This window comes from Barbatula barbatula, assembly GCF_947034865.1.
Source record: "Barbatula barbatula genome assembly, chromosome: 1".
Taxonomy (NCBI): domain Eukaryota; kingdom Metazoa; phylum Chordata; class Actinopteri; order Cypriniformes; family Nemacheilidae; genus Barbatula; species Barbatula barbatula.
Window position 1 is genome coordinate 16,454,817 of NC_136766.1, and position 144,179 is coordinate 16,598,995.

At 40.0% G+C, this 144,179-nt stretch overlaps 3 protein-coding genes across 6 annotated transcripts; all 3 read left to right on the forward strand.

Annotated features, from left to right (window-relative positions):
• The first annotated feature begins 11,267 nt into the window (after positions 1–11,267).
• Positions 11,268–32,500, forward strand: nkd1 (NKD inhibitor of WNT signaling pathway 1). The gene is made up of 10 exons (XM_079462709.1): positions 11,268–11,432; positions 11,528–11,560; positions 11,738–11,877; positions 23,652–23,709; positions 25,289–25,392; positions 25,534–25,629; positions 26,116–26,263; positions 28,075–28,156; positions 28,401–28,528; positions 28,724–32,500. The coding sequence occupies exons 1-10, from the start codon at positions 11,408–11,410 to the stop codon at positions 29,221–29,223; spliced, it is 1,314 nt and encodes a 437-aa protein (XP_079318835.1). The 5' UTR covers positions 11,268–11,407; the 3' UTR covers positions 29,224–32,500.
• A 28,531-nt stretch (positions 32,501–61,031) lies between these two features.
• Positions 61,032–67,540, forward strand: nod2 (nucleotide-binding oligomerization domain containing 2). Its single transcript, XM_079455885.1, has 10 exons — positions 61,032–62,125; positions 62,376–62,505; positions 62,786–64,559; positions 64,653–64,736; positions 64,833–64,916; positions 64,998–65,081; positions 65,220–65,303; positions 65,622–65,705; positions 65,786–65,869; positions 67,077–67,540. Exons 1-10 carry the CDS (start codon positions 61,646–61,648, stop codon positions 67,147–67,149), a joined length of 2,961 nt encoding a protein of 986 aa, XP_079312011.1. The 5' UTR covers positions 61,032–61,645; the 3' UTR covers positions 67,150–67,540.
• A 1,767-nt stretch (positions 67,541–69,307) lies between these two features.
• On the forward strand, positions 69,308–96,738 carry cyld (cylindromatosis (turban tumor syndrome)). 4 transcript variants are annotated; one of them, XM_079455898.1, is made up of 17 exons: positions 69,318–69,661; positions 75,212–75,836; positions 75,922–76,227; positions 77,939–78,044; positions 78,843–78,935; positions 79,810–79,926; positions 89,475–89,866; positions 89,950–90,115; positions 90,802–90,943; positions 91,050–91,172; positions 91,277–91,368; positions 92,155–92,221; positions 93,322–93,454; positions 94,095–94,203; positions 94,368–94,486; positions 94,740–94,956; positions 95,126–96,738. In XM_079455898.1, the coding sequence occupies exons 2-17, from the start codon at positions 75,345–75,347 to the stop codon at positions 95,308–95,310; spliced, it is 2,859 nt and encodes a 952-aa protein (XP_079312024.1). In that variant the 5' UTR covers positions 69,318–69,661; positions 75,212–75,344; the 3' UTR covers positions 95,311–96,738. The 4 variants fall into 4 exon arrangements, with proteins under 4 accessions (XP_079312025.1, XP_079312027.1, XP_079312024.1 ...); XM_079455899.1 differs by lacking the exon at positions 79,810–79,926 and having other exon boundaries at positions 69,308–69,661; XM_079455900.1 differs by lacking the exons at positions 78,843–78,935; positions 79,810–79,926 and having other exon boundaries at positions 69,324–69,661.
• The last annotated feature ends 47,441 nt before the right edge of the window (positions 96,739–144,179 follow it).

Below are 144,179 nucleotides of genomic sequence, written 5' to 3' on the forward strand. Positions count from 1 at the left end.
GCACTGACCCGATCAGGCAACTCCGCAGGTTCTCCGCCCGGGGAGAACATCAGGAAAAGATGGCACCACTAGCCTGTAAGACAGTCTCCCGGACCGCTAACCGCTATCACGGCGCTGCCTTTGTCTGCTTTGTCACCACCGGAAAAAGATGGCACCGGGGGAGCGCACACGCTCCGCCCCCGAAACCACAAGTGCAGTCACAAGCGTTCTAACACCCTGCAACCCAAGGCCCGCAGCTGCCCGGGTAAGCATGGCCAACATCTCAGTGTCAGTCTCATCTTGAGTTCGACCGCCTGGAGGCAGGAGCTCAGAGAGATCTTCCGCATCTGATGCCAGAAGGTAGCTGTCCGATGCAATGACAGAAAATTCATCATCACCCCCCCTTTAAAGTCTTACCGCTATGGGACGGTCTACCGCCGCCCATCGGGGACGAGGCAGGTAAGCGTGCTGGGGTATGGGTGGACCGCGAGCCGAAGCTGACGGAGCAACATCCATAGATACCCCCAAATCACCCCCGCTGCTCGCCAACGCGGTCGACTTCGTCGAAGCGGCTGTCAAATACATGTGGGAAGCAACGGGGTGGCGGCAACATTAACGTAAAAATTGCCAGCCGTGACCGCACCACCTAGATCGTCATGTTCTCAGGACATGCCGAATCAACGAAACCTGCCTCAACATGCTTGCCAAGCATGTGATGCAAGTCTCATGACCGTCTGACCCAGGGATGAGTCTGTCACAACCAAGGAAACAGCGGAGGCTGTGAAAACAGCCGTGAGAAATTCGCTCTTTTAGGTCTGCAGCTCCAGGGGAAATTCGCACCCGAAGGAGAAATCCGCTGCACTGCGTCGTAGATCCAGCAGGAAAATGTCTCTCGAAGACGATAGAAGTCGAACACCATGTGTTAGACAGGTTCCGAAGAAAAAAGGATAAGTGAATGACTGCCGCCATCTTCCTTTTATACCCGTATGTACCGGGCAGAGACTGGCGTGCGGTGCCATTTGCTAAGCCCATTGGTGTGTTTTTTAATTATCTCGGAGTTGATAGGTTCTCAAGATCAAACCCCAGTCAGTCTCTCACAACGTCGAGAGACTGACTGAAGGGGAATGAAGAGTTTCCACACCACGCGGCACCCGACGGAAGGACTTTTGTTCCCCCCAAGCTACGTCCAGCACTAATGGGATCTGCATACTCCATTCCGGGATCAGGACACCAAGGCACTCAGCAGACCCTCTCACTCATTACCACTCGTTACTGGTGGCCAGGTATGACCCAGGATATCTCCGGTTTGTCAAATGATGCTCCATCTGTGCCATTTCAAAACCTCTAGGCGACTTCCTAGCTTATGCCCCTGCTGATTCCCAATCGCCCCTGGTTCCGCCTAGTCATAGACTTTATAACGGATCTTCCTCTATCTGACATGTTTACCTGCATTCTCGTGGCCATAGATCGCTCCTCCAAGGCCTGCAGACTAATCCCCTTGCTTCAAGAACTTTGGGATCCCTGAGGATCTGGTTTCGGACAGGGGTCCACAGTTTATCTCCCGGGTCTGGAAGGCTTTCTTTTTTACTTCTGCAATCACTGTGAATCTAACCTCCGGATATCACCCTCAGTCGAATGGCCAGGCAGAGCATTAGATCCAAGATGTTGAAAGGTATCTGAGGTCATACTGCCACTCTCACCAACACCTGCATTGAGTATGCACAGAATTCCCTTCGACAAGCCTCCACATGGCTCCCGCCCTTTCAGTGCGTGCTCGGGTACCAACCTCCTCTGTTTCCTTGGTCAGGAGAACCCTTGTCTGTGCCAGCTGTGGACCACTGGTTTCGAGAGAGCGAGAGGGTCTGGAGCCCATCAACATCTCCAGCAGGCTGTCCACAGACAAAAGACTCACGCCGACACTCATCGTGCACCCACACCACAGTATGTCCCAGAAAAAAAATTTGTGGCTCTCCACCCGGGACATACGTCTGTGGCAGCCCTGGCGTAAGCTGAGCCCCAAATATATTGGAAAATATGAGTACAGGGATGCAGAGAGAGTTAATATATACCTTAAAGGGACTGTTCACCCAAAAATGTAATTCTGTCATCATTTACTCATCCTGAAATCTGAATACATGTCTTTGTCCTTTGTCCTACTATGGTAATCAGAACAATTGTTCAAATGTGCCCCAAACTATTTGCTTTCCTACATTCTTCAAAATATATTTTTATCTTTTGTGTTCGACCGAACAAAGAAATTTATAAGACATTTTTGCAACTATACTCATAAAAAGGTGCATCAAACGGTTCTTCAATGCCATAGAAGAACCTTTAACATCTGAAAAACCTTTTCGTTTCACAAAAGGTTCTGTGTGGTGAAAACGATTCTTCATATTATAAAAAAGTAAGAAAGAGATGGTTCTTAAAAGAACTTTTGTGGAACCAAAAATGGTTCTTCTATGACATCGCTGTAAATAACCTTTTGGTTAAAGAGTTTTGGTTGCAACCATTCTTTCAAATATCTTTCTTGGTGTTCATTAGAACAAAGAAATGTATACATATTTGGAATAACTTGATGGGGAGTAAACAAAGAAGAATTTTTATTTTTGCCAGAACTGTTCCAAAATTTTGAAAAATGGGTGCCGAATTATTAACAATATTGTGTGTATTACAGTAACACAATGTCATGGTTTTTAATATCACAATAATTGTCTATTCTGGAATGTCGTGACACCCCTAAATAGCAGATAATAGAAGATACAGTATGGTAACAATACAACAATAAAGAAAGAGAGCACGGCCTCTCAGACATTCTGCTCTGCCGCACATTTCCCCATCGCCAGAGCTGACATCACTGTGGAAACACGCAGAGGCCACAGGCCCCTCCGCGTCTGCTCCCAATTACACACACACATATACATACGATGAAAAAAATCCTCGCTCTGAGTTTGGAAAGGACCTGAAAGGTAATTAAACCTGTTAGGAAAAACCTCCACTAAATAAACCTGCTGTGGGTCCGAAACAGCAGCCAGAAGCTAAGCGCAGACCAAACAGGCTTTGTAGGACGTCACCTCTGGATAAACAGACGTTTAGTAGAAATTTGTATGTTGTATACAGGTATTTGGCCATTTGTTTTACAATAAGTGTAATTCGCGTTTAATGTTTGGCATTGTATTGTCTTTAAATACAAACACATGCAAGAAGTACACAGAAGAAGTACAACTGTGTGAAATTGATCTTTGAACGTATACAATTCTTTGTTTTGTGTGTTTTAGTATTAATTGTTTGATCTCAGTAGTGTAATAATTGAATTTGGAAAACCGAGGTTTCAATACCACTTAAAAAATACTAAATGCTCAAACAGTTGGGGGATGTTTGGAGTTCTGGGTGTTAACAAATTAAATGAAGGAAAAAACACCTCTAAAACTGTTTCTATACTTTTCTTCCATTCTGCATCCCTTTGTCACATTCTCCCTCTCTTTCCTGCATTCTTTATTTGTCATGGCTGCCTGGCTTCTATTTTTGTTTGGCAGGGAGGGATGTTTTGAAAAGCATTCCTCTGATTGAACATAAAGTGAGAGGTTTTAACTCTTATCACTTATTAGAATATTCATCTGGGATTAGGCAGAGTTAATAGGGTAAGATCAAAGTTTAGTTGCCTTTGAAATGAGAAAACATAGACACTGCGGATAACTTGATGGATTGTTATAAACACTGAAAAGGTCAACTTCAACTGCAGAGTCAGACATTGCTGTTTTTATTAGTTCATATTATATGTTGTTTCAGTAAAAGGCCAAAAGGCACTGAGTAAGATTAAATGACTGTAATTTGGCTAATGGAAATGCATTTAAAGCATTTATAGGAACCAGAAAAACTGGCTAAATCATAATGGTTACTATTGAATAAGTTGGTCCAATACATTGAAATACAGCTGAACAGCAGCGGTTGACTCCATTGACTTGTGTACCACCATTGTTCAGTAAACAACACATATTCTTCAAAATATCTTCTTTTGTGTTCTGCAGCCGAAAGTCAAACAGGTTAAAAATGACAAGGGGGTGATTAAATGATGACAGCATTTTAATTTTTTGGTAAACCATCACTTAAGTTGGATGTGGCTTCATCACAAGAAGTAATAATAGACGTTAGTAAAAGTGATCTATGGAAGAAGCTTTCCCAAAGATCATCACTATGAGCATAAAGCGATTTTGGCATACGTTCTCCAGATGTTCCTCAACATGCTGCTAAAACATGCAGGAGAAAAGCGACAGAAAGGCTCTGACACACACATGCACACTCTTTTTATGGTGAAGTTGGGCTGGTTAGCATCACATCTAGAAAGTTCAGATCTCACCCCTGTGAACAATTAAAGGATGTTTTCTCATTCATTTTATTTAATCAGCCATGATATAGTTCGGTTTAGCAACATTTAATAATAAACCAACATCTTGTCTTTTCCCTCCCATTCTTTCCATCCTTTCCACATTCCTTTCTCTTTCTACCTCATTCATCTTCAAAGGGTACATTGAATGCCATTGTTTCTTCCTTCAGCCTTTGTTTTCCCTTAGTACAAGCACACATACTCTCACAAACACATGACCCAGCGGCGCACACACAGATGCTGCCTCACACTGAGGAACATTTTTCCAGGCCTTCAAGGGGCAACACAGCACCAGCCTGATGTTCGGGTTCAGATGACATCATCGGCCTCTTGAAAAGTCTTCCCACACCTCCTCCTCTTGATTCACACACACACTCTCTCTCTCTCTCTCTCTCTCTCTCTCTCATCTATTCCTTCTCTCTTTGTCTTTAAACACGTCACACATTTCTGTTAGTTAGGCGTTGATGGGTCATCCCGAACTGCAAATATGTACTAAGAACTGGGTAACTCTGTTAGACCTGGAGAAGAAATGTTTAATGTCTTCTCTCTTGTCTTTCAGAAGTATATTGAATGTATTGTAAGAGTGCCGCAGGGTATGTCCTGGAGATTCACTCAGTTGGGTGGGCCCACACTGGACATCAGGGCATCGCAGGGTGACCTTTCCTTCAGGGGTCAGTAAGCGTTGTGTGAGCTCATGGAGACTCAATGGAGAATGTAAACCATTCTGCCTAAGAGAGAATGAGGGAGTTGCTTTCCAGTTCTGTCTGAAACCAAACAAGTGTTTAACTAAAAGTAAATTTGACTAGATAGCTACACAACTAATATGAAAACACCCTGTGAACAAAATATTTCTTAATAAATCTCGACATGGGCTCTTTTATAAAAGGGAAAGGTGGTAACATAAGCAATTAGACACGAGTGCGTTTATTATTCAGTTAGTGCCCAGTCAAGTTTAAATAGGATAATATTATTTCTAATGACCAGTACATATGTAAATGTTAACAAAAACCAAGATAATGCTTAAAGTTACGTACTGTCCACTTGTGTCATCTACTCCCTTAAAGGAACAGTTCACCCATTTCTTCACCTTAGAATTATAAGGTTCTATCTGCATTCCGAGAAGTTTTGAGATATTGAGCTTAAAAGTTTTTGCATTTCATTTAGCAAAGATGATTTGGGGAAGACATCTCTTTTATAAAGACAGAGACCCTAAATCTATTCTAAATGTACATTATCAACATTCTCGGATATTTGTAAAATATGTTCAAATTTTTTTGAACAGGTCAAACACAGATTTTCTAATTCTGCAAAAATCCCTCTCTGTTTAGAATTATAAGGTTCTATCTGCAAAATATTCATTAAAGCAATACAATTGTCAAATAAAACAAAACAAACTATTTATTTAATTTTGTTAAAACATGAAATTAGTGTTGTAATAACGTATTGACATGTATAAAAAACTTTTACATGCTTAAATTTACATGCTTTTATGACATTTATTTTACATTTTAGGACGCACAATCTTTTTTCAAGTTTTTTTCAAGCATTAAAAGCAGTACTAAATGTTTTATCTATAGTGCAGATGTTCATTTTAGTTAGTTATGATGGGTATTTCAACACATAATTGCATAACTCAGATTTGACTAAAATGTCAGATAGAACGTTATAATTCTAAGGCGATGATTTACTCACCCTCAAGTTGTTCCAAATCTGTATAAATGTATTTGTTCTGATGAACACAATAGACGATATTTAGAAGAATGTAGGAAAGCAAGCAGTTCTGGGGCACTTTTGACTACCGTTGTCATTTTTCTTACTAGTCAATGGTGGCCAAGCTATAAGTTTTATATAATAAAATAAGCATTTCTCCTGTGCATAAAACGGTAAATATGTACATTTAATGTCCAACTAAGATACCATTTGAAGAGAAATAAACTGTTGGTGTACTAGATAATCTTGTTTACATTGTGATGATATTCAATGGTGCAGTTAAAGGCATTTGTGGCTCCCATGTGCTGTGCTGTTGTCCTTTTCATTGAGGAACGATTGTAGACTACGAGGAACAGATATGAAGAGATACTCAGTGAGAAGTGAATTTCTCCTCTACAGAGGCATTCAAGGAATTTTATCCTGAGTGCAAATATAAGTTTTCATGTTCATTTGTACAAGATGAACATGCTTCTTTGGTTCTTTTCATATTTGAGAATACATTTAATAACAGATAATTTATTTATGTTTATAAGTGTCAGAATTTTTTTTTATTCTTTGCCCCTAAACAGAACTTTGAGGAGAGCTGCCTATAGAGCCTGATGGTAGATATAGTAGAATGTGTGCAGCTGACCCAGGCCACATGGTGCGTGAGACTGAAGCATGTTTTTCTTCCTCAAGGTCTTGTGAACACATAATGGAAGGCCGTGATGTTCAATAACACATGCGCATACACACACACACTGACTGTCACACCAATAATGAAGTATCTAAAGGGAAAAGGAGTCCGCACGCGAGCAAAGGAACACACACATCTGTTGAATGTGTCAGAGAGTGCAGGGATTCTGGGTAGAGGTGAGAGTTCCTGCCATGCTTTTCGATTAAATTTGAAAGGAACTTGTAACTTCCTTCAACACACAAAACTATGCCTACGCATCTGCACCCTGTCCTTCAGAAACCTACATTGGAGACACAGATTGCCAAAATAGAGGTAGGAAACATGACCTTTGCACTGCTAAATCAATGCTCTTCCAACTGAGCTACAGGAATTCAATGAGGAGGAAAATGTCAGTCAGTCATATTCATGTATTATTTTATCATAATTGGTTTATTTTGCTATAATGATCAACTGACTGGACATTATCCTTTACAGTTCAGAGTAACCACATATGTTATATTTAAATATTGTGTTTTTTTAAACAGTGAGCACTACAAACCCAACTTAAATATCTTGAATTGCTCCTAACCAAATATTTTTGCATACTTTCTTTTTAAATGGTATAGGCTTAAAAAGGAGACCATAAAGACTTACAGTAGTTAAGCTTTAAATGTTTTGACTTGAAGTTTCTTAGCCACAACTCTGTCCTTGTGTGGGTGGCACTGCACCAAGATGTGAACAACCTCTTTAAAGGTGTTTTTTTAATGCTATATTGGACTTAAAACGGTGCAAGACAACATTACAAAACATAAAAAATAAGTTTCAGTCTCTTTTACTTTAGTTTAACTCCATTGATTCCATGCATTGATTTTAAAACCATGTATTCAAAGAGCATTCAAGAACATTTGTATATAGGAGGAAAACCACTAATGCTATGATTAAATAATAAAATCGTTTTCTCATTTAGAAGTTTCATGAAAAGTGTCTCTCAAAATATTTTTCTAAGATTTTTTTCTTTCTCTGAGTTTTCCTTACTTTTTAAATGACTTATTAGAACACTGCACACAGAGGCTCATTGCACACCACCGAACAGAACACATGGACATATCAGTCTTCCTGTCTTTCTACATCTGCCCAGTGTTTATTGCCATCTGTGCATTTGTTTGACCCTTCCTCTGAAAACAACAGCATCTTCCACACTGCAGTTTCAATGTAAGTGGAAAAAAATGCATTCCTGTAACAATAGTTTACAACTCCTTGTCTTGTCACTTCATAGGGCAATTAACATATTAAAATTAAGAGAATACAGAAGATGCCTTAGGGTGGCCGCCAGTGTTAGGATCAGGAACTGAATTTGTCTCTATGTCCCCAGGCAGCACCTCACATTTGATTTGTCTCTTGTGGATCTCATCGTGTTTCTCTTTCTGCTATTCACTACCAGTCCTACCATCATGAAAGGAAAAACTGGGAGTGGTGTCCCTGGCCCTGTTATGAGGGGCCCCCAGTATCCTCCTCATTGGGCTTAACGGAGAGGGGGCTCACTAATGCAAACATTGCCCTGAACCCTGTGCTTTTTATCAATTATTCTCCTTAGAACAATTTCCCTGCAGTCATCTTACTGTTCCCTACATGTAGTTTACCACTCACCTATACACACCCACTGTGCCATTACAGTAGATTTCTTACATACGCTGTCCTTCTCTTCCTTCCTTTCTCCCCTGCTCTCTATGGCCTGTGACAGAAAGGATAATTAACGAGTATCATAAAGCGCTCTCTCTATTAGCCGTGCTGTGGTGAGTTTGCCAGCTCTGCCATCCTGAACAAAACCATGCGGCTCTTCTATTTGATCCACACTTCAAAGAGGGATCCCCACTGTTCTCCGCTCAGTGCTCTAATTGTGTCCTCCTTTTGGATGGGGCAAACACCCCCAACTGCTTCAAAATCAGCCCGTGCAGGGCACAGATAGCACAAAGCGGGAACACACACTCAGATAACTGCTTTGAGAGAAGTTTTCCTTTGACGCTGCCCTGTGAACAGTTTTGTGGGCTGCCAGCAATGGTTAGGGTCTATTTTATAGAGTAACCTGGTCTTAGATCAGTGTGACAGCAAAATTTTGTGTGCCCAAAATCAGATGTATTGTTGAGAGGAGCTAATCTGTGTCTCTGTGACCTATGAACCTATCCGGAGACAGTATATCCTAAATGCTCAGATTCCTTTAAACTACATCTAAACAGCCATGTATTTGATTATGTGTGTGCGTGTGTGTGTCTCACCAGATTAAACAGCATTCTTAAGTGGGACGCCACAGTTTGCCCTTTTTATACCAGGAGTTCATAAGATAAAACACAACATCAGCATCCTTTTAATTACAGAAGGATGAACCTTTAAAAAAAGAAGCTTATCCTGTAAGACGCTTTGCTCCTAGAGCACAACTCACGCCATCATGTTAGATATATGTACTGTATATTTTTAGATATCCAGCATTTGGTTTTCTATTTAGCGTTAGTAACCTACTTCATCACACAAAAAGCCCGTCGCCTATTCTGACTGCGGCTGCACTCGAAGCACAACAGGGTCATGGTGCTAATCTAGTGGGCATACACACTATGCACATGCCAGCCTGCTGTCTCTCATCACCCTCCCCCAACACACACACAACCGTCTGAGACCCCCCTCTGCTGATACACGGCATGCTGGGTCTTTACAAAGCCCCATTCTGCAGCCGTCCCTGCTCTGCACTGTACGGCAGGACTATTGCCCTCTGCCCTCTCACACACCCAGCGCTCTTTTGTCCCGCAAGAAAAAAGCAACAGTCACATGTCCACCGTGCACCCTGCAGCTGCTGGCCCTTTCCTCCTCTTTCTCTCTCTCTCTCTCTCTCTCTCTCTCTCTCATATTCTTCGCCGATTATAAGTTAAGTGTTAATGTGATCATGGAGTCTCCATCATGCGTGGACATTTTGGAAAGAAACAACAAAATGAAACTTTCAATGTAGGGCCCACCAACACATGAATGGCAAGAAGTGTGATTAGATTATTTTGTGCACGTTTGTACAAATGGCAAAAGAGAAAAAATATTTAAGAAACAATTAATAGACTGTATTGCTACGTAAAAGCAATTACAATGAGTTAATGCCAGTATCCCCCTTCCCCCATATCATGTACACACACAACCTCCTCCTCATGCAAGCTTCAAAGGCGATGATGGGAAAAGCCATGTCTCCACTGGCCGCTTCAAAGCACAGGAAGTGTGTCAAAGCGACTAGCCGGCTGCTTCCCAGCCCTTGCGTGTGTGTTAGTGTGTGAGCAAGTGAGAAAGAAGAAAATATGTGTGAGCAGGGTATAATAACATGCTCATCTCTGTGAGTGTATATATATATATATGTGTGTGTCTGGGAGGTTCAAAGCCAGACAGAATCCTCCTCTATGAGAGACAGGATGTGAAATGTGCTGTGGCGTTGATGCCCTACTCATGTTTGTGAGTTTTGTTTGAGGTTTTCATTGACCATGGATCCGTACAACTTGTCCTGGAAAAAAAAACCTTAATGTAGTAGATGGTGACGCATTAGAACCTCACTTTCCTTATTCAACTTTAATACACAAGTCTTTAAGGATTTCAATCGACTAGCCTATTTACTAATTTTGCCTGGAACTTTATGGATATTGTAGACATACACTTTGCTTATGGCTAAATAGTTTTGTGCACGGTTACTGACTGAATACTTTACATACTTAATAGGTACAGATTTGCAAGAAATATACAGAGATCTTTATTATTACTTAAGTGCAATGTTTTTATTATAAACGACGTGGAATACAAGTAATAGTTTTCCCAAAATGCACCACAGGCATCTGCTGTGAGTGTTTTTCAGAGATCAATGTAAACTGGACTGACTGACCTATGCTCCTGGTTTATATGTGATATGACTTCTGTTCTTTTTCTCTCATGGTGGTGTTACCTGCAGCTGTGTGACCTGTGTCAAGCTGTTATTTTAGAGATGGTTAGTCACCCTTTGGTGTGTAATCCCATAGATAGTTAATCGATCTTGTTTTTTCCCCACTTTTATAACCTCTTCTTTCCTGACCCGTACCTCCCCAAATTGCTACGTCGGGCAAACAGAGCCACGCTTTGAAAGTGCCCCGGTGTTACGTTTCTCGAGAAAAACTTATGTATGACTTTTTGTATCCATATGAATCTGGAAAGAAACAGGTTGTTTTAAAATCGAAATAAAATCATCTTTCTTTCAGCTTTACAAACTGAGCGCACAATGAAGTTTACAGCTCATCCATACAATCGTAATTTACTCTTTAATGCCATTCATCCGTTGTACAAACCAGCCATTTCCGTGCGCTCCTCTGGACGTGTTTAGCTGACGTCCCGCTCATTGCGCCCGCGGGGGATCGCGCTGCTCTTTTTATATTTGGAGACTGAAAGAATCCCGCGTCCCTTTCATGTGCCGCCTCGGTCCAATCAAACAGAGTGAGAGGCGGCCTGTGCGAGGCGTCAATCACGCTCGCTGAACGCCTATAGTCTGCTAAAGCCGCAGATCACTCGATCACTGCACCGCTGCTGGATGCGGACGCGACCAGCGCGCTTTTCTTTCCGGACGCTCTGAAATATCGCATTCTTTCGGGATTGTTATTGGTTTCTGATGTTTCTCTATTGCTCACCGATGCAGAGAAATGGGTAAACTTCACTCCAAACATGGTAAGATGGAAACTCTGTGTTTTAAAGCCAGTCTTTGCCTATTTTTAAGCCGTTCTTCGACTAATCCTTCTAAACGACGCCTTTCTTTTCCAAAGCTGCTATTTGTAAAACGAGGGAGAGCCCTGAAGGTGAGTAGCACAGATATTATTACTACGAACGATTGCTAGATAATTAGGCTAATGATTTGCGAATAAAACAATGCGAAGTGCATTTTCTGATGCACCTTTAAACGCTTGTCGTAAAGTTAGAAATTTTAGCCGGTTGCTTTTAAGAAGGTGTCAAATGCATTTTCTTTGCTGTTTTAGGCGATAGTTTTGTAGTTAACGCATGTTTGGCGAAGAAAGGATTGGATGACTGGATGGTTAAGCAGAAGTATTACTGCTCGACATCTCATGTAGATCAACAGGACTGCCAGCAGAAAAATACATGCGGACTTTCTCCACGGGTACGTAATCCATTTAATAAATTTATCACACTTGCATGTTCGAGGTGTGAGGATTTTGGATCTTGTGAAAGTTGGACAAAGTGAACTTCAAGCCTTAAATTGAGTTAATATTGTGCAGGACTAAACCGTTTGGGTGATAAATAAGTTATTGATTGGATTCAATGTCTCAGAAGTTATTATGTTTTCATGTAAGGTTTGTCAGGTTAAAGCTTTTTTTGTCGGATTAATGAGCGTACACTTTTAGATTCTAGATAAAACCCTCTTTGTCTAAGTTTAACTTTATTCATTTCTAAAGGCGATTTAAACATTTGATTTAAATGGGCTATAGCCTACTCGTGTTGCAAATATCGTCGTTTCCCGCTTTTGCGGGCCACACGCGCTTCTAGACCACCCAATTGACTTAAAACCAGCACTTTTGTCGTGCCATTGTTTTCTGGACAATAGTTAAGTCTTTGGAAACAGTCTGTAGTTAGAGCGCAACTATAAAAGGCAGAGATTTTTCAAGCAGTGATTAAAGGAGAAACATTCTGTGAATGCATGTTTCCCCGACACCCTTTAATGATGTCTGTTAAAACGCTCTGCGCACTTTGAGCTGCTTCCTTTGAAGACAGAGGAGGAGATTTTGTGTTGTTATTTCTTTGAACAGGGGAAATGTCAAGTTTACGAAGTGTTTCAGACTGTTTACTTTTGATAGGCACGTCATTTTGAGGTCAAACATCAACCCGCAAATAAATACATTTGGGATATAAAAGGCAGCACATATTATTTGAGCATATATATAATTTTGTGTTGCTTTTTCCTTTTATCAATGAACCCGTGTGTTTCTAACAGGCATTTCCCCAGCAAGTAAAACAGCAGTCATGTTTAGACAAAAGGCACATCAACTTTTTCTCTGGCGGCTCACATGGGTAAATGGTTTATTTGAATGTGGTGGGAAGAACTGTGTGAGGGCTAGGAACAGATGCAAGTTCTCTCTGTAGGTAATAGATCACGGCGGCTTGAAAGCATTGCGAGCTGACAGGCTGGTGACAGCGCTGTATTGTGAAGTCAAGAGAGGGGTGGAGGGAGGGCCAGTCTGTCTCAGATTTGGCATCCTGGTAAACGCATAAGAGCAGTGTCGTTTAGAGAAAGAGAAATGTTCCGGAAATAGCTTGGAGTAAGCATCTTTTGGTCAAGAGCTGCTGCAAAAGACTTTTGAGGGTTGGAGAGATACGGAGAGATGTGAAGAGTGACAGAAAGAGAGGAAATCCAAAAGGCTGATATTAGCCGTCTCACACACCAGAATCTTGCTACCGCAACTTCTTAAAACCCAGACTTTAAAGGTGGACATACAAACACAAACCTTTATCTGACTCAGACACCCTGAGAGATTGCAGAAATATTGCATTTCATTTATTTTCTCACTATAGGTGAGCAGTTGCTTGGCACGCATAATGCTGCATTACAAACAAAGACATTCTACCTAAAAGAGGAGTGGATTTTTAGAGACTAGGGGAAAACAAGATTGGAAGCATGAACGCATGGTGCTTTCTTGGGTCAAAGTTCACACAGTTTAAAGTTTATGACTTTTTCACTCTCTGCTGTGAAATGTGGGTTTTATTGTTGCTGGAAAGATCATATAGTACTAAGCAACAGTCACAATGTCTGAAATGACTTCATAAATACAACCTGCCATTTTTTGATGACTTTTCGACCTTTCAATTCTTTTTTACTTCATTTCGTCACCACAGTAGCCTTCGACATTGAGGGAGGGATTGTTTTCCCTGTGATGCTCTAATGAAGAGCAGGACTGAGGAGTGTATGTGTTATTTCCAAGCTGGTGTGAAAATATTTGTGCAGGATTCTTGCTGTGAGAGCATTAGTCCTATTATGCAATTATGACTTTACAGGACTGTTTTTTATTAAATAAATATTTGAAAAGTGTGTGTGTTTCATGGTTTTAGGAGTGTTGTGGGAACAAAATAATGAAGAAGAGGAAAGGTGTTCCCAACCATAAATATTTATTTGGAGGTATTCGCTTTGTTTTGACGAAACAAAGAGTCTCCAGGACAATTTAATATTTTACAGAGTGATGAAATTTGAGGCAGATTTTGCTGGAGGTAGTTCTGCATCTGTGTGTTAGTTCTCTCTCTTTCATTTTATGCAAGCGAACCATTTGAGAATGATTTCAAACGTTCTGTTTATTATTCCAATGAGAAATATCGAATGGATCAGAGCGTGTAGTCTTGATTGAAGACATGTGTTGTTTTTTCTGTGTTATTCATTTTCTCATGTTATGGTTTGAATTTCGCACTCCAGCTACCACCTCTGTGGCTTCTCTTCAACGTTTTAAGTATATGATGCGTTTACATAAAACTAAAAACTGATGGGACGAAAACAGATATAGTTAAACTTTAGTTTACATTTAAAAGTTCACTTCTTTGAAAGACAAGTTAGAAAGAGGATGAATGACTTAGAAAGATGAATGACTTAATTCGCTGACCATGAGTAAATTCATAAACCTTACTCTTAAACCTACAGGCTGTTAAAAACTAATAGAGAATACATGGGGAGTTAGTTATTTATAGCATGTGTTTAATTCAAACTGTTGTGTGTGTGTCTGTGTTGTAAATGGGGTTCAGATGGTGTGGACTGCAGGGAGTCTGAGTCAGGAATCTGTTTGATGAGTGTGTTTGTTGTATTAGGTTAACTGGCTGTACCACACAAGACTTCCTTATGTCGCACTGCTTTTTACATTTTTCAGCCTGACTTGTATTGGTCCCGTAGCTGATATTACGCTGCCAGTTCTACTTGAGAAAGAGTGTGTGGGTTGGAGTGATGGCCGAGCGGTTAGCCTATGTTTTCTGCTATGTCTGTGGTGCTTGTGCGGGTGATGGGGGTTTGATTCCAACTCTGTGTTTCTACAAAAGCGCCAAAAAATAGCCTTACTGGTCATACTGGATCACATTACTAAGCTGACCACTTCAGTATCATTTAAGCTTAATGAGACCAGACCTTTTTATCCAGTGGCCACACTGCTGTGATATAAGGCTGCTCTTAACCATTGAGCTCTAAAACCAGACAGAATTTCACTATCAAAGAAGACACTTAACATCATAGCTCTAAAATCAGTCGGTATTAAAATGACAAGAACAGATGATATTTCTGCTTTGAAATATGGCTTTATCAGAGCTCTAAACAGTTAGCACTTCAGTTCTAAACTAGGGCAATAACACCACGCTAAAACCAGACTATATTTGTTTTGGTAACTTCACTACATCTGAAAAGAAGCCAGTAGGTCAGCTATAAAACCAGGCTCTATATCGCCACTTTGAAACCAGTCTGTGTGTAATATCAAAGACTGAACCACTTAAACACTTTGAAGCCTAGATCAAATAGAGCCGTCTAATACTAAAAATAATTTTTGAAGGAATTGGAGAACTTTTGGGGGAATATTTGTGGATATAATGCTTATACACGACTACTTAGATATAAACCCTTCCCGACAGCACACACGCACAGACACCCATTCGACTTGCCTCAGATGTTTTCTCATTGTAGCACAAAGACTGTATGAGAGTATGCACTTTTTTCCTTCAGTTTGTTTCTCGTATTCCCTTCCCTGTATTAAAGCTTCAAGTGCAGTTGTCACACACTTACCCTTAGACTTTTTCTGTTCAGGATGTCAGGTTCACGATCTCTCTCCAGGGTGGTTGAGAAAGGATGACAGAAAGAGATTGAAGGACAGAGGGTGGGGGAGGAAAGAGAAGACTATGTTTTTCTTTCTGTTAAAGAGAAAGAAAGAGAAGAGGGTGCCTCTGGGGAGGGGGATAGCAATTGGCTCCACTGTAGGGCTGCTGAGGGGTTCCCATGAGATGGGAGAGAAGAAAGGGAAAGGGAGGAGGGGAGAAAGAGGAGATGTATCTTATAGGACAGAAAGAGTGAGAACTGCAGGTGGCTGCTCTTTATCTCCTTTAAGTGTCTTATTTAAAAAAAATTGTAACTGGTATAGTTGTCATTGGTAGAGTTGTGACTGTTAAAACTGTGTTTGAGCTGTACGTAATGAATTTAGGTTCATGAATAGTCTGTCTAGAAAATGCAGCACATGCACTACCTCGGTGTTGTTAACCTTAAAGGGATAGTTCACCCATAAATAGAAATTCTGTCATCATTTACTTACCCTCTTGTCATTTAAAACCTGACCACAGAACACACAAGAAGATACAGTATTTTTGAACATTTGGTAACTGAACAGCGCAGACACCACTTCACTTGCATTGTTTTTGTGCCCATACAACAGAAGTGAATGGCTGCCGGTTTACATCATTCTTCAAAATATCTTCTTTTGTGTTCTGCGGAAGACATAATGTCATACAAAGTAAATGACAGAATATTCATTTAAAAGAAATAAGTAAAATAAATCGGATGTTATGTTGGCTTAGACATGCAGTGCTGGTTTGTAACTTCAAACATTTCAGGCTACACGGAACGTCTGAATGTTTGGGATTCATCTCAGTTGTAGGTGTTTAAACGGTTCACCCTGTGTTTTATGTGTTTTTCCTTTAGACTATGAGTAATGCAACAGCGGTGTGCATTTGAGGGTGCGTATGTAAAAATAGTGTTCAGGTATGCGTGGCATGGGGGTGTGCTGGGGCCCAAACGGTGCCTGGCAAGGTGCGTCTGAGTACGAGAAAGCGTGTGTTTGTGGTGCATTTAAAGCACGTCTGTCGGGATGTGCTCTAGAGATCAAAGTGTGTGGTGGGAATATGCGGACCGAGTTGCTGGGATTAACAGCTGAAAATTGGGCTCTGTTTTGCCAAATTTCCTTAAATACAGACACCCATCCGCAAGCCGCAGAGCTCAGGAAAGTGTTGTAGCCTCTTCAAAACCCCTATTTATTCAGCTGCTCTGACATATTTATGTTTTTCCCCTCTTTTAAAGGGTGAGATGTAGTTACTCATTTGAGTGAACATGTGAATCCTTTAAGGGATAGTTTTGCCTTGCACACATGATTGAAATCAAGCTCTTCTAGAGTATCAAACTCTGATCTGTCACCGTTACAGTTAAAAATAAACCAAAGATCAAGTTGTAATTTGTTGTTCATTTTTTCTTTTCATCAGCTGTTAGCTCATCATCAATCTGTAAATAAAACTACAGCAACAAGAGAGCAGAATGTCTACTTTCTTTTTGTAAACATGTTTAATTCATGTCACTGTCTTTCTGTGTTTAGACATCTTATGAAATAGTCATAATGAAGGATTTGGTAACTCCTGTCTTGCCTGTACCACAAATCTCCAGGTCTCTGTTGCTCTGGTGTTTAAAATCCTGTGGAGAGGAATAGACTGGAGTTTCAAACACAATGTTTGAAAAGTCTTTTCTCTGTATTTGGGGCAGTTTAGATATTCTTTTTCTCAGCTTTTAAAGAGAATGAAAAAGGGGAAATGGAGAGAGGGTAAAGAAGAGATCACCTAAGGCGAACAGAGAGAACAAACGGGAAACATTGCTTCATTTTCAGTGCTTCAAAGCTCTCTCTCTCTCTCTCTCTCTCTCTCTCTCTCTCTCTCTCTCTCTCTCTCTTGGTTTGAAGATTTGTCTAGTAAAACGCGTGAAGCCTCAATACCACTATATGTTTGCTTCATTTTATCTCTCATTCACTATTCCTGTTATTGAATGCTGTTTTGTATATTGTTTTAAACTATAACACTTATGTTGACTGTAGTTGCCTGTATGTTTCCAGCCATGATTGGTTGAGGAATAGCTCTGTATGCCGTTCTGCATCCTTTATAATGTAACATTAGCTAAATATACTGTATGGTTGTATGCACTCTTGCTTGTGTGATATAGACTACCGCAAAGATTACATTTTTGTTTGCAAGAGTTGGCATTTTAGCATTTTCTGTTCAATCGCCGCACAGTCACCCCAATTGTTTTTTATTTAATGGGTTTTTGGTAAATTTCCTGAAATAAGGTCTAAGGTGGCTAACAAAACCTCTTAATATTTTCACGTTTTAATCTATGACATAAAAGCACACCTTTAAAAGGTAAGGCTTTAAAAGTTACAAATGTAGTAATAATTTGTAAACATAATCTTTATTTTTGTGATCTTCCAAAAGTCTATGGGAAAATGCATTGGCTTTTGGTTGAGGGAACCTGTCAGGCGCTAACTGGCCTTCAAAAATACATAAATTCTGCACCACTCTGTTGCTTTAATGTAGACAGAGACCATTTGTGTGTGTGTGTTTGGGAATGGGTTTTACTATGGAGAGTGTATAAGGTAACGTGTAAGGAAATGTTTGCAATGTTAATCTCATCTAAGAATTGCTATACAGACACTGACATACAGAAACCCCCCACACCACGTACCTTCCACCTAACAAAGAACGATATAAAAATGCTTATCAGTACAGATACCAAGGTGCACTTGTTTCCCTAACTCTTTGACAGTCAATAATAACTGGTATTAAAGAGAGTTTTGCTCGCTGCTGAGCTCAATTTAGCCCCAGACCACCAATCTGTATACCAGACAGGGGTGATTTCTCAGGATACCTATTTCAGTGATGCCTGAGAGCAGTTTGCAGAGCACAAGCTGAGTGGTGTCACAACGGAATGTGTTTTTTGTTAGATTTCTATAGGTTGAGCTCAGTTTTTATCAAACACTGCTGAGGTAATGGCCTAACAGCTCTTTTTGTGTCATCTAAACACCAGGCGGATGTTGGGTGTGGTCCTCACAGTCTTGACAGTGACCAATGAGTTCCTTCTCACCTCTCCAACTAAATGCTGATATACTGTTGTAAGGGAAATTGTCCTATATTGTTACAACCTAACAAAGGTGGTTAGTTACAAAATGTGTTATTTTGCAAACTTAAAGGTGCATAATGAAGTATTTTTCTGTGGTTAAACTATAAGAAAAACAACACAAGAAAACTCTTGTATAGCTATATACAATATATATATTTTCTCAGTATAGCTGACAGGCCCCCCTTTCTACGGCAAGCCCCGAAGGGACGAATACACATCACACAATCACAGCGTAAACGCACCCTATGAATTGCATCCTTTTTTGTTTTCAGTTTGTGTAGTTATGTATTTCTAATTGTTTTGTGTTTTTTATTTACCAGTGATTGTGACCAACTCACAAGGTTTTCGCAGCAAAATTTATATCTCTTAACTTTTACAGAGTAGTTTAAATTGTTTACTTAGTCACTAAAATAAAAAATAGACTTCTTGACCAATCAGAAAGTTGCTTAGTGACCCAGGGCGAGTGACAGAAGGGCCAACTCAGAGGATTCATAAGTGGCTAAACCAATGTCGCAATATAACAGTGTTTAATGCTGATGTTCTAGTAGTACCTGTTAGCGTGCAGTGCTGACATTCCAGTAGTTCAGGTTATCTGGGATGTCTGTTTTGCACATTATTTAGTATGGGGTGCTTATGTAGGTCATTGAACTCCAGACTCTTTCATCCTCACACGAAGGAAAGTAGGCCTATGTACTGGGGGGAGTGCTAGGAGTCATATTTTGATTGGTCGTCTTGCAAGCGCGGACTCGTCCGCTGTGCCCTCAGCACAGGGGGCCACGCTAGCATATACAGTAGATCCCTCTCGTGAGACCAGAGAGCACGTAACTGTATACACTTAAGCAAGATAACAGACGCAGCAGATTAAAAAGGAATTTAGTGGCAGGTCTTTTTCTGTCGGAGTTCATGCAGATAGTTTATTGTCTCTCCGGTGAAATATAGTACCTGTAGGTGCATGTGTCTTTGCAAAGGCTTAAACTGTCTTAAAAACAGAACACTTCTGGTTGGATGCAGTTTGCAGCGTTGCGTTAATATGATTAAGTCTGTGGTCTGAGTGAGAACCGAAGGTGACAGACAAGAGGGAGAGGGAGCGAGACACTCTTAATTAGGTTTTCATGGGTTTGATGAAGTTCCAAGGCTGTGTGGCCTAGCAAGGGGTTGGCGACTGATCATGCATAACTGAGAGTGCGTGTTTTATGCGTATGTTTGAGCGCGCTTGGCGCATGATCATGCAGAACTGTCATCAGCTGTGTAAATTGTTCGCCGGGGCTTGTGGCGTGGCGAGCAGACAGAAAACACAGACACGGAATAGTGTGGGACTTTCCACAACACAGTTTATTTTCTCCCACACATGCATACTTCTGAATGTACATGCAGACATGCAAATGCACATTCTTATCATAATGACACTTTAACAAGCTACAGTATATCCATAATTGAATTCAGACATAATTTACCTTGTCTGGGGATGAGAATTCTCCCTGGATATGACTTTCCCGTGGCTCAATGTTTAGTGCATAGCGCTAGCAACGTCAAGGTCATGGGTTCGATCCCAGACATTGCACATATGTGGAAACAAATCTATAGTTTAATGCAATGTAAGTCGCTTTGGATAAAGCATCTGCCAAATGCATAAATGTCAATGTGGATATCTCTCTGTAGTCTTCCCTGTGTGGCTTTTGGTCAGCTTACATTGAAATGTGTGTTATATGAAGAATTCTTTAATAGAACTGAGGGAACTGCTGACTTTGGCTTGACCCAGCGTGTCACCAATGTGCTCTTGGAGTACGATCCCGTAAAAGTAGCGTGACATTTTGCAATTGCCAGACTTGCGCACATGTACACAGACTAATAAAAACACTGCAGATGGACCACAAGAAGGCTTCAATTGTAAACAGCTCTTCGCTTTGCTTCTCCCTCCCGTTGTTACCGCTCCTTTAATTAACGTTTACGCTTTCATATTGAAAGATTCATGTACTTCCACTGATCACAGCTTTAACAAATACACAGTGGATGTCTGATGCGTGTGCATGTGTTTTGGCAGGCAAGTAATTTTGCCCTGTGTTCTATGGGCATGTATTTGTAGAAAAGCACTAAAAGTTATTTTCTCCCCTGTTTTGGCTGGTGTTGAAACAGACAGATCTGCTTGGTGTGAAACATGGTGTCTGGAAAAGAGTTTCTGGTTGCTGGCACAGTTTAAGTGAAGCCCTTGTTTACGTTTCATGATGCTCGTGAGGCAAAAGACCCACGGCAGAAACGCCATTGTTCCATCTGTTTCAGCATTTATAAACACTGCGAAGCACAGGCTGGAGAAACAAATCTAGTTCGTTTGACAAGACGGTCTCACAGATGTTGTTTATTCTTTGCTTAAAATGTCACTCACAAGACTTCATCTGTGAAATGAGAAAATAAGGCTTTTAATCAAAGGCCCTTTTCGCACGCAAACTCGGCAACAGTTTTTCTGTCTGAGTAGTATTCAATCACGCCACAAATGGTACTCACTTACTATACATTTGACAGTGGCCTGAAGCACATAGTCCCCCTCACGCACACACTCCACCCGACTGTGGGTTTATAGATCCCTCTTCAGCCCCTCATTACACTGCTGAAGAGAGATCAGCCACTATTGATCACACCATGGACAATTAGCCTGTGTTGTTTTCTGAAAACCGGACAAAAATATGTCCTATTGTACCAGCTCACTGTAATGGAGTGTGTTTGTGTATCATGGAGTTATTGCTATATGACATTTTCTTTTGCTTTATGCGTGTAGTCTGTGTTTTACCAAAGATAAAATATAGGATGCGCCACTGCCATTACAATGCATAAGAAGGAATGCAATGAGGCCGGTCTCTTGTGAGGCACTTGCCAGCTTGTGTGCATGCGCAGTTGCTGAAGCGCCTTTGAAAAAGCTGGAAATATGCTATTTAATTGTGATTTTTGCCAGCGATTTTAGAAATATCTGCTTTCCAGCATTCAAAGGGATAGGAGTTTTGTCTTGCTATGATGTAAATAACTGCCCAGAGGGGTTGCAAACATGGCTGCTGAGTGGCACAACTTCTGTTAAAGGACTTTTACTTTCCGTCCGTTAAAAACTTATTTTTGGTTGTGTAGGTTGATAATTGCATTGTTTTCTTTGAAGAAGGACCTAAAATTAGTAGATTCATTTCACCTGTTATTCCACTTAAATGGTCATATGTAAATATTGACTTTGATCCTAGATTTTTTAATCATTTGTAATCCTCATTTGTAATTACTTTTTGTGTTCTTATTGTCTTTTTGTTATATGCTCCTGTTTTTCTTCATGCATTGTGTAACATTTTTAGGTTCTATATTTTGTTGTTTATGTTGTTGTTTGGACTGTGTGAGACTAGCAGACTTGTGGGACCGAGAGGGGATATCGACTGAATAGTTGGGGGTGGTATAAGTTAGAAGGGTGATGATTTGTGTGTGCATGTGACTGAGGCAGGGGTCTATAGAGCTTTTTAAGGGTGTCTGAGAGGGGCTGACAGACGCCATAGTGATTGTGCTAAACGCCTCTTAAAGGTGAAATACAGGGATTAGTGAGTTTCTCACAGCCCTGAATGTCTTGTGGAAGAAAGCACAGCAAAATATAAATACTCACTCAGGCAAATGCAGCACACTCATTTGAAAGGACCGAGTAGCGCTATTTAAGCCAACTTCCAGCTTTTTAGCTGAACTTGACCTTGAATGATAGAAAATAAAAGAAAAATACTCATACAACCGCTTGTCGTCCGGTTCACCATTTCATCCAAATGAGAAGCACTCATATTTATAATGCAGCACATCCATCATTCAGACAACACATTATTAGCACATTCCCCTAGCGTGCTGTCGGCTAACCTCTTGAGCATGATGGTAAATGTGTGTTTGTGTGCACGGCAGTGTATGGCTCGAGGCACTACAGTAAGACATTAGTGTGGCTGTCTAGTGTAGATGAAGACAAAGCAGTCCCTTACAGGCACAAACAAGATGTACGTACACACACACACGCACAGCTGCAGACTGCCAATGAGATCACAGGGTCAGTCTTTGGGCACGAGAAATGAATTCTCAGTAATACACTGACAGAGGCAGTAGGATAGTCGTGATGAGAGAAAGTAGCAGTCTTTTGGACAGATGTTTGTGTGTGGTGAATATAGAATGACGAATCATTGTAGATGAGACACTTCTCATTGATTTAATTATGGCAACAACAATAAATGATAGAAGAATTCATTTCAGGGTGACATTTCACAAAATCACCTTTCAAAGAGCAAGAGGTCCCTGGGTCAAATATGTTTCTGGGTTCTTGATGAATGATGCCTTCTTTCTGGATGTTGTTGTGCTGCAAAGGGTCAGTATGTAGGGTATGCACACCTGCTGTAGTCTAAATTATGGTATGTGCTAGACAGGCTCTCATTTCTCATACGGTCTCTATTGCTCTTCACTTTTCTCATTCCTTTTCTGTGATGTCATCTGTTCATTATGGTTACCTTGTCTTGGGCTTGTTCTCTAATGGTTACTGCACATGCTTAGGGCATTGGAGCTCTGGTGCTCATGTAAAAAATGTAGTTTAAAACCCAGACTGTTAAATACTTTTATTTGTAGTTTTTAATTCTGCTGTTGTCTAGTTTCAGTATGAAAATTTTTATTTTTTGATAAATATTAATTTAATATTTTGAATTGGCTTTTATAATTGTAATTTTTCTTAAATATTTGTTATTCATTAATAATTTAATTTAGTTGTGTTTGCCTTTGTCACTTTATATGTCATTGTATTGTATGTCATTTTTTATATTTCTGTACGAGTTTTTTTTTCATTTGATCATTTTAGTGCCTCAAACATATTAAACAACATTTCAAATGTTTATATAGCTTTTCAGATAATAATTATATTAATACTTTTTTTATTTTAATTGACAGAAATGTTTTAATGCTTGTATTAACATATTACACTTTCCTTTTAAATAACCCAAAATCTCTCTCCGTCTCTTCAGGAGCCCTTGGATGAAGGTTACGCTGAAGGTATCAGTGATGAACACTATCGTTTAGAAGGTAAAACATATTTTTTCATATCCCTCGCATCACCGTAATCTCCTAATTTTAACTTTAATCACAGGCCGGTCTACTTATGCACTGTTGATGGTACCCATGATAATTGGTTTGCAACCTTTTTCAAGGTATAAATTACTTATCAAGTATTCATAAGGTTTTAAAGTTGATATTCCATGTTCCATCCTTCCAGTGGGAAAATCTGAACGGGGATCAAATTTCTTATCTAGTACAAAGAAAGTTTTACTTTTTAGGAGACCGGGATGTGCCTATTTCGCTGCAATTTAATCTGAACTAAACTATACACTCCTCTCGAGTTATTAAACACTCACCTGAACTGCAGGTGAACCTTCAGATTGAAAGCAACCTTTGGGCCAACGGCATGCAATTTTTTTGTGGTGCATAGCGTGGTTTTAAAGCTCTGTCACTGGTTCAGTTTTGCTGGTTTGGCTGTCTCACCACTCAGCGGTGAAGGCCTTTGACTATTGCTATGTGGCGTAGCGTAGCACTTCCTTTGCGTGTGTGTGCGTTTGGTGTCTCTAGTTTCTTTGTGACCAGTTTTTAGTCCTCTAGATAAACACCTTCTGTATATTGTGAGCTAGCTGGCAAAGCAGGCATTGGCCCCCGGAGCTCAACGTTGCCTTTGAGTTTCTGGCCCTGATCAAAAGCTCCGATCTGACGCTGTTTTCCTCCAAAAAACCTGTAAATGCTCCCTGGGATGACTGCTCTCATCCTCTGGTGCTTTTCTTCTCTTTTTTCATCTTCCCTTGCCTCTTTCTACAGAGGGACAGGACAGGTCCTCTTTGATCTTAGTGGATCAGCAGCAGAGAAGTGAACGAAGAGAGAGAGCTAGATTGAAGACACACAGAGAGAGAGATACTGTTGTGTCTGCCTATCCTTTTGGCTCGTACAACAAACACTGTTTCAGATTTGACTTTGCTTAATTAATTAGAGATTCTGTTTTACAGACGGACTGATCCTGGGCCAAAAGGTTTGAGAATGGAACTTCAAAGCGCAGGGATTTGGGGCGGGGGGGGGAGGATTTAGCCTGCAGGACCCAGTCTGATGCTGAGCCGTGTCCTCGCTGAGCTGTGTTAGATCTGCTCTCATTTAAAACATCTCCATTTTATTACCCACAATACACAGAGAGACAAACTACCTTTGAAATTTGGGTATTGAGTTCAGGACTAAGCCTGCTGGTACAACTGCCTGTGTTCGACTCTGTTAGGCTTTTCTCTGAATTTAGTTAAGGTTATTAGGCAGAAATAAGATATCAGGGATATGTTTTTAAGGTTTCGCCTTAAATTGTGATTGTTAGTAAGGATTTAGCATGTTGACTATGTGTTGCCGTGCTATAATACTGTCTGTCAGTACAATAAACTTTCTCCCAGACATGCAAACTATTTTGAAAAATATATCCCTAAGGTGTCATCATGGGGTTTTCAATGACAGATTTTTATATTATGGCTGTTGTGTTGCTTCTCACACCATAAACATTAAACCAAAACAAGAATTCTATCTATGTAAAATATAATGTATAAATAATATAAGTTCTGACTGTTTTTTTTTCTGTGTCCAATAGTGGCTCTGCCCCCTGAGAAGACTGAGAGCTGCAGTGTGGAAGAGAGAATGCAGGACACTGATGGGTCTGCCACTGTCGGCCAACACAAACAATTACAGTTTGAGGTCATTATAAACCACATACACATTCTCAGAACTTTGGTGAACGTTCTCTCAAAGTTATCACATAAAGAGCATTTTTATCATTGGAGTATGTGTGTATTATTCTTCTTAAACACTTGTTATCTTTTGTTGTTCATTAATCAGGAGTTGGAGTGTGCTGTATCAGTAGAAGAAGATAACAGGCAGGAGTGGACCTTTACCCTATACGACTTCGACAACAATGGCAAGGTCACGAGAGAGGTAAGACAACCGAGACCTTTGCTCAGTACGAACATTGACTGGGAAAAGCCCGCTAACAGATCACGGTGAATGGGATGATGGAACAAACAACTACAATAAATATTGACTGGTTTGCTTGTCCAAGTTGGACAGGCCAGAGGACCATCCTTGTTACTCACGATCTCTCACTGTTTCACTATTGTTTTCCTAAACCTTATAGTCGCTTTGCATTTCATCGCATACATCCTAAATGATGTTTGATGTACAGTGTGTTTCATGCTCTCTGCTGTCTTCCTGCCCTGAGGCTGTGGAGACTTTAATTAACACATTATGGACATGTCTGTGCATGAATGATGAATATTGCATGATCTCTTATGGTGCATACAGGCTCGTGCATGCAAAACACTATAATCAAGCATCTGATAATAATAAAGATCTTTGAGCCAAATAGAATAGAGTTATAATTGTATGCTTCCTTCTCATTGTTTTCCTGTCTCTCTTCTCCAGGACATCACCAGTCTGCTGCACACTATATATGAGGTTGTGGACGCTTCAGTAAACCACTCCCCCAGCAGCAGTAAGACCCTGAGAGTGAAGCTCTCCGTCGCCCCAGACTCCAGCAAGAGATGGAGGAACTGTACCCAGACCAATGCAGGTACAGAGAGAATCACAGCGGCTTTATTTCCATTAGTTGCATGACACGTTTCAAATCTCAGAACGAGTCTGAGCTCTTGCAGTTATCATTCTATACCAGGGGTCTTCAAAGTTTTTCGGGGCATTGACCCCTTAGATGAGAGATGTATGGAGCAGGGATTATACTAAATGTGTAAAGAGAGCTATTTAAATAGAAACAACCCTTATTGTCACAGCAATATTATGTTAATACATTACATTAGCACTTTTATGCATGTTATTGATGCACATACACACTTTTCTGTGTATTATTTTTATTATTAATATAGATTGTTTGATTATTTTAAGGGATTTGCAGCATCATACATTTTCATTTTACTGTGAGATGGAAAATGTACTTGTCCTGAACCTTAGTTTTTATTAAAGTTTCAATGAGATGACTGACTGATCAGAAATATATGAGAATGCACTTTATTTACACTTTAACTTCTTTCATGCATACTCTGAACTTATCGCAATGGAGAAGATAAAGCAGATGTAACATTTCTTCTATAGCTTTTGCTGCCTCAATGGATGTCTGCATGCAGGTTAAAATTACATTAAGCGGGAGCTTAAATGAGTCCACATGGCTGCTCACGTGCGCAGCTCAAAGAGAATATTGGTTGTAATATTTACATTTTAAAAAAAAGTTGCCTGTGAGTAAACAGTAATAAGCTGACCCCTTGCAGTTCCACCAAGGACCCCCTAGGGGCCGCGGACCCCTGGTTGAAAACCCCTGTTCTATACTATAACTGTACAGCATCTCAACACCTCTGCAGTCCGGTCTGAACAAGAATATAGTCTATAAGAATATAATCTATAGTTTGGGTTTCCATGCTGTCATCTGCAGTGGTCAGTCTAGATTTACTGGAGTCGGTGGCAGTCAGTTGGTGTTGGAAAAACTTCCTTACAACCAAATCAGACCGTCCTCCGCATAGCACGCTTTCTCTGCAGTACTGTGTCTTGTTGTTGTTGTAGATTCTCAAGCCTTTTCCTCTCAGGGGTCTGTATATCAGGCTATTAGAGGCATATTTTAGCTTTGGGTTTACACTTTTTCATACTAAAGGAACATGAAGTTAAAAATTACAAATTACACATGGAAATATCAGATGTTAGTAGCAAAATGTTCCATCTGACCACTGTTGATTGGGTTACCCAAGATAAGTGTTAAAACCAGGTGTCTTCCATCTCTGTCTCTCCTCTTCTATTTTCTTGACGTCCATGTAAGTGCATCTCCTGTAATGCTATTTCATTGTTAAAATCAGGATATGGGATAACTACGAGAGAGACACAGAGAGAGAGAGACCCTGATAGTCTTCTCTCTTTTGCTGTTTGAAAAATAAAAAGATCCACATTTAGCCGAAGCTTCTTCACTGTGTGTTACTTGGTAAAAATAATGTGATGGAAAGAAGAGAGAACTTTGAAGAAGAACTGTTTCTGTTTGTTTAGTGCTGTCATTTGGGCTATTTATACCCATCATATTTTAAAAAGAGAAGAGTCTTTGAAAACAGCAGCTGCCTTCATGCAAATTCACGAGTGTGTGTATGTGTATCTTTGTGTGTTTTTTAGATTTATATGAGGCCCGAGGTTCAAAATAGAATAAATGAAGCATTGTTGTTTTTTCTTCTTTTATAAACCTTCAAAGTAAATAGAAAACAGGGAACAAAGGTTTCTTTCTTATTTTGGTTGGTCTTTAATGCTGCTGCAGTGTGTGTGTGTGTGTGTGTGTGATGCTGTGCAACTCAACGCAGCTCTCTTTGATAAAGTCTCTTTCTCTCTCTGTCTCTTTCTCAGATACTCCCCATTCCAAACATAAGGGGGAAAAGTGCATTGAAGACTCCAAAACTTCAGAGAAAAAGTCGAGAGCTTTTCTCAGGTACTTGAGACGCTATATCAACAGACCACATTATCTGTTCAGTCAGTTTTGTGCATTAATAACTTTCATTGCATAAAAATACAAATTTTGAAATATTTTATCAATGGCATTCATGTAAAACGTCATTCAATCAAAAAAGCTTTAAAAAATCTACATAAAAATAATGATGTGCTTACTTACAGATTTATAGAAATATCTCCGCACAAATTTATTTGAGATTGACAATTTGATCCTGTTGTATTAGGCGTTACCATAGTGACCACCACAACCAGCAAGGTTGCCACCGGCACTGTGTAGATGAGAACTTGGAGAGAAGAAACCATTACCTTGACCTGGCCGGCATTGAAAACTACACATCCCGCTTTGGAACAGGTGAGAGAACAATCACAGAAATGTATTTTGCTGCTTTAAAGTTTTTGCATTTGGCAGACACTTTTATCCAAAGCATACATTTTTTTTGTCAGTGCTTCTGTTTCATGGGATATGAATCCACAAAACATTACAGGAACACATTTGTCCTCAAAATATAATACACAACCCTTAAATAGATTTTTGTGCTTCCTACAGCCGCTCCTGCCATTGAGCCAACGAAACCCAATCACGCCACCCGTTCATCCAATCAGATGCGCTCTCGCTCACACGAACCTGAAAACGGCCACGTGTACCATCGGCGCTCACAGACCATCTCCATGGATCCTCCCCCTGTCCTGACCCGACACACACACGCACTCCGATCCCCCAAAACACATCGCACCCAAACCGCTCAGGCCTCCGCCGGTCGGGTGATGAGAAGAGGAGCTCCCCCTCCCCCTGTGGTGCCAAATCAGACCCCTCCACACCAAAGCTCAGGACCTTACCGACGACACAAACAGAGGCCCAAAGAAGGGCTACACTATCGGGCTCTGGGGCCGACCGTGACATCTGGTCCTGTGGTGGAGAAAGAGCATGTGAAAGATCTGCCCAGCCTGGTGCTGTATGAAGGAGGACTTGCTCAAGTTGTCCAGCGGCACGAGCATCATCATCACCACGAACACCATCATCACTACCATCATTTTTATCAGACCTGAGGAGCTGATTTGCTCAAAGTAACACAGATATACAGGATGTGGATAAAAAGAAACAGATGGGAAATGGAACACATTAGTCGAATGATCATAATGTTTTTGGCATGGCCAAGTTGAGGCTTAGGAGCAAAGATGGCATCACGTTTATGCTATAGTGGCAGACAGTGAGTGTCTGAGTATGTGTGAATCTGTGGATATTAACATGTGTGACTGTGTTGTATCTTCGAGTCTTTGAAATTAATTACGTTATAACTAAGGGCTCTGTCTCTCACTCTTTCTTTGCTTTGTCTTTCTCTCTCACTCTGTTTGACGCCCTTTTTCTCTGTCTGTCTTTCTCTCTCTCACTCGCTGGGTGAATCTCATGAAACCTGTCAACATTTTTTCAGTCATTTCAGTAGAAATTTAAAAACAAAGTAAATGAAGCCAAGTTTTTTAAAGCTACTTTCATAAGATTTTTGGGTCATCATGAAACAGACGTTTTGTTGAGATTCTGGCACTCTCTTTAATCTGTATGAATGGCTCAGTGTACACTGAGATTGAAATGGTGGAGTAAATGAAGAACTTGGTATATCAAACCACTTTTGAAGGAATACAATTCCTTTTTTGTAATTGTTGTGTGCGTGCGTATCTGCGCATCTATGTGTGCCTATGGTGTCTTTTTTACACTTATCCTGCGTTTCCACTGAAAGACCACTTGAAAAGCACTTCTTGTGCCATTGCATTCAAGACACTTTATTTATGAAGAGCTTCTCGCCGAGATCAACACCTTTAAAATGCAATACAGGACACAATGTACAGAGCCAGTAAATACGCTCCAATGGTCAGAGAGCACGAGAACTTAACCGATCGACATGAAGAAATCAGAACATCATAATCAGCTGCTACCTCTAGTATTATTATGATTATCTGTATTATTAACATAATTTTTATCCTTCAGATTGTATTTTTAATTTTTCTCTATTTGAATATGCCACCAACCTGCAGTGTCGTCAAGATGAATTGAAATCCATTGTCTTTATTACTGATATATTTTTATTTCATATGTTTTCTATTTTTGTTTTGTTTTTACCTGTCTAACTGTAAGCTAACTGCATTGTAAGACCAGGTATCAGAGTTTATGGCGTAATTATGTGTATCATACAATATGAGATCTTAAGATAATCTTATGGTCATTGTAGGATGTTCAGAAGTTTGTTAAAAATAATTTATTGGAAAAATATTTCTGTTGGGTTTATGTCAAGTCGAAATAGGTCTAATCAAAAGTTTATATGACACGAAATTATACCTTATATTGTGTTTCATATTTGTTCAGTTGTGGTTTCAGCTTTCCCATTTTCGGTTTAGTTAAGTTCTCATCTTTCCAGCTTATTTTGTTTCTCAGGTTAATTTTAGAGTCCGTGTAACATTATATTCTGATTTTACGAGAGCACACGATCTGTAAGGATGTTTTGATGGAGACTCACCATTGAATTTAATTTCTTTAAAGGTCCAGTGTATGAAATTTAGCTGTACAGAACGATGCAGGACACAAATTGCAACCAACGGCTCACTCCGGCCCTTCCCTCTCCCTTCCGAAGCACTACGGTGGACGACACAGAACTAAGATGTCGTAACGTTTTCTTTTCTTTGCTGAAAGAGATAACGTACTTCTGAAACAGGCTCTAAATAGCAGTTTGGCCGTTTTAGGGCTACTGTAGCTACAACATGGTTCACAGGGGCCCGCAGTGTATATAGATAGAAATAGCTCATTCTAGGGTAATAAAAACATAATTGTTCATCATTTAATGTCTTTAAGCACCTCTGACCACATCGTTAGGTATAATATATTGCATTTCTGTCAGTAGATCCTCCAAAAAATTACACATTGGACCTTTAAAGAAATCTTCATAATCCAAGAATTTGTAATAAATTAGGATGCTGTAGATAGTAGGGTATGTGCCTTTAGCTCAGTATTGGCAAAAGTGAAATGTGTAGCAAGTCTGGTTTATTAGGAGTTCAAGTGTTCCTCACAGCAGTTTTTAAACATCTAAATAGTACATTATGAATCTATTTCAGTCACCTAAAGGGATAGAGTGAATGTGTGTGTGTGGCAGCTGTCTCATTCCTTAGGGGCAAGATGACAGTATCGCCGCCTAGGAGTCTCCAGTCGTCCCATAACTCACCAATACCCCACTGTGTGTGCGTGCGTATTTGAAACAGGCACTTCCGAAGATTATAATACACATCAGCCGTTTTTTTTATAGTCAGATGGTGAGCAGGTGTGTGTGTTAAAAACTCACACTAGGTGTTTTAACAGTACAGATGTAAGTAATCCTAACACCAGTTATAAGATGTGAAGTATGACAGATGTTTTCAATCTCAGCTACATTTGTATTTTGCCATTTTTAATATAGACACACATGCATACATTTGGCGGCAATGCCCCAACATTCATTCGAAATTTGGACTAAATTGCCATTGGTTAGAATTGGTTGGAGTTTGACTGGCTGTTGTTTTGGAATGGTGGCAGTGTGAGAGTATAACACTACACTTTGGAAAACCCACTAACTTCATGGTGGTCTCATCACAACTAGTAAGTTAGTGACAGTCGACCTTCTCCCGGTCTCTCCATTGCTTAACAAATGAATGTGTGGTATGGACGTTAACACTCCCACCCCAGCCACCCCTCTCATATTCTCACTCTCATTACAGCATGAAACATTACTGCTGCTGTCTTTTTATATGCACACGTATGTGGACGTCACCTATACTTACCATTTCCTGACAAGATACTGAAACACTGTATTGCTGCTAAAAACAGGCACTATTAAATGTACTCATAATACTTAAATATTAATTTATACTTTTCACCAGATTCTTCATTACACCTACAAACCAATAGACTTATATGGTTTAGATTGTTTAGTTGAAAAGAATCAGTCAAGGCTTGATGTAAATACAATGTGAACAGACTCCTTTCGTGATAGATGAGTTCTGCGCTATTTATGATCAGCTCTTTCGCATAGTGCCATTCGTAACATTTCATTATTTCTAATGTGCTTAGGTTAGTGACAGCACATTTCAAAGTCACAGAGTTTCATGGAGGTGCTTGTATATAAATAACCCTATTTGCTAGGATTTCATGCCACACCCACTACATTACAAAAGATAATTTGTGACTTCTCTTAATGCTTATTGATTTTGTTCAGTTCACAGTACATAGATGAATGGAAATGTTTTATTTATTTGATAGCGGACCTGTGCTAAAACATCTATCATTAAAAGCTAAACTGTTTTAATTACTGACTGTTGTCCTGATTATTGATGTATAATGCATTTGATGATGCATGTTTGGTGCATTTTACCATATACTTTTGCATGTGTACGTGTGCGTCTTTGTTAATATATAAATTGCATGTTGTGCTATTTGCCACAGATATTTCCCACAGTTGCAGTCCAACCCTACGACCGCACTGCATGACTCCAATGTGACACAAATGCCTCACAGAGAGCGTGACTATGGTGAGCCGGGCGGGATGAGAGCAGTGAGGGAACGGTTTCTGTTTTTTTTGGTTTGTTTGTTTATTAAATTAAAAGTAGTTTTATGTTCGTCGGTTCGAAGGAGGGACATGCTGTCGGAGGGCCTTCACTGTGGAGGGTGATTGTGGTGCTGAAGAGTACAAAGGAAGACCGCGAATGGCTGCCCGAGGCAGAGGTGCTGGAGCAAGTATTCGGATCAGACGGAGAGCTTGCTGCCGTTCTCCTGGGTGGAGGTGGGGCGGCTGCCGTCTGTGAGGGAGCGGAGGATTCGTCGCCATGGGACGGAGCCTGCTGCCGGCCGTCGTAAAGAGGAGCAGGAAACCGGGGACTCGCTGCCGGCTGCCCACTCAGCTGAAGGAGCCATCGCCGCCGCCAGGGAGCGGAGGAGGGTCGAGCCGTCCACCGAGCATTCAGTACCACACCATGTCACTACAAGGAAGAGTTTCTCGGCTGGCTGAGGCACGGACCAGGATAAAAAAGTTTCCTCTCTTCGCTCTCTCGCCTGTGTCGCTCCTTATGCTTCCGTCTCCTTTTCTCTCGTCTCGGCTGTCCATACCCCCAGGCGCTGCGGCCGCCGAAACTGGCCCCCGGGGGGGGGAGTAGATCGTACTCTTGGGGTTTTCCCTCGGCCTGCAAGGGGCGATGGGGGTATGTGGCGAGCAGGGTGGGACGAGGGCTGTAAGGGAGCGTGTCAACTTTTCTAAATAGAATGAAATATGTGATGTCAAATATGCTATACATATTAACTTTTTTATTACTATTATAATTTTTTTTAGCTTTTGACCACCCCCACATACAATATCTGCCTATCCTTGTTATATCGCACACTTATGTCTTCAGCAGAAGTATACACAAACATTGAACGTCTGCTTTGCTCCCTCCAAGACTTCCACTTTTCCAAACACTCTTTTATCTCTAAGTTCACAAAAACGTACACAAATTTGTACAAACACTCATGAAAGGTGACGCAAGGCTGGTGGCTGGATTTGTGTGATGAGGGTATGGGGTGGGGGGATAGCCGTATCTCAGTGTCACAAAGACAGACAGAGAGCAAATGAATGATGCTACTGACTCAAGCGTGAGTGAGGAGGCTGCTTCCATATGTGTGAAGTGTGCTTTGTCTCCCATAGATAGACACAGTGCTTTGAAGTACGAATTGGCCCAGTGGGGTACTAGCTTCTGTCGAGAAGAGACGCTAAACACAGAGGAGGCGAGGGACACACGACTACGCACTACACTATTACCAATACAGGAGGAAAGAGCCGAAAACACAAATCCAATGATAATGTACATTTGTTCCAGAGTATTTAGAGTCTTTGAACGTTTTTTCTGGAGGATAAGGAGATTTTTTCTTGCAGTATCTCACCACTTCAAAGCTGATTCTCAGGATAATGCAAATGATTGAAATATAATACTTTCTGCGGGCCTGATAGCATGAAAAGGAAAAAGAGACCGAAAAAAGGGAATTAAAGCTAATTGGTGTGGCAGGCTTTTATGTAAGAGAAGATGGGTGAAAATAAAGCACTTTAATAGCTGTCAAGTTCATTGAATCAGTAAAGAAGCTGACGGAGTGTTTAAGTTCATATTTCCTCTTTCCGTCTTTTAGGTTTTTGTGAAGCGCAAAATGTCGCAGTACCCTGTTGACATTTGCACCATATCACTCTGTTAAGGGCATGACGAGATAGCAGTCATTGAGAGTCCTGTTGTTATCGTGCGGGCAAGTGTGGCGGGTGAGAGATGGGGAATGTGGGTGTGTATGTGACTGGCTGCACATGTGTATTAGTCAACACTGCAGCGTATGTCTGTCTTTGTGAAAGAGAGAAAGAAAGAAAGAAAGAAAGAAAATGTAAGAATATCTGCTAACAGTTCTGGAAAAAGAGGTCTGAAAGATTATGTTTTCACCCTGTTCGCTCCATCATAAAATAACTATTCTTCTGCACATTATGCAAAGTGTGATTTCTATGTGTGAACTACCCTTTGCTAACTACCCTTCCGGGATGTATGGAAACATGAAGAAATTTTTAAAGTCAGGAACCCAAGGGCTAATTAACTGTAGTGAATTATTCACAAGAAGAAAAAAGAGAGCGGAAAGAAAATCTAAATGCTTGAGGGCATTTTTCAATCAAGATCCCTGTGATTATAACATTTAAGATAGTAAATTAACCCTGATAAGAGAAACAAAATGATATGTGTTTGAAAGAACATCAGAAGCTAAAAGTCAAAGATATTGAGGTCACTAGTTCCATGCTAAATATACATGATGCACATGGTATGGATGAGAGTTAATTTATTTACATAGGGTTAAGTCACCCTAGCAGTAAGCTTTGTGAGATGTGTAGCGGACACAAGATGCTCCAACAAATCCGGACTCTAAGCATTCAATATACCCTGCCTCTGACTTTGGTCTTTCACCTGGTTTATTGTTTCTTATTTCCTTCTCAAGCAACTTGCTTTCTCAAAGTCTGCAGAGATCTTGCCTGAGTCACCTGTACTGTATATCTCAGCTCTTTAGTGTTTCCTAACAAGTCTTTAGCAAGCATAGTTTAAATCATAATGTTTACGAATGATGTGCGAATACTGAGAGTAGCCAGTCTCTTGTTACTGTTCATCAAACTCCGCAAAACAAGAACCAAAACAAAAGTTTACTGAAAAAATTTCTAACATCTAATTGTGTACTACCTTTCATGCATCATCTGTGTTATAGGAATTTAAAGGTTACATATATTTTGCGGCTCCAGACAAATGTTATTTTGGTGGGAGAGGGCCCAAAATGGCTCTTTTGGTCGCAAAGGTTGCCGACCCCTGTTGTAGAGCAAATCATTAGGAAATATGGATTGGGGTATCACTTTTATGCTGATGATGTCCAAATTTACATCAGCTCTAGATCTGACCTTGCTACCACCTCCACAATTCACAAAGACAGAGGTTGTTCTTATCGCCACACCAGCGGCCATTCAGAAAAGTAGCAATTTTAATTTGATTATGTATGATAGTCTCTGTTTAAGCACGTCACCTTGGTGTGATTTTTAACATTCATTTGACATTTGTCTCCTATCAAGACTATTACAAAATCTGCATTTCATCATCTTGAAAACATTGCAAGAATTAGGCCTTACCTCACTCTAACTGATACCGAAAGGCTCAGTCATGAGTTTGTTACTTTCAGGATTGAATACTGTAATGCACTGTTTGTTTATTTTCCAGCTAAACCAATCAAACAGTTGCAGATACATTCAGAATTCAGCAGCATGTGTACTTGCATACACTGCACCTCGTCAGCACATCACTGGCGTGCTTTATAGTTTGCACTGGCTTCCTATTCAGTCGAGTATTGTTTTTAAAACACTCACACTAACATACAAAGCTAGGCATGGAATAGACCCTTCTTACATCTCTGACATAGTCTCCTTACACATGCCTTCTCATTCCCTTCGGTCTGCTGATTCCTTTATTCTTCTGCTCCTCCCTGTAGATTAAAATCTATGGGAGAGAAAGCCTTCTCTCTCGCTGCACCCGCACTTTATGGAATGCCCTTCCAGTCACTATTAGAAATGCACCCACAGTGGTCAGTTTCATGAAGATGTCAAAAACTCGTCTTTTTAAAATGGCTTATGTTGATTATGTTATGTTTTGTTATGATTATTTTATGACTTAAATTCTGTGCATTATTCTTTCTTTTAATCTGTTATTGTTTGCAACTGTTTGGGTCTTAGAAATGTGCATAAATAAAATGTATAATTACAATTATTAAGCTTCTTATGTGACTCAATGTTCCTTCCCAGACCGTCTGACTTTCTATCATGGCAGATTATACATTAGAAAAACTGCTAGATGAAACCAGCCAACATTGTTATTAAACAAGCACACATTATCCTTATCGATAAGGGGTAAGTTATCCTATTGAGACTGAAGATCATGACGTTTTTGGCCTACACATAGCCTATACATTGACAGTGGAGAGAGAGACAGGAAACCATGAGACAAGAGAGAGGGGAACAGGAGCCGTGACGTGAACCCAGGTCCCCAGTTGCGCCGATTCACATGAGTAATTCAATGGGAATTTATGGGTTGGCCGCTTCTCTCTCAGAAAAACCATAAAAAATATATAATTTTGTTCCATTGATTTAATCACGACTCATTGATGTGCTGCTTTTAACGCATTTAACTCTTTGACTGTTAAAAAGATCACTGCCTCTGCTTTTTAAGTTATATTTTTTAGTTTTTATGCGTTTATTTTGACAGGCCTGTACATTTTGACCGTGAAGTATAGGGTGGAGATAGGGGTGCAGGATTGACACACAACCTTGGGTCGTCAGAGGCACAGTTGCGCCATATGACGAAAAGCTGCCAATGAGGTTATATTTTTGTGCATAAAGAAAACGGAAAAACTAAATATGGTTTTTTACTTTTTCTGTTAGTTATGTTGAATGGAATAGTCAAATGATCAGATGATACACGTGCTTCTGCCTTTCTTGATCAAACAGTGTTAAGCCATGTCACGTCGCGACTCAACAAAGACAATAAACCCCATTATAAACACGACATTTGTTACCTCTAGTTGGAACATAATTACAGATTATTAGGAAGTATGTTGTCTTTTTTCCACGTTGCGCACATGTCTGCATTTGCAGATCACACAAAGAAACAACAACATCAAACTTTACTCGCATTATTTCGTAACAAAGTCTTTTACAATGAAAATATACTTACCGGCTGCGAATCTGAAGCGCCAGACAGTCCTTGCAGAGTTTTAACTCTTGGAATTGCTTCACTTTAAAAAAAGCTTCCGTACATTGCCGGTCTTGATCTCTCCCAGATTTGTGAAGCAATCGTTGGTGAAATGCTCTGCACAAACCTGAACATTTGGATTGTACTTCGACAGTGTTGAAAATAAAATGTAACCATTAGTTTTTTGTTGTACGGTCTTTTGGCAGGGCAAACAAAGAGGATTTCTTTTCACAACGAAACACATCGTCTCTGCGACATGGCTGCGTCGGCGATGGTACAATGAGTTTTACAAGACCGGCCACCTTAGATTTGGGCGGTCTTGGTCAAATCGTGTTAAGAAATATCGTAAATTCGCTGGGGTGTGGTTACACAAGGCGTTTCAGACAGGTCTGAGTGAGCATTCGCTTCTAGATGAAATACATCTTTTGTTCCGACAATTACATTTTTGCAATTTTACGTGTCTAATACCCCCACCATGTCCGGCCCCCAGTACTGTTTGTTTTCAAACATTCTTCCAAAAATCTTTCTCTGTGATCAGCAGAACAACAAAAATGTACACAGGTTTGAATGTGAATTTCTTGCAGAAATATGTCATTGTGAGTCATTACTTTTACAGTAAACCATTGACTATGTTTTCAATAAATGTTCAGCTAGTTTTTTATTTGAGCCTGACATATTTACTTAGTTGGGTACAGTTATTGGGTACGGCTTTTTTGTTATAAGTAACATATAAAGTAACATATGTGCACGTGGTTTTGAAGTGTGTTGTGTGTTGATATATTAAAAGTGCAAGTTTAAATAAATTCCATTACTTTAATTCAGCTTATCTGTTTCTTATCTTTGTATATTTATTCTATTTGTACTTCACATGCTGTTCACATTTAGCTAACAGGAGCACTTACCATGGTAAGCCCTGGTTACCCAACTTCCCCTTCCCCAAACTCTGATGAAGCTAATCAGAAACCTATAAAATGAGAAAAATAGAGAGAGTGCGTGTGTGGGAGAGAGAGGCACCAAAAAGTTCCATTGGTTTTGAGTAGATCATTGGGGCTCTTTATTTTTGCAACATCAAAGGGCTTATGTCTGCTTTGATGTGGCAGCATGCTGTTTAAGGTACAGAGTGAATGGAAAGATGTCAAGCTGCAAGGTGCCTCTGTAGTTTGCGAGGAGGGCTCTGCAGAGCAGCAGATGAAAGGACCAAACAGGGTTTGATAATGAATGTCCAACAAGTAGCCCATCTCAGGCAGTGCTCACGCAGCGGGAACCAGAGCTAACCTTCAACGACGCGCACAACGCCCCACACTCCTCCTCTAACGACTAACGCTCACTCACTCCCTCTCTCTCTCTTTAAAACTCCTGAGAAGTAAGCTTTAATCTTCTTGTCAATTAAAACTCAATCAAAAAGCAACCACACAAGCGGGTGCGACCAACGCACTCGGGCACTTCTGCGGCTCCATTCTCTCGCTGAATGACATTTGATGTCTTTCTTTTTGATGGCGACTCTCTCTAAGCTTTGCGCTAATTGGCTTCCAATTTCACCAGACTCGTCTCAATTAGAACATCGCTTAGCAGCTTGCCTCCCCATTCTGTTTGAAGCCATTGTCCACCACTGGTCTTGGCAGAGTTTTAAATCAGCCTCTCAGACAGTGTCAACTCACCTGTTTCTTTGATGTGCTATTTTAGAAAAACAGTGTGATGGGCCGCTAACAGTGTCCTGCAATGTAGTGATGTTAAAATGAAATGGAATTGAAAGCTGATCAAACGTAGGAAAAGGAATTTGAATTGATGGTTTTATCAAACCAGTAGCTGTGTGAATTGTGTTGTCATGAAGGTGTGTGGACTGTACTTATCATACGGTTTTTCATGTGATGAAATAGATGTGAGGCAGATGTCTTTGTAAATAATGTAGCTATTTCAAGCAAGCTAACATAGCCGGGCACTTTGAGTTGAGGCAAAGCTTTAGCTTTAAAGATCAGATGTTTGCCCATATAAAAAAATATGTGGGCTATTTTAGAGCGATGAAAAGGGAGAAATGGAGATACTCAAGACTTTTATTCACCCACCTGTCCCTGGTGTGCTACCATTCAGTTACAAGTATAGATCACACCCATGTCACCCTATGGTGAATTCAGAACCACAGTGAAAATTAAGCAAGAACCTTCAAAAATCTCCCTGAAAGCTATGAGCACAGTTCTCCACAATTTAAGTGCCAAACCTGTTCTCAACAGAAACACGCATCAGATGTGCACTGCAAAAAATTACTTCTTACTTTTTTCTTGTTTTCCAGTAAAAATGTCAAAAAAATCCCTCACAACCTTCAAAAAACTACTTAAAACACACCTCTTCTGCGAATACTTGACAGACAAATGAGAAAAAAAAACTAAAAACATTTAACAGGTAGTGGTCTAGCTTTTGTTGAAATTAGTAATTTTGTTTTAGCAACTATTGTACTATTGCTCTTTGTATGAAATATCGCTTATTGCTCCCCCGAACTCTTTGTAAGTTGCTTTGGATAAAAGCGTCTGCTAAATGACTAAATGTAAATGTAGGTCACGAAACGTATGGTGAGAGAACCCAAGTGCAGACAGCGGATGCAAGGGGTAACAAGATTTTAATAAAATTTAACACAAACACCCTCGATGGGGAAAAACACTAACCAAACTAAATCTCAAAACAGAAAACAAATACGTCCCACAAGGAGGGCAAAAATAAACAATCAGGAAAACAAACAAGGACCTTCGCAATATACGTACAGGGTACAGGGTACAGGGTACAGGGTACAGGGTACAGGGTACAGGGTACAGGGTACAGGGTACAGGGTACAGGGTACAGGGTACAGGGTACAGGGTACAGGGTACAGGGTACAGGGTACAGGGTACAGGGTACAGGGTACAGGGTACAGGGTACAGGGTACAGGAACTCGGAACACTAAGTACAGGGCAGGAAACATTTACAACGAACGAGCACAAGACAATAGACAAGAGGGCATTATATAGGGAGACTAACAAAGGAGATAACGATGGGCAGGTGTGGGTAATGAGACACAGGAGGAAAGGTATACTAGGAAGGAAAGGTGCTGGGCCAAATTACGAGACTGGAGAGAATGCATATTATGTCCTGATTGACAATAATATGTTTCTCTCCACATAAAACACGTGGGTCTGTCATGACAATGTAAATGTGAATTTGTGAATTAAAGCTGCCAATGGGGTCACAAAAATAATCTTGAATTAAGGTTTACCTTTTCTTATTCACTCAATTCAAGATTATTTTTCTTACCCCATTTTTTAAGCACAAATTCACTGAAATTTCATATTTTTGGACTAAATACCAGACTTCTTTTCTTAATTATGGTTATGGTTAATGGTTAAAATAGCCTATACTGTTCATGTGATATTAACAATAGTTTCCATACCAAAGCCGCTAAAGGCTATATATATATATGCTTAAAAATGTCAAAACAAAAAATATACAATATTAATACGAGATGTATAATTCAAAAAGCTAAATCGTTATTTTCTAAATAGTTCATTTATAATAAATAGTTTGGGGCAAAAAATATATTTAGTTACCCCACCCCTCTGCCCACCTGGAAAACCACTAAACTAAAAAGTAGTATTTTAAACGTTGTATCTTCTGAAACAAGTTGGAGTGCTGGGGGAGTGTAGCAAGCACAAAAATACTACGCCATAAGTCCAACTAATTTTTTAACAAGTTCTCCATGCTTAGAATGAGAAACCAGCACGTTCAACAGTGTAAAGAAGTCAGAATGCATGACAGAGCATGTTACCTCTACTTTAAGATTTTTTAATTGTTTTTTACTTTCACAGGAAATTCTTGTATATGGACAGTGCAATGTTGTGATTTTACAAGAATCAATACCCCACATAAAAATGCAGTTGTGGAGTGTGATAAATAAGGAGACAGGAGACGGAGATGCGTCAAGTCAACTTTACTCTCCACTTAAAACAATAAATACGAACAGCGAGTCAACCGGTAAACCCGAAACTTCTAACAAACACAAAACACACCCCCTTAAAGAAACAGTCCCTTGGTGAATGTCTCTTTCCTTTACTTGTGGATCACACCACAGGCCCCCCCAGAATTCACCCATACAAACATAGACATAACAGGCCCGAAGCCAAGTACAACACAGTGCCTAGAAAAGTCAACGTATCACAGTGCCAAGCGGCCATAACGGCTACGCTTAACCGGGGAGGGTAAGGCAAGGGGCAGAGCAGGTTTTGAGGCTGCCGCAGGGGTACTTGGCAGACGGCAAATCCTTGGGGACGTAGAAGTTCACCATACCCAGGAACTCCTGCAGGGACTTCACTGTGCGCGGGCATGGAAAACTGGCGTCGGCTTCCACCTTGGCAGGGAGGGGAACGGCCCCCTGCGGGGTGACGTGGTGGCCGAGGAAGGTGATAGAGGACCGGCCAAACTCGCACTTGGCTGGGTTGATAATGAGACCATGCTACTCGAGCCGGCCGAACAGCTGTCGAAGATGCGCCCGGTGGTCGTCCACGGACGCGCATGCCACCAGAATGACTGGCACCTGATAGTAACCACGCACCAGGTCAACCTTCGAAAAGATAGTGTCACCAGCTAGGTGGGCGGAGAAATCCTGTATGTGTGGCACAGGGTACCGGTCGGGGGTGGTGGCATTGTTCAGGCGACGGAAATCGTCACAGGGACGCCAACCACCAGCAGCCTTGCTCACCATGTGTAGGGGGGAGGCCCACGGGCTGTTGGAGCGGCGCACGATGCCGAGGTGCTCCATGGTAGTGAACTCCTCCCTGGCGATCGCGAGCTTAGCATAGTGTCCACAGGCGTTGCCGGCAATATGCTGTGCTTTGGATAAAAGCGTCTGCCAAATGAATAAATGTGCTGAGCCCCAGAGTCGACCAGCAGCCGCAGGCCGGACAAGGTGTCGGTGATGAATAACAGCTTGCACTCACGGCCAGCGCCCATAGCTGCTAATGAGCGCCGGCCCTGGCTTTTCCCTGGGCTGCAAAACTGCAAGGTTGGCGACACTGCTTGGCCTTGGCCCCAAACCTAGAATGGTAATAACACAACCCATTCTCACGCTGTCGGTGAGCTGTCACAGCGGCTACGGTGTCCGGGTCGTCCTCTGGGGGGGGGGGGAGGATAGACGTGTGATGGTGGGGTAGCAGCGAATGGACAAACTACTGCCGGTTGGCGAGGAAAATCCTCCACAGCCAGCGCCCGGTAGTTTCTGGAGGAAGGGAGGGAGGAACTGGCCAGCACAGTGCGCACAGGTGCTGGAAGCTGCCGCAGGAATATGTGGGCGAAAAGGAATGAGGGATCATTAAAAAGCAGCCAGCATTCTCTCCATCAACTCGGACCGCTTGCCATCGCCAAGGCCCTTCAGGGACAGCAGGCGATCTGCTTTTTCCAGCTCCGACAGTTCAAATAGTTGCAACAGGAAGGCTTTGAGTGCGGCGTACTTGCCGTCAACCGGAGGTGCCTCTAACAGCGCCATAGCCCTGGCTGTCATCGAGGCATCTAAAGCCGCTACTACGTGGAATCAAAATAGACGACACCGCAATTAGCCGCGCAGCTAGCCGCTATTTTTACTGCCGTCGTTGTGGCCATACTTCCACAGTATCCAACTCGCGTTGGGGTCACCAATTGTGGAGAGTGATAAATAAGGAGATAGGAAACGGAGATGCATTGAGGCAACTTTACTCTCCACTTAAAACAATAAATACTAAACATAGATTTTATCCAAAGCGACTTACATTGCATTATCCTATACATTTTTACATAGGTATCTTCAATCCCCTGGGATCGAACCTTTCTGAAATATAACTTACCTCATTGTAATATACCAGTGGCCAAACCTGAATTGTTTTAAACCTAAAGTATTTAAGCATGGTGGACACACCTTCTGATTGGGAGAAACCATGTTGGGTATGACGTCACTTGGGCGGTGTTTCAATGGACCTGTAAAACAAGGGTTGTATTTTTATATTGTAATTTTTTAAGTTTATATTTGAATAGATGATGTTTTATATGCATAATGGAACCAGAAGTGCATATGTAAGTAAGTAAACTTACCTGTAGATTGGTACATCCTGGGTTGTGGTCCTAGACTATAAAATGGCTGCCAGAGTTGGACATGTGCTCATCACTTGCCATGGATTAAGGTTTGTTTTGATTTGCTGTGGGAAGTACACCACAAAATAAATTCACCGCCACTGGAATTGCCATGGTCTCATTATGCCTCCGATCGCGAGTGCCATCCCTAACATATACTATTAATTTCAAAATTTGGTACTGGTGTCAGATCGATACACGATCGATATTTTAGTATAAAGTTCATAAGCATACATTTTTGAATGGACACAAATAATACAATCAAAATTATACTTATAAAGATATGTGAACACAGAGGAAAGCCTTGCTACTATCATTGCGGTTATATTTGAAAATACATGAAAATGCAGATTTTTGTTCAAAACGATTTATTGCAAGTTGTTTACAATCAAGCCATCAACCTTTAATGAAATTTAAACGCGATGACAGATGCCTGAATTCTGTTTTGTACTTGTTGATGAGTCGCCTGAGTTTCAGTCAACTGATATTTAGCTTATCCGCCGCATGTGTTAGTTGCAGTTTGTGATGCACTATGCAACTAGCTTTTGTAAATAAGCTAACGTTAACTAATTAAGTAATGTTTTGATATCTAACATATTACATTAATGAAACAAATAAACCTGTAATCAGCATGTTTTGCCCAAAAAATACTTATTAATGAATCAGCATCAACTACATTAAAGAAAATTATTAAAGTGAATAAAATAGACTACTTACTGAAGTTCAACAACCACTGATGAACTGAGCCGCATACCTGACTTTAGTGTGTAGCTTAGGTGAGATGAACAGGGAATGTAGGCTGTGGGCCAAACCACTGTGAGGCAGCGGATGGGCACTAAACAGTTACATTTTCTTCTATTTACACAGTTATTTTTGGTATTAAAATGTATATTTCACTATATACAGTGCGATTTTTAACGATTGTGGCGGGGGCCCTCGGATGGGAGGTGGGGGGTTGGGTACGTGTGTCCTCCGTTCCCCCCAGGGATTTATGCCCATGTCTCTGTATCAATATACAGCACCCCAACAGTATAGTGCAGAGGATGAGCAACCTGTGAATTCATGATGTAAAAGAATCAGCGTATTCTTACCTGCGTCTGCTCTTTGATTAAACATGAGCAATAATTTAGCACAGATTAGAGAGATTCAAACTAAAATATCGATCTTGTCAGTCTAGTATCAGTCCGACACCAATACCAACGTTGGTATCAAATCTTCTTTCTTTTTACGTCTCCATTGAGAGCGCCATTACAGTGAGTGACTTGTTTGATGCTCCAAACATCCGTGTTGTGTTTGTTACATGTTAGAGGACATTTCTGTTAATGGTTCAAAATAAAACTTCTTGAAAAAAATTGCGGTAAATTGCTGTCACAACAGCCAAGGAAAGTGCAGAAAACCTTAGGAACGAGTGTTACCACATGACACAACAACAGCGTAAATTCAATGGCATTTAAAGACAGCTTTGTCTTACGATTACTGCATTCTGCACCTCTCAAAAACATCTCAACATATTGTTTACTTCGTTATTTAATTTATTGTTATTGCATAGAACATTACGATTAACAAATTAAGCATACATCCAGGGCTTAGTGACATTACAATAATTTATTATAATATAAAATGTATTAAATTTTAATATCACTGTTGCGCTGTATTCAAACATTACATTGGTATTCACATTGGATGACGCAGGAAATGCACACTGTTTAAAATTATTGTGTATGTAATGTATCTATTTAAGTGTATGTTTGGCCAAGTCAGCATTGTTTATCTATAAAGCACGTTTAACAACACAGCAGCTGTTTCGCCACATGACATAACAGAACCAGTCACACTGAAGCATCCAGATGTCTCCAATACTGCGTTATTTTATAAAAGATCCAACGCGATGTGATCAGGTTTATTAATATCTGGTGAAGGTATCAAAACCTTCCCGATACATTATGACTCCAATGTTAAGAACACTGGAATCAGCAACCTCCACTTTAGAAATGTGAACGGTTGATGGTTATGGCAAAGAATTTGTCAAATTTTAAGTGTTTTTTATAAATGTAAAGCTCTTGGCCGTCAACATACATAAGATGATATATCAAATGTGCCTAATGGCTGGAGTTAAATGTCATCATCGCAGGAGATGTAGCTGTCCAACTTCATACGGTGTAGCACCTGTGAAATAATTTAGACACTGCTCTTTGACATTATGCTGTTTTGAATGACATAAAAGTATTATAACATTAGTTTAAAAGCTTTCTGTCATGATCACGGGGGTGAGACACAGACATAGGACCCAGGAGCAGAGAGCGGGTAAGGGGTTAACAGAAACAGAAAGACCCACGAGGGGGTAACATAGCAAAACATGGATACAATAACATGAAAGGACTAATACTAACTACACTTAAACAAGACTAAAATTAACTATTAACTTGAACTACACTAGACTAAAGTTACTAAACTAACAAGACACAGGAACTCACCCAACCATCACAAAAACCAGCACAAGACACAAGGGCATTAAATAAGGGAGCAAAACAAGAGGGGAACAGGTGAAGGGCAGAAATCAATAATGAGGAAACGAGAGGATGGTAACAGAGACGAGACCGGAGTGAGTGTATGGAAGGCCATAACTGCCTCTCTCCACACAAGATATGAGACTGTCATGATCCTGCCACTAAACCAAGAGAAACATGACAATATGCGGCAGAATCATGACACTTCAGGCCAACTTGGCAATGCCTAACTAATGGGATCAAGCGGTGAACCGGAAGTCTGAAGCATCAGCCATACGCGCATACGCAAGGCATAATGGGTCATTTCGCGCATCAATATCAGGATCGATCCGCCCTAGTGTCAAACTAAATTCCTGGAGGGCCACAGCTCTGCACACTTTAGCTAAACGTCAGCATTATTAAAAACTTCCAAGTAGGTGTAGGTTGGATCTATAATGTGCAAAGCTGCGCCAATCCAGGAATTTAGTTAGTGTCACGGGGTGTGGACAGAACCCAAACGCAGGCAGCAGAGTTAAATAACAAAAACTTTATTTAAACAAAAGACCCTCGATGGGGAGAACATGATCTAAAACAAGACAAAAGTGTAAACTAAAACTTCCCACATGGGGAACAAAACAAAAGTCCTATGAATAATAAATCAACAAAATCCACAAACTTAGAACAGGAACAAACACGATAATCCATAGACAGGAATAATCCAACAAGGTGACGTGAGGAGGTACGATAATGACAAAATGACAATGAACCGACAAGGGACAGAGGGAAAACTGGGGCTTGATAAAGGGAAAACACTAACAAGGACTGATGACACAGGGAGAGTGGCCACAGGTGACAAGGATGAAACACTAAGGGAAAGCTAACAGGAGGATTGCACGAGGCAGGTGAGGGGACTGAAACACTAAGGGAAGGATGGATCAGGGCTGGAGACAAGACTAACACTAATGGGCTGCTAACAGGGAAACAAGGGGGCGGGGCTAAAGGACGTGACACCGGAGAGAGAGCATGGCTTCTCAAACCAAAACAATGCTCTTTCTCCACACAAAACACATGGGACTGACATGATCCTGCCACAAGACTCGAAAACCAAGACAAGGAGAGGCAGGATCATGACAGTTAGATACCCCAAATGTTAAGTCTCATTCGAGAAATGAGCCAAAGCGACTAAAAACAACTGTAATATTTGTCTCTTATTTTTGTATTTTAGTTGCTAAGAACGTACAATGAATAATCAAAATTTTATAATGAGTAAACAAAAATTTTATGGTAGAATCGACAAAACTCTATTGTTAAAAACAACTTATTCGTTTGGTTTGACTCAATAATTAAAGCAGAATCTCTTGCTTCTAAACTCAAAAAGTTAAGCATTGCCAACTAATGAATTTTAAGTAATAGTGCTTCTCTCAAAACTTGCTTAAAGAGAGTGTTGCAAAAATGATGCACTATATTTAAGTAAATTCAGCACAATATGTCGTCACATATCAATAAATCAATAAAGTCACTCCCCATGTATCTCGCTCCAAATTAAGAAGTTTAGAGTGATACAATTTAAAGAGGGAAATATTTAGCTGCTAAGTGTTTTTTGTATTGTATTGTATATTTATATTTAATTATATTACATTTAAATTGAAAACATATTTAAATAATAATTATTTATTAATATTAAACATAGCATTTAAATTTAATATAACTGTATGTATAAATACATGGTTCAGTATATAAAGGTTTTAAACTAATAAAGCCTACTATCTTTTGATCTTTTGTAAACCTATAAATACATGCAGTTGATTCACTTGCATCGTTTTTATTATTATTAATAATAATAATAATAACAATGTATGTAAAGATGCTTGCTACAAAGAATATAGTGAAAATTAAATCAATAAATTGACCTAGCTTGATACAAATTAACGAATGTTTCAAGAACATTATGCTAACCTTAAACATATGTTCTATTAACATTGAATATTGCATTGGACATCTGCATTTGCAGATCAATAAATGCTGGCTAATAATTACCCTCTATGCTGTAAACCAGCGATTCTAGGATTTTCATTTTAGGGGGGCTCAGCCCCCAATAAGGGTATGATTAAAAAAATATTATTTGACTATTTGGGTAGGTTTGTATACTACTAACCTTATTGCTATCCACTATTTCATTGTATTCGATAAGTGTATGTATAAAAATACAGACAAAACATGTATTAATGTAATTGTCTATTGGAAATATGTTTAATCTGTTCTATATTTATTTCTATTTATTAAAAATAACAACATGAATTATCAATTTGCCACTTCTATAAATCTTACTTAAAATAAAACACAAATCCCTTTACTCTACTCTTACTCTAATGTATCATGATACACTAATGATTCATTATTACTTAATACAATAGGTGTTAATCGCTTCATTTTTGTTGGAAGAAAAAACAACTACCACACCGAACCGTGTATTGGTCCAGTAACATTATGTAAACTGCAATTACAAGAACTGCACCGATGCAGATGTCATATCATAGCTCTGCTCGGCGCCCCTGCGGATTGAAAAACCCACTGAATCCATGCAGACTCAGATCAGGAGAGGAGCCTAAACTTTGACGCAGCGTGCCGCCGTTACAAATTTGTTTTTAAAGGGGACTGAAGCGATCACAAATTAATTAATCAAATAATTTTTAGGGGGGCTGGGCAGAAGTTTAGCCCCCCTAAAAAGGGTCTAGTGACGCCCCTGCTGTAAACCATAAAATAAAGATCCAATAAATAGATCCCAACATTGACATATGTTGTACATGTCACGAAATGGTGTGGACAGAACCCAGATGCAGGCAGACGAAGGTTTAACAAAAAACTTTATTAAATAAAACACCCGCAATGGGGAAAAACAAGAACAAAAACACACTAGAAAACAAACACTAGAAACAAAACACTTCACAAAACCGAAACAGGGTAGTCCAACAAGACGAGAAACAGGGGATACTACCGTGAGCATTGATACAAACACCGACAAAAGATAAAGACAATAGATAATGCACCAACACTGAACAGAGAGAAACTGAGACCATATAAAGGGAGACACTAACGAGGAGTGAGTACATGGGGAGAGTGGTGACAGCTGATGGGAATGAAACCCTAACGAGGTGAATTACAAAACAGACGATGGGAATGAAACCCTAATGAAATTACAGGAGATAGGAGGGTGGGGCTGAGAGACATAACAGGAAGACACGTGGCATTAAGTAACAACATAAAGCCACATGTCTCCACACATAACACAACAGAAACCCGAAAGACGTGGCAATGTCATGACTCTGCCCAGGGAGCTAGAAAGCTCGAGACAGGAAGGACAGAGTCCTAACATTACCCCCGCCCCCAGAAACGCCCCATGGCGTCTCAAGGGAGAAACTTCAGCGGGCCAAAACACCAAAGCACAAAGACAAACACCACAAGCACAACACAGAACAAACTAAGGGGAACATAAGGGAGACTATGAAGGGGTTTGGGTGGGTCAACAAAAACAACAAACATGGGAGGGGGGGTGGGGAAATGGGAGGCCAAACCTTGGGGACACCAGGAAAGGGTGGGACAGGTTGAGGAGACTTGAAACAACCGGACGAGACCGGCGGGGACTTGAAACAACCGGACGAGACCGGCGGGGACTTGAAACAACCGGACGAGACCGGCGGGGACTTGAAACAACCGGACGAGACCGGCGGGGACTTGAAACAACCGGACGAGACCGGCGGGGACTTGAAACAACCGGACGAGACCGGCGGGGACTTGAAACAACCGGACGAGACCAGCGGGGAGTTGAAAAGGCTAGGGAGAGGTGTGTGTCCAAGGGGGAAAAAAGTTTGAGGTGATGCTGGCCGGAGAACTGGCTGAGGCACCGGCTGGAAGTCCGCCTGCGGAAGGACCGGTCTGGACGCCTGCTGATGGGCAGGTCCTGAAGCCTGCGGAAGGGCAGGTCCTGATGCCTGCGGAAGGACAGGTCCTGACGCCTGCGGAAGGGCAGGTCCTGACGCCTGCGGAAGGGCAGGTCCTGACGCCTGCGGAAGGGCAGGTCCTGACGCCTGCGGAAGGGCAGGTCCTGACGCCTGCGGAAGGGCAGGTCCGGCCGCCTGCTGAAGGGCAGGTCCGGCCGCCTGCTGAAGGGCAGGTCCGGCCGCCTGCTGAAGGGTAGGTCCGGCCGCCTGCTGAAGGGCAGGTCCGGCCGCCTGCGGAAGGGCAGGTCTGGCCGCCTGCGGAAGGGCAGGTCCTGACGCCTGGGGAGAGGCAGGTCCTGACGCCTGGGGAGAGGCAGGTCCTGACGCCTGGGGAGAGGCAGGTCATGACGCCTGGGGAGAGGCAGGTCCTGACGCCTGGGGAGAGGCAGGTCCTGACGCCTGGGGAGAGGCAGGTCCTGACGCCTGGGGAGAGGCAGGTCCTGACCTGCGGAAAGGCAGGTCCTGACGCCTGCGGAAAGGCAGGTCCTGACGCCTGCGGAAAGGCAGGTCCTGACGCCTGTGGAAAGGCAGGTCCTGACGCCTGCGGAAAGGCAGGTCCTGACGCCTGCGGAAAGGCAGGTCCTGACGCCTGCGAAAAAAGGCAGGTCCTGACGCCTGCGGAAAGGCAGGTCCTGACGCCTGCGGAAAGGCAGGTCCTGACGCCTGCGGAGAGGCAGGTCCTGACGCCTGCGGAGAGGCAGGTCCTGACGCCTGCGGAGAGGCAGGTCCTGACGCCTGCGGAGAGGCAGGTCTGGAAACCTGCGGAAAGGCAGGTCTGGACGCCTGCTGGATCGCTGGCTGTGAACCCGGCTGGAGAACCGGCAGGAGCGCCGGCTGGGCTGGGTTACGTGCCCCCCTCCGTTGCCTCTTCCTCTTCTGCCGAGCCAATCTCCTGGTAGTCGGCTGGAGGAAGGAGGTGAAGGATGGGGCTGGCTCCGCGTTGGAGGCCTCCGAAGAGGACCCCCAGGACTCTCTCCTTCCACGCTTGCCCTGAAGACTGGTAGGTGGTGAAGAGGTTGCAGGGTCCGAGGCTGATGGTGCGGTGGTGGTCACCACCCCAAGCTCCAGGGTATGATCCTCGGGGATGGGGCCCAACGGAGAAGACAACCTCGGACAGACGGAGACACTGGGCTCCGGTCGGCTCATGGCGAACTCGAGCACACCCTCGAAGCCAAGCGGTCTCAGCCTCCTCATCTCCGCAGGCGATAGGGGGACCCTCAGTCCGCTGTTGAATGCCGCCGTCACCTCTTCCTCCCCGAAGAGCTCCTCCACTGCGGCTTCCAGGAACCTGTCCAGGTACTCGTCCCGGTCCAAGTTCCCCTGGCGAATGCTGGAGAGGGGACCAGGCTGGCGAGGCCTTGCAGGGAAAATCGCCGCCTGCTGGGTTCTTATGGGTTGGTGCATTCTGTCACGAAAGGGTGTGGACAGAACCCAGATGCAGGCAGACGAAGGTTTAACAAAAAACTTTATTAAATAAAACACCCGCAATGGGGAAAAACAAGAACAAAAACACACTAGAAAACAAACACTAGAAACAAAACACTTCACAAAACCGAAACAGGAAACAGGGTAGTCCAACAAGACGAGAAACAGGGGATACTACCGTGAGCGTTGATACAAACACCAACATCAGACAAAAGATAAAGACAATAGATAATGCACCAACACTGAACAGAGAGAAACTGAGACCATATAAAGGGAGACACTAACGAGGAGTGATTACATGGGGAGAGTGGACAGCTGATGGGAATGAAACCCTAACGAGGTGACTTACAAAACAGACGATGGGAATGAAACCCTAATGAAAATACAGGAGATAGGAGGGTGGGGCTGAGAGACATAACAGGAAGACACGTGGCATTAAGTAACAACATAAAGCCACATGTCTCCACATATAACACAACAGAAACCCGAAAGACGTGGCAATGTCATGACTCTGCCCAGGGAGCTAGAAAGCTCGAGACAGGAAGGACAGAGTCCTAACAGTACACAACACTAAAAGTTAATATTTAATATTTATTATTATTAAGTGAACAAATGTTACTATTTGAAAATGTGTATAAAATGTCCGACGTCTCTTTATTTATGAAAGTTACATGAAAGTTTCAACTTACACAGTAAAGGAAATTTATGTTGTTTTTGAACGCCCACTGCAATGCCTTGGAACGCGCAGCAGTCTCTCAACCGGAGGACACTCATATGCTCTTGTGACAGTAACGCTTCAATGTAAATGTTTACACTGTATGGATCAACCCCTATCTACCATCTAGAGCATTATGTGTCATTCACAATGTAGAACATAATAAATGTGCGAACAAGTGGCTGATATGAGGCGCCACTTCCTCAGCTCTACAAGTGAAGTATGTATCACTGCTAGCTACTGCCCCTTCTACTTTCCCAATAGGATTGTGGAACTGCCAATCTGCTGTGAACAAAGCTGATTTCATTACAGCTTTTGTTAAACATTCTGGTCTTTCCATCGTAGCACTTACAGAAACATGGATCAAACCAGAGGACTCTGCCACTCCCGCTGCCCTCTCCCATAACCACACTTTCTCCCACAGCCCTCGCATCACAGGAAGGGGTGGAGGCACCGGTCTACTTATCCCCAAAGACAGTTTCATGCTGTTACTATCACCCACCCTGTTAAAAGTCATTTTGTAGTTATATATCGTCCCCCAGGTCAGCTTGTACATTTCTTGGAGGAGCTGGATGTATTTCTTTCATCCTTCCCTGAGGATGGTACTCCTCTGGTGGTACAAGGTGACTTCAACATCCACATTGGAAAGCCACAGGCTGCTGACTTCGTCAACCTGACCGCCTCATTTCTCCTCGAGCAGGTTTCCACATCAGCAACCCACAAGTTTATTGGATGTACTGCGTGAGCATCGTGCCAGCCTCCGGTCAGCTGAGAGAAAATGGCGCAAGTCAAAAGACCCTGCAGACCTCTCTCTCTACCAATCTCTTCTCTCTACTTTCTCTGTTGATGTCACCTCTGCAAAAACAGATCACTACCACTCGAGGATCTGCAACTCTCCGGATTCTCGAACGCTCTTCAAAACCTTCTCTGCTCTCCTCTGTCCGCCTGCTCCCGCACCTTCATGGGAGTTAACAGCTGTTGATTTTGCATCGTTCTTCGTAAAGAAAACTACTGCCATCAGCAGCCAGTTTTCTACGCCACCACCTGTCGAACCCGCCCACATCCCTGACACGTGTGTGCTCCCCGCCTTTTTTCCTCTGTCTGAAGCTGATGTTTCCAAGGTCATTGGTTTCAACCACCCTACCACCTGCCCACTGGATCCCATCCCCACCCATCTCCTCCAGGCCATCTCTCCAACAGTTGTGCCTGCTCTGACCCACATCATGGGTCTGTATGACAGCTGGAAAGCTTTAAATTTTTGACTGTGAATTATTTAATTTATTTGTTTATAAAACTATAAATGCTATAAATGAAATTTAAAAACAGTTGAGACATATGTATTTTTATAAAAAAAAATATATATATATACTCATCTAAACACATCTTTGTTACATAAAGTTTATACTCGTTAAGATGTTTGTTAAGACTTTTTTGCATATATGAATTCTATTACATTGCAAATGGTGTAGGCTGTATTTAACCTCTTTTTTGTTCCTTCTTTCTATGTTCCTTAAAAAATCTACTGGTACTTTTAATGGAGACTCTTTTATTTTTGGAAACTGCTACATTTGGAATAATTAAAAAATTCAGTACACTACACAAAGCATGATCATTTATTTGGAACAGAGGATGAAGGTCTGCTGTGACAGAGATTTAAAATGTTTGGCCATAAACAAACTCCCGATCGCTCTGGAAAGAGTGAGGAGGTGAAGCAGCCAGCATTTTACATGCGGTTTTAGACCCGACATTTGAACGGCTCTTCGCTCTGTCACAGTTAAAACTAAACTCGGTTCATGCTCGGCTTCTATCAATAACAACTCTTTTCGTAACATCCCCTCTCGTCTCTCAGCTATGTCCCCCAGAGCCTCAGCGCTTTCTCCCAGTTTCACCCGATCCCTTTCACCGGACCTGTAACATTACGGACTGCACTCCCCATAATTCCTTGCACCTGATTACCCCAAGATTTATATTTACATTTACATTTAGTCATTTAGCAGACGCTTTTATCCAAAGCTACTTACAATGAGTTCGGGGAGCAATAAGCGATATGTCATAAAAGAGCAACAGTACATTAGGTGCTAATACAAAGTTACTAGTTTCAACAAAAGCTAGACCCCTACCTGTTGAGAGAAGAGGGTTAGTGTACTTTTTTTTTCTTTTTCATTTGTGTGTTTTAAGTAGTTTTTTGAAGGTTGTGAGAGATGTGGTTGACCGGACCGCGTTAGGAAGAATGTTCCACCAGGAAGGAGTTGTGAAGGAGAATAGCGAATGCTATATAGTCCACTATATGGTGAAGAAGTAAGTGAGTGACGATTTCAGACACTGACGTAATATAACCTGTATCTGACAGCATTCTGACTTACGTTTAAACTTACCCGTAAACGTACTCTTACTCTTAAACTTTCCTGTAGTTCATTGGTTAGAGCATGGCACTAGCAACGCCAAGGTCATGGGTTTGATCCCAGGTATCACACTAACTCAGAAACAAAGAAATAGTATAATATAAAGTGTCTGCTAAATGCTTAATTGTAAATGTACACTTTTAAAGTTCTACATGTAGTTATTACTCCATATATCATTGTAGGGGACACCTTCCGCAGGGGGTTCAGTCCCACACCAGCAGTCACCGTTGCTCGTGCCGTTGGATCTCTCTTAGTTCCCATTGAATGAGATCATGTCGCTCTGTGTGAACGGGGCATCAGGTGTCAATGAGCTTCTGGTATGTATTTCTGGTACGAGTTGAAATCTTAACTTGTGTAAGGCACTTTTGACATGCGTTCATGGCAATCACACATCCCAATGCACATCATTCGCGTTTCTCAGTATGAGTTCACATCTATTTATGCTTTGTTTTAAATACAGTTCATAACAAATCACTGACAGTCCAGTAATTGCAGTGAACCTATTGGTGTCCATGACCTGGGGCATCCGTGGCCTAATGGTTAGAGAGTTGGGCTTGTGACCAGAAGGTTAGATTCACAGGGCTGGCGGCTAATGACTGAGGTGCCCTTGAGCAAGTCACCTTACCCCTACTTGCTCCCCAGGCGGTGCAGTGATAGGTGCAGCTGCTCCGGGTGATGTGTGTTCATTACTTGCTGTGCGTTTGTTCACTACTCTCTGGGTGGGTTAAATGCAGAGGTCACATTTTGGGTATGGGTCACCATATCTGACAAATAGGTCACTTTCACTTTTTATTAGTGCTTTGGATGAATATTTCACATAGCTGACGAGTTTGAAGCCAAAATTAGGATATCAGTCATATTCCCTTCTCTGTTGGGATGTCCCTACATTGTACTCCTCTTTTTCTGAATTAGAGCTCACAGCAAGGATCAGGGAAAATTTGTGCAGCATTGCAACTGCAGACCAAGTTGCCCTGCCCCTGTGTAAATTTGTAATTAAGAGAAAATGTGAAGCTGAATCCTGAAAAATTGCATCTAGAGAGTCTGTCACTGAAGGTAGGATTTTAAGATGTATGCTCAATAAATAATATCATTTTTCTATATAGTAGCCTACTTCAGCTCACCATACTAAAGGACAAACATTAAGTAAGAAATAAAATGAATAGATAGTTTACCTGCTACTGTTGCTTTCGTTTTTATTTCCAAACGCCTTTTCTCCAAAATATGACAGCAAAGACTGGATGCTCTCTCTGCAAGCTGAAGGTGCACTCGTGTCTGGGATGTAAAGCATATGCAGCTTGCTCAGAATGATATACCTTTATGTGCTACATATATTACCTGGTCCTAAACACACTGCTCTCCATCCAGTACAGTCTGTAATTCAGACATTAAACCAGCATTGCGATCATTAATAGTAAAACATTATCTGCCAGAGACTGTTTGAGAGTACTATGTTTTAGCGTTCATCAGCTGGAAAAATCGCTCTGAAAGTGATCCAACGAAAAAAACAAAAACATTTTATCTTATAGTTGTAATGTGAACCCCAGTTTTTTTTTTTTTTAGTTATAATCACCGTGTGAACGGCCCTTAACTCCTTGTCGAGAACAGAGATGCTCTGCGTGGGGGAGAGCTTGATCTTGTCCCATGTGAAAGGCCCTAGCCGAAGAGGAGGACCTTGTACTGGTATACTCGTCCCACTTTGTCTAGAAGTTGTTTAGAAGGCCCAGTTGGACTCAGGCCGAGCCAGGATGTGTTTAATGGCATTATTCAGCTTTTTTACCACTGAGAACTGGTATACAATCCTTGATGATGTAGCTTTAGGAAATGGATATTAAACCTCAAAACCATACTTTATGTTTATGTTTATATCCTTGACAATGGTTCCATGAATTGTATCATTAATCATAAACTATATTTATTTAGGTGGAAAAACCCTGCAGCTTTATGGTCTATAAACAAGACAAGCAAATCCATCATTTTCCTGAAGGATTCTGTTAAAACTATTACTATAAACTTCTTCTAAACACAATCAGAATTTTTGTGTATTTGCCAAAAACATTGCACATCAGATACAGACGAGTAACATTTGATGAATTTGTCCAAAGGCATTTAGTGGACAATCCTGAAGATCCATCTGATAACAACCACTGGCAGTAAAAGTGGTGAACAATGGAAAAAAATACGAACACAATCCTTCATGAATGAAAAAAAATGTTCACATGTAATTATAATATTGAACTTGAAATTTATGATGTCAGTAATATAAACTGTAAATTAAATGATTACGTTGTTGTTGCTCTTGACAACAATGGCCAGCCAATTAATTTTGAACAAGTTAAAGATGTTGCCAAAGACGTTAAAAGTATACGAAGCAAATAAATGGATGATGAAATTGGATGCCTTTAGTGCCATGAGTGAGATCATTCAAGCTGCAGCCAATCCTGCAACCACAGCCTTTAGTGGGTTTGTTGAAGGTGCGACGGAGATATAAGTGGGTTTTAAAAGGTACAGCCAAAAGTGCAATCAAAAGAGGTGAGGATTAGAGGTCTGCGCAGGACAGTTGTTTTTGTCTCGCACACACGCTAAATTTTATTTCACCTCCCCGCTCCCGCTGAAAATTCACTCTGTGTTCACCCACTATATATAAAATACACTTTAATATAAAAAACGCTAAACAAAAACATATCCGTTTTTTTCCATCTTTTCAATATAACAATTTTTCATACAATTTAATGTTAAAACAGTAGACAAAATGTCAGAGAAAAATACATAAAATACATTTTATATGAGAAACTCAAGCTATAAGTAAAATATGAACATACGAAACCTGTTTGCTTAAAGCTAGCTTGTGAAAAATAACATCCATGCAAAATAACATCCACGCAAGAAATGTCCTAATGTCCTTACCATCTGGTAAGGTGCACTCGGTGACCTGGCCACTCTGTCTGGGACCTGACGCGTGCAAATTTAACATATAACGGAGTAAGAACTGGTTCGCACGTGCAGCAACAACAACATCGTGAACAGAGAAGATGTGAACAACAACACCGTGAACAGAGAAGATTTGAACAACTCTGTGAACAAAGAAGATGTGAACAACAACACCGATGTGAACAACACCGTGATCACAGAAGATGTGAACAACAACACCGTGAACAGAGAAGATGTGAACAACAACACCGTGAACAGAGAAGATTTGAACAACAACACCGTGATCAAAGAAGATGTGAACAACAACACCGTGAACAGAGAAGATGTGAACAACAACACCGTGAACAGAGAAGATGTGAACAACAACACCGATGTGAACAACACCGTGATCACAGAAGATGTGAACAACAACACCGTGATCACAGAAGATGTGAACAACAGCACCGTGAACAGAGAAGATGTGAACAACAACACCGTGAACAGAGAAGATTTGAACAACAACACCGTGAACAGAGAAGATGTGAACAACAACACCGTGAACAGAGAAGATTTGAACAACAACACCGTGATCAGAGAAGATGTGAACAACAACATTGTGAACAGAGAAGATTTGAACAACTCTGTGAACAAAGAAGATGTGAACAACAACACCGATGTGAACAACACCGATGTGAACAACACCGTGATCACAGAAGATGTGAACAGCAACACTGTGATCATGGAAGGTGCAAGACTGTGATCGGAGAAGATAAAGACATGACTACAATCAGAGAACAATCAACATACATCTTCATAGAAGCTTAACATTTCTTAACCCAAAAGTATATTTTTTATATTAAACCTGTATTATAAACCTCAGTATATCCCATATAAAGTCAATTTAAAGAATTCATGTTATTTTAAATGTTGAAAACAAACAAATCAGCTTCTTTATCAACATACCAGTAAGCCTGGCTTGAAGAGGGGTTCCAATTTGATTTTATCATTAATTTAGTTTTCCTGATATGTATTTGCTGTTCTGTCTTTACCCTCACAGTGAGAGTGAGAAAGCTATAGCACATTCAGCTAAGTCAATCACTTGCTAATTGTGTTGTCACTGTCAACAAATGTCAGCTGGCTGCTGCGGTGACTGTTCCTCTGTGTCTAATGTAATGGCAGAAATGCAACATATTCAGCATGACAAACAAATACATTGAAGGACATCTTTACAGACAGTAAAGCCGTTAGTCTTGCTTTTCACTCTAAAAATAAATACAATGCATTTAGAGGTCCAAGCAAGTGTCACATACAGTATGCCTGAGAATGATAAACACTTTGAAATGGGCAAGCTAATAGATTCTACAACGTTTTATCTCCTCCATTGCTATGGACTGCCTGACCTGTGTTATCTAGAAGCGAGAAGCAACATCTCACCCCAACACGTTACCAGTAAACCCTGTTACACCTTGACCATTCTGCCCATCTCCAAGTAACAGTCTTTTGGATTTAAGTAAGAATGGGTCTTTTTGCCTTTGTGGCGAGCGGGCCAATGGCAAATCAGCATCGCCAAAGGGAACGGCTCAATCAGGACACCACACCTGCCGATCATGGGCACCTGCTCCGCATCAAGCTCACCCCATATAAGTGGCAGAGGAAGAGGAGAGGGTGAGCTTGTTCTCCGCTAGTTTTACATGACTAACGTGTTGCTGTTCCCCTTTCAGAGACCAGCGGCTGACAATCAGCAGGAACATCTCACAAATCACGGATCCACAATCCCCAATACTTTGACGCCCCTGAAGCCCTCACAACAAGATTCACGACTGAAACGGACAGAGCTAATTCCCCCACCGCTCTCACCACTAATTTCACATACACATCTTCTAATAAATCACCCTCTGGAGCTAAAATTATGAAGTACTGTGTCTGTCTTGTTTTCTGCCCGCCACAGTTGGTGGAGAATGCGGGAATAGAGGAGACACGTTTAGCCATAACATCTGTCATCTCGCCCACAGGAAACTGCTCTCTCTCTTACTCTCTCTCCTTTTGTCCCCGACACCCGGTGAAGATGGAGGAAACCATCCGCCGCCTCACGGACATATCAACCAAGCAGCAGGGGAGGCTGGAAAACTCGTTTGAAATGCTGCAAGCATCTGCAGCCCAAGTACCCCTGCCAAATGCCCACACCACAGCTCATCACCACCTATCAAAGTTGACCGCGCTCGACGATATAGATGCTTATCTCCATACGTTCGAGGTCATGGCCACTGAAGAGGCCTGGAACAAGAGCGAGTGGGCGTGGCTCCTGGCCCCCTCCCTGCCCAGCGAGGCACAGCGTGCCTACTTCTCCCTCCAACTGCCAAACAATGATGAGATCCTCGCTTGGTGGGGCTGTAACCATTGGCGGCGGCCCAACAGTTCCATCAAGGGTTGTATAAAGAGCAGCTCCCAGTTCAGGTCCAAGCAGCCCATCTGACACGGATCACACACCTCTGGCTGCTGGCTGAAGAATCTACTGCCATCCAGGTTGAGATTTGGACGTCCCCTGGCGTAATTGTCCTGCTGCGAACCCAAGGAAGTGCCGCCTGGGCCTAGCGGAAGCTCAGTACCTGGGTTTTCGAGTCGGACGCGGAGTCATCCAACCCCAACCAAAGAAGGTAGAGGCCGCCCAGACGGCCCCCGACCTGTCACTAAGACCCAGGTACATGCCTTCCTTGGGTTAACCCGGTACTACTGGGCCAATGGCAAATCGGTGTTTACATTTATGCATTTGACAGATGCATTTATCCAAATCAACTTACATTGCATTATACTATACAGTTTTTTTTTCTAAGTTTGTGGATTGAACCCATGACCTTGGCGTTGCTACAGCCATGCTCTAACAGGAAAGCTCAGGGGTGGGTCGGTTTTTGTGGAGAAAAGACCAATTGTAACGGACTCGATAGACTCATAACACTTAAATAAATGAAATTAATGTTATTTAACTTCACTATTTCTTAAAAAAAACTTGAATAAGAAAACGCAAAAAACATTGGAGATAACAGGTTGATTGTAAATTAAAATATCTAATTTCTTACATATGCATGTGAAAATTCAATAGGCTATAAATTTCCAGTTATGGAATGTGTGCTGTGACAAAGCAATGTATTTTATATGATGTTAGAGTTCCCTCCTGTGTTTAAGATGTGCCCCTGCAGATGAGCTACTTTACCGCAGTGAAAAGCCTAAGCGAGGTTCAATATTTATTTTCACATTATACGACGTTGATCAATTAAAAAAGACATTAAGGCTAAATCAACCATTGCTTTATACAGTATACCTTATTTGGAACAAATCATTATACGCCGAGATTTAAACTTGAGTGGTGTTTATGAATGGCTATTTCGAGGCTGTCGTTCATTTATATATTGGCACACATTGGACATAAACGTCACTCGTTACAGTTTTCAAACATTTAGAACTGATATGACAGAGTGTGTTGTAACTTGAGCCAATCGAGTTCTGCCTCCCGCTCATTACTTCCTAGTGCAATTTCAATGAGCAACTGCGCCTCTTTCACTTTCTGTTCCGATGGTCAGAATAGGTACAGTAGGCTCTCTATAAATTGACAGAGATAAGCATTTTCTGGCGAAGTTTATAGATTTGGAGGTAACATACTCGGAATGAGGTGTCGGCGTTATGGGTTAGCACAAATACACATAGGCTATTCGATGGTTTCGGTAGCGCACAGACTTTTGAGTTTTAGGTAGGACTAAGCTCGTTTTCATAAATACACGCGAAATGTAGTAATGATGATAGATATAATTTTTGTTAGGTTTATGATAAGGGAGATGGGCTATTTGAGCATGTCTAAGTTAAACTTTTCCTGACATCGGGGAAGCGCATCTATTCAAAGTTATTTTTTATAACAAAACCTTGTTTACTTTACATCGTGGTGACGATGAATTTACCGACTAGATATTTGACGAACGTGTTTTTTTTAATGGGCCTAAATAGCCTACATAAAGTGGGTATAATTTAAGGAAAAGTGTGGGGGCGTTACAAAAACTGCAAAGAGGAAAAGAGCGTTACATTTATAAAGGAATATATTCATTCTAAGTGTTGGCTCCGAGCTAAATCACTTTCAGTATGAGCTCCCAACAACTGGTCTTAAAGCAAAGAGCCCTGCTTCTGGATGCCTTGTGTGGTGGAGGCAGTGCTGAACCTCTGGACTGTGTTCTTGACCTGCTCCTGGCCTCGGAGGTACTTATCTGGGAGGATTACCTGAGCATACGAGTTGCTGAGAAACCTGTGAATTCAAATGCCAGACACCTTCTGGATGTTGTTTATGAAAAAGGAGAAGATGCCTCAGGCCTTCTGTTGGCTGCATTTAAGCAGGTCTTACCTGAGGAGCAGAAGTCTGAGCTGTGTTTTGGGAAAGAATATGCTTTATTGGAAAAGAACAGACCCGCCACTGCAACGTCAGCATTATTGACTGACAGACCTGTGTTAGTTAAAAAGCTCAGAGATAATATTGATGGGGCTTTGGATGTTTTAATGACAACAGGCTGCTTCACCACCAAAGACTGTGATGGGGTGCAATTACCTGTGTATACACGCTCACAACAGGTAATGCTAACATTTTAATAGGCTTGTACTTTCAAAATGCTTTGGCTTTTGATTTGTGTAGTTTCTCTTGTTTTTAATTATTGAGTTTTTTGTCTTATTTTAAAGAAATAACAATATTAAGTAATATGTCATTTGAATATCTAATTTTATTGCGGATGACTGTCGAATTACTTTATATAAATAAGGTAAATTGCTACTACAATTTGACTAATCAATTGAAAAAAAAGTGAATTTATTGTTTTTGTGATAGGTTCGGAGACTCTTGGACCAAGTGAGGTTTAAAGGGGAAACTGCTGCAAGAACATTACTAAAGTATCTGGATCAAACAAAACCTGAAAATAAAGAACATAAAATTCTTGAGGAAACAATACGTTTCACAGGTGTGTTTTAGTTTTTTTATTCCATGTATTAAACATCTACCTATTCTGACACTTTTTGTAACTACTGTCTAAAAATGTGGGGACAATCATATTGTAGTTTGTTTGAAATCAGTGGGTTTCTGTTTAGAAAATATATATATTTTTTAAATAATAATATATTTTTGTGACAAGATATACATTTATTTTAATAATATCTATTAAATGTTATATAAAAATTTGATTGAAAGTATTTTGACATTTTTAAAGCTATAAACACATCTCTTTTTCTTTAACTTGATAGCTTCTCCAGACACCTTGCTCTATCAGAAAAAGCTGCAGAGTTCTGTTGCTGCCCAGTCCCACTTTCTTAGCACTTATGGTGGGACGGGACGTTTCTCTCTGGATGACATTTACACTGACGGACTTCTTGAAGTGATGAACGGATCTGGAGAAACTACAACATTAGAGCTGGAGGATGTGGCGGGTCCTGTGGGACTTCTTAATAAAGATGCTGACACTGTGCTTGTGTCTGGGGAGGCAGGTAGCGGCAAAAGCACTCTGCTTCAGCGACTCCACTTGCTTTGGGCGAGAGAAGCCTTGCTCACAGATATTTACCTGCTTTTCCCCTTCAGCTGTCGCAAGCTAAACGTAGAACACCGAGCGCTGTCTCTAAAAGAGCTCCTCTTCCTGCATTGTTGCTGGCCTGATCGAAATCAGGACGAAGTTTTTCAGTTTATCCTAGACCACCCTCATCTTGTCCTATTTACCTTCGACGGGCTGGATGAGTTTAAACATGGTTTCACAGATGAAGAGCGTCACTGCTGCCCCACGCAGCCAGTGCCCATACCTACACTGCTTTTTAACCTACTGCAGGGAACTCTAATGAAAGGAGTCATGAAGGTGGTCGCCAGTAGGCCACAGGCTGTGGGCCCGTCCCTGAAACGTTACCTCCGCAAAGAGGTCCACCTAAAGGGCTTTTCTCCCGGGGGTATTGACTCCTTTGTTAAGAAACAGTACAGTGATCCCGCTATGGCTGGACGTGTCATTGAGTCCCTCCAGGGTAACACGTCATTGCTAAGCCTTTGTCACATCCCGGTCTTCTGCTGGATTGTTACCAAATGCCACCAGGAGCTTCTGGGTGGTGAGGATGGTATTCCCCAGACTGTTACAGATGTGTACCTCCTGGTTTTGCAGCATTTTTTTCAACGGAAGTCGTCTCAGCCCCAAGGAGCTTTGAGAAAGGGCTGGTTGGAGCAACACTTGGACACGGTGTTAAAACTTGGACAGCTTGCCATGGAAGGCCTAGAAGCTTCCTGTTACGTGTTCTCAGGACACGAACTCCAAAGACACGTTCTCACAGAACACGACATCAACACAGGTTTTCTCATTTATTGTAATGACATGTCTGTGACAGACTCTAAACGCTATGAATTTTTACACATTACATTACAGTGTTTTTTTGCTGCTCTATATGTCATTCTGAATCATAGCAATAATCGCTCCGCCATCCCCAAACTCTTTCAGCCTCAACACAGGCTGCCGTCAGGCTTGTCTCAAAAGTGTCTGGGACACTGTGTTAATCGTTCAGTAGAGGAGGATGAGACAAAAATGGTAGAGAAACCAGACCTCCAAATTACAGCTCAGTTTGTGTCAGGACTTTTATCCCTGCAACATCGTAATCTCCTGTTAGACTGCTGTCCTGCAGCTCTGCGTGAACATAAGGTCAAGCAGGTAGTGAAGACATTATCTAAGGCGATGCGGAGACATTTTAAATCCATTCCTCGTCCTGTAGAGGGTGAAAAGAAGAGCATGCATGCCATGCCAGGCTTTGTTTGGCTGATCAAGTGTATTTATGAAATGCAAGACAACAGCATTGCTCAAGATACAATGGCTAAATTGGACGTTGAACACCTGAAGCTCACCTACTGTAACATTGGACCCGTGGAGTGTACAGCATTGGCGTACGTGCTGAAGCATCTGCGGAATCCCGTTGGGCTTCAATTAGACAACAATTGTGTGGGAGACGTGGGCGTGGAGCAGCTTCTTCCATGTCTACATAATTGTCACTCACTTTAGTAAGAACAGAGGTTGTCTTTGTTTTTGAATGACGGTGTAGGCTATCAGTTTCACAGTGTAACCATGGTCCTACATTTTTCTGAATCCCACAGTTTAAGGAACAATAACATAACGGATGAAGGAATCCGGAAACTTGTGGAAAAGGGAGTGCACTGCGAACGCTTTCAAAAATTAGCGTGAGAAAGTCAAATGCATTAACTCCACGTTTAATGATCATGCATTATATTTGATCACATCATTGAAATCTCATTGCTACTTCAATATTCCAACAGTCTTTTCAACAACAAGCTTACAGATGCCTGCACACAACACTTTGCTTGGCTGATGAAATCAAAGCAAAACTTCCTCTCATTGAGGTCAGTGCTTCATATAAGGTTGTTATAGTTATGGCGCCGGGATGCTGAAATGCACATTCAAAATATATAATTGCTTTGTAGGCTTGGAAACAACAACATCACATCACAAGGAGCAGAGCAGCTGGCAGAAGGGCTAAGCTACAACCGGTCTTTGCAGTTCTTGGGGTGAGGTCAATATGAGAGGAATGCATTTCTGTATGTGTCTATAGGCACTGTAATTGCGTCAGAGCAGTTATCATTGTAATATCCTTCTTACTATGCCAACAAATAAATTGTGTTTTCATTATGGCTGTTTATTTCCAGGCTGTGGGGTAATCACATAGGGGACAGGGGGGCTGCAGCATTGGCAAATGCACTGAAAAATAACACAGCAATAATATGGTTAAGGTAATTATGTATAGTACAATATAAGATGTAATCCTGCATTGTAAACATCATTGCCCAAATCAATGAAGGAAAGACATACTAATCAAAAGTATTGCTTGAATACACTGTGAATCCCTCTGGATAAAAGCATACAAATGTGTAAATGTAAATATACATTTATGTAAATTCCCAACTTGTAGCTTAAAGGCTAAAGGAAGTCTTCATACTTCAAAAGACAGGCTGAAATAACATCACATTAAAATAAGACCTAAGCTACTTTAGAAAGCAGCAGATGTTTTTTGTGTGTTTACTGATCAAGTTTTGGTTGTTTTGTGTCAGTCTGGTGGATAATGGAGTGGGCAGTGCAGGTGCAAGAGCTCTTGCTGAACTTGTCAGTCAGAGCAAAACCCTGGAGCAGTTGTGGTGAGTGACATACTTAACATACCTATTTGCATATTTAAATGTTTTCTCAGATTAACATGCACTTCCTCACTCTCTCTCAGGCTAAATAAAAACTTTATCAGCAGGGATGGGGTGGAATGTTTGATCAATGCACTGAAAATGAACTCTAGAGTTAAGGAAGTCTGGTAAGAATATTTTCTCACTGTTTTAGCTGCGCTGGTATCTTCTGTTTCAGTATTTAGCATTAGTGTAAAAAAAGGGTCATTATGATGTGAAAGTATAACATGCTAATAATTATTATTAATCATGGAACTGACCTCTTGAAAAATTATAATGACAATAACAAAAGTCTGAGTTTGTTTTAGCCCTGTGGCCTGTATCACGAGGTGAGGTGAACAAACACATAGTTGAAGTTTTAAGTTGACAAAACCAGACAGACCCAACCTGGTTTAGATCAGGTTCAGCTGTAGCAGAACACTTGGTATAAACGTTCTCTGTCAACTTTGGTTTGATCCAGAGTTTGTGAGGCTTGTGCACCTGAAAGTGTGACGCGTGAGGCAGACAGCCAATCACACGGAACATGGAAAGCATTATCAGTTTGAATGACTTCTCACGAATATCAGCACAATACACTTTTCTTTTGAAGATGAAGAGACCATTATGAAAAAATTTAATAAATTGAAAACATTTACAATGCAGGAATAAACTGCTGCCATGGAAGTTTGAGTAGGCAGCTACTGACCACAGAATACATACATACAGAATCAACTGAATTTAAATTATTTATATAGGTTTACAATGAGATCATAATCTAATAGGTACAGTATGTTTTAATTTAAAATACTTCATATATTAAAGTTTGTTTTTATACAAAGATAGTTTATATATTCATTTAAATCCTATGTTTAATATTAATTAATAAATGTTAACAATTTATATAATACTAAATTATCAACACATATAATAATTATATGAATGTGTTTTGAAAAATAATCCATACATGTAAATATACAATACAAATAAACACTTATTTTCACGATTTTCAATCTAACATATTTTAACTTTTTTTTATTTACATTTACATTTATTCATTTGGCAGACGCTTTTATGCAAAGCGACTTACAAGTAGTTTTTTTATACATTTGGAGTGAGAGATACATGGGGAGTGGCTTCACTGCGTCTGATATATGTCACTTTCCTTTTTTGGTTTGGTTCGCTAACCCAGAATAAAACCTGCACCTTCTTGAGCCCGAAAACTCGGGAGTATGCTCAAACTAAACGCAAACTTACCTGGGTAAAAGCTGAAACCAGCTTTGTGATACAGGCTGCTGGTGAATATTTCTGTGTTGTAAAAAATATTTATGTAAATATGTTTGCTTTGTGCTTCTAAAGGCTGAAAGGAAATAATCTGAGCCCAGAGGAAGAAGAAGCGCTGAAAAAAGAAGAAAGCAGATTGACCTTCTGAGGGCATGCAAGAAGACTTGATTTAGTACACAAGACTGAAATTTGTACACACAAACACGCACGTACGCAATGTGCCACGGTTTAGGTGGTGAATGAACAGTAAGACTGATAATCTAGAGGAGTACGTCTGTATAGGTATCTTAATACCTCAATATCCAGGGCACCTGCCTATTATTCAAAGCACAGAGAACGAAATGGCTGGAATGACCTTTTCCATTGAGCATTGACACATCCACACTTCCATAATATAGTTTCATTTCTGTATTATATATGTTTCAGGGTCTTTTACCTGGAGTGCAGAATTTACAGTTGTCAAAGTTACGGTATATATGTTTTTCTTAAATGAAAGTAATTATAAACATACATAAGTATTCGAAAATGTTGTTTGTCAGAAGAGGTCTTTGGGTCTGTTTAACATTGTGTGTAATATCCGAGTCGATCGGAGAACACCGGCACGATAAGTGTCAGTCAGTACTGTGCGTGTTTTTAGTAACATGCATCTCGTAAAATTAGGACGAGAAAAGAGTAAGTCTGGAAATAAGGGAAAAAACATGCCATCAGCGGCAGAATTACTGCACGCAGTCTGTGATATTGGATGCCTTCATGAGTGATGTGAGGAAAAGCGAGTAGGCCTATTCCACTTTTTTCTCATGTTTAAATTTAGAGGCCATTTTCACGAGACGCAAAAATTATGCTTTTTGGAGGATTCAATACGCAAACTTTTGAAAATGGGTCTCAGAGTGCAACTTTTTGAAAACGCCACAGATTTCGTTTCCATGTAAACTGCAAGAAGGAACTTGCTGTCCTGTGTGGCAAAACACCCAGCATATTTGCTGAGGAGAATAGGAGAAACAAAGAATCCGGGACTAAAACACACAATTATTCGCTGAAATTACAAGCTGCTGGACTCAACGGAGATCTTTGCGACTTCCCTATGACTCACAAAGGAATCAGGTGTCCCTGGACACTGCAATGTACCACAGTAATGCATTTCCTGATATTGTAAGCAGTCATTTTGCTGAGTGTTTTTGCCACCCACAGGGAAGCGTTCTGGCGTGCTCACGTGGTAAAGTGACGACATGTCCATACCCTCTATAGCCAAAACAATATGGGGGCTTCCTTGACTTCGAGCTCTTACTGCTCGACTATGTATTTACGTTTCCTCAGCAAAATGTGGATTTGCTGCACCAATAAGACCAGACTTTAAACACACATATATGTCGACCAACGGTATTAAAAAGCACATTTATAAGCCCCGATTCACATTTCACGTCTAAAACTCAGAAAAGATTATTTCAATCTCAATGAAAATGTGCATGCGCATCTCAACAGCGCCGTCCCCCTATTAGCTAAAAGATGTGTCTCTCTACACAAAACATCGCTCTCCACTGGCCTGGCGTGCATACTACAGCGTTTTCTATCCGTTTTCCTGGATCCGTGTAAATGCAGACCGTTTTGATAATGCTGTCATGCCTACGTTAAACTTTTTAAAAATCGCAAAGAAAAACTTGGCCTAATATGAATGAACCGTCATGTTATATCTAAATTGGGGTCAGACTCGGCTCAGAGCACAGCGATGATAGCAAACAAGTGCACTAATGTCAGCGGTCATGGATGGCACTAAATGAGCATTCATTATAGTAACTCAACAGGGCAAACGGCCGAAGTTTTAGTTTACTTGACTCGAGAGAGAAAAACAACGCAAACGTGCAAAGTTTCTGTCATTCGTCACTGTGAAAGCAAGCAGACGTTTAAAGCTGGAATAATGAATGGAATTAAACATGTTCAATTAGCAAGACAGGGATAACATGAATGAAACAAAGGAGGATTGCATCACAGCCTGGGAAGTCCTCTATTTCTAAGTTTATACATTTACACACAAATAAATGTGAACATACATACTGTTGTTAATTACATGCTGCAAAAATAAAACACATAATAAAAATTGTAACCTGTAACATAAAATACACTCAGATTTGCTGTAAACTTAACGTTACATGTGTAATATTGTACAACCAACCAGTAATCCACACGGTTCTTCAAACTCCTCAGCCAAACAACTGGAAAACCCCAGGAGGCGGGGTTAAATTAAAAGACAATCGACATGTCCAATCAGAGCTGCGTATGTCATACTTTCTCCAATAGGAGACTCCGTCAGCATAGCAAGTTTGGTTTACTGTCACATATACAATCACACACTGTAAATAGCACTCGCTTAATGGTTTAAATGTAACAAACAGCATCGTCTATGTCGGTTTTACCGGATATGTTCGCCTTCCTCTCATTTCTTTTACTCTAATCATCAGTATTATTTCGAGCGGTTTAAAGTGCACGGAGTATAGGAGGCAGTCTCATCATTAACCGGTAGTAGTAAGTACTTAATGCACAGTGAAGTCAGATCTGATCGCATCCGACAATGTCAAATAAAGACCATCATCGCTAACATCGCCACAGGAGCTTTACAACAATAATCGCTTTTAAGACGGGTTAAAACCGGAATACCTAAACGTCAGGTAAGGAAAGAGTCCAGGCTGATGTCATATGTTTACCTCCTTTACGCAGAGTCTGATACACGATCGGCTTTAGATTTGTAACTGTAACAAGATCCACGGATTACACATGACATCACAACATTATTCGGCGACGATTTTCTGTAAACCGGGCTGTTAGAGAAGCAGAAGATCGCCCTGTGTCTGATCGCCAGGGTCATTTGTAAGGCCTGAACATCTCTACTGTAAAATCCATTCAGTGATAGTCTGTCATCTGTAGAAGAGGAGTAGCAGCAATATCATATTAACATGATTAGTATTGTCATAACAGTACAATGATCGCATTTGTAAAAGCCTATCGATGTTTCTCTAATATTCGCATTACAGGTGGGTGTTCCCAGAAGCATTGCCTACAGTATGCTAGCCATACATGATAAATTGTGCACAATGTGTCTTTACAGATCACTGCCTGTGGCTTATATGGGCTGTGAAGTTAAAGACGGTCAAAATTCCTTTGCAGAGCTGGATAGTCCCTGGGTGGTTTAGTGAGGCAAGAACCCTGATGTTTGTAGGTCAGGACCAAAATATTTACCAATCCATACTCCAACAGGGAGAACGATAGTGTATGGAGTGCTGTGTCAGAAAAGCCTGATAAAAAGCATGTTCATTCTCTACCCCATTATACATTTGGTGACATATTAAATATCATGAAAAGGTCATGCATTTTACATTCCTGATATTAGTTATTGTTCTGTAGTTGTGTTTGAATCATTATTGTTGGTACAGGAAGCAGAGCGTGATTTAATTTACTGTGTGAATTCCCCTGCTGCTGGGGAAAAACCAAGTTGTTAGACATTCACTTGGTGTCTGTGTTAGTAAAAGTATGTTGGTCTGGTTATTGTACTGAAGTGTCCTGCTTGCCTAAAGATTTGTTTTAAATTAACATATTGTGGAATTCTTCTGCTGCCTTAACAAAACTTTAAGACGTGAAGTTAAACAGCCACAGGCTGATCTGACACGGATGACATAGACATGAGTTCTCTAATGCCAATGATGATAGCTATATGTTTCTAAAACACAGAATCTTTGTCGTTTTATGTAGTTGATTGGTTATAGCCTCTAGTCTGTTGTGTGAGAAACAGACAGCTCTCAGTATCCGGCACCAGATATTTGGCCTGCCTAATTGGCTGGCGCCATGATGTTTCCATTCAGGTCACTTGCACTCGCATGCATTTCTCTATGGGTGATGGTTAGGAGAGCTGTGTATCAATAAGAACAGTACCTGTATGGATATATGTATAAATTGTGTACTTATCTAGAGTCCTTTACGGTTTTGTATAAATTCTTTGCATAAAGGACACTGAAAATAGTTATCTCATTAAGGCATCTGTGTATATTTTTATTGTAAAGCACAAGATAATGTATAGACAAAACTGGTTTACATCATTAAATAGTGTTCCTATAACTTAACTTGAGCATTGGGCCTGTATCACAAAGGTCATAAATGAAAACCCAGGGAACACATATACGGATAAAAGTATGCCTTGTATTCACTGATAAAGCTTTTTCCAGTTGCATAAATGTAAAGGTAATTTAATATTTACAAACCTCATGTGTAGTGACTGGGCTGTAACCTTGTTTAGTCAAATCTGCATCTGGCCTTTTCATGTTTAGTGAACTCTTGAACCAGTGTTGTAGTTGAGACCAGCTCATTCAAGTCCGAGTCCAGAAAGGGGCGAGTTCGAGTCAAGTCCGAGTCCTAGGACAAGAGATCTTACAAGACCTATAGAAATCTTCCAAGAATACGTTAAATGTTTTGTGGAAACAATAAAACTGGAGCTCATAGAGTGCATTAAATATACCATGGCATGTGTACAGTGTTTTATTTATTTGGACTGATATAAGTTTTTAAATATTTTTAGTTGAATGTAAAAAAGACCACATAGTAAGTGTTGTAAAGGTTATTAAACTATGACTTCCCCATGACCAACGATAAGTCCAAAAGAAGTCCTTTCTGCATCTTTCGATGTTGAAAAGACGTCCCTTTATTGATCTTTATTACGTTTTCTGAATGACGGATATTGACGTACAGGGGACCTTTGTACAAATGTAAAATCTGGTTCAAATCTGGAGTTTACTACTTTCAGTTTTCACATTGAAATAACTGAAATCTGACTCTGAGTTAAATTATTTGAATGCAGATACTGTGGCAAACAAACATATTTCACTGACACCAACCCTCATCATACGACCCTCAACAATGTTGAAAGATAAACTTCAAAATAATTCAGATTCACAGTTCAACTGCAATGCATGCTGGGAGTCATGAATTGATACCCAGCATGCATTGCAGTATGGAGCTTAGTTTCTTGATTCTTTATGTCTTTGTGTGTTAAAGTGGTGTAGCAGATTAAGTCCTAAAGAAATCACAGCATATCAAACTGCAGATACACAGAGCTGACACATTAATAAAACAAGCCCAATTATTAACAAGGATCTCAACAATTTCAAAATGTATACATTACCATTCAGAAGTAATCATCTCTTTGCCACAACTAATTTATTTTAACACACAGTTATTGCTGAAGGAAACCTAATTAAACATAAAAATAGAAGAGCCAAGAGCTCAACTAAAGCTAAAAAAGATCATAATAATGGTATTATTACCATTATTGGTAGGTACAAAAGTGATACTGATCCTGTCAGGGTTCTGCCACGAAGTGTCAGGTTTTTCTAGTCTTCGGGCAGGATCTTGACAGTATCATGTCTTTTGTGTGCGTCTCGTCTTTGGCCCCACCCCTCTCGTTCTCTCATTAGCGTCCCTTTAGTGTTTCAGTCCCCACACCTGCCTTGTATTAATTATCCTTGTTAGTCTCCTTATATATTGCCTCTGTGTTTGCTGTCCTGTGCTGAATTGTTTTGTATTACTTTCATGTCGTGTGATCTTGTTGCCTTGCCTTGCCGTGTATCCTGTGTTCTCGTTTTTGCCCTATTTTGGGAAGTCTTTTGTTCTTGTTTATATTTAGTTTGGTTACATCTTTACCCCATCGTGGGCTTTATTTTATTATTAAATACTCCATTTATGCACTGCTGCCTGCGCTTGGGTTCTTCCCCTAAAAATCCCTGACAGAACAATTCAGCCAGAACCGAACCCAGCAGGCAGCCATGGACGGTGCAACCACTTCGCGGTGGCAATGCACTTCCGATCCCGAGTGGTGGGAAGCAATCGCCTCTAAGTCTCATGCTGGAGGAGGTCCATTCCCCGCCCAGTGCCAGCGCCCCTTGCTGGACTATGCCCGGGACGTCGAGGCAAGGAAGGCGTCCGTTCCTGACGTGCTGGTCCGGGCATACCTGGTGGTCGGGATGGACGATCCTCCACCCTTTCCGGAGCGGGAGGAAATGGTCTATCAGCCGTTCTCGCACCTGGTGGAGCGGCTGCAGCGTCGAGAGGAGCTAGGGAAAGGCTTCTCTCCCAGTTGCCGTCCAGTCTCTCGTTCCGGTCTGGTGTCCGTCCCGGAGCACTGTGCCCTGGGTGTGGTCACCCTGGGGAGCAATCCACCACCAGCTAGCCTCCGGGGCAGACGCGGACGGAGAAAGTCGTTGGACTCCCTGTCCGACTCCTCCGGAACTGAGGTAACTGGGTCCAGCATCGCCTCTCTGCAGCCGGCAATACGTCCCCTCGGCCGGTCGAAGAGAAAGAAGCCGAGGAGGGGGTCGCGGTGTCCCATCCAGCAGCCGGTATCCACTCAGGCCGGCGCATCCAGTCCTTTCCAGTCGGCAGAGGTGCCCGCGATCCAGTCGGCAGTCGAGGTGCCGGCCGTCCAAGCGCCGATTCAGCCGGCCGTCCAAGCCGCGATTCAGCCGGCCGTCCAAGCGCCGATTCAGCCGGCCGTCCAAGCGCCGATTCAGCCGGCCGTCCAAGCGCCGATTCAGCCGGCCGTCCAAGCGCCGATTCAGCCGGCCGTCCAAGCGCCGATTCAGCCGGCCGACAGCCCAGTGCTGCCGGCCGAGTCCCGGTCTGCGTCCGGGCGGCCTTGGTCGGGTCCCGGGGCCTCATGGAACTCTTTCTCTTGCCCCGGGAGCACAGGACATTTTCCCCTGGACTCTAACCTGTTCAAGGTCCCCACGGGCAGGCCACCTCAGGCTGCCCGCTCTCGCCCTATGTCCTCTCGGGCAAAGACATTTTCTCCCTCTGGCCCGCGGACTCCTTTCCCCCAGAACATTGTTGTCCCCCCACCCCCCCTACCCTGTTTGTTATTTTTATTGTGCCATCCTAACCCGTTTATTACCATTGCCTGTTTGCCTTTATTAATTTTTACAATGTTCTGCTGTTTTTTGTCTGTTTCCCAGTCTGTCATGTCTGGTCAGTGATGGTCCCTTGGAGGACGCCAGGGGGCGTCCTTTTAAGCGGAGGGGTACTGTCAGGGTTCTGCCACGAAGTGTCAGGTTTTTCTAGTCTTCGGGCAGGATCTTGACAGTATCATGTCTTTTGTGTGCGTCTCGTCTTTGGCCCCACCCCTCTCGTTCTCTCATTAGCGTCCCTTTAGTGTTTCAGTCCCCACACCTGCCTTGTATTAATTATCCTTGTTAGTCTCCTTATATATTGCCTCTGTGTTTGCTGTCCTGTGCTGAATTGTTTTGTATTACTTTCATGTCGTGTGATCTTGTTGCCTTGCCTTGCCGTGTATCCTGTGTTCTCGTTTTTGCCCTATTGTGGGAAGTCTTTTGTTCTTGTTTATATTTAGTTTGGTTACATCTTTACCCCATCGTGGGCTTTATTTTATTATTAAATACTTCATTTATGCACTGCTGCCTGTGCTTGGGTTCTTCCCCTAAAAATCCCTGACAGATCCAATGCAATGAAAATTTACAAATCATCTATTTTTAACCTTGATTCAATGGTTCTTACTGCATTCAAATCATTCAACTCAGTTTATTTCAAAGAGTCTCACTTAATTTATTTCCATGTGTTAAATTTAATCAGTTTTTACTTTGTACAGACTGGACATCAATATTAGACAATCAGGAGACACCATGCAAAGCCGTAGAAACAACTTTCATTTTTGGCCCATAAAGGGGCCAAATATTTTTGATGGGACTCGAGTGGGCATAAGTCCAATTCTGAACATATTCGAGTACGAGTCGAGACCAAGTAAAAATGTACACAAGTCCATGACAAGACCGAGAATATTAAAATAGGGTCTCCGGACCGAGTTCAAGACCGAGTGCGAGTCTCTAGACTTCAACACTGTCTTGAACTGTGAACTTAAACTATCTCTGCTGTTTAATGAGCGTTATACTAGTTGTTGGGGAACACATTCATGTGGCACATGCATCCCTGCACAATTTTGTCAACCAAGGACTGCAGTTTCTAAGTAGAGTAATAATAAGGCAAATGCGAGCGCGTCCCTGCTGTTTTTCTTCAGGAGAAATTGGTCAGAGCTGAAAAGAAGAGTGGTGTTTTCTGAAATAAGAATAGGCATTCTCTGCGGAAAGCTGTACTACAGACATTAGTCAAAAATGTCATAAAAGCTTTTTCTAAATCCTTCGCTAAATTTTTCTTCTATTTTGCAGGTTTTTATTGTTGGTTCAGTTCATCCTACCTTTGGAAAAGATCATGACAGCTTTTTATCCCTGGTCCCACTGACCCCTGACGGTCTCTTGACGTGCGTTCCTGTCATCTTCCACCCACTCCTGCTATGCAGCCATGAGCTCCACGCTGTGGAGTCAGGAGAAGCCGGCAGGCTTTCGGGATGACTGGCGCTTCTACATCGCGGTGAAGGAATGCACTGTAGAAAAGCCGGGCCAGAAGACCCTGCGCATTCCACGGGGAAGCCTCGGCCAGGCCTGTCAGGAGCGCAACAGCCTCGGCCGCACCATTCCTCCCGGTAAGGGTAAACGCAGCCTGCGCATCCTGGACCAGACGAATGTGGTGGTTAGCGTGGATGATCGGGACGTAATGGAGCTGGAGGAGAAGCTTGCCGAGCTGTTGTTCCCCATCACCAACTGCGAAGAGCGCTACAGCCTCCTGTACAACAGAGCGCGTCTGGACAGGGCCCGTGACATCAACTGTGGATCCAAAGTCAGAGTTCAGCTAAGGTCTGGCGACGAGCCCCTTCCAGGTGTTGTCCGCTTTAAAGGAGCTTTGTTGCTTCCTGACCGAGCACTGAGCGGAATCTGGTTTGGTGTTGAATTGCTGGTAAGCAACACTCTTTTTTTGTCTCGTTTAATGCTGGTCTAAATTGTCCTGCTCTGTGTTGACTTGTGAGCTGACTCTGTTTTAGGAGGAGGGCCGGGGTCAGGGTTTCACAGAAGGCTCTTATAAAGGTCAGCAGTTGTTTCGCTGTGAAGATGAATGTGGGGTGTTTGTTGCACTGGATAAACTTGAGCTGTGGGAAGATGAAGAGCTCGAGGTGGATCGGTTGACACTGGTGGATAATGAACCCGAAGTTGAAGGAGATTTCCCACCACTGGAAATTAACTCTCGGGTATTGGTGCAGACACGGGAAGGCCCAGAACGGGGCACTGTAATATTCTGTGACTTATTGCCTGGCAACGAGAGTCTTGGCTACTATGTCGGTGTCGATATGGTAAGTAGATTGTACTGTTCAATTGGACAGTTTTCTTTTATAGCTACAATGAAGTACACTTCGCTCAAAAGTTTGGAGTCATTTTAATCATCAAAACTATTGTCTTAACAATAATGTAACTTTTTGGAATTTTGAAGTCACAAACATTTTAGAAATTTGTTATGTTTTAGCATCTTTAGTGTAGTCACATTTTGAATTTGCATAACTCTTTATCATCTCTTCTTGAGGTCTCACCCTGAGATTGAGTTTCTGTCTATTCTGGGCTGCGTTTTCTTCATTATTCAGTCAAAGTCATAATTTTAATCAATTTTATGTAATTCAATTTTAGTTTTGTAATGAAAAACACTATTTACGCATGTACCTGTTTTTTTACTTTAAAGCTCCTTTTAGGCATGCTTCAGATCAAAATGTTTGTCAACAGAAACATTTTTAGTCAAGCAACTGAACTTCTGAACAGTCGTGTATGTGCAGGATATATTTCCATTAAGCAATGCATTTGTTTAGCCAAACTGGTTGGTAAAATTTGAAATCAAATATTAATTTAAGAAGTTTAACATTACATTTATTATTCCTGCTTTGTTGGAGTGTTGTGTGCGTGTTTAAATAGAACAGTTTTAGAACGTTTTACCTGAGAACAATATAACAAGGTGCTGTTTGGTTTATATTTATTTCACCCTCCTCTGGACTCAGGGGAACACTAGTTTAAAAAAAATCTGTTGATCAGTGATATCTTGAATATTCTGCCCCAATTTAAATTAGTAACACTAATATTTTAATATCATTTTTTTCGGTGCATGATCTATAAAAGCAGCTTTAATAAACGGACATTAGAAGAGACTACATGAAAACGTTTAGTTTATTGCTTTTGTAACATATGTATAACATGGCGAAGTAGGTTGGATCTTCAGCGCTCAATCTTAGAATTCTTCTCCATTGAGTGTAGCTGTGATATAGATGTCATTTGGCCATTAGAAGGAGCAGATGGGAGGGAGAGGTGTAGAGACAGAACAGTTTGCTCTGGGTGACCACCATAATGGCATTCTGCCACAGGCTTACACAAGACACAACCAACACACACTCCATTCCACTGTTCTCTTTTCTTCCCCTTTGTCTTGCTCTCTCTCTTTTTTTTCTGGTTGCCTCTCGCTAATCCCAGCACCGCTCAGCTGGACTTCACTACGATCTAAACCATCTATATATGTTTCGGAGTTAAGCTCTACGGGTTGAAGAGCATAGATTAGTGATAGGTTCTTATTACTATGAGTTTGTTTTAATAGGATGATATTCCTTATGGGCTTTATTTGAATTAATGTGTTGTTAATAGATTGCATGGAGTAGATTTTATGATTTTATTTCAGTAGGTTCGTGCAACTGAATTTTGTTTAAACGTTTGAAGAGTACATTTGACCAAAGTAGAGTAGAATTTATTTGCAAAATATACATACAATTTTAGTAAGGGAATTGCTATACATTAGTTTTTGAACAGTTATATTGTAGATTAAAGAATACATTTTAAAAATTCTGATTGCTTTATTAGAGCTATTAGAAAATTATGATTCTAAGTGGGTGGATCAGAGCAGTTTTCATTAGGAGGCAGGAAATCATTTGTTTATAGGTGATCGAGGTATGAATGACAGTGTTGTAGATGTGAACTCTCATGAGATGATTTAGATTAGGTGCAGTAATAGGGTGCTGTACCTCTCACCCTCAGGACAATCCCATTGGAGACTGGGATGGGAACTTCGACGGTAAACTGCTGTGTAATTTTGCTAGTCTTGAACACACCCGTCTCGTCCCCATCTGTGATGTAATGCCAGGTAAGGGCTCTGGTTATTTTCTCTTTGTTTGTCACATGTGGATATTTCAATATATTTTGGTATGTGTGAGTGTGTGGTTACTGCTGTTGTGTGTGTAGTAGATTTTCTTAGATTATTTCATACAAAATTAGATAGTTCACGCAAATTCTTTCTTCATTCTAAACCTGTATGACTTTCTTATTTCTGTGAAACGCAAAAGAAGATATTTTAAGAAATGTCTCTGTGGTTTTGTGTCCATACAATAGAAGGCAATAGGGGCCAGTGTTGTTGGGTTACCAACGTTCTTGAAAATGTATTTTGTGTTCCACAGAAGAAAAAAGTCATATAGGTTTACAATAATTTTCACATTTCTTATTTGTTGTTTACACTTTAATTGCTCTGATTTAATTGACTTTATGTTGTTAAAACAATAGGATTATGTTTAAATAAACTGCTTTCCAACCGTGTAATTGTTTGACATGTTTCAATGTGTTTTGTAGACATTTGTCTGGGTGTAGGCTAAGTATTTGCTGTCAGAAGGCAATGGGCACTGTCTGTGCACTTGTGCGTGTGTGTGAGTCATGTTAACGCACAGTTAACAGAAGCTCTTTTGTCTGAAAGCCTTGTTTTTGAGAGTGGCGTGTGTGGAACTCTCTTTGTTCCATCTATTTATTGATTTATTTGTTTGTGCGAGCGTTTGCGTATGTGGGCAAGATGTGTTAAAGGCACAGCTCTTTATTTTTAAACTCATTCATTAGCTAATGACTGTTTTCTGACACGTTGGATTGAAACGTGGGCCGGTACTGTATGTGCTTGCAGAATACTCCATGCAGGATCAGAGGCAGGCCAAAGCCATTGGCTGTAGGAGTGGTAGCGAAAAGTCTGGCAGCCAGAACAAACCAAAGAGCAAAGGTATTTTATCTGCATAATTCACCATCTGGTGTAACATATCCTGATTTATATTAGTTTTTCATGTCCTCAGCACACAACAGTGATAAAATACACGCCATATAGCCTATTAGCAGAACACAAACTTGTTCCTGAAGGAACCCTCGCAGTACAATATGGATGTCTCCCGTGTCCGAAAAACCCATTGATCTTGGTAATGATCTGATGAGTTCTTCAGGTGTATTGTAAGCAATACAGCGGAAATGCGTACAGCTGGGAGTCATCCACAACTACTGCTGTATACAGTATGTCTAATGGCAAATATATAACAGCAAAATTTATCAATATACGTATTTGTGTTGGACTGCTTGTGGTAGGTAGTACTCAGAGACTTCCATAAAGAAGTGTCTGTTGTCTTTCTGTTCACACAACAAAGAACTGTTGTTTGCGAAAGAATGGGAGATTGTGTAATTTAAAAAATGCTAAATGTTAAAATCAGAAATGAGATGACTGTCTGAATGTACTGTGTATACTGTGTTCTTTTGAGAAGGGATGCTTTGCAGAAGTTATTACTCTTCATAAACCCTCAAAAGGAAGGGACATACTGTAGTAAGCTTTGCTGAGTCAACAGCAGTGAGATTTGGAGTCTCCCTCTCTCTCTGTCTCTATCGCTCACATACTGTCCATTAGCTGTCATATCCTGCTTTACTGACTGCACACGTATTTTTAAATTCTTTCCTAATGGGTCATGTGATTCCAGCCATGTGATTTCTCAAAGCATCACAGCAGCTGCAAAACAGCACTATGACATGGTGTACCAATGACTTGTAATTCATTGTAATTGTAGTTTACACAGACACACGGTTTACATTCTATCTTCCTATCATGACTTATTCAGGGATAGGCCTGCAGCCTGGCAACAGGAGCAAGTCTGAGTTTTATTATACTCTAAATGGCAGCTCGGTCGATCACCCTGCCCAGTCCAAAGCCAAAAGCACATGGTACATAGATGAAGGTAATCAATAATCTTTATAGATGGAAGACTGGGAAGCTCTAATCAAACATCTTTACAGCAAGGTGCCATCCACCGAATATCAAAGCTTATTATAGACACTTTACTGTAGTTATCTTTGTAAGTCTCGCCATGAATAAGTAAACATGTAACAGATTCAAGATTTTATTTGAATACTTGCAGTGAAATGAAATCTAGACAACTCTACATACTGTGCAAAATATTAAACTATTCGATAAAACGAAAATACAGCATAAAGTTATATAAAGTAATATTTGTTGTCTGTAGTCTATGAATACATCTGCACTGATTTGAAAAGGCAACTTGCTGCTGAGATTTTGTTTTGGGATATGGTTCACTGTGACGTGAGTGGCGCATAACTTCATAGCATGACATCATTCATCCAGAAACGTAAACAATGCTCAGGGCTTATTTTATTGGTCCGGACGTCAAACCATGTTTTGTTGACATTTGTGATTGTATTTTATTAGATTTGTGCTTTTTATCTCAGTAATTTAATCGAACTTAGTTGAATATACTTTAAAGGAAAATAAACAGAAGTTACTATCAGTCTATGGTTTATATGAATTTATGAAAGACGTTTATTTGGTATTGCTGGCATACTTGAGCAGTTTCTCCACTCATCCATTGTGTAAGTGTGTGTGATTGTGTAAATGTGTTATGCTGTGGTCAAAATGGCAAGTAGGTTCTTTAGAACATCGATTAATCTTTCATTTTGTCACTCTTTACTAACATGCTCTAAAGGAGGAGTTTGCTAAGACAGTCTGGGATTGGTTAAAGGGACAGTTCACATAAAAATAAAATTCTGTCATCATTTACTCGCCCTCCATTGTTCCAGATCTGTATAATTTTCTTTGTTCCGATGAAAGATATTTAGAAGAAGGCTTTTAAACAACTGGCAGAACTAGGGGTGGGGCCAGAGGGCCACTTTAAATCTTATTGGTCCCTGAAGTGCCCCTGTCCTCTCAGGGACTGTCTAGCGTACAACTGATATGCATTTTGGTTGATGTAATTTATCTTTTGCCGCTATATCCTCTAATATCTTTATCTTGATTTTAATTGTTATATAGCATTTGCTGTTTGCATGTTGTCAGTATTTTTTATTGGCAATTATTAATTATCAGACTTCGCTCACACTTTATTTTAAGGTAGAATTCTTGTTATTAACAAACCATTAACTTTGACTTTTGCCTTAATAACTCTAAATTTGTCGCTTATTCATTGTAAGTAAAGTAATTGTTAGATTTAGGTATCTGGGAGGATTAGTGATACAGAATATGTGCTTTGTAAGTACTAATTAACAGCCAATATGCTAATAATAGGCATGCTAATAAGCAACTAGTTAATGGTGAGAATGTGTCCCTATACTAAAGTGTTACCCAGACTTCTATTAAGAGGGCATTCCCTTAAAACCACAGAGCCTATACATAGGCTACATATATCAAAATATAAAATAAATGGCCTGATAAAAGATCATATCTTAGCCCAACTGGGCTAAATTGATTAAATATTTATTTTCCAAAAACATATGGTCAGGACCTCCGTTTGTAAGAAAATGTACAGACCGGGCCTCTTGAAACTTTGAGTACCCCTGGTGTAGACGCTCATGGGGTTGAAGGCTTTCGAGCAGCCACAAAAGACCGCCTACTCTCCTTGCGCTAGCCATACAGGATTTAAACTTTACCGGCTAAAGACCTAAATAGCTGATTTAAAGACAAAAAAACTTTCAGAGCACAATGTTTTCTCACCATTCCAGACTTCTAACACACACTTACAGTGTTTGCTTGCCTCGCGGCATTCAGTATGTTGTTCTGTCATCTCCGGTCGCGTATATACGGCAATGCACTTCTTTTGTCCATTAGAAAATGTCTGCATACAGCTGTTTAATAGTGGTTATGTTTTCACTGTCGCCATTCCCTTAAGGGTAAATAACTATCCTATTTAACACTTTAAAGTAAAAAAGCATATGATGGTGGCTGTCACTTAACTTCTTTGTCTAACGTTTTTGCTATTTAAAACCTCTCTCTGGATAATTGGTTGATCATCCATAAACACATTTCACAAGCCTTGAGGGATATGAAAGCGTAGGGATATGACAGTTAAGCCGCATCATTATCTTAACCTTGACGCTTCACACCCAGTTTATTAAATTTATTTACATTTTTGCATTTGACAGACGCTTTTATCCAAAGTGACTTACATTGCATTATCCTATACATTTATACATAGGTATGTGCAATTATCACCCTTAATGTCTGTTTATCATCAATAAACCTGCATCATTCTTTAATTAATCTCCAGTGTTTTGTTCAGAAATCAGAAATCTATATTAAAAATAATTGTGCACTGTGCTTGGCCCTCCTCTGTAAATTGTGGCTCCAGCTTTGAAAAAATTCTAGATCCGCCAACGCTTGTACCCAAACGGTTCTTGGCTATCATTGAATGATGTAGTAGGAAAATGACAATGGTGGTCAAAAGTGCCCCAGATTGGTTGGCTTTCCTTTATTCTCCAAAATATCTTCCTCTTGTTCAACAGAAAAAAAATCTACAGAGACATTTTCCTACAATGGTGGGCAAGAACTGTTTGGTTACAAGCATTCTTCCAAAAATCTCTGTGTTCAAAGAAATGTATAGAGATTTGGAACAACTTAAGGGTGAGTAAATAAAGACAGAATTTTCAGTTTTGGGTGAACTGTTCCTTTAAGGGGTTTTTATGTATATATAAGTGGTGCTGTTATTTTTCATTCCCTAGACTTTTGATCACATTTTCTTTGCTTGATTCATGTGGTGGTCTTTTCTTTAAGCACATCAAAATGTTTCTTGTCTCAATTATTTCTATATATTATGTTTTGGACATTTTGTGATTTAGTTGGTGTCTGTATTTGTGTGGCGTCAGTGTGGAACAATGACCAGTTTTCTGCTCTCATAGAATGTGACTGTGATCATTAGACAGATAGCAAAACTTTGAATAAATTCCCAAGGCGTACTTTTCTTGGTAATCTTAACTGTAAAACTGCAAATACAAAAAACAAAATATGTAAATAAACATTACAGGAAAACATGCAGTAATGCTGTTTCATTACAGTCAATTGTTTGCTCTTATTTGCAACTATTCTCTTCAATCACATTGTTCAATGTTTTAACATTAAAGTTAGCTAAATCAAATGATTGCAGTCAAATGTTTTCCAAGGATAAAAAATCGCATATATGAGCTGTGCTAGGTCATCTTTGTCTCTCTCTCATTTCTGAACGCTCTAGAACATGCGCACTTCTGCGAGATTAGATTGCGATTTCAAAATAAAAGTCCAGTAGAAAATAAATAGCAAAATAATACACATAAAATAAAATAAATATTTTTAAGAGTAGCACACTCACCCTCATGGTATAATGAAATTATTCCACTATATATTGAGATTTAACTTTTGTCTTGCATCTAGTGTTTCAAAAAAGATTAGTCTCAGAAAGAATTTAGTGGGTCCTTGGTCAACAATTTTCAGTTCTACTTTACAAACCATTTTGTCTGCACTTGTCTTGGAAAGGTTTTTATAACAAGTCCAACTGGCCAGTTGTTCCTTGATGCCTGACTTACTTTCAAAAGTACAACATCCTCAATTTTTACATTTGGTTTCTCATCAAACCACTTTTTGCGATCCTGCAGTATTGAGAAATAGTCCCTTTGCCACCTTTTCCAGAAAGTATTAGCTAGACACTGCACTTGTTTCCATTGTTCTGTATGGAGATCACTTGTGTCAAAATCTCCCAAGAGAGCTGAAACTGCATTTCATGTGTGTGTTCCAACAACAATGCTGGAGTGAGTATCTCATGTTGGATTTGGATGTTGGAGGCCTTGGATTGATGATAGCCGTAATTTCCGCCACTAGAGTTGACAAAACCTCATGTGTGACGCATGTGGGCTTTTGGATTGGCAAACCATCCAGAGTCTCTCCCATGATCCCCCTATTTGTGAAGCATGGGCTGGATTGATTATCCATGTGCATCCTGTGTCGCTGAGATAGTTATTTAACTCGGTGTCATTCACATTGATTTTCAACTCTTTGCAAGCCCCTATAAAGTTTGTACCTCTATCAGATCAAAGTATTTTTGCTGGGCCACGGATGGAAAAACATTGTCGTAATGCATTGATGAATCTCGATGTAGACATAGATTAAATCAGCTCGAAATGCACTGCTCTGACAGACAGGCACACAAAAATCCTTGCCCAGCGCTTTGAATCTGCACTGCCAACTTGTACGACGTGTGACTACACTCCATGGGCCAAACACATCAATGCCCAGTTTAGTAAAGGCTGGTACAGTAGATAGTCTATCTGCAGGCAAATTTGACATCTGCTGAGCCTGCTATCTTCCTCTTAACTCTTACTGATGTTGGAAACGAGACGATTGCTCCCTAATATCCAAAATCCAGATTCTCTGATTTTTCCATCAGTTAAATGGCGTGTCTGGTGCACTATTTTGGGTGTGAAAGTGTATATGATGAATATGATATTTCTGTGGGACAATGATAGGATGCTTTTCTCCTTGAGACAGGTCTGATGTAGATACGCGACCTCCAACTCTTAGCAAACCATCATCAATTACTGGATTTCATTTTTTGAGGAGGCTCCATTTTGGAGGGACGACTTCATTTTCAAGGCAATCAAACTCTTCCACAAATGTTTTGTGTTGCACACAGCATGTAATTGTATTGTTGGTTTGTGTCAACTCACTTGTGCTACAGGATCTGTTGCAGTATTCCAACCTTTGCAATGAGCCTCATCTGTTTTACCACAACAAGATCTGGCAATATGGATTAGTCAAGCTATTGATTTACAGAGAGTCTTCCAGTTAGAGAACCTCTCAAATCTATGAGAGCTTAGCTGAGCTGCAGAACTCTTCGTTGCCAAGACTGAAATGTCAGGTCGAATTTCAGTACAGGTTCCACCGATTCAAAGGTCTCAGTCAATTCTTGGGCATTGCTCTGGAGTAGGAATTGTGGTCCAGAAAACCAACATGTGTACTACCAACGTTCTGCTGATACAGCTCTGGTGGTAAGGTTTGCTGTGTTGTTATGGGTATTCACATAACACCACTGTTCAGGATGTGTTGATATCTTTATCCGAGCTACCCTATTTGCTACATACAGATAAAATATCTTTCTGACATTATGGATATGTCCTAAGACTATCCTGCTGCCTGTGAAGAACCTCACTGAGTCTATTTCCTCATCATTTCGTACATTTCTACTGCTAGCACAGCCACACAAAATTACAATCGAGGCATGGTCTGAGCTGGTCAAGGGGCTAACTTTGCTTTCCCCATGACAAACCCAACTTGGCATTGGTTATCAGCATCAATTGCCCTAAGGCAAGCTACTGCTCCTATTGCAACTTTGGAAGCATCTGAGAAGAAGCACAGCTCTTTTCTTTGTGTGGGAGACAGTGGAGCAGGTACATACAGTCTTTTAATCTGCAAATGTTTCAATGTCATTAGAGAATTTTTCCATTAATTCCACTCTGCTTGTCTTTCAGTCAAAAGAGGTGCGTCCCAGTCCCAGAACGTTCTCTGAGCAAAGCATTTCCTTTTACTACAGCCGGAGCCAGAAATCCAAGTGGGTCGTATAGGCTATTAATTGTGGATAAAACACCCCTTTTCAAAGAAGGCTTTTCTTCTTGATTCACTTGAAAGCTAAAACTATCAGTGTCCAGGTTCCAAGAGAGACCCAGGGTGAGTTGAACAGGCAAATCATCAACTCCTAGGTCTAAGTCCTTCAAGTCTTTGGCATGATCCTCTTTGGGAAATGCTTCCATAACGGATTTGTTGTTGGATGCGATTTTGTGTAATCTAAGATTTGACTCTGCTAGCATCTTTTGTGAGATCAATGGCTTCCTCAGGAGTGGAGACTGAAGTCAGTCCATCAGCAACATACAAATTTCTCACTACAAAGTGCTTTGCATCAAAGCCATGATTGTTTTTTCCCTGCACAGCAGCACATCGCATGCTGTAAATTGCCACAGCAGGTGAAGGACGGTTTCCAAATACATGGACTTTTATCCTGTACTCCGTTATCCTTCTGTCTAGATTGTTGTCTTCATACCACAAAAAAAACATAATCTCTATGGTCATCGCGTACAACAAAACAATAAACCATCTGCTGCACATCCGCTGTCACTAGAATGCTCGATTTGAGGAACCCCAAGGAGTGTGTTGTTTAAATCAGGTCCACTTAGTAATACATTGTTAAGTGACATGCCTTCAAATTCTGCACTCGAGTCAAACACGACCCTTATATCATCAGGTTTTTGCGGGTGGTACAAACCAAACATGGGAAGGTACCAGATCTCTTTTTCTTTATCTGTGAGAGGAGCTTTCTCAGCGTGGTCATTGTCGAAAAGTTTTTGCCTGAATTCAATGAACTGACCTTTCATCTCAGGATTTTTCTCTAGAGTTCTGCGCAGTGATGTGAGCTGTTTCATAGCCTAATATCTGTTATTTGGCAATTGAGCCCTTGGAGAGAGAAAAGGTAATTGCGACTCAGCTATTTGCAGAATCCTGGAAGACATCATCTATGCTCTGTTCCCAACCATACTTTCCCAACTATCACCCAGCCAAGATCCAGTTGCTGAGCTTATGGAGCATCATGGGGCCGTTAATTTGCTCTCTAACTTCGTGCAGACTTAGAATGTCTCTTCCTAAAAGTAAGAGAATGGGAGAATCGGGATCAACCACAGGGACAATTTAGCATCTGGCCGTACGTGTGGGTATTGCTGAGCAACATCCGGAGAGGGAATCTCTTTTCTATCATCTGGCAGCATATCACACCTTATCAAGGTCGGCAGTGAACGTTTTGTCTGTCCATCTTTACCTAACATAAAGTAGATGACTCTCCGTCCAGAAGTCTGATTTACCCCAGCACAGGTCTAAATAGTGTACAGTATATACTGAAGCTGTCTTGGCTATGGATCATTACTTCATTCATCCAAGACAGCATAAACCCGGACTGCTTTCTTTCTTTTGCCAGCAGGATACACTGTCACCAGACAAAAATTTGTACATGATCTTGGATGACTGGACTCACTACATATTTCTGTACATTTTGAAGTAACTGAGCTGAGTGAGGCATCAGTCTGCTCCCCGCATTGTTCTTTCTCCTCGACAGGCTTTTCTGGAATCAAGACTGTTGAGTCTAGGGGCAAAGCCAAAACATGTCGTTTGCTGTTACATTCAGAGCATCTGATTGGAGTTTTGCAATTTTTAACCACAAGAATATACTTTTGGTAGAGTCACAGCATCTGAAGCAGATATAAATTTCTTTTAGAAAGTATTTTCGATCCTCTATTGATTTCTCTCTAAAAGCTCTACACTTTTTGAGAGGGTGAGGTTTGCGGTGAATAGGGCATTGCCGATCAGAGATTTCAATTAGTTTCTGGGGCTGTTTATACTGCTGGTCTAATGTCTGAGATAGCACCGCTTTTCGATGTACAGTTATAGCACTCTTTCCGCTGAATTTGTTCGGCTCTGTTTGATGTTAGTTTAGTACTTGAAGTGGAGAATGAGAAATGGGTCAATCCTTATTTTTGCTTGATTTCCTACAATTTGTGAGAAAAGGGCAAATGGCGGGAATGCTACCTGATAATCCTCCTTGTATTTGGACCCCTGAACTATCCATTTGTCTTGGAGTCTTGTGGGCAATTTCTCCACTATTGGATAAACCCCACGTGAAGTATCGAGACCATCAGCCTTTGCACACTCCAGTTCAAGAAGAATATCCCCTAACTCTCTCAATTTTTGGTTGTCCTTGTTTGACAGTTTCGGTAGATTTTCTTTAGAAGTGCGTTTTCAATCACTTCAGGTGCTCCATAGCACTCCTCTAAGCACTGCCAATGCATTCTAATTGCTGATTTTGCATTAAGAACAGGCACAGATCTTATTCTTTTAACTTGTTCAGCTGAGTCTTTTCCTAGCCATTTTACCATTAAACCCAAGTCCTCTCTGGCTGTTAGATTCAGTTCTCTAGTTGAGTTAAGAAAAGAAGCCTTCCATGCTTCTCTGGGCAGTCATAACATTTGAAAAGACCAGAGCTGACCATTTCACTTCTCATCAGATATTTAGTTTGATCTGAAGTAACTTGTGTCTCTGGTACATATTGTGAAGAATGACGAAATGATGTTCGTTTCACATCATTCTCATTTTCTGATTCTTTCTTTACAGCACCGCTATTTTGGCTTATGAGACACCGAATGTCTATATCTGCAGGTGGCACCAGCAGAGTATAATCAACATCAGCCGCAAATTAAGGCAATGGTGACTTAATTTTGGTTTCTAACGGCTCGTCCATGAATGGGAGTTCTGTGAAAGATTCTCTTGAGTACTGTTGTACATACTCACAGGTACACTGAGCAACATTGCCTGGCTAGATGTCAGGAACTGGTTTTACATGAAGTTTGCCACTTTCAAACTCTTCCTTTGCATCCTCATATGCAGCTGCTTCAGCTGAAGCGACTGCAGCTGCATATTAAAGTCTGCTTTTTGTTTTAACATATTTGCTTCTTTCTCGGCACAGGCGATTTGAGCGCGTGCTGCAACTGCTTTTGCTCTGGCCCTCATTGCTGCTGAGCTTGTGCTGGACCTTTTTGATGATGACCTGGAAGATCAAGATCGTGTTTCCATTTGTTCTGGGAATGTCTTTATATGCTCCCCTTCGTCAGTAGGTTGATCGCTTGCTTTTTGTTGTTACTCCACTGTGAGTTGTGCTTTATCTTTAGGAGAAGGAACTGTTTTGGAAGACCGTAGTATGAGCTGCTCATGCAGTGATCTTGTTAAGCATGCCCAGCAGTGATGATTACTTTTTACTATTCTGCCCTCATAGAATGTGGCTGTGATCTATTAGACAGATAGCGAACATTTAAAATAAATTCCCAAAGAGTACTTTTCTTGGTGATTAATCTTAACTGTAAAACTGCAAATACAGAAAATAAATATGTAAATAAACATTACAGGAAAACATCCAGTAATGCTATTTGATTTCAATCAACTGTTTGTTCTTAGTTGCAACTATTCTCTTCAATCACAGTGTTCAATGTTTTAACATTAAAATTAGCTAAATCACTTGAAACAATCAAATTTCCACAACAACGTGATTAAATTCGTAAATTATTTGGAGTCAAATGTGATCCCAGGATCGCATATATGAGCTGTGCTGGGTCATCTTTGTCTCTCTCTCGTTAATGAACGCTCTAGAACATGCGCACTTCTGCAAGATTAGATCACGATTTCAAAATCAAAATAAAATAATTCACAAAAATACGATTTAGATATTTAGGAGAAGCACTATTTTGTTCATAATCAATCGCAATAAAATATTATTTATATGCAATTTAAACCATTAGGTGTCTATCATGTGTCTTCGTTTAATAATTTTTTTTTATTCATCATTTACTGGTACTCCACACTGATGCATTGTGCTGTATGCTGATCATTACTCCTTGGAATTGCATCACAGCGTCTTGTTTCTTTGAATCCGTTTCTTGGCAGTCGGAGAGGATCCGGCCAAATCTTTGACAGATACGCCTCCAGACTTCAACCAGGCCTCTTCCCCTTCTCGGGCTCCACCCACAACCTCCTCGCTGTCCAGTGATAACAAGTTCCACTCCCTGCCCTTCAGCTTGAGCCGCAAAGTTGGCCCTAATGGGAGCATGAACCATGGCCCTCTCTCTCTGTCTGCCGGTTCTGTGATGGGCGAGCATCAGGAAATCTTGCCACCTGCAACAACACCTGGCCAGAGGCCACCGTCACCACCACAAGGTCAGCCAGGGTTAGAGGTCGGGTCAATGGTGGAGGTCAAAGAGAACCCACCACTGTGTGGGGTTATTCGGTGGGTTGGCCTGCCTCCAGGGCTGCAGGAGCCACTTGCTGGGCTAGAGCTGGTGAGTATGTTTATGTGCTTGAAGAATGCGTTTCCTAATATCTTAAGAAAAAATTATAAATATACCTTATTGTGAGTGTTTAGGAGGAGGAGTGTGTGGGCTGCACTGACGGCACATTTAAAGGGATTCGTTATTTCACGTGTCCACCTAAGAAAGCTCTGTTTGTCAAACTGAAGTGCTGCCGGCCTGACTCACGGTTTCCATCCTTACATCATTCACCCAACCCCATAGAACGGTGCAACTCCATAGGTGAGAAGCACACATGTACTTGAAAGTTCAGGGAGTTAATACGCCTTGTCAATGAATGGGTATTCACTGATATTAAAAGATACTTTAAAAAGAATGTACCGGTTTCAAAGTTAATCTCTACAGACAAAATTATGTGTCATAGCATTGACTTCCACAAGAAGTCATTTTGACTTTAAACATGCATGTAATTAAAGTCATAAAAGTGAAGTTAAATGGTTTGTTCACCCAAAAATAAAAATTCTCTTTCACCATATGCAGTATTCACACTCTAGTCATTCAAATTCTGTATATGACTCTTTGTAAAACACGACAGAAGGTATTTTAAGAAATGTCTTTGTGGTTTTTTTTGTCCATACAATAAAAGTCGTTGTGGTGCAATGTGGTTTGATTACCAACGTTCTTCAAAATATCTTCTTTTGTGTTCTACAGGTTTGAAATGACATGACAATGAGTAAATGATGAAAACATACTTTTTCTTTTTAAAATTTGTGAATAAGAATATATCTTTGCACAGATTACTGGTTTTGCATGTTGTAATATGCATTATGTACTGTACGTTGAAAGCCTTACTGTAATATTTTTAAAAGGTGGTGGATGATTTAATCAGGACATTCTTTTATCTAAAAGCACTAAAGCTCATGTTAAACATTTAGATCTTAATTGATGTTAATGTATGTTTCCTGCAGCATTTGGAGGTTACCTGAGTGAAGTAGTTAATGAGAACACTCCTCCTCGGACGGAGAATGATGGCTTAGAGGTGATGGTGGGGAAGAAGAAAGGAATTCAAGGACATTATAACTCCTGCTATCTGGACTCCACTCTGTTTTGGTAAATAAACTTGCGTACACAGGCCATAACAGATACCAGCGTACTCTCACACACAGATTTGTGTTTTGTTACATTTAATATTTATTTCTTCCTGTTTGTGTGTCAGTCTTTTCTCCTTTAGTTCTGTGTTGGATACGGTGCTCCTGAGGCCCAGGTCCAAGACTGATGTAGAATATTACAAAGAGACACAAGAGTTACTGCGAACAGAAATCGTCAACCCACTGCGGATGTGAGTGATTATTACTGCAGTTTGTTTCTGAACATTATTGGACTGAATCGTTTCAATGTAAGCTTTGTACTGTGTAAATAATCTATGTGTCTGTGTGTGTTAAGACATGGGTATGTGTGTGCCACAAAAATCATGAAACTCAGAAGGATATTGGAGAAAGTGGAAGCTGCATCAGGATTCACTTCAGAAGAGAAGGGTGAGAAAAGTTTCCATTGAAATTTACTGTGATATCACTGTTAACGTATTCATGTATAAAAACTGCCCTCTGTAGGCACAAATAGGGACTGACAGAGTCTCGATAAATAATTTCTGTAATGTAATGCTTTTTTAGTAGGCGAGTTTTTATCAGATCCATATTTTTGTGTGAGCCATAGAATTAATGTGTGGTTAGTATCCAATTATTAAAGGTGCACTAACCTTAAAGGGATAGTTCACCCAAAAATGAAAATTCTGTCATCATTCACTCACCCTCAGGTTGTTTCAAACCTGTATACATTTCTTTGTTCTGTTAAACACAAAGAAAGATATTTGTAAGAATCTTAGCAATTTTCAGTTCAGGGACATCATCCACTACCAAAGTAGGAAAAAAATATGTATATTTTTTGTTCTGTCGAAAGCAAAATGAGATATTTAGGAATGTTCACATTAGGATGTGATGTTTCTGCACAATGTGATGTTACTTAACGATTAAACATTACATTAAAATATAACACAGTTTTACTGTTTCAATTAAAAAAGTTGACATATTTAACTAATTGATTTAGGGATAGTTCACCCAAAAATGTAAGTTCTGTCATCATTTACTCACACTTAAGTTGTTCCAAACCTGTATACATTTCGTTGTTCAGTTGAACACAAAGAAATATATTTGCAAAAATGTTAGCAAAATAAATGTATACAGGTGGGGTATAATTCAAAAGATAGAAATTTATTTTTTTAAGTGGGTATCCCTTCAAAGCTAAAATATTCTCTTTCTTTCAAGATCCTGAAGAGTTTCTCAACATCCTGTTTCATCACATCTTGAGAGTTGACCCTCTTCTCAAACTACGGTGAGTCTCAAGCATAATCCTTGCTTGAATCTTCACTGATATTTACAGGAACTCTAAACACCCTGTTTTACTGAAGGACAGATTAAAGAATAATAGAGTACAAAGGATGCAGGATCAAATTATTTCTACAGTAAATTATGTTTTGATTTCTAATTTCACTTCTTTGGATAGTTCACCCAAAAATGAAAGTTCTGTCATGAATTACTCTTTAGTTGTTCCAAACCCGTATAAGTAGGGAAAATGACAAAGATAGTCAAAAGTGCCCCAGAACTGTTTGCTTTCCTACATTCTTTAAAATACAGTATCTTTATAATTTGTTTTGTTCTGTTGAACATATATATTTAAAGTATTTTTTCCTACTATGGTAGTTAATGGGGTCAGAGAACTGTTTGGTTACAACCATTCTTCTAAATATCTTTCTGTGTTCATCAGAACAAAAACATTTAGAGGCCGTTTACACAAGACCGTTTTGGTTATCTGTTTAGACATAAACATAATTTTGGGGGACTGAAAACGTAAACTTTTGAAAACGGCGCTGATTTCGTTTCCATGTATACTGCAAGATGGAACTTGCCCAGTCGCGAGAGTATAGCGAAAACAATATGGTGGCTTCCTGTACTTTGAAATCTCGCTGCTTGACTCTGTATTAATGTTTCCCCGGCAAAATGTGGATTTGCTGAACCAATAAGACCAGCGGAGACACACTATTTACATTCACCAGACTTTAAACGCACAGATTTCGTGGACCAGCGGTATTAAAAAGCCATTTTGGCTTATGACTGTGCATGTGTATGTGCCAAGGCACGTCTTGTTTCTTTACACAACATCGCCATCCACTGGCCTGGTGTGCATACTACAGCTGCTTTGTGTACGTGAAACTTTTTTAAAACGCGGAGGACTTTTTTATTGTGTAAACCTGGCCTTATACAAATTTAGAACAACCCAAAGATGAGTAAATGATAACAGAATTTTAAAGTCTTTTAAAGAGTCTTTAGTGAAAAACAGAAAAAGCTGTCTAAATTATTAGACAGTTGGCACCATTTTATCATTCAATATTTCTACCTCAGAGACAGAAGTGATATAATGAAAGTGTTTTTCAGATCTGCCGGGCAGAAGGTGCAGGACTGTTACTTCTATCAAATCTTTATGGATAAGAAAGATAAAGTGCTGGTGCCAACCAGCCAGCAGCTTCTGGAGTGGTCTTTCATAAACAGTGACCTCAAATTTGCAGAGGTAAACACACAAGGCACACTCTGTGTCAGGGGTCGTCAGCCTTTTGCACATGAAGTGTGTGTTTCTTTACATGTTAGTCATTAGTTGTTGCTTTGCAAACAGGTCATGCACAATTTTTTTATAACAATAATAGTACAGTTAATAATAATTAGAATGAACTAAACATAATTTCTTCACTATTATTGGCACCCTTGGTAAATATTTCAACATTTCATTAAAGTAAAACAACACCACATTATGAATGTTTGTTTTCTCTAATACACCCTGGACACAATTATTGGCACCCTTGTGTTCAAAACTTTCTGCAACCTCCATTTGCATGAAAAACCGCTGTGAGTCCTTTCTTATATTTTCAAGTTATATTTTTTTTCACAATGTAATATTCCCCCAGTTCAAATTGTTTTAATTTAATGAAGTGTTGGAATATTGTAGATTTTTCAAATAAAAGATCAAAGTAGTAACAATGCAGCATTATTTTTACATTAATCTTTGCTCATATTTACCTAATGTGCCAATAATAGTGGAGGGCACTGTATATCAAACACAACTATAAAGAGACGCATTCAGATCCGAATTTTAACACCAAAATACTGTTGTTATATGATGGGCTAAGAATGAATATTGCCTTCATGTTTTCCAGGCCCCATCTTGCCTTATAATCCAGATGCCTCGCTTTGGGAAGGACTTTAAGATGTTTAATAAAATCTTTCCTTCTCTGGAGCTTGACATCACAGATCTATTAGATGATAGTGAGTCTGTTCAATAACTGAATGTTATTGTGTGTTGTTATTAGAATTAAGTTCTTCGCATAACAGAAAAAGTATATTTGTATGTGACAATCAACTCTTCAATCAATGCAGATTTCTTATACGTTTGCTGTGCTCTATTTCAATGTTTTATGTGTGTGCGTTAGCTCCTAGAGAATGTCGAATCTGTGGTGGCTTAGCTCTATATGAGTGCAGAGAGTGCTATGATGACAGTGACATTACACCAGGAAAGATTAAGCAGTTCTGTGACAAGTGCAACACACAGGTAAAACAACCATACCTTTGTTCCTACCTCCTACCATAAAATGTCTGCAGTACTCTTTATATCCACTAGACGGAGACTTTATCAAATGAATTAACCTGTCTATAGCCAGTTCAAATGCATTTACCTAGAATGTCTAGATAACAGTCATTTGTTTAATATTAATGAAGATATTGAAGCTGTGCATGTTTGTCTGTAAATTAATTTTACATATTTGTAACACGGTCATGTATTGTGTTTGTTTTTATGGACTTAGGTACATCTACATCCACGGCGTAAGACTCATCGGTATGTTAAGTTATCTGTCCCCAAAGAGCTGCAGGAGTCAGTGTGGAGACAGGGTCTTTACCCTCACCAACAGATGGAGCTGTTTGCCGTGCTCTGCATCGAGACAAGTCACTATGTTGCCTTCGTCAAATACGGATCTGCAGACTCTGCCTGGCTCTTCTTTGACAGTATGGCTGACCGTGATGGTATGAGAGAATTTAAAAACGTATTTTTATTTGATTGTATTATATATTAATAAAATACATAAAAATATGTTAATTGTTATTTTGTGCTGACTTCCCATGGTATTCTTTACAGAATATCCCATAATTAACTCTTCATTTTCTTTTTTTTGCCTCTTGTTTTTGTTGGCAGGTGGTCAGAACGGTTTTAACATACCGCAGGTATCCCCGTGCCCAGAAGTAGGAGCCTACCTGAAGATGACCCCTGAGGAGCTCCACGCGCTAGACCCCAAGAACATCCAGGGCTATGCCCGCAGACTTCTCTGTGATGCCTATATGTGCATGTACCAGAGTCCAACTATGAGCCTCTATAAATAGAGCAGGAGAATAAAAGAAAGACAAAACTGTAGAAAAAGCTAAAAGGAGACAAAAATGCAAGCAAGGGTTTGTGGTGGAGTAAAGTGTGATTTAACGGAAAGAGGAAGAATGCTGGCCAAGACGACACGCATTGACGTGCCCTTCGAGATTGAAAAACCCACGTATGGCTCCTCCGGTTGTTTCATCTTCTCGTCTGCATCTCTCTGTACATACTGCAGGGTAAATTCGTGCATGAGAGCGAGAGAGAGATCAAGGGAACATATAAAAAACAAGCTTTTTTGCACTGTGTGAGAGCGTATGTATCCGTGTGTGTTTGTTGAAGTGTTGTTGTTGTGTTTTCTTATTTGTGCTGTCTTTTGCTGAGCTCAGCGTGTGGATCAGTGTATCTCCATCCATCCTGTCTTTGGAGCGCAGACAGGGTGTGCACTCTTTCCTCCAGCGTATCGCAGACACTCGCTAACCTGATGGCTTCATATTCACCACCTACCGCCAGAACTAACCTCTCTGAACGGCGACACGTTCTTTACCCATAAATGAAGTTGTGGATGAATTAGACAGGATGGTTTTATTCTGTCACTGCAGTCATGTCCACCAGCCCATCTAGTGCACTGCAGAATGCAGAATTAAGTATATTTCAGATGCTCTGTGTGTCCATCGCTGTTTTTTGCCTTTATACTTTGCTGTAAAGTCTTTGTCTGGTGTGTCCATATACAGCAGAGCCCCGACTGCCACGCGCTGGTCACAGATCAAGACCCAAGAATGAGATGTTGATTTAAAAAAAAGCACACAAATATTTTTGGAAACATTTTTATGATAAGTACGATAAAAGCTTTGTTCTGCTGAAATAGTAACTATAACTAAAGTATTGGCTTAATGTTGAAATATGGATATTATTTTAAACTAAAAGGTAAAGGTAACCACTATTCCCACACTATGCGCCTGTGGTCGTAGCACATAAATCAGGAGGCTGAGTAATTTCAAGTTTAGCTTGTTATTGTCATATTCCAAAAGTTACAATTTTGCAGTCAATGATATGTAAAACTGTTACTTGTTTGTACATTAAGTTCTCTGGTTTGAGTGTGGAACGCCAAGGCTGACCTGGCAAGATCTGTCTCGCTCTATATTGCAGTGCTGTTGGCTAATCCGCAGTAATGTTGTCCATTGAGATATTGGTCCTGTGTACACTTCTGCTTAGGTTTAGTGAATTGTTTACACAAGCCTGTTTAAAATGACTGAAGAATTCTCTCATGACAAAAGAGACCAATGTGTCCGGCACATGTATTGGGATTGTTTTTAATCTCTGCTGATGTAACTGTACACTATGGGAGCGACTGTGTGTAACGGACTGTAATGAGAGAAAGGATGAAACTGGTGTACTTATCTTTGTGCTGTTCTCTTCAATGTTAACTAAATTAAAACGCCATTTTGAAAACAGCTTGTGTTGTGACTGCTGTTTGTTTTTTTATTAAGTTTTTTTCAGTGTGTTATTTTTTTTCTTATGATGTGAGTAAAGAGAAAGAATGGTGCGAGTTTCGCGACAAGCAGGAGTGTGGGTGTGTCGAGTGAATAGTTACTTTGGAATGTTGACAGATGTGCCACCGAGCTGTGAGAACCTCTTGTCTTCACGTGTGACAAAGATGTCTGCGACATTTGTGCTTTGATGCCAGCAGTGGCGAGTGCGTGGGGTCAGAGTGTGTTTGTAGACAGTCTCCCACAGGCACATGGGGGTTGTATTTAGATGTCCATTGCCTTCAGTGTTGTCATAAGTCTGTGAGTGTTTGTGAGGGGATTTGGCTGCTGGCAGCATTGCTGTTTTCACCTGTCACCTGTGTGTATCCCATTAACATGGTGTCACGGTCAAGGCATGAGGTGGTCTCTGGCGCAAACACACCGATACTGGACAGATGGGCATGATCTGTAATGAAAGCTCAGTAACTGGAGAAACACACACACACCTTATTAAAGCGCCGCCTCTACCCTGGGCTGATGACCTTGTATTGTCAATGCCATTATGTTTCAATTATAACAGTTGGGAAAGTTATATAAATTGGCCACAGTTTAGCAGTATAAAATAAACAATTTATTTGGATAAACGCACTATAGAAATCCAGCTTATCATGGCTTTTTATCTTGTCTCACATATAGCTCACAGAAAAAGGATTTTAGTTTGTCACAATTTTCTTTTGTGGAACACGTTAAGCAATATGTTAATAGTCTCAGGCACCATTCACTTCCATTGTAAAAAAGAAAAAAAAACAGTATTGACAAAGGTTATTATATTTTATTTACTAAAGCTCAACATTAAATAAAAATATATAGCCTATATCATTTAAATGTTGTAAAATTTTAAAAATATAAATGTAATAAAAAATATACAAACTTTTCTATGTGTATATATATATATATACAAATACATATTAAAATGACTAACAACCAAATTAAATAATAATATAAATTTTACAATGTGAACAAAACTACAATACAACTGAAAACAAGACCATCGTAACTTGGCCATTACGCTAAACTTGGCATCCTTCAAACTGTCCAAGCTCTTCACTGCAGAACGTGAAATCCAGGGGGCAAGGTTGGATCCAGAGCCAGTCTCCTCGCATTGTGATTGGTCGACAGATTTCTGCAGCAGTTTTGGGTGTTGTTGCTCTACCATTTCTGCAAAGGCAAACTTTATTTATTACAGTTTTTCTCCATTGGTTTGGCTCATTTCTTGAAACAGAAATTACATTCTCAAAATTCTAAGATCATTTGGCAAAACAGTATTACAGTTCAGCACAACACTATAGCTCACTTGCAAAAGCTAACATCTCTCCCAAAACTGTTCACTCATGCTTCAAAACTAAATTCCTTTCCCATATAAACAGTCAGTGGCACGAAAATGACAAAGATCCTTCTCAATTGCTTTGGCTCATTTCTTGAAACAGACCGGACGTTCTCAACACTCTTGATGCTTTTGCCAAAATAGTGTGGATGGTTCGGCACAAACCATGGTTCACCTGCAAAAGCTCATACTTTTCCCAAAACAGTTCACTCATGTGTCAAAACTAAATTTCCTTCTCATTTAAACAGTCAGTGCCCCCAAAATGCTTTGTCCCTTTGGCATTGTGTAAGCACTGCAAGTCAGAATGTTTAGATGTTTTGTCACTATGGCAGAGGACCATTGAAACATCCCTCATGTCCACCTTTCAGTCTTAGGCCCGTCCTTCATTGACAATGGTTACTGTACTCATATTGTAGGTGAGGCCCTACAAGACCTCTCTCATTTTCAGGGATCAAATCAAAATGAAGGCGGTCCAAGAAAAGAAGGAGCTTCTGTGTATTGTATGGGCCAGGACTGGGGATGTGAGTGGCCACACCATTCTCAGATATGGCAGCACACATAGTTATATGGGACATCCACCGTGGCCCGGTGGCCAATAATATTACGGCCACGTCTTCGGACCTTGGCCAGGTTGAAGCCAGATTCATCCACAAACACGAGGATGTGAGGGGTCTCGTTTCCTTCCAATGCCATTATTCTCTACAATAGCGGAAAAAAAGAAAACATCAAATCAGTCATACAGAAGAGTCATACACTACAATTACAGACATTTACATAGGAATGTTCTATGTTGTCCACTAGTTCAATGTACTACTGGCCACTACTCCTGTGGTTCCAAACCTGGGGTACATGTACCCCTATGCAGAGGTACTACAGGGGGAATTTGACAGAAAGGGGAGGGGGGAAATCATCAATGACTAGGCTTACTGAAATGTAAATCAAATATTTTCATACCTGGATACACAAATCACGTAAAGTAGATACTGAAGCGAAAAAAGTTTGGGAACCACTGCTTTGGATCACCAGTAACTGACTTACATGTACATACTGGTACAGCAGCTCTTTCACTCTATCAGAGTTCCTCTCAAATGGTACCCTGTATATTTGCTTCACTGTCATCTGATGCTTCTTCAATATACGGTCTATTGTGGAGATGCTTATATAGTTGACATTTTGGAATATGGCATTGTCTTGTAGGATTGCAGTGCAGATCTGTCTCATTGTGGTGGCATTATTTGCCATCACCATGTTATAGATCTCTTGTTCTTGTTGTTCATTGAGAAGTTTTTCTCTGCCACCCGTGCAAGGTTGTCGTGGAAAACAGTGTTTTTCCAATGTTTTTCTTGTCATTTATCATAGTATCATAACATACCATTGAGGTAAGATATTACTGTAGGTCTATCACACACACACACACACACACTAACAAACACTATTTGAGTAGGTAAATGTATAAATATATATATTTCATGCTCTATACACAGTGTCCTAATACATACCTGTTTTCCCTACGAAAGGTTTGGATGATGGAGGAGACTGTAGAGCGAGGCACATTAGGCTGAACTCGGCGACCTGCTTTCGCCGTTGTGAGGCCATGGTTGATGACATGGTCTATAATTGTTGCCCGAATTTCATCCGGGACAGCATGGTTTCTTCGTGCTCCTCTGCCTCTTCCCCCTATTCCACCACCACGCACCCTTACTACTCCCTTCCTCCTCCTCTTCCTTGAGCAGGCAGTTGCCCTTGTTCATTTACTTGGCCAGGTGCCTCCATGTTCAGAAATTGTACTGGTCCTGCATGGTCAAGCTCTTTACATACATGTTTGGCAGCATTTACAGTCATGGACAGCACCTGTCAGGTAACTAAACATACTGTTTAATTGGTCATCTGAGATGTGTGAAACTCCTCCTTCGTTAGTTAAGTTCTAGTTTCACCTGACTATCAATTGCTGTAATAAATTTATAAAATGTTCCAAGGGATTCATATATGGTATTCATCAATTTTGACAATTGAACAGACTATTGTGCATGTGATGACTTATACAATGAAATGACGCTGAAACGTTTTGGAGCGAACAACCATTATACTGAGAATCGACAATCAGTTTAGATTAACAAGATCAATTCACTTGGAAATTGTGCTAAATGTAGGCTACCTTTACTTAATCATTTGCAAAGATGAAGTGAGACATTGAGACATGTACTTAGACATTTGCAATTTGATCAAATGAATGAGAAATTCAATTCTGTTGTAAACAATTGCCAAGTTGTTTGCAGGTTTGTCCATGTTATTTTGAGAATGTAATTTCTGTTTCAAGAAATGAGCCAAACCAATGGAGAAAACTGTAACATATTTTTAATAAAGTATTTTATAAGTTTTTCATTATTTTATAAGTAAGTCATTATTACTTACAGGCGTACACTAACTAATGACATTGATAAGAGAAAACGTTGGTGAGAACGAGTTGCAACTTACTCTCCAAATTGTGATTTATTGTGTAAATGTTTATAAAGTGGGAGATCCCGCCCCTTGATCTCGTGTTTTACAGTGAGGACCATCTCATATTGTATTATTTTGCGCATTTATGGGTGATATTGTCCCTTTAAATGTATTTCCTCACAACCGCTGCCACTTAGCCTTGTCATCTCCTGTGCACTTCAAGGCTGCAAATTGCACAATTGCGATGCCAGTATTTGTCATCACAACAGCTGGCACACAATGCTCTCTTGTAGCTGTATGCTCTAACATATGTCTGCTGTGTGCTACGTGCTAATTTAGCCTGCGTTGGCGCTACCTGACCAGATGGAAAACACTATTGCCATTCTCACCATTAGCGTATAGCCTCGGGGGTTAGTCTCAAATAAAATCCAAGCATAGGCTATGGATTATATCTCTGTCTTCTTTGATTCTGATCAACAGAGGACCTGCTGTTGTCGGAGGTTTACAATAGAGCTTACCAATGAGACTGGAGGAATGGAACAATTAGTTAGTGGTGTGTATGCAAATTGTCCATTTGGATGGACTACAGTTATTATATTATAATTTTGTTTTCAGGTTTATTGTAATTTTATTTACATTTTTAAATGGATTGTTATATTGTTAGTAGGGCTGTCAAATTATCAATCACGATTAATTGCATGCAGAATAAAAGTTTGTGTTTACATTTAAATGTGTGTGTGTGTGTGTGTGTGTGTGTGTGTGTATATATATATATATATATATATATATATATATATATATATATATATATATATATATATATATATATATATATATATATATATATACTGTATATACACTCACCTAAAGGATTATTAGGAACACCTGTTCAATTTCTCATTAATGCAATTATCTAATCAACCAATCACATGGCAGTTGCTTCAATGCATTCAGGGGTGTGGTCCTGGTCAAGTCAATCTCCTGAACTCCAAACTGAATGTCGGAATGGGAAAGAAAGATGATTTCAGCAATTTTGAGCGTGTATGGTTGTTGGTGCCAGACGGGCCGGTCTGAGTATTTCACAATCTGCTCAGTTACTGGGATTTTCACGCACAACCATTTCTAGGGTTTACAAAGAATGGTGTGAAAAGGGAAAAACATCCAGTATGCGGCAGTCCTGTGGGTGAAAATGCCTTGTTGATGCTAGAGGAGAATGGGCCGACTGATTCAAGCTAATAGAAGAGCAACTTTGACTTTCACTCGTTACAACCGAGGTATGCAGCAAAGCATTTGTGAAGCCACAACACATGTTGAGGCGGATGGGCTACAACAGCAGAAGACCCCACCGGGTACCCCTCATCTCCACTACAAATAGGAAAAAGAGGCTACAATTTGCACGAGCTCACCAAAATTGGACAGTTGAAGACTGGAAAAATGTTGCCTGGTCTGATGAGTCTTGATTTCTGTTGAGACATTCAGATACTAGAGTCAGAATTTGGCGTAAACAGAATGAGAACATGGATCCATCATGCCTTGTTACCACTGTGCGGGATGGCGGTGGTGGTGTAATGGTGTGGGGGAGGTTTTCTTGGCACACTTTAGGCCCCTTAGTGCCAATTGGGCATCGTTTAAATGCCACGCCTTACCTGAGCATTGTTTCTGACCATGTCCATCCCTTTATGACCACCATGTACCCATCCTCTGATGGCTACTTCCAGCAGGATAATGCACCATGTCACAAAGCTCAAATCATTTCAAATTGGTTTCTTGAACATGACAATGAGTCCACTGTACTAAAATGGCCCCCACAGTCACCAGATCTCAACCCAATAGAGCATCTTTGGGATGTGGTGGAACGGGAGCTTCGTGCCCTGGATGTGCATCCCACAAATCTCCATCAACTGCAAGATGCTATCCTATCAATATGGGCCAACACTTCTAAAGAAGCTTTCAGCACCTTGTTGAATCAATGCTACAATTAAGGCAGTTCTGAAGGCAAAGGGGGTCAAACACAGTATTAGTATGGTGTTCCTAATAATCCTTTAGGTGAGTGTATATACCCCTAATTAAAGTTATTTATAAATGTCTATTAATTTTTATATTTTTCCTAAATATAAGCATGTATGTATTCATAAATACAAAATTAATATGCACAGTACACATATATTATGTAAGCACAAACCTTTATTCTAGATGATTTCAATCTGTTGGGTGTCCACAATTATCAATTATTGTCAATTATTTTATTTATTTTTATTTTTCAAAGAATATTTAGGCAAATATTTGTTATTTCAATTAACAGAAATGTTTGAATAGTCTTAGTGAACTATAATAACCTTGATCGACCAAAAGGCCTTTCCTCTTTCCTGATTCACAATGGCTTGTTCTTCACCCACACTGCTAGTTAGTTGAGATTCACTCCTTGAGCTCTTCCTTATCACGTTCCTAAGGGAAAACATGCCCACGAACCAGTGAGAGAGACAGAAAGTAAATGTTTAAACCTACTCAGACAACAGGAAAACAGTGATTTCCAGTGGTAAAGATGAAAGGGAATCTCAACACAGAGCAATTTAAAGCCAATCAGCACTAACCCAATATAAACCTTGAGAATCGCTTTAACTTCATCCTAACAGCAGCTTTTATTGGCCGTTTTCAAACGCTCGAGCAGGTAACGCTAGAATGATGAATGATGATAGTATTAACTCTTCTTATTCACCCCAGTCTAAATGATCCCTTTGATTATGTTTCATCACAAGCTCCTAATGATCACCTCGATGTCTGTGATCAAACTCGGATCAAACTTTATCTGTTTGTCATTTGTTTTAGTTATAAAACATAGCCTTCGCTAATCAAGGGGAATTTATATCGAGCTCGGTTTGTGATGAGTGCGAGGTCTGCGAGAGATGGTGCGGCATTTTGTTTAATACACGTTTGTGTGTATCTCTGTAGTCATTAATGAGTTGTGTAGCTGCTGCTGTTGGCTCTGAAGAACAGGTGTTGCAGAACTACATATGCAGCGTGCACGTGTAAAATATTTAACCTTAACAGGTACACAGAGATACGGCTATACACACACACAGACACTGGCGTGTTTAAGGTGCCAAAAGCAGTTTTTGGTGGACTGTGACTTGTAGAAGAATTGGTGTGTCGGGCTGCGCACCTGTACACTTTTCAATCTCTACTGTCTTTATCGCTGCATTATTTTCAAGCACTTCTAGGACACAAGGAAGTGTGTGCGTGTGTATGTCTGTAATGTACATTTTCACAAACAGATTTTTCTGTGACGCATATGGGACTGCTTGATGTATGTGACTTTCGCTTGATAATGGCCTCTTTAAGAACGTGAATGAATGTAATTAACCCTTGTGTGCTTTGCCCAGATCTTTAGTTTGACAAAAAAAGGTGTGATTGTTAGACTGTAAGACATTTTACTTTGATAACCAGACCATTGACTACCACAGTAGCTAAAATTACTTTATGATTTGTTTTGTTCTGTTGAACACAAAAGAAGATTTTTTGAAGAATGCAGAACAGAAAACAGTTCTGGGGCACTTTTGACTACCATTGTCATTTTTCCTCAATAGAGTCCAAGAATTGTTTCATCCAAACAAGTATTCATCCAAATCTCTCCCTCTCCCTAAATAAAGACATTTATACAGGTTTGGAACAACCAGAGAGTGTGTAATTCATTATAGAGTTTTCATTTTTGGCTGAACTATCCATTTCATTTTCTTAACAACAACAACAAAACCTAATAGCACATTTTTTGTATAAATGTGATTTAATAGAGTTTAATGACAATTATTACCTATATGCTGTCTATATTGCTTGTAATTGGGGCAAAGCAAACATCAAGTATTTTTACAAGTTGCAGTTTAAAGGCTCATGAACGTTGCATGAATAACAAAAACATGAACACCATACATGTATTAAATAACACGTTGGGGCAGTTTCCATTCCAGGGATTAGCTTTAAACAGGACTAGGTCTTAGTTAAATTAGGATATTTAAGTCATTTTTAAAACATATTTGACAAAAAAAACATTACTGTGGGAATCTTGAGACAAAATCACACTGATGTACTTGTCAGTGTCAGTGTCAGGATGTCAGCGTAAGTTGTTTTCAATCAAGACAACTCTAACATTTAAGTTGGCGTGCGACTTTGCTAAATTCCTGCTTTACCCCAACCTACACTAACCTTAAAAGAAAACTGAGCAGGAAAATCTGAGGTTTTGCTGACTTTGGGTACAAATTAGTTTCGGAAATATAGCTAAGTGGGTACACTCACACACGCTATTAACTATTAATTTAGCTTATTTCATCCTTCATATAGAACATTATCTTATGTAAGGCGGTGGACCACACAAGGCCTACAGATGAAGACTAAATTTAAGAGTTTGGTGTGCGAAAGCCCTCATCGCCATGCAGATGACACGAGTCTATCCCCTCGACTCGGAGGTAAAACTCATAAAGAGTGCTTGTACACACACAATAGCATCTTCTCCCTGTGCTGGCAGCTCTATTGTGCTATATGGCAAGAGGCCATGCGGAGTGCAATTATTCGTTTGTGATACATCCTTTTTTCCTGTCATTCCTGTTGTGGCGCGGAATGCTGGTTTTGTTCCGACACTCAGCGTTCCGGCTGGCAGCTGTCAGCTCCGATACCGTCTACTGCTCTCAGTGTTCCCAGCCGCTCCGGTCGGAATTCCTAATTAGATTTGCCATTTTCACGCGGCTGATTGCCATACATAACAACACAAAGAGGCCGACATCACCACACACACAGCTCTAACTGTAACAATTCATAACAATCCTTATTAACATGTACGGTGTGGCAGCATTGATTATGACATTAGCATCTAAACGGATGACCTGCCCATGCAATTTCATTACCGGGTTGTAGATATGGATTATTAAACTTCTTATTCTACTCCAGGGTTGGTTATTAATTACACAAATTAGTGCAGGCAGGGTAATCAACTTAGAGCCGATCTGCCTTATAATAATTGATCAAATTTATTTGTGAACGCTGCTGTTGGGCAAGGCTGAGAGATCACCTCGTTAGGAAAAGTTTAATTCTGATCATAGTTCACGAGTCGCTTGCCTTAAGGTCAGATCTGAATGTCAGAAGCGTTTGGAATTGATTGGTGTTGAATAGAATCAATGTCATGTTCAGGAAAAACAATAACAGTTAATGGATGAGACGGAGTCACAAGAGAGGCAGAGACTAAGAAAGGAAAAGAAAGGAAGAATTGTTTATACGCACGACAAGTTGCCAAGGCTGTTAATGGAATTGAAACAAAAACTAAATTTAGTCAACTCAACTAGCACTTTACCCCTAAGAGCGACCGAAGCTAACAGCTACTATCAAAGTTTGCAGCGAGCGAGCATCTGTCTTTTTCTACATCACAATTTTTTTTTCTCTCTCTTTGTTTCAAGTGACTGGAAGGATGCCAGCTGTTACAAATCCTCCTGATCCTCTACAAAGCTCGCACACATGGACGGAAAAAAAGAGCGAAAACGATAGAGAACAAGATTTACTAGTTCTATGAGGTCTTCACAAACACCTGGCTCCTCTCTCTCCACCTGGAAGAACAGCAGTCTTTCTCCGAATTGTGTGAAATTTCACACTCGTTTTTCACAACACATTTTAATATGCACTGTGCCTTTTCTCGTTCTCCTCTCATCCATCCATCCGTCCCTCCCTCCCTCACTTTCTCTCGGGTCTGTGTATGAAATCCTTTCATTCTCCTTTATTCGCTGTTGCCAAACTCTGCCTCCCTGCCAATCATGGCTGAGCGACAGCACATACAATTTTCCGCCAGCAATTTGCCCCCTTAAGAGGAAAATTGCTTTGGATAGAACCTCTCCCAGCAAGACAACCACAATAAACAGCTACAACTGTAATGGCATTGGTGCTGTCAGCCCCGGGCCGGGACAGGGGCTCTCACGCTGAGGAGAGACGCTTTAACCAACTCTGCCCTGTAATATCCACACCTGCGCAGAGCTGAGCGCTCCGCCAATCCTCCTTTAAACATAACTCACTGCCATTGTGACGGAATGACTGCTATGAAAGGCTTTTGTCAGATATGCTCTGGCGTCCACCCGTGGATTGTCATTTATTATATGTTGTGTGGTTTTCTGTCAGTGCGCGTATTGATTTGCTCAGCGACGGAGAGGCAGAGGTCACTTTGATCGCCGCGAGATGAGGAGAGGGAATAGCGGAGAGCTGACATTCCATTAGACGAGAAAAAAGGACTCCAAATAAAGAGGAATATGTTAAGGACAGACGGCAGCGAGGTGATATGACTGTAATTAAGAGAAAAGAGAGGCTCGGCCGCCCACGAGCAGGGAGGCTATTGTGTGACAGAGACGGCCGAGATCTTGCTCTTATATTACATGCTTGACCTTTTTGCCGCTGCACCCCCACCCGTCCGCTCATCTTTTCCCTCTCTGTTACTTCACAGGTCTCGCACACAATCAAACTTTTTCCTCCCTCTTTTTTTTCACTTTGTCCCTGAGATTAGTTGTTTGTTCACAGGAAGGACTGCTCATCTTGACCATCGTTTCCAGCGGCCTGAAATGGGCTGTGCTGAATGCTGATGAGACCAGCCCTTGTTTGAAGGTTAATATATATGTGTATTAGGGTAAATAAAGCCACTTTTGCCATTCGTCTCCAAAAGTGGCCTTTCATTCTTTCACCGGCAGCATTGAGGAAAATGTGCAATTCCTCAACAAACAATAACCAGAGTAACACAGACAGACGTCTCTAACATTACATTTGATATGGAGGTGTGTGGCTCTGCTGTCTGACAGAGTGTGTGTGGCAGTCAGACGGGGTTTATTAGTTAGGCGTTTTGAGGTCTGCATCTCCTCAGAGTGTCAGAGGCATAAGAGCACTACTTTATCATTGTTTGTCAGACTGGGGATCCCACAGGGGCTGAGTGTGTATGTGTGTGTGAGAGAGACAGGGAAGGATAGAGGAGGCCCCATGGATGGGTTTGTATTTTTCTCTCAGCCTTTTGATACTGGTCCGTGCATTAAATAAGTCGATCCTCATCTCACTTCAACACAGCAGTTAGCATATTTGTGTCATGAATGTGTACAGTCCAGTGCTTTTTCACATTGGTCTATTTGAATGGAAAAGGCTGTTAGAGTTGTGATACTTTACTATGGTCAGTATTCCTTTTTAAGAAATTCAAGAAACCAGTTACGTTAGAGGGTAGGTTATGATAAAAAAAAGCCTGACTAAAATAACCCTAAAACGCGATTGGCTGTCAGTGATGTAACTTCTAGACTGACACAATTTGTTGAACATGATAAAATCTGGTTCACTGCTGTCCTTTTGAAACTATGTATGTCGATATTTTGTGATTTTTATTTGTGTTATTATTATTAGTCAACCTTTATGTTTGTCACTGGGTTTTTCAAAAATCTAACCAATACCAAGTAGAGTATGAGTTTTCGGTGATGTGGCAACTGAAACTAATCAAAATAGAATAGCTTCTTTATTTTGAACAAATCTGCCTCAAACACATTATGAAAAAGACATAATTTAATGTACTTACAGTATGTATTTTCAAAGCACACATTTCTGTCAGGTATGTCACATGAGGTATCGGTCTTTGGAATCATTGTATGTATCTCAATAGTACATGAGCATGCACTTTGACAACACAGTATTTAATCATTTAAAAAATATAATGTTTTTTTATTTTCTGAAAAACTGTGAATTTGGCCATCCAAGGTCAGAAGGACAGCCACGATTTATCTTCAAATTCAAATAAAGGATTACATGCCAACGCGCATACACGTATAACGCATGTAGATCTGAAAAAATATTGGTTGTCTTGTACATGTTCAAATAGAGCTGTTTTTTCCCCTTTGTGATGACAGGGCACAGCTCACCCTAATGAAATTCATCAGTAATTCATACAGATTAACCAGTTTCATTATGTCACTGTCATCATTTACCATTGTGCAACGGCCAAAGACAACAATAGCTGGATCACACACAAAGACCTTTGTTAAATTGTAATCCAAGCAAACCTTAAAAAAGAGAAGAATACAGTCAAACAAAGAAACAGGCATTGGTGGGGGTAGGGATACATGACGCAAAATTGATTAATATTTGCTTTCAGAATGACACTAGCATGATGCATGGTTGCTTCAGCCATGCAAATGAATATCTTAAGAGATATCTTAAAGAGACGAATCACAGCAGCCCCGGTAAAGTTCAACAGGCAGATTTGCATATTTATATTAGCTGTAACCGATAGTAAGTGCATCAGGGAGGAGGAAATATAATGCATTTGTCAAAGCACGCCTCTAACATGGGCCAACGCTGGGCTTATTAACTTCTAAAATTCTGATATCTTCAATTATTCACACAAAGCATGCTTCACTAGATGTATTGCAGGACATTTTGACAAAAGAAATAGGCTTTAGAGAGAACATAATGACCCAAATGGAGCCTGTACTTATTATAAAAGCACTGATATCAAAGGCAATATACCACTGATCCAAAACAATACAGCCATACCATAACTTTACCATTGTGATGTAATCATAAAACAGCCACAGACAGTGGGCTTCTGTCAGAGTTATGGTTAAGGCTACACATCCTGAATTAAAAGCATTTTAAAAGCAAAAATCATTTATTGCTCGCTCTTTTAGCATATACAAATGTGAGGAAACCATTCAAACAAAATCTCAGAAATAAAACGATTAATTAAAGGCTGCAACAGAGAGGGAGGATAGGACCAACCCCCCCCCCAACCTCTGCTGTGCCATAAAACATAATGTTTAAAAAACGTTGTGAACCATTCTCTTAAAACGTTATGGAGCTGCATGTTTTGTTCTATTTAAATATGGTGTGCATATATATTTCACATGCTCTCTAGCAATATGTGAAACACGGTGAGTTAATCTACTCATCTTTATCATTCCTCACTAATGGCCAACTGGCTCCCTATTCATGATTACGACGGCTAATATCATGTGACGCCATATGTAATTTATGGACAGAATAACATATGCAATATGCGAAAGGTTGCATGCTGCCTTCAAGAAAGGCGATCCACAAAATGAGAGACGAAATATTCAATTAGTAATCTGCCGAGCCATATGTTAAGCACTCAAGCCATTCGTTATTCTAAAGAAAATTTTGAAAAACAATGCCATTTTGAGCCATATCAATGAACACCATTAGTTTAATGCAGTCCAGTGGAGTGAACTGTAACTTTAGATGTGTGCAACTTGAATGGTTGGCTTTACTGTTGGCAGACACTCAATCTCTTGGGTTTGCTCATTGTTTTCATCAGGTGCACTGTTCCTATTCATAGTGTTAAACAGGCCATTATACAACGGCAATTACAACACACTTCCCTGCTCTGCAGGTGGTAGGAACCTAGGCAAAAAGTACAGCTTTGCTCACACTCGAGTGACTGGTAAACTAGACCTGGTGATTGCCAGTTTTCTAGAGTCGGTTCACTGAAACAGTCTAGCCAGATTGGAACAGTTTTACTCCACATGAAATTGAAGCCTGGGAACAAAAATTTAGCTTTTGTCAATGTTGGGACCCCTAGATAGATAGATAGATAGATTAGATAGATAGATAGATAGATAGATAGATAGATAGATAGATAGATAGATAGATAGATAGATAGATAGATAGATAGATAGATAGATAGATAGATAGATAGATAGATAGATAGATAGATAGATAGATAGATAGATAGATAGATAGATAGATAGATAGATAGATAGATAGATAGATAGATAGATAGATAGATAGATAGATAGATAGATAGATAGATAGATGGAAAAGAGACCCTATAGCCGCAACCTTATAAAGAAGTCTTAATCGACTTGTTTTTTCCAGCCAATATTTCTTCATCAGCCTTAACTGGAGCAGACAGGTCCCAATTAGCTGGATTTATGCTTTTCTACAGAAATATGAACAAGCTCCAGTCATTTCAGCGCTGCAGTGATGATAACACTAAATCTAATCAGAGAGAGCAAATGGATTTTAAAAGCATGTTGCTGTAATGCTTCCACTCATAACCAACCATTTCAACCACATGCTTAACTTAATTCCCCTCAGAGAGACAAGCTGAAATATCACAGTGTCATATAAAGACGCTCTTTATCTTGCTTTTAACAGGCAGAGGGAAACTTTAAGTCTGTTGTATGATGGGATGAATTACACTCTGTGAGAGGATAACAAAAAAATGCAGAAATTTCATCATGGTTTCCCACAATAACTGGATTATGGAGGAAAGAAAAAGCACCAAATAAATACACAGAGAGATGGATTGATAGAGAGCGGTATGTAAGTTATTGACAAGAACAAATATGGTAGTTGTTGGACACAATGATGTTATTCAACTAATGTTTAACATGCAGGCGCCATTTTGGACACAAAGCAGGCAGTGAAATGCAAAGACATAAACAGAGAGCTATGAAGTTGAACTCACAGCAAAACAACTGATGATTCTGGAGAAAGGAGAACTCAGAAGCATAACAAAATGAACATCTCAGTGATTCAAACTCACAAATACATCTCCGCACCTTTAGCTTATACTGGCAAATAAAAAGGTTGACAAATTGTGGGTAGTAACTATATTGAGCTGATATGAAATATCAAATGACTGGTTCAATAGCTCCCGCGGTGGGTGGAAATCACTGTATACTTTATGAGCTCATAAATCAATACATGAAAAAACACAGCGGTTAAGAATCCAACAGAAGCTATTAAATCACTTAGATGGATATTAAGTCAGGCTATGTCAGCTGCCAATACTTTTTAACACCTTCTGCTAAGCAAGGGGTATAGACCAGTGCTGATTGCTTCAACTTTTACACATACTGAAATATTCACCATGGCACAGCATGTGCTGTCACAACACTGGCAAAGCTAAGGTGAAATGTGCTACATCACACTGAGAAAATAAGAAAGATAAAAGGTGAGATTTATTAAGTGGAGTTTTAACCTTCATTTGAAAAAGATCTAATTGGCATCTTTAGTGAACATGTCTCAGGATGTGTTACATTTCAATGCTGTGTTTACAGAACAGCTAGTGAAGCTCTGAGCTGAACTCATACACACAAACAGGGTTTGAAATTTTTCCTCATCAGAGTCATCCTGTATGCCCTGTTTTCCTCACGAGCTTACCATTTGACATTCAAACTTCTACACTCTAAAAAAAGGTTTTCAATGTAATAGAAGAACCTTTTGGTTCTATGAAGAACCTTTAACATCTGAAGGTTATAAAAAAGTAAAATAGTATATTGTAGTATGTTGAAAATAGTATTACAAAGATTCCCGGATGGTCTACTAATTCCGGTAGAATTTCGAAGTGCCGAATGATGCACACTCTAATGGCTGATATTACCCACAACTCACCGCGATTAGGCGGAGTTAAGTTAGCAACTTAACACTAAATTAACAAGTATAAGTATACAGTATACATTACATACAAAATAATAAATGAATAAATACATTAATAGAAAGAAGATCTGTATTTCAAAGTGTGTGACAGTTATTGGCCACCATGTTAGGCAATAACGGCCACTTCCGCTTCCTGTTATTATTTGTCCGAGTGTGTGCAGTCTCTTTTGTCACGCACTCAAAAGTACCAACAATTCCAACACAAAAACAGTGCCTACTATTAGGGCATAGTTCCTGTATAAGTAGGCGAATTGGAAGGCAGTGTGTGCCTTTTAAGATACAATAACCCTCAAAGGGACAGTTCAGCCTCAAATAAAAATTCTGCCATTTACTCACCTTCGAGCATACAGATTTACCTTTCAAATCTGTATGGAAAAATGACAATGGTAGTCAAAAGAGCCACAGAACTGTTTGCTGTCCTACATTCTTCAAAATATCTTCTTTTGTTTTCAACAGAACAAAGACATTTATAAAGCACGGTGGTCATTGGGGGCCAAGAACTGTTTGGCTACAAGCATTCTTCCAAATATCTTACTCTGTGGTAATCAGAACAAAGAATTAAAAAACTATTTGGAACAACAGTGTGAGTAAATTATAACATAATTTTGGGGGGAACTGTACCTTTAAGAGCACTTTATAATTTAACAGGTACAAAATAGAAAATGTTGTATTTGTTTTGGGTATATAATTGTAGAAAAGGGGCACTTTATGGTACCACCCCAGTGATTAAGTTATTTTTTCATCCCTGCACACAAAGATCTATTTCACTTCATTACTAAGGACATCTGAAAGACTTTCATCATTTCATACCTAATAGTTTCATTCCAGGACTCATTCAAATATTTTAAATGGAAATATGGAGAAAATACACTTTCTTGCTCTCTTAGTAGTTTTTATTTTCCTTGTCATTATAGTATATTTCGCAATACCAAATCAATATCAAAACCATTGTCATCAATGGACTGTTTTTGTGTCCACATCCCACCTTACCCCCTTGCACAGTTCACAAGTTGGTCATGACCACAGTTTGATAACCTAGCCATTACTTGAAAGTAAAACATAATTTGGTTAGTCCTTTTTTATGGTAAGGTAACCTAAATATTAAATGTTTCATTATATTATTTTGGACAGAAATGTGTCCGTCACAACTCTCACACATAACTGTATACACACACTGCATTTAGGAAACAGCAAGTGTGTAGTGTGTTTAGCAATTGATTCATATCAATCATAATTGTGCTAGATGTAATCAATCTTACCCATAGTGCACTGGGGTCAGGTAGGAAACGCATTCCCATTTACAATCAATTACACCACATCAGAAAAAGAGAGAGGAAAAGAGAGAGAGATAAAGAAGAATGGGGTAAGGATGTTTCTCTCTCTTCTCTATAAATACCAGAAGGAGGGCCTTGGCCTGCAGATCAATGCAGTGCAGTTCTTCTGTCAGGGATGTAATGGTATAATGGCAGCTAGCTCTCTCATTGCTAACAATCAATAGCCTGTCTCTTCTGGCCTCAGACAGAGGGACACGGTATATGTGTGTAAGACAGCGGATCAGGGTTAAATGACAACCGTAGAGTGCGGACTACATTTTAGCCTTGTTTAACCAGATGACCCCTCCCACATTTACCTCACCTCCACCTGGAGACCCCAGAGCAGAGATCAGCGGAAGACCACCAGAATCTCCACATCCACACAATAACTGAAGAACCAAAGCAGTAAATTGCCAATTAATGACAACAGTGTGTCAGTTAACTCATTGTTCAAGAACAAATTTAAGGACTGCTGTTACCATCACGATGGCTATTTTACTCAGTTTCATCTTTTCTGTCTTTGCTTTCCTCTTAACTATTTGCCTATTATCATTAATACAGAGAACATCCCTAAACTTGAGCCAGCATTTTAATGAAGGCAACCTTAGCAAAGGCGGGGGCACAGAGAGGAAGAGAAAGCTGACAGGAAGAGACACCAAGCAAACATAGCGATGGACGGATAAACACACTCTTTGACACAATGATACACAAACTGACACTAGCACTCTTTGAAAGACAGAACGATACACACGCTTGTACTTACATGCGCAGACACAGATGGAAAAAGCAAATAACTGTTTAAGACTGAGCATACTAAGACAAATCATAGTCTTTATATATTCATAAATATTTATTAATTCTGCTAGTTTGTTTAAAATGATATATGTTGTGTAAACACACAGATATGTATGTACTTTGTATATAAATGTATATTACAATACAGTATGTGTTAACAGGTCAACCTAACAGATTCATCTGCCTATTCAAAACTCCCAGAAAATATTTTTCTGCATCTGGTTTCAAACTTACTGAAATATATTTGCACTGAGATTATTTGACTATTATTTATACAAAGCCTGTGAAGTATGAAGTTTAGGTTTTAGATTTGCAGTTTACTTAAAGATCGGGTATCATTCTATGTCATGCATTTGGACTTCTTTACACTGTTAAACATGCTGGCTTCTCATGCTTTACATGGTCAATTTATTAGAAAACGAGTTGAACGTATGACGTAGTATTTCTGTACTTGACACACTCCCCCAGCACTCCATTTTTTTATAATTCTGGATCCCTGTGTTCCTTTTATTTGCCATTCTCCTGGAAAAGCACGGCAAGGTGAAAGAAAGAGCCCATTCACGAGCCGACCGACGAGCGAGACCCTCTTACCATCAAGATTACCTGCGCTGCGTCAAGAAGGACTGCGCTGCAGCTTGTTACTCTTGCAATAGTGAAGTTTAGGTGTGTCTGTTTGTTCACAGCATTTCAGTGATGGATGTTATATGAACGGTGGATATAATGCTGGATTTGGAGACTGTTTGAAACTGATACTGCTGGGCATGAAATGCACGCGGTAAGTCAAACTATGTCATAGGACTGTGTTTTGTTGGCAATCGGCATGTACGTGCATAATGTACAAAACCCGAAGGGATTCATGTGATGATGTGTTGCTTGCTCTTGCTGTAGTTCCATCCCACTCTCGCCTCTAGTCCCACCTCTAGAAGCTCGTGTTTTTCCGGAAATAATCTTACAGCTGTATCTCTCTTTTTTAAATTACTAAACTAAATACTCTTCGAAGATACGAAGTATGCAATACTACTGTATAGGCACTCAAGATTAATATGAGACTGGCAGAAACTGCCTGTGATATGCAATCTTTAAATATTCATCATATGCAAAATGGACCGGGAACAACTCTTTACATGTATCCAAAGTTTTTGCCCGTTTTTCACACCCACCAGATCAAAGTCATACATTTCAATATCCAACAACGACTTTCAAAAAGGAACAATTGAGAGTAAATGTGCTTAAACATGGACCACTTGCCAGCATCTCTAATGTCTCTCTTTACAGAAGTGTCTGGCTATTTATATCAGCTTTGATAGCCTGAGGTATGTGAGCGAGAATGAGATGCACAGAAAGGAGAATATTCAGATAACATCAAACAAACAACATGAAAGGTCCGTTCTTTTCTAATGGCAGTGTGTGTTGACACTATACTGGATACCAAACAAAGGGGAACGTTTAGCATGTTTTGGTGAATTGCATTTAAAAAAAACTGGTAAATTCCTGAGGATAAAATGTGTTACACGAGCGCAGATGTGAAGCCTTATGCTCCTGGTCTGCCTAAAACATTCAGCTGCTTAATGTAAGCTTAATGTAATTAAAGGTGTTTTTCACTACGGTAACCCTTTCAAAACAACTCAGACTTTTTAAACTAATTTACAGCTCACTGAGTTTCCTAACATCCTTTAATCTACACACACAAATGTACTTCTATCACTCACATGTTCATACAGCTCAACTAACAACCCATGCCAAAGGAGAGAGTGCGTGTGCGTTGGGGGGGGGGGTATGTATGCTACCCACAGCATGTGGACCACCGCAGTGAGTGGGATGACACTTTAGTGTGTGTGTGTTTTTAAGTGGGTAGGGGTTAAAATAACAACAGGTCCTTGTACAGTCTTCAAAAAATGTATCCACCTAAGAAACAGACAATGCGAATGTGTATGTACCTGTGTGAAAGACTTAAATGTGTGAGTGTGTCTAAAAATATAGACGATAGGGGCTAAAGTAAGACAGAAAGGGGAACAGCCATGGGAAGCCATACGTTTTTATAATGTTCAGCATGTCACAAGGCAGTTTCAAAAGTGTTGTGTTTGATGCCTCAGTCTGTCAAAACGCAAAGATGTTTCTTGGAAACATTATTATGAATAAACATAATAATTAATTCCAAACTATAATTATGATTACATCAGTAATAAGTTAAGTTAAATAAAGATAAATAGCATACCTGCAATACATGTCCGGTTTGGATGTGCAGACATTACATATCAATCAAATATCTTTTGGACCACAAATATTACAACACAAGTCAAAAACACTCGTTTTCTGACTGAATTTGTGTATTGTATAGTAGCAATACAGTCTGTATTCACAGCGTTTGCCTCATCTGTACACTGATCAGGACTTTACAAGTATTTTGCCATTAATTTACAGCGCATTTTAAAACTAATTTGGCTTTTTAAAATGTGTTTCCCGTTTATTAGTTTTTTTAATTGTTAAATTGCGTCTGGTTGAGTTGTTATTATTTTTTAAGTTCAAATACACAATCATGCAACACATTTTTTTGAGTGAGGTTTTTATACAGAACTATCTGGATTTTAACATACATTTAATATCAAAACGTGAAAGTATTTTTGTAAACATTTTAATAGGCATATAGCTGTTTTCTGCTCGTGCGCTCTTATGTCTCACGCGGGAGCTTTGTCAAACCCTGAGCATTTCATTCTGAGCTTTCTACGCATGCACACTGGATTATCTGCAACAGAGCAGATACCATTTCACTACTGTTTCTATTACGTTTGATTCAAAACAAAGAATAACATGATTCGATATTTTATAAATTGTGTATTTGAAACTGCTGTGAGTGAACTGCGCTTTTCTCTTGTGTCAATGAAAACTTGCACCAACTAGGCAATTACCTTCATACATCATGCCATTTGCTTGTTCCTCCTTAACACATTACTGAAACCGTGCGTTAGGTTTGCATTAACAAAGCGCTGATCAGGAGATACACTTTAGCGTTGATCTCTCGATGCGTTTGATCGAGGTCTCCCTACGAGAGCGCACAGCGGCGGCAGAAATGAACAGAGCAGCCGCAAGGAGGCGTTGCACTCCAGTACACGGCATAACAGCGCCTTCTGCGTTTTCTCGCTTTAACACACATGAACAGCCAGGTGTCGAGTGCGACTTGCTTTAGGTACGATTCCGTTGTTTGAGTTAAATATCATAAGCAAGAGAGAGTTTTTGAGACGAGGCAAACAACTTGTTTTTACATTGCATTCCCTATTCAATATCTCACTTTAGTGAGAAGAGAGGACACAACTCAGATGTAAATGAAATTAGAATATTCTTGGCTTTTAAAAAATACTTCGATATAACAACAATTATTCGGCACAGTAAAGTTTTTGGGTTTGGCTGCAGGACTTTTCATTGTAAGTTAACTAATTCAGATCACCAGCGTTGTTTTGAGTCCTTCCAAATAGGAATATGTATAGCCTTAATGGCTTGAAATGTGAAATTGTCTAACGTTAAGGATTAATTCAAATGTATATCTGTTCTTTACACAGTATTACTTCATAGGCTAATAATAATTGTTTACTTAGGCATAAGTTTACTTAGGATTTTATTAAACTTCTGCATTACTATTTGTTTATAGTAAAGTGTAGCTATATATTTAAGGCTATATTAAGACAGAATTTAGTATTATTATTATTATTATAAATGTAAAAAGGCAATAGTATAAAAACTGAAAAACTAAATTTGGTAGGCTATAAAGTTTAACATTTAATGTGGTCTTTATCTCAGTGTTTAAAGATAATAGGCTACATATTGGTGGATGGTACAATTATTTAAAAACACATTTAGTTTGTATTAGCTTTTTTAAGTTTTAAGTTTACACGATTTGTGTACTGTGTTGGTTCAGCTTGGTTTGTTAAGTGTTTTTTGTTGAGGTAGTGAATGGAGTAATGGCAGAGGAATGGCAAGGCGGATACATGGCCAATTTCAGGACAATTACACTTACTTGACCTCCCTTCTAGGGCCATTTACTCGACTCCCAAAGTATAGGCATGTTTATGCAAGACTGGCATGATGGGCACAGAACCTCTAGAGTCCATGTGTATGCCCGTTTGTTTGTGTGCATTTGTGCGTGTGTGTGCTGTGTGCAGGTTTCCTGCTTGAATGTTGTTAAAAATAGGAGGAGCTTTACCGTAAATCGCTCTCTGTTCCCGCAAACTAAAATGCTAATAAATTATTCTTGATAAAAGTAGGAAAAATAAAATCATCAATGTGTCAGGGATTAGGCTATAAACTGTAAATGTTGTTTACTTATACAAAATTTAATAAAACACAGTGTTCTTCCCTGCAGCATTTTTTATTCCTTCCTAAGTGATAAATCCATGATTCGTTCTGGTATCTGATGATTCTCCTTGAATATAAGGGTTTAAGCTAAAAATAGCTAAATATATTTAATAAAACAATTTTCTTTTGAAATAGCCCTGTGGTGTGTGTGCTGACATATAGTGCCAGTGCACTTGCGGCCTGACCTAAGTTAGATTCCTTTTCTGAGTGTCCTTTGCTGGTCCTACTACCCCTGTCTCAATCCAAGGCTTTCCTGTCCTTTCTCCACTGTCCAGAAAGGCAAAAGCCCCTAAAATATATCTTTAAAAAACAATTGTTTACATTAGGGTACAAAATAAACATTCTGTTTTGACATAAAAACAATTTCCACAATAAAAAAAATCCGGGCATATGTTAAAAATACCTTTTACATTGCAATTAAATGATCACTTCAGAGAATATGTGAATTTAAACACTCTAAAATGTAACACTTACCCATTTAACTTGCTTCATATTTCTACAAAGCCCTCTTACTTATTCTCTTTTTTTTGCAGGATGAGGTTGAGAAACAAAGGCGTGTTAATGATTTTCGGAGGCCACGGTCGAGCTGGAGAGCTCTTCAAACTCAAGAGCAGGAAACACGCTGGGCTCCACAAGGTTCCCACAGGTATGAGGGTCCACTAACACACACTCTTTACAAACAGACTCGCATATATTCACAAACAAAAAACATGACACTGAAATGCCTTAGCAAAATCATTACAAATCCCATTTGAACTAATGATATTACAGGTTAACCTGGATTTGGGAAAAATAGCGAGCAATGAGAACATGGTTTTAGATTTACAAATAGTATGTTTTTGTTGACTTGTCATCGCAATGCTTGTTATCGAACTGTTAAAACATGTATTGTTATAAATATACACATTCTTAACAAATTAGTGGCTTTAAACTTTTTTAATGTGTTTTTACATTCTCTAGTGAGTGGATTAGAAGTATGGACCCACTTTCTTAAGAATTGGATGGTAATAACAGCTGGCTGGTGTGTGAATTTAAGCTAAGGAGTGTTAACAGCTCTGTTAATTGACCCGACCCCACTTGTAATGAAAGAGATCCTTGCTGAAGCATATGGTTGTGCAAAGAATTATGGGAATCATGGTGCAACAGGGTGGGGGGGGAATGAATGAGAGTATATGACTGATGTCACTTATTAGCATTGATTTTATTTTATGTATTTTGTTGCAGCTAATGGTATTGATTTGTTCCATTCTTATTACGATCTCTCTTAAGGTTATATAAGGATTATTTTTTATTTGTGTTGTGCTTCACGGTCACCATTGTTTATAAAACGCTATTTAGAGTGACAGGTATCCTTGAACTGACGGTCACATAGAAAATAAAACGAACAATGGAAGGACTACGGAATTTGGACAGTTTTAAAATACACACAAAGCTACAACAAAATGTATGAAGTGAATATTCCAAAAATATTTCAGATGGACAGTATATATCCATCGAGATAATCGCAACATGTGTTTTAAATCCCATGGTCTATGCTTGTTTTGAGGTATTGTCTCTTGGTGTATATGCGGTGTCAGGTCCTGTTCTCTTTCGTATCGCTGTGCTCTGACAGCAGGGCAGGGAAGAGAGTGTTTGTTCTTATAGGATCGAACACTGGTTCACTCTCCCACATCCTGAACAGCCTCCCACCGCGCTGCAGAATACCAATTAGCATGTTGACGCTAAGCGCTAACCACTCGCACTAACTTAGGCCAAAATGCTGGGGTGTATAAGGATGGAAGCATGATAATGGATCCCACAGATGCGCGACGGGGGAGAGGGAAGAATAGTCTGAGTTGGCGAGAGAGAATGCGGGGTGCAAATTGTTAAGGACATTGTGGCTGATCGAATGATATACTCATGTGGCTGTGCGGTCTCTGTTGTCTCTGTGTGTGTGTGTGTGTTTGTGAATGCAGAACTCCCGAGATACACAGAGAGGGACAGCTGACAGATACTTCCACGGTCTACATGTCACCTGACACCTGTCAATAGCCTGGGTGGGGTATGGCATTCACCTAATGATCATTAAATTATACTCTCACTCTCTCTCTCTCTCTAACCTCTATGTGTGTGTGTGTGTGTGCGAGAGTGTGTGTTTACTGGGCGAGAGAAGAAGCCCTCAGTATCACGCCTCACTGGCTCACAATACTACCAGCATTTTCTTTAACAGATCCAAAGTGAATAGATACAATTTCAGCCGGTGTAGAGAGTGGCACAGCCAAGACAAAAGAGACAAGATCCTGCAATCTGGAGGTCACTGACACTGTCCGAACAGTAATTACTACACTTCCCAAAACACCGGCACCAGGAGCTTCACTCCTTTACTCTCTCTTCAAATGCTAACCCAGGCATATTAGCAGAAACAAGTGTCCGAAATGTGGATATATTGTGAGTATAGCTGTGCCCCCTTTTTGGGAGATTGCTTTATAAGGGACACGTGTACTCATCAACTGGGCCCAATAGGTGAAGGAAAGGGCGAGAGAGATGTCCATTTCAGTGGTATGCTTTGAATGAAAGCAGAGTCTAAAGTAAAATTGACAGTCTCGATTCTCTGGCTTGAACTGTGGGTCTATGAATATGTCAGAGGCATTTTGAAAAGCCATAAGTTATTGTCTGGACTGAACAGAAATGAGGAAAATGAATGAGCAAAAGTGAGTCTGGTGCTTTTTCATATCTCCCTCTCTTTCTCTCTCTCACTTTAGGCGTAAAACACTTTCTGCCACACAAAATATATAGTATTTAAGGCTGTATTACTATTCTCCTTTTTTTCTCGGTAGGTATTTTCAACAATTCATAGACTAAAACGGACAAAAGGTTAAGAACCATAATAAAAATTGCTACATTTGGTTGTTATAAAATATGGAGTAATGGTGAATAAAATATGGATCAGTTGATGGTAAAAACATATACAACGTGGTTACACATAGACAAAGAACAAAAGCATATTATAATCAAAATATGATATGATACTCTTTCATCTCTAGTAAACATATTAATTGATGATGTCATTATTTCATCACATGATATTAGATTATGTCTCTCATGTACTAGACGTAATAACATTTGAAGGGCACACAATTTCAGTCAAAGACAAAACTCATGTGCTAAAAACGGCAGGGAAGTTTTTTGTTCTATTTGTGTGGGCTGTTTTCTCAGAATTTGCACTCAGGTGCAAAACACAAAGAGCTTATGTTTACACAAAAACAGTGACATCCCCTGACACCAGGGCGAGCACTTAAGAAAACTTTGAAGATGAATCAATTTCTATATTATAGCGAGCCGCTAAGGGTGCTGAGCAGGGATCGAACCTCCCGCATGCACTTCATAGCAGTCAGGCTGCATTGATGAGGTGATTGATCTCGAGATGGAAACGACGAGGAAGAGGAGAAGGATTACGCTTGTCAAACTGAGTCAATACAGTGGGCTGGATGCTTGAATGTTTGCAGTAAATTGTAAATAGTGTCTGTTAAAGCTAAAAGTCTGAAAACCGCAGCAGAAAAATGGAGTTGCTATGGGTTTTGCTTTTTGTGCTGTCTACTTGATATAAAACTGACAGTACTGCAAAAATCTAAACTACTCAGAAGGGGTGAGAGCTCTGAGACATTCTCAGTTTGAGCCCTATGCCAATATCAAAGAGAAAAATTGATAGTTTGGAACACATTTATATACTGTATATTCAGCTGTGTCAAAGGCTTATAATCTCATGGGAGAATATCACCTCCCACCCACTAAACTACAGCAAACCTTCATCCTGCACCAGCGGAGCTGTAATAAGCCTGCGCTGGACTGCTGAGTGGCAGCTGCGACTCACCATACGCCACACATTCATCTCCGTGTGGCGTCCACCCAGTTATTTACAGCTGGCTGTTCTTTTATGGAAAAATCAAGTTGTGATTGATTCAGGTTAATGTGACGACCAGGCGGCGGAGAGCTGCATTTGAGAGCTCAGGTTAACAGAAAACACTAACTTCCATAAAGCACTGCGGGGATAAATCATGCTTATTCAGGCCGGCCTGACAGCCGTTTAAGCTGTGGCAATCATCGAAAGCACCTCTGCCGCCCCTCCGCTCAGCTCCGCAAAATGTCGGGGGGGGAGTGTGGGATTTGATGGGGGACGAAGGAGGCGGAGAGGAGGGGTGAATGAAGAGAGTCTGGGAATGTGAGTCAGATAGAGGTAAATGAGACTGAGGAAGATGGTCATATCAACGGCCCATCAGCGAGCAGGTGCTTTACATGAGCATCGTGGTAAGCAAATTCTGTTGACAAAGAAACGCAATAAAGCAAAGAGGGTTTGGAGGGAAGAGCTGTCCCCAGTGCATTCCTATAGCGCTGCCACTTTCTCTCTTACTCTCTCTCTCTCTCTCTCTCTCTCTCTCTCAGGAGCAAGATTATAGTGTTTGCTTTTATCTGTCAGAGATCAATATTTCAAACGTCCGATAAAAGAGGAAATTGAACTGGGAATAGACTGGAGTGCTGTAAAAGTACAAAGCACAATTATCAAAAAGCACTTAAAGAGCTTAATAGGATACACATATTAAAAATGCCCAAATGGATCTCTGAGCCATAATGAGGACTCTTCTTCATGCCTCCACTGCCTTTCTCCACCTTCGCCTGCGAGGTGAAGCTTTTGATCATAATGCCGGGTGAGGGCAGGGGGTTTGATGGTCTGAGGGTGTGACGCTATATGCACCCCTAGAGGCCTCATGTTTTAACATTGCACCATTAGGTCTGACAAGCTGCAAACTCTGTTTATGCGCCTGCCATTACAGGCGTGTGCACCCCAGAACGGAGAGGGAGACACAGCAGACAAGGATGTGGCAGAGATGTAGATGGAAAGTATAGACAACCGAGCTGAAACCCAGACAGGTGACGCGCCACACCAAACCCAGGGGTCAAATGCATTCTGGAGAGATTCATTTATTTTTGCGGGGGTTTGGTCAACAAAACTAAATCATCATTAAATCAAGATAATGAGTAAAATGCTTGACATTATATTATAAGTAAGAAGAGAGATATATAATTATAGATGTATGCTTATAATAGAAAATATTATGTGAATAGTTATTCTCAGTTTATATAAGCATGCTGGATGGCAGCTGTCTGACACCTGGTGCGCCTGATATCATGTTTATGGTGGTCATCCCTGACTGGCATCATGCACACCCCCTGCACCATGTGGAAGCTGTCAGAGACCTCCCTCAGCACTGAAGCTCTCACACGCGTACATTCATTCCCTCGGGATAACGTGCTTCCCTTCTGGTTGGGATATAGCTGAACCCTGTTTTAAAGCTATTGGAAGTTCTCTGTTAAACAAAACTTACACCACTTATGGCCATTGTGTGCTGAAAAACCCAACACCACTCTGGAGGGCCAGTGATCCACAAACACACAGATGTCAACAAAGCAGCTAAACAATGCATTTCAGTACTGGCTGCATGTTTGGCAAAAATAATGTGCTTGTCCAACCGTTCTTATAAAGAAACAAAAGCAAAGACGAGTTGCCGTTAGATGAAGTAAGATTTGTTCGCCACTGGTCTGAATCTGTGGTGAAAAAAAAGCTTATGTTATGAAATATGAAATACAAAAGAATAATGGGATGGCAGATAATTCTGTTACTTGATATCACTTGGTTTGAAGAGTATACTATTTTGTGAAAATTAACAACTTTTATGCCATAAGTGTAGGAACTATGATTTTTACGAATTGTTTCCTATTTGTGTCACCATTTTTAGGGGTAACTGTTGCTTAATTTTCTATTATTAATAAATATAAAACTAAATTTGGTTATTGTGTTGAAAAAACAAATAGGACCAAATGCATCTAAACGATCAAAACAAAATGAAAACACAATACGTAAGTCTAATTAATCATCAAAGATTTAAATTACTCTAGCATTTAGTCAGAATAAAAAAAATATCAATCTATGTTTAAAAACATTATATTGGCTTAACTGTATCCTATGGATGCTCTTGACTGTGTATAGGCACTGTAAGGACAAAATAGGCAAAAATTCATAACAAAATGAACAAAACAATTCTGTCATGCCTTAGAGGAATATGAATTATATACTTCAACAAAGATTATTACTGTAACATGCTGGAGTCATTTGGATTGCCTTTATCTTTTAAGAGCTTCAAAATATTGAGTCCCATACAAGATAACATGTTTTTTTAATATAAAATGAGAAATCTACATTTCATTTATTCGTTTGGCAGACGCTTTTATACGAAGGATGAACAAAACTGTAATATATAAATAACAAAAAAAAACACGAGGGCGGAGGTAACAAAACAAGAACAGGACCACTAACATGACCAGACCAGACCAGACCAGACCAATGACCTAGGAATCTTTGAACAATGAACGAGCACAAGATTCTGCCAAAAGACTTCTAATTTTAATTAGACATAAAACATAGACAATTATTGGTTAGTCAGGTTAGTTATTGGTTATATTGGTCTGTATAAAAGAAGGAAGTCTTAAGGTTAGTTAGTTTTAAGATCATTTTCATTTTTGGAAAAATCTTCATAAAACCTGCTTTCAAACTGCAGTTTGTCCTGTGCTACTTTTCTTGTGAATACTGGCCAACGTTTTTTACTGAAATTATTCCCAGTCAACAAAGGTTCGTGTCACATTCTCCAACATTATGAAAATCTTAGTGTGAACTGTCAGTAAGACAGGTAGTGAAACATCTGCTTTAGGTATTAAGTTGTTTTGGCATAACAAACCTACTGCGCATGGTGCTCCGGAAATTATCATACTTTTATGTGTTGTAGAAAAGAAATGAAATAGCTTCATAATACACAAGCAGTGGCAAATCAATAGTATTCTAGACATAACAAGGACATTAACTTATCTTAAAGAACAGATAAAATTAGAGAGCAGTTGTAACTGAAGCGATATCATGAACATCTCTTGATTGAAACATCCTATTAGCTGAGAGCTCAGTATGATACGACAGACCATTCATTTCAGCCATATCTTAATGGCCCATCATTAGTCATATAATCAATAGGCTTCTTGATTAAGAGAACTCAAGAATGCACGTTTCATCTACAGGCATTTTTTTTTTGCAGATCGATGACAAGGTTATCTCGCAAATGACGAGGATGCGAAAGGCGGATTATGTGCGTGCCTGTACACACACGCACACAGAGACACACAAATACTGCAAAGTAAATCATGAAACACTTTGATCAGTAGAGCTGAGGCCAGTATAACTGGAGCAGAGCTTTTAATCGCCAGCGGTAAGTCATTAACTAAATTAGTTTTTAAAGATTTAGGATGCTCTGTAGATTTCATTCTCAGATAGGGCTGAAGTTTTGCAGCTGTGAAATATCTGTAGGTTCAGGTTGATGGATGAAAATGCTGTTGGATGATTCCACTACAAGTCAGAGCATTTTTTCAAAGTTCTAAACAATCCTCGTGCCACCTGATAATGCTCCAGTCTAATCCTTAAAGGAGGTACACAGATTTTTTAAATTTCATTAGTTCATTGGTTGAGTAATGTAAGCTCAGTGTTCAGATCTATCTAGCTCCCTAACTTAATAACCTGTCCAGAGTCCTTGTACAAGGACATTAGCCACACGAAAAAGATCAAAAGATCCATTTTTCTATAGCCAAGCAGAAATCAAACATTTAAACATTTATAGGTCGTCCTGTTAAAGATAGGCCACCAAAGTCCCTCTCCTAGACTTCAATTAACCTTCTGGGCTGTTAGTCTTCTGTCTAGAGACATGAGGGCTTTCTCTCCCTCCCTCTTCCTCTTCAAGCCATGAGGTCTTTACATAAGGGAATACTGGAAAAAGAGAGAGAACGCTCGTTTGATTCCAATAAAAGAAAACTGATTCTGGTGTGGAACGGGTTTGTAATTTTGTAACCTCCTTTGTCCTTCAGGGATAATTTTCCCTGACATTCAAATCACATTTTTGATATTTGCTCTGTATGATGGGAGATAAGATGAAAACAGCCGGTGAAGTGTACTGGGAGCTCTCTGTAACCTTGCGAAGGCTCTTAGGGACTTTGGTCTTGACGTATGGAAGGTAAATGATTTGTGCTAGTGCATTTTTACACATAAGGCTTAGTTTAGCAAGTCATCATCCTTGAAGATGTATAAAGTATCCAGCATGTGAGATTCCAGAAGTGTAATGCTCTAAGTGTGGCCTTTTTCAGTCTCAAGAGAGCCCTTTCTCGTGTCAACTCACTTTCACTATTCTTCCTCCACAACTAATGAATTAGTGCCTGGAGACTACACAGTGTTTGTAGAAATGTAAACATGAGAATCATTTTAATCCTGTTGCCCTTGGGGAATAAATATCTAAAGCGACGCAAGAAACTATGATGCAGCACATATAGTATGCCTAAAAAGCACTTATCTTACCAGTATTTAAAAAACAACAGTAGGTAAATCAAGTTCATTGTGTTTAAACTGAAAAGTGAGTTCAGAGAAAATTAATAGCCTGATCCATTCTCCGAACCGCTGCATGTTGTGTGCATGCCTGTCTGTTTTAATGAGCAGGGAAATACATTTTGAACACAGCTTATGCAGTTTGGAGGGATGAGAACGGCTCGATAAAATACACACCAGAGGTTGAAACGATGAGGGCAGTAAAAAAACCTTTTTGACAATGTTAAGCCAGGCAGCTGCTCTGAAGCTACCAGGGGCTTTTTATCATCTCTTTAGATGTTGGATCATAGGGAGAGAAGCTTTCCAAGGGTAAGCAAAGTCAGGCAAGCCCTTACTGTAACATCAACATACTACAGCTACAGATAGATAGCTGAAACACATGTTCACTGGGGTCTTATTAAATGGAGCTACAAAACACTTGGGACACATTTTTAGGGGAGCTCCATGTGGACTGATTTTCGGTTATGATGTCCTTTGGTTAACTGCCCATAGACTTAGACAATACAGGGAGCCTATTCAGAGGGATACTTCACCCAAAAATCTAAATTCTGTTATAATTTACTCACCCTCTTGACAAAAGAAGATATTTAGAAAAATGTTGGTTACCAACATTCTTTAAAATATCTTCTTTTGTGTTCTGCTGAGGAAAAAAACTCATACAGGATCGAAATGATGTGACAGAATTTTCATTTTTGGGATCAACCTATAATATGCTATTATTTTCTAGATTTGAAAATAAAATAAATGATTCTTGAAATTATTTTCAATTAAACGGTAAAAAAGATTTTTTTTTTGACAAAATACACACACTTAAGCACTGGACTGCAAGTGAAAAATCCTATTTAGAACCTGAGTCTGTGCTCTTCCTATAAGGGCAGGAAGTCAGTGTATTGATGCGTGCCAGCTTCTGAGGAGTGCGTATTAGAAAAAAACTCAAGTCACAAAAGCCTCCTTTTCTCTCTCTCTGTACAAGCATTGCCTCCATCCCATAATAACCGTTTGCTCTTGCTGTGGCAGAGGTTAATGATTCTACACCTGGCCTCGGATGAGCGAGTGATATTTTACTTCTTGCAGGAAGAGGGTGATATATGGAGACTGCAGTTGTTTTGGGGGTGTATAAATTAAAGCAATAGCCTGTATTGGCGGGCAGGATGATGAAATAACAGGCACTTTAGGTAATTCCTCTGATAAAGCAGTCTGACCCCCAATGATAGAATCAAATGTTCTGGTAGAGGTCGCCGGTTGAAGCATCAGTCTAGTCAAGCCATTACAACAGAATACAAAGCCCAGCACCTGTCAAGTGAACACAACATTACAGGTCAGGTGGGCGAGAAAGAGGGAGTGCAAGATATTTATTCTCTTTCTAATACCAAATGAGATAAACACAAAGAGATTCGTTTTACCTTTCCCAACAGAGTCGGGCAGGGCCGACCTGTGAGTCTGTAGGGTCATACTGGAGTAAAAACATAAAACAAACAGAACCAATGCTAATTTGATAAGTAATATAAAAAATAAATAAGAAACAAACAAAACCCCTGCATATTTAAAGCTAACCAAAGTGTACGGTATAATTGCTTTTTATATCATTTTTATTTATTAAAAAATATGTTTATATATTTTAGTTTGTTATATAAGGTAGTTGACAAATAAATCACACCATGTGTCCTATGGTGTGACAGCTAAATTTTTGAAACTGTTAATAATGTATGAATTTATATCATTCATATTAATATAATATTTTCGATATAAAATCACATAAGAGAGATGTATCTTCATTGTTTTTTTCCAAATGTTTTTCTGTGTCTCACCATAGGACACATGTGCGGCTTATTAGTCAGCTACTCATAACGCTTTCATATTTCACACATCAATGATGGACATAAGGAATTTTTGTACTTTGTTGGTGGTTCAGACTGATGCACGGCTGGAGGCATTTTGTGAGGCTTTGCCCTTCGTGTCTTGCTCTGTGTGGGAGTGACAGGTCGTCACGGTTTGTTTCATTGCTCCAGCAGGGACTGCTAGTTTCATTTCATCTCATTGTAAGTTGCATTCAATGTTATCAATGATCAATTCATCAAAAATGTTAGTGAAACATTGTCAGTTGATCATAAATGATCCCTTATCATGCTGGGTTCACTCTGACCTCCGAACTTTTTGCGCCACTTTGCTTGAAAAAAAGATTTGTACATATATTAAGAAATTTACACTGGGGCCCTTGGCAATGACTTGACAATTTATCTGAGTATACTTCCATAAGTGTCCTTAAGGTGCACTATTTTCACACATGTTCCAAATCTGTATAAATGTCTTTATGCTGATGAACACAGAGAAAGATATTTGGAAGAATGCGTATAACCAAACAGATCTCGCACCCAATTGACTCACATAGTAGGAAAAATTAATTTATCCTTTTTTTGTTCTGTTGAACACAAAATACTTATATATGACAGATTGATCTCAACAGATCAGATTATATATGTAGCTGATAAAAACAAAATAAACCATCAAAGAAATTAATAGTTTCCATTAAAAAACATTATCAGCATTTTGCATTAAAACCATTACAAAATTGTAGTGTTTTGGGCATTATTCCAAAAGGATTAATCTGCCAGATCACGAGAATGGTGCGCTTTCATTGATTGTAACACGAGCGAGAGTTTATTGGCAGTTTATAATACAGAGGCAGTGCTCTTATGCTCCCGATCTTCTCCGTGATGGCCTCGCGTCCCGGCTCTCGTCCTGCCTACCTCACCACAGCGGTTGTTAATGATAAACGTTTTGAGCGTGGCGCACTTCCGCACAGCTCTTTTTCACCGGTGAATCATTCAAACGTGTCTGATTGGCCAGTATATTCCTATAATGAACTTGATTGGCTGTAATGCACAAAACTGAAGCAGAGCAAAAACGCTGTCATCCACAATCGTTCATTTTCACCTCATCTTATTTAGATTGTGACTATTGTAGCTAGCTTTTTTTTATGCAGGGAATCCTTTTCCTCCTTTATCTTGAATTTGAAGAGCAGCTTTGTTCACCTTGTTGTAATTTTTTCCAAAGCCTCTGTTAATTTCAGACACTGATTTAAACAATGTATGTTGGGAAACCCTAAAGCCAAGGCTAAACAGGGAAACCTATTTAAAACACGATGCTTCCCTTGTGTATTTCTAAAGTTTGTATGAAGTACACCTCCTTAAAATGTTAAAAGAAATAGGGGGATTCTATCCCAAAACTGTTTGTATTAATCTAAGGTTAGAAAACGCTGGGAAAACTTTACATTTATGCAACATTTAAAAGTGTAACTTTAGAAAGTAGGTAGAGAACACAATAATGGCATGGTTCCACAAAAATATCTTACCTGGCTGAGCGTGACTTGAAATGGCTAGCAAACAAGCCTGTACGTTTCACTATTCCATTTGTTTAGCAAATTGCAGTGATTTGCTTATTTTCTAACTTTCGTCAGTCTTTTAAAACAAATCTCTGATTTTGCGCTGTAAAATCCCTCGCACAACAACTTTTTTCACTCTAAACATAGTAAGCGATAAACGCTGACTCGCTTGACTTTCGTGTGCGGTGACATCATTTGCAGCACTGCCGCCAAACTAAAAGCTTTGTTCAATGAGAGGTGTAATCATGCGTCAATCAACATAAGTAGCAAATCAAATGTTGGGGTGGCACCCAGGGTGTCCAATTGGATGTCAGGTGTGTTCACCCCTCGACCACCCTCTGGCTCCACCACTGACTTACATAATATACCTGTTTCTCAAGATGATGTAGAGATAATTGCTGATGCTTCCTGGGTGGACGTTTGCCTACTTTGTAGATATTAAGATTTTGTTCGCACAGCTTCAGACATAACATTGCCCTCCATAAATTTGCAATAGTGTTTCTCCATGAACTCGCCATCGAGTTCCAAAGGTTGGAGTTTCAGGGAACCAGCGCGACCAACCTGCAGTACCTCTGCATCCCCTGGTTGAAAACTAGAAGCTGACATTTTTTTGAGAATCCCTTGGGTCACGGGAATCATGCTGGATGGGAAACAAAATCACTTCATCACAGGATTTGGACGGGACAGGAAAATATTTCAGCGAGCAGGATTGGGATTCATTTTAAACTTTATGGAGCTGTACAAGTACAATGCGTGGATTGGTTGTTGTGGTATTTGTCCCGTCTCTGCAACACTGTGATTGGACAATAATAGGTGCTATGATGAGCTGAGGGCTCTCTTCCAAATTGAACATTTCTACTCTCTGCGCATAATCGAACAGTGGTTTTCTGACAATTTATGGCCACAATAGTCGCATATGCCCCATTGTACACAATGAAAGATATTTGTGAAAATGTTTTAGTAAATGTAAGAGATTTCTGGGACACCATTGACTACAATATTAGAAAATAAAATAATCTATTTTTTGTTCTGTTAAACACAAAAGAAGGTAAACAAACAGTCCTGGGGAACCTTTGACTACCATTTTTTTATCTCAGTTGCTAACATTCTTAAATATCTTTCATTTTTCTAAAGAATAAAATGTTTGGGTGGACTATCCCTTTAATATACTTAAAATATAATTTTCTAGTATACTTTTATTCATGGAGTTTCACAGTTGAGTTCACTTCTTCTTAAATGTATGTTAAACATACTGAAATCTTTTTTGTATATTAAGTACAAAATAAGAACAATTAATTAAATTAAATTATAATTTAAAATAGAGAATTATACATAAATACATACATTGTATTTTAGTGCAACGGAATGACTATTAAAAAAACATTTGGCGCAATTTTTAAATGCTGTTAAAATTTGCTCACCCTCATGTTGTTTCAAACTCATTTGACTAATCAAGCTATAAACAGCGAAAAAAGTAACCAATATGGTCCTAACAGGCTCTGCCACATATGCATTTGTGGCAGATGTAGACATTACTTAAAGTCACCAATAAACGGAAGTTGCGACTGACTTCTTTTCCATATCGTGACGTGTATCTGAGTGAAATGGCTTCTGTTGCCGTTTCTTTTTTGGTTGGTTTGTTGTAAGTTGAACCTGCAGGGGAGAGCTAAAAATGCCTGACCATTGGACAGTCAGTAGTCCTACCTACTTTTTGTTGCTGACGTCATGTGGTGAACAGTTGTTGTTGAGAGGGAGAGAAGAGCTTAACGTGTTTGATCAAAGTGCAAAGTAATAATAAAAAATAATGGTGTGCACGGATAAATTATTTATAAAAATCACTACAACACTGTGTAAAACACTTAAAATGTTCCTGTTTGATTGCATGGTGACTTGAAGTATTTTTACTCTCAAGTGTATCTTTGAATATCTATGCTTGAGATTGTTTTTACTTCATTTTCAATTTACTTCACTACATTACAAAGCATATATCATACTTTTAACTGCACTAGATTACATGGATAAATGTTGTGTTTTTACCTTTTAATACTTAAGTAAAAGCTCAAATCTAGTACGTCTGTCAGGACCACTGTCGTCAAATATTTAACCAATAGCATATATTTAAGGTTGGCGGAATGAAACTGCTCCGGGCAAAACCCCCTGCCCGTCCATGCAGCCTTGCATGGACATAGCAGGAGTGCAGCAAAACGTGTCCCCCCACCTGGGGAACCAGAACAATTCATGATGCGTAACAGGATTAAATTAAAATGATCTGACAGATACAGGCAGATATTGAGGAGATGGAGATGGGTTTTAAGTGCAGCACGATTAAACAGCTGATAAGGTGAGTTAAGTATATTTACTTTTAAAGGAAAGTACTAGAGCTTTTCTGTACTTAAAGTTTGTATTCAAGGTAAAAACATGTAAAAAATTATGAGATGTAGTGGAGTAAAAGTATGACATATGCTTTTTAATGTAGCGAAGTATTTTCTCTTCCAAGTAAAACCTCCCATAAAGTACAGGTACTTGAAAATACAGAAGTACTATCCACCTCCGATTTGTGGCACAAGGAGGCCCCATTCATAAATTCTCATTTCAAATAAATAAATCAGTCTATATGTGTTCTGAAATACTGTGAAAAATGTTAAATAAATAAGCTGCATTATGTACAAGGCAATTAACATGTATACATAATGCAAGTTATAACTGACCTAAACAGCATATAATTGATTGCCTTACTCATGACTGTAATTTTCTCACAGCGCTTAGCAGAAAATTATGTGGAGCAGGAAGCTGTAGGCATGTGTGTGTGCGCTTACATGTTTGCGTGTGATGGCAGGATGCTAAACATTGAAAATTATGATTCTGCATCAGAGTACTAAATAAATGAATAAATATGTGGACGGAAGCAGATGATAAACGTTTGTACTTTTGCTAAGCCATTAGCAGTTGACAGCCGTGGTGCGGGTGCCGGGATACGGTGGGTATATAGCCTGTATATCAGTCTTATTACAGCCCCCCACTTGCACACTTCCTGACCTGCCCCTCTAATTCATCCATTATAGTTTGTCCTGTCAGGGACTCTTGTTTTATCGCAAACTAACCCGGGCATTACGGTCTTGATTTATGGTGCAGATTGAGTGCTAGCAAATCATGGAATATTTTCATTGATTACCACAAATTGTCTAATCTGCGCTATGTTCGTAGGCCTTGATTGGGTGGTGCTTACCGATTGCTTCCCACTAACTTAAAAATCAATCAAGGGACACAATGGCCAGAGAGCAGGATGGATCCGGTCCAGGCTAGTGAATCATCCTCAATCAAATTTGTTGCAAATTTAAATCCATAAGTCATCAAATGAATTCTAATTTGTATGATGCCTACATACGCACTTTCTCGGGAAGCAGCCGAGAGAGCATAATCTATGGCCTCTCCTCTATGTGCTTAAAGCCGAGCAAATACAGCACATTACCATTATACAGTATTTGATGAAACACATCCCAATTGCTAGTATAAGACGCTGTCCTTAAGAATACAAATGTTTTCAAAAAGGTTTTTCTAGCGTTGCCTTCTTGTAAGTGCTATGTGACCGAAGACTGTTTTTCATAGCTCTATAAGGATTTAAACTTTGCTTTGCACTTTTACCTCCTGACAGCAGGTGTCACGGACGCTAATTATAGATCACAAACATGTTGAAAGGAGATTCAGAAAAAACACTCACAGTCCCATCTCATTTGTATCAATGCTCCAGAGAGGGAAACTGGTCCAGAGGGGAAATGTTAAGAAAAGCGTCAGAAGTATATTCCTGAAAGTGATCTGGGTTAGGGCATGTTAGCACCTTTAGGATGCTTCAGCGAGGAAGACATAAGCGAGTGATTGTGTTTTTGATATGAGGTGTGGATGACAGGTGGTGAAAGGTGACCAACTCCAGGAGACAGCTCACCTAGCGACATATTACCATCACTGTCACTCTTGCTCGGTCTTTCTTTCTCTGTCAGTGTATTTGTTTACCTACTGAGCCTTGGGCTCATGAAGAAATATCCAGTGGCAGGGAATCAGATCTTTTTATTGACATGAAAACACGGAGAGGGAGACGGTTGGATCTACGATTTTTCCGTTCAACTTTCACAATTGCATCAGCTGAAGGCTTAGCAACATCAGAGGCTCTTTCTGCATTTCAAAGAAATGGACAAGAGAAGTGCATGCCCAAGTTGCGATTGACTTGAGATAGAGAGAGAGAGAGAGAGAGAGAGAGAGAGAGAGAGAGAGAGAGAGAGAGAGAGAGAGAGAGAGAGAGAGAGAGAGAGAGAGAGAGAGAGAGAGAGAGAGAAAGAGAGAAAGAGAGAGAAAGAGAGAAGAGAGAGAGAGAGAAAGAGAGAAAGAGAGAAAGAGAGAAAGAGAGAAAGAGAGAGAGAGCAGTAATTGCCCAGTAATTTCATTCTCTCCTCTCGGTAGATTGTGGGATCGTTTTAAATCTGCCAGTGTGAGATGGAAATATTTTACCTAGCTCATTAAAAGTAAGAATTCATATAACTTTCAGCCATTCAGAGGTTTATAGATTCCAGGATAGAAATGACCTTGAAAGAAAGAGCTACAAAGAGACATGCATGATGATTAGAAGCTGCTCAGGAAAGAGTGTCTACATCAGTGAAACATGGTCAGGAAAATTCACATAGTAATGTCTGAGAGCAACAGCTGTTTAAAACCAGTTGAATTAAAAAGGCACTGACAAAAGAATATTACAATAAAAGTCTTGAACAAACTCTTCGAGAGATGCACATAATTGATTCTGGGTAAGATGCACTTTTTTCTCAACAATAAGTTTTGCTGGTTTTCTTTTATCTAAATAGACAAAGACAACGATGTCCACAATGTTTTCAGCTCTAACCAATGACTTAAAGATTTAATTTGGTAATGGTGGCATAGTTAGCGTAGATGTTAAGTTTATTTGCAAAACAGATTTCCATAAATCGTGTTTTTATTATGTTGTGTTTTATTCTTTTAATACACATTATTCTTTTAGCTATATATTTGTAGTTATTATTACTTTATCAAATCAACCCAACTGCAGTTTGATATACAATACTATTTTGAAAAACAGAGAAAACTCTTTTTGCAAATCTTGAATGCCTCACATACTGTATTAGCTCAGAAAAACCATGGCTGTTTATACAGTACACTCTTAAATATAAAGATGCTTAAATGGTTCTTCACAGTGATGCCATAGAAAATAAAAAAATTGTTCCACAAAGAACCATTCAGTCAAATGTTATTTTAAAAAACATATCTTTCTTAATTTTTATAATCTGAAGAACCTTTTTCGCCACAAAGAACCTTTTGTGAAACAGAAAGGTTCTTCAGATGTTAAAGGTTCTTTATGGAACCATTTAGACAAAAAAAATGTCTATTGCATCGTGAAGCACTTTTATTTCTTACAGTGTATGTGTATATGTGTTGTCGGCTTCCACACTTACGCCTGTGTGAAAGTGTGCTGTGATAGTGAATGTTCATCCCATCTTCTCCATCAGCTGCCTGACTCGTCAATAGATCCATCCACCCAATCAATAATCTTCAGAATCACTCAAAGCGATCAGCTCAAGGCCTGGTCAATCTGCACACACAATCAGTATGGACATTCATCTTTTGATTAGATGCACGGCTCAAAAGAAGCAGCATGGTGCTATGAGTAAACAGACGCATTTACTGACTGTGTCCAAAGCTTTAGATGAAATTATGCATGTGCCAGTACTGTATATGAGGATGCTTCAACCGAAGCACAGAATCTGGCAAAAAAAGTATATTGAATCCAAACACAGGTCCATGCATAGGTGCGTTTATATTCAATTATATCTATTCTATTAAAGGCGTCCTTAATGTTTAGCAGAACATGTTCAATTCCCATTTCCTGATTTTCTCCTCTCTGGTGTCAGTCAAATGCTTGTCCTTTCAGGACTAAGGTGGAGCTGTGGTCATGACATCTGCTACCCTGTCAAGCATCAAACCCCATCCCCCCCCCCCCGGCCTCCCCTGACTGCAGGTCTGTCGTCCTCTCAGGAAACCTGCCAGTGCTGGGGAGTGATGGGACAAGGAGAGGCAGTTGCTCTTTCTCCCCCAGGGTCATTATGTGGCGAAAGAGACCCAGCTGAAGGCAAACTAGAGAGTTTGGTGAAGAGACAGCGAGAGGGTAGACAGTCAGAGAATAAGAGAAGCAAAGACCAAATCTGAGTGATGGGCAGGCAGAAATAGAAATAGGAAGAGAGGAGAAGTTTCTCTCTCTCTCTCTTCACTGGACAATACACCTGTTCAATGGCGAGGGGGCAAGAGTAAGAGAGAGGGACCACTGGAGACAAATGAAAGGTGCAGTTGCTCGGTACACAGCGGAGATTGCTTATCGATCCAGATGGCAGTATTCAGGCGCGCTCGCAAGAGCCCGAGAATTTTCTGAGGGAGTTAATAACCAGGCAGCTCAGCTGTCCTGTCCAATTCACCACACGCTGACGCCTAATCACACCAGGATCCCTTTTTCTGCCCTCCCTTCTTCTCGCCCCTAGGCCTCATACCTTCCATCCGTCCTTTTCACCGCTCTCTCTCTCTCTCTTTGCATCTCTCGATCTCTCTCCTTCCTCCCCCTCCTCTTCCACTCGGATGGTTCGCAGAGAGTGATTGGACTGACAGCCTATAGAAGAAGGCTAATCAAATTGTTTATTATCAGTCTGAATCAATATGTATGGATTCTTAAAGGATCACAGACAGGCCCAAGCAGAGGAGGAGATCTGTGCAGCTGTGGGTTCAGGCCAGGGCCCCTCTGACCAGAGCTCTTCTGTTTCAGCAACTTCACTCTTACTTAAGTCGTGACGACCCAGAGGGGTCAGCTGCTTCTCGTGTGTATGTATGGGGGGTATCCAATCTGCAACCCCCCCCCAACGCACTTGCACATACACACACACACACAAACACATGTGCACCCTCAAGCTTCAAAAGTGTCAGCCCCAGCTGCATGATAAACAACCTGTCAATCAAATTACCGGGGAAAACAACGAAGCTTGAATGCGAAGCTCAATCTCCGTTGGACGTTCAGGGCACACAGACATTACATTTATGCATTTGGCAGACGCTTTTATCCAAAGTGCCTTACATTGCATTATACCATACATTTGTGTCTAAGTATGTGCATGTGATATGTGGAACATTTCAGAGTGCTTGGGGAGCCTAATTGAACTTTTTGGTCTTTTATGGAAAGTATGTCTACAGCATTAAGGTCAGACGCAGTACTGACTTTCAGAGTCGACCATCTGAGATGGATGTGTTGGTGCAACAGACAGCAGTTTATTGTTCTCCTAGTAATCTCATCTCTCACACAGTAACATTTAATGTGGTGGTGTGACCGAAAGCACTGTGGCACACAACAATTGTAAAGAGATTTTAATAAATATACATTCACAACATTACGTTTCTCGGGACTCTGTATGATGCTATACGTTTCACACATCTGACGCCTTAACCTCTTTAAAAGATGTGATTGGAGCCTCTACTAAATGCAGCAGAAGCAACTCTGATCAGGAGTATTGATCTGCTCAAATCACACAGCAGGCAGTCAAAAAAGTGAAACGTTTCTGTGTTACCAATAATTGGTATAATAAGCATGAAGTATAGAGCGAGACAGAAAAGTAGAGAGAAAGGCTCATCTGTGGCATGCTGTCTTGTCTGTTGACTCATGTTGGGAATCAATAGATCCAACAGTGACAGCCACAGGAGAAGCTAAAGATTACCATTAACACATTTACATTTACACAATGGTGAAAGAACAGCACAACCAAATGTTATGCTTACAAATGTTTAAAATACAATTTCCCCTAGCTATTGTTATTAATTTAATATTTTTAATAGAATCAGCAAGGCATTACCTTAATCATACCTTTCATAAAACATTTGACTTATTTACAATACAAAAATGTGTAGTGAATTAATCTTTTGCAATTCACAAAATAAAGTCATACAGGTTTGGAACAGCATGAAAGTAAATGGAGAATTCAGCCAATATATTTGAATCATTTAATGGAAGGTTTGTTTATTTATTTTGGTCTGCAGAGCACTTGTTAGACAGCAGGGTTGAAATGTGACATTATAAAAATTAGGGTAAGTACTGTGCCCTGTAGCAGCCTGGACCCAGCCAACTTTTAACAGAGATGCTAATTACAGCTGTTTGATTTCATTTGGCCCTCTTGATCTGCGATTGTAAGCGGACATCAGAAACCACCCAAAAGTGGCACAGTTGGCCTACATCTGATACAAATGTTGGCACAACTTTGACACAACATTGGCAAACTACCCATGCCTTAACCATTCAGTCAAATGGTGAATGCCAGAACAATGGGGCACCCCTGCCAGCTCTCTCTCTCTCTCTCTCTCTAAAATATTGTTGGGTATATTGCAGGCATTCAAATAAACAAAAATGTTGTACTGCTTGTACTGAGTCTCATGCCTAAACCTGTAATGCAGACACAAAACCCAGCCTTGCTATACCCATTCCTCATTGCTCAGTTCAATTATATGATGTGTGAAAATCATATAAAATTATATGGAATAGAAGACAAGAAATACTAAACCTTTGTCACAACCATGCTTTGTTACGTATGTAAATTATTATATTCTAAAACACAATCTATTTATTTTGCTATATAAGAACATTTTCACAAAACTTCACTGTATTTGTATTTCATCTATTTACAGTGATAAAAATGTAAAGCCTGTTTATTATTGTAACAATCACTATAGGACAGTAATTGGTGTTTTGGCAGAAACTATGGTTAGTGTTAGATTTCTTAGGTCAAAAAGCCACAAATCACGATTTTTGAATATCACAAAAATATCACAAGGTTATAATTAATGTCAAAGTGTGGAATTTTTTATTTAAAGGCCATAAACTGCTAAGGAAATATATGGCAGGAAGAAACCCACGCACATAAATAATCATCAGTGATGACCCAGCAAAGAGTGATGAGAGAAAGGGGGTTTAAAATGATCCCATTCCCGCATCAGGACACATGTTCCAGGACATCAAAGCAGGGCTTTGCTTGAGGGCTGACTGATACCAGCTCCCCTCCAATCAACCAGAACACTGCTGCACAGACCTGCTATTACTTAATATTATGATTAAAACAGGATGTTGTGTTTCAGCTGTGCAACTAATCATGTATTTAGTAGCAACATGTCTGTATACGTAGGCAGGCATCAGTGCTGTATGTGTTATATGAAGGTATGCGGAGTGTGTGTGCCGGGGAGAGAGTTCCAATAACCCATCCCTACATTAGGCTTAATTAATACACACTAGTGGTTTGATAACAGAGTCTGAAAGTGGATCTTTTTAACTACACTAAATGTATGCACATTTGAATACTATAAATTCAAACAAAAAAAAAAACACGCACACGACTTGATGCTTCCCTTGCACTTTTCCATACTTGGTTTTATCATCCTCTTCTTAGAAATATTGTCTAGTTTAAAAAATAAATGAAGACATAAATACAAAGAGAAATGTGTCAAACAGCAGTGTTAAGGTGAGTGATGTTGTTTAGATTCCTAGGAAACACACATCACTGTAAGTAGCTTTGAATAAAAGAGTCTGCTAAATGTGCAAATGTGAATATTGCCATATTGGCGATGTCCGATATTTTGTTATTACATTTTTTTCCATAAATCATTATTATTAGTCATCCTTTATGTTTGTCACTGAGATTCGTAAAGATCCATCCAATTCACAATGTTTTCAAATGTGTATAAATACCTTACATAACGAAGAGTACTGTTTTTATTACCATACCATTTGTTATAGTTTTGCAGCAGGTTTTCCTGTAACTTACTGTAGATTTAATTACCACTTAACACTACTTTATTAGTACTGTTTTCATTTTGAGTTCAACTTTATTTATCAAAATTAAAACACTTTGACTTTTGAGATTTAAAATGAGAGATTGGTCTCATTACTGGCATTAGCATTACATTATTCCTAAGCATTTTTGTCTTGTATTATGAAAGAAAATAATCGAACTAGGTAAATGTATGTTTCAAACTAAATTGTAGATTAAATTACTGGCAAACCTGCTGCAAAATTACAGCAAAGTTTTACAGTGTATCTAATACACCACAAGTCCCCCTACATGGAATTCGTCATGTTGTTTACAGTAGCTCTAAACAGACAAATTATTTTTGTCTGTTTAGAAGGAGTAAATATATATCTCCTTCGGCAAAGAAGACGACATCTTAGTTCCGTGTCAGCTGCTTGTTTCGCCGTTGGTTGCAATTCATAACCTAGGTGGCGCTACATATAATACACTGGGTCTTTAAATAGTATTTTTAAAATGATTCCATTTCCGACAGCAAGCACCTCCAGAGTCTTTAAATTAGTTAAGCAAACAATCCAACTGCAGCTCACTTACTGTTTGGTTTTAAGTTTACAAGGATTAGGACTGTCACAGAGACACATACGATATTTCAGGACGGCAAATTGAGTAATCTTTCAAATTAAAGGGACGTTTTCCATAAAACAATGCAGATGCAAATAGCTCACTGATTCAGATCAGTTACTGCACAACAGGATTTCATCAGTACAAAGTACAGCATTTACGGCTGATCACGTTAACCGAACTGAATGTTCTTTTAAGCAAAACACAAAGCTGTTGATGAATTAAAGAATAAAGATGCAGGAAGAGGTGTGACTAATATAATTAATCTCAATGCTTCCTGTGATGTTCTAGTCTGATATAGAATAACCTCCTGCCGCCCACTTTCTCTGACATACACAAACACACAGTCACACCTCTTCCATTTCCTATGGACATACATATTATTTTCATCTAACCTGCCATTTATCTTCAGGGCTGAGTGTTAACAGAGGTGTGTGTGTGCATGTGTGTCCGTGTGTATGCACAGGAAGCTCGACAGTGAATCAAATCAATTGATGGAGAAGTGAGCCGACAGCCTCTGGGTGCTTACTGAGCATGAAATATTATGGAGATTGTTGTTTAAAGTGATCTCTTCATCATCATCAACTGAGAAAGAGAGAGAAAGAGAGAGAGAGAGATTCCCTGAACGGAACACAGCTGTCATAACTCAATCAGGCGGATAATATAGCACGAGCTCGCCACGTGTGCCGGATGCTTTCTCACACTTGCACCTTTTTTCTTCCTTAAACACAATCTTGGCCCCTCCAGCAGTCATAACCCGTGACGGCCGCGCTTGTCAGGGCTCATATTTTATACTGCCCATCATACTCACTGATGGGCCCATGTCACACATACCCGTGCTCAGCGAGCTACATCCATGAACACACAATGATCTCGGAGGGGCTATCACACACACATTTAGACTATACGCAGCAGTCTCACACAGAGTTAGAGGCTGCTTGCGTGCGTAATTTCTCATGCCGAATTATGCCAGTTATATCAACGCAGCGGGGCTGTGTTAAGTATGACAGGGAAAGCCCAGAGCACCCTATAGTGACTGCGCAGCAAGTGTTTTTCATGGTATTTAAACACGGACACGTTTGAGTGTGTCTGCAATAGGGCGCAATTTAAACAGTCTACTCTTAAACATTTAATCTGCCTTCATAAGAATGATTAATGTTATAATTTTTAAACTAGACAAATCGTCCAACTCTGAATTCAATTGATCTACTCTATTCTAGCATGGCTGTTATTTTATCTCTGCTGAACACACAGAGGTCATGCCCTCTCCGCAACTACTGTTCTGACCCATGGCCTGTTTGTTGTGTGCTGCTTAATGGTCCATTCCACAGCTCGGTCCAAAAAAGAGGGCTGCATAATTAAGAGTCACTAGATCGCCCATCTGCTGTTCTACCCGTGTCCGTTACCGCGCCGACTGATATTACATCACTCTGGACGTGTCCTGAAGACCGTAGCAGTACTGCTGTGCGAGCAGAGCAAGAGGCATCAACCCATGCTAGAAAAATCATGACCGAGCGCAGCAGTCACAATTCCAGGGCCAGTATTTTCCTTCCCCTTTTTGTTTTAAATCAATTTGTATGGAATCCTTTTGCAATTATGAGGATTTAAATCTTAAAGCATCAGTGAAAAGAGGTACTTCATCCTCATTAAAAAAATAAAAATTTACACACTTACAACCTATTACTGTAATGGTTACCTATTACTTCATTTTCACAGACCTACATTAAAGGTTCACCCAAAAATACGAATGCTTGTAACCAAACAAAAATTGGACCCCATTGATTACCATAGTAGGAAAAATTTATTTTTAATCTATGTGTTCTGTTAAACACAAAATAAGATTTTTGGAATAATGTAGGATAGCAAACAGCTATGGTAGTCAATGGAGTCCAATATCTGTTTGGTTACAAGCATTTGTCCGAATATCTTTCCCTGTGTTCAACCAAACAAAGAAATGTATACAGGTTTGGAACAATTTTGGCATATTTTTGGGGGAACTACCCCTTTATGCTTACCGCTCAGAATGGAGTAACTAGTTTTGCAAAACAAACAAAAGTAAAAAAACATTGCTTTCTTTTACATTGGCTACTGTGTATAGACCCCCTGGTCCCTACACTGATTTTCTGAAAGAGTTTGCGGACTTCTTATCGGACCTATTTGTTAACTGTGATAAAGTACTAATTGAAGAACAATTACTTAGACTACTAAAGATAGTTTTGCAAAGAGCTTGCCTGATCTGACTCCTTTAATAAAGATACCAAAAAATACAGAATTCCTCGATGACATGACCAGCAAATTAGAAGCTGTTGCACTTATGAAGTAAATAAAGATTAATGAGAAAAACATAGCACCATGGTACAATAGCACCACTCGCGACCTTAAAAGAGAAACACGTAAACTGGAGTGCAAATGGAAACAAACACAATTAGGGGTCTTTAAAATTGCATGGAAAGTGAGTGCAAACTATTATAAAAAGGCACTAAAAGCAGCAAAAGATCTGTATCCTTATAGAAACTAACAAAAACAATCCAAGGTTTTTATTAAGTACAGTTGCTAAATTAACAAATAAACAGACATCACCTGACCTGGTTATTCCACCGCACTTGACTTGAACATGAATTCATGACATTTTTGTTAAAGGGAAAATCGAAAACATACGAGACAAAATAGTAAAAACTCAACCTCCAAGTCTGTCCTATGAATTAGTACCAACCATTGCCCCCCAAAAAGCCTACAGTGTTGCTCAAGATTGAACTGAATTAATTAATTAAAAGACAGATTATCTATATATTACATGTCGTATATATATTTATTATATAGATATACAGGTGTTTTTTGTGCTAATTAAAATATTAGGACACTATTTTTAGGAAATGTTAATAGAACCCATTTTTTGGAGGTGACAGTAGGACAACGCACCTGATACTTCCTTCACCTTGACATATGCTCCAGCCTCCTATAACAGGCTAATGATGAAGTGTAAGTGAGAGTAGGAGTGTGTAAAGACTACACAACTTCCTATTGAATTAACAAGCTTCACCTCCCAGTATGTGTTAAGATGCGCAAATGTCGCATGAATCAATAAAATTATTTCAGCAATTTATAGAAACTCCCCTTATGAGAATTGTTTGAGGGTATATCATTTAATTGTGTAGCTTTCCACAAAATCGATGAAAATATGGTTTATTCCGTATGGATTGGCTGAAAAAAATGCATTACCGTGTAAACATAATTAGAATCTGGGGTTCAGATACACCAGCCCTCTTGTGTTATTTTGTTGTTATATTCCAAATGCCTTAAAAGCTGTCCTCATAATGAAATGGCTGGTCTTTTAGGTTCTTACAGCAAGACATACTGTATGTTTAGAAAATGTCTTGGTTACCACTGTAACCTCTGTTCCCTG

Excerpts from the sequence above, each read along its gene's own strand:
- nod2 (XM_079455885.1), top strand. The coding sequence starts at position 61,646 with ATGAGCTCCCAACAACTGGTCTTAAAGCAAAGAGCCCTGCTTCTGGAT. Across the intron at positions 64,560-64,652 it reads CATAATTGTCACTCACTTTA|TTTAAGGAACAATAACATAA; the intron begins GTAAGAACAGAG and ends TGAATCCCACAG. Across the intron at positions 65,870-67,076 it reads TCTAGAGTTAAGGAAGTCTG|GCTGAAAGGAAATAATCTGA; the intron begins GTAAGAATATTT and ends GTGCTTCTAAAG.
- nkd1 (XM_079462709.1), top strand. The coding sequence starts at position 11,408 with ATGGGTAAACTTCACTCCAAACATG. Across the intron at positions 11,878-23,651 it reads CATGCGGACTTTCTCCACGG|GAGCCCTTGGATGAAGGTTA; the intron begins GTACGTAATCCA and ends CCGTCTCTTCAG. Across the intron at positions 28,529-28,723 it reads CACATCCCGCTTTGGAACAG|CCGCTCCTGCCATTGAGCCA; the intron begins GTGAGAGAACAA and ends TGCTTCCTACAG.
- cyld (XM_079455898.1), top strand. The coding sequence starts at position 75,345 with ATGAGCTCCACGCTGTGGAGTCAGGAGAAGCCGGCAGGCTTTCGGGAT. Across the intron at positions 78,045-78,842 it reads CATCTGTGATGTAATGCCAG|AATACTCCATGCAGGATCAG; the intron begins GTAAGGGCTCTG and ends ATGTGCTTGCAG. Across the intron at positions 89,867-89,949 it reads CACTTGCTGGGCTAGAGCTG|GAGGAGGAGTGTGTGGGCTG; the intron begins GTGAGTATGTTT and ends GTGAGTGTTTAG.